The sequence below is a fragment of the Python bivittatus genome, unplaced genomic scaffold, assembly GCF_059951505.1.
Source record: "Python bivittatus isolate LINGU-HERP-01145 unplaced genomic scaffold, Pbiv_v1 ctg000980_np1212, whole genome shotgun sequence".
Classification (NCBI taxonomy): Eukaryota; Metazoa; Chordata; class Lepidosauria; order Squamata; family Pythonidae; genus Python; species Python bivittatus.
In genome coordinates this window covers 30863562-31004411 of record NW_028277125.1, presented here as the reverse complement: position 1 = coordinate 31004411, position 140850 = coordinate 30863562, and the positions used below count along the sequence as shown (strand labels likewise).

General features: G+C 37.3%; 2 protein-coding genes across 7 annotated transcripts; both read left to right on the top strand.

Moving 5' to 3' along the window:
• Positions 1-20137: 20137 nt before the first annotated feature.
• ACSL3 (acyl-CoA synthetase long chain family member 3) lies at positions 20138-87269 on the top strand. 6 transcript variants are annotated; one of them, XM_088132552.1, is made up of 18 exons: positions 20138-20295; positions 24677-24785; positions 41795-41893; positions 42911-43011; positions 44652-45079; positions 53949-54126; positions 62586-62695; positions 64258-64396; positions 65695-65848; positions 66324-66447; positions 66715-66786; positions 68851-68990; positions 69398-69570; positions 69758-69832; positions 75456-75647; positions 76504-76618; positions 78743-78900; positions 83164-87269. In XM_088132552.1, the coding sequence occupies exons 5-18, from the start codon at positions 44720-44722 to the stop codon at positions 83325-83327; spliced, it is 2154 nt and encodes a 717-aa protein (XP_087988678.1). In that variant the 5' UTR covers positions 20138-20295; positions 24677-24785; positions 41795-41893; positions 42911-43011; positions 44652-44719; the 3' UTR covers positions 83328-87269. The 6 variants fall into 6 exon arrangements, with proteins under 6 accessions (XP_087988678.1, XP_087988676.1, XP_087988679.1 ...); XM_088132550.1 differs by lacking the exon at positions 24677-24785; XM_088132553.1 differs by lacking the exons at positions 20138-20295; positions 24677-24785 and adding an exon at positions 20353-20672.
• An 18077-nt stretch (positions 87270-105346) lies between these two features.
• On the top strand, positions 105347-108978 carry KCNE4 (potassium voltage-gated channel subfamily E regulatory subunit 4). The gene is made up of 2 exons (XM_025166878.2): positions 105347-105518; positions 106593-108978. The coding sequence occupies exons 1-2, from the start codon at positions 105467-105469 to the stop codon at positions 107123-107125; spliced, it is 585 nt and encodes a 194-aa protein (XP_025022646.1). The 5' UTR covers positions 105347-105466; the 3' UTR covers positions 107126-108978.
• Positions 108979-140850: the final 31872 nt, after the last annotated feature.

The window sequence follows — 140850 nt, the reverse complement described above, 5'->3', positions numbered from 1 at the left end:
TATCTAAATAATGTGTGGATGGTAGAGGGGAGGTCAGGTTTATGTTTACTTCATTTTTTTACCCCAGGGATGGAGAATTCTAGGAAAAGTTTCATATTCCAGCTTATTGTAACCAAAAGTAAAGTAGATGCACAGACACACAAATGAATTTTACTAACACAAAGGCTGTAGCTGCATACTTCTCTGCTTACCTACTCAAAAATAAGGGTGTGGTTTTAAAAAGCTGTTCATCTCCTCAGACATGAGTCACCCTAGATTCAGTGGGGCTTGTTCTGACATAGACTAGTATTTGATTGCAGCTTTCATATAGAGAATTAAACAATGTATTTGCCACAAGGTCTTCCATCTTTTTTCCTAGCCAATTAAAAAAAAATCTCCACAAAAACTTTTTTGTATTGAATATTTGGATAAATTGCTACCTGGACAGTACAATCCTAAAATTCAGGTTTGAGTCCAAATTTGCTAAAGGAAGCTTATTCCCAGGTGAGAGGATTATAAGATTCCAGCCTTCCTAAACAGAGTTAAATTGCATAAGCAGAATCAGAAAGCAATGGCTGCATTGCAATACTGCAACAGCTTCTGAAAAAAAGACAGTTCCTTTATCTTCACCACTGGCTTATATTTATCATTAAGAAATCATTAGGAAAAACATATTTATGATTTCTATCTCATGTCGCAAGCATCAGAACTTTACCAAAGACAGCTAGGCTTACTCATAAATCTCTCCACTTTCCTTTTGATAATTGTTCACACAAATAATAATTTCTTGAGATTCTTGATATAGGATAGCTACCCTTCAACTGCAGATTGAAGGCCAAGTTTTTAAATTTAATCATCAGATTATATTTGCCCTTAGTTGGCTCCAAAAGATAAAGCTTCTAACAATATAAAATGGGCATTGAGTAAGTGTAACTAGAAGAATGGGTAAGGAATAAAAAGAAAGAACATTCCAGAAAACATCATGAAGTCTTTCAGAGTTACTGTATTAACTTCAGCAATTTAGAATCTGGGATGGGGAGAGGGCAGTATTTAATGCAGAACTGCACTTTGAAGACATGATCCCTGGAAATACATGACAGATAATTCACAGAATTATAAAGTTAATCAAGGTAATTAGGTAATCAAGCCCGATCCCTGCACTGAGAATCTCTGAGAACAACCATCCAAACTCTGAAGACCTGTAGCAAGAAAATTTGCCACATTGTGGGTTCTGTGGCAGACTTTTCTACTGGCTGACTGCTCAGGTAGTCTGGAATATTCTTTCTTGTAGTTTTAACCCATTGATTCTGGTCCTATATCCTGGAATAATAGAGAATAAATCAACTCCTTCTTCTCTGTGACAACACTTTAGATACTTGAAAGTTGTTGTCATATTGGTAAATATCCTATGCGGAACGGACAAGACATGACTTTGTTGTTTCAGTCTTGGTCTCGTTATTTGCTGTGATGAAGGAGTGGCAAAAATAGTGGCCTAATCAGTTTAAAATGTATCTGTTCTAAGCATAACCTTCCTCAATGTTTATTAAAGTGCTAAAGATGTGATATAACAGCACTTTCTTCTGGAATCTTTATATAACACAGCCCTTTCCATAAGGTTCTAGCTAGAACATGTATACTGCAGCCTTTTCTAATGTTGGTTGGGGGTAGTGTGAGATACAAACATACACATTTGGAGGGCATAGGTTAGGAAAGCTTATATGCAAGTTAAAAGAGGGAATAGCAGAAGTAGTGTACAACACTAATATGAAATAAGGAATTTGCCACAGTCCTTTCCCTTCTAACCCTGGTCCTTCTTAGATAAGGATTCCAGAGAAAATGGCAGCTGAGAAAACAACATAATCTGAATGGTAATGTTTGGCTTTTGAGAGCAATGTGTGTTTTCTACCATTTACCTGTACCTTACCAGTGCTAAGAGGTAATATGAACACACATGAATAATGGAAATGAATTGGCATCTGAGCATAAAATTAGAAGAACTACAGGTAGTTCTCAGCCGGCTTCTGACAAGCAAAATCAATGGGAAACTGAGTGATTCACTTAACGACTGCTGCAAAAAAGTCGTAAAATTGAGTGCAGTCGTGTGATGTCTCGCTTAATGACCACACCGCTTAATGATAAATTTTCTGGTCCCTATTGTGGTTGTAACTCAAGGACTACTTGTATGTTGAACAATCAGTTATAGTGAAATGCATGAGTAGATGAAGTTGTAAGTTTATAGAACAGTGCTTCCATTAAAACCAGTAAAGATCCTAGCCCAGAATAAACAAACAAACAAACAGACAGACAGTTCTTGTAACATTTCTCTTTCCAATGATTTTATGGGTCTTTGTGATGGCTAGGCAAGTTTTCTTCAGGATATCTTTAAAAAAAAAACCCTCCCGAATGAACCTCACTGTTCTCTGTGATTGTCATCTAAAGTCTTATTACGAGGACCCACTTTATAACATGTTCCCCCCACCTGAATTTCAACCTGATGTTACATAAGGGTGGGGTTCTCACATTGTACTATACAATCATCTAAGAAACCACATATGATTGCTGGCAATGTGTTTGACTTCTAGAGATGTCAGACACTTTCCTCCTTTCTGTATGTATTTTGTCTTTTCCTGTATACGCAGTCTTGCATGCATTTGCTCATTTTGATCATAGTTCATCATCAAATCCTGTAGATGGTTTCACTGCATCATTGTCAGCCTCAATAGACTGCCAGTTATTGTTCTGGCCTTCTTAATTTGAAACCTGCTTGATAAGACATTGATTGGGGCATTCTTATTCTTATTATTTTGGGTCAACTCAAGGTGGTGAACATACTTAATACTTCTGCTTCCTATTTTCCTCACAAGAACAATTCTGTGAGGTGAGTTGGGCTGAGAGAGAATGACTGGCCCAAAGTCACCCAGTCAGATTTCATGTCTAAAGGAAGCCTAGAACTCATAGTCTCCTGCTTTTTAGGCCAGCACCTTAACCACTACACCAAATTGGCTCTCTAATATCTGATAGTACCTTATAGTACTAATCTTCATTACATAGAACTAACTGGGAAGAATAGTTAACTTACATAAAGCTATTTAGCTATGTGAGCATTTGAAGCTTCCACGGATATTTTAATCATGATGTAATGAATTTCAGAAATAATACTGTAGGAAGCAGACATTGGGATAAGGGAATGAAAATGAGACAAGAAATGAAACTTCAGACAAAATGCCTTCTAGCAGAGAAGTAAGCAAGTACCCCTTTGTTGAAGCAGCTGCAAATGTCTGCCAATCGGCTACTGAGATAAGTTACAGTTTTGGTTTATTCATCCCACCACAGTGCCACAACATCCAACCAACTCTATATTTGCTGGGCTCAGTGCTTGGGTGAAGAGCCAGGTGAGACCTCCTTCACCATTAAAGACCTGGTTAGTCATTTCCCACTTCATGTACAAAGAACTAGGCAGCTAGTTATTGTTGTTCTGATACTGAATGCCATCTAGTAGCTGCTTGCAGATGGGTCTTCTCTACTGAAGTGCTCACACTCTGGAATGTTCTCCCCTGAAATTTGGGAGGTGCATACAATATAATCTTTTAGGTGCCTGTTGAAAATGTACCTGCTTACTCAGAATGAATGTTAGAAGACCTTTTTTTTCTTTCTTTCACCTCCTTAATATTTTATTGAGCATTGTTTTTATTGCTTTAATGTATTTTATTATTTGTATTGTAAGCTGCTTCACAAAGCTTCAGCATATGAAATGGTATGTAAATAAGTCAAATAAATAAAGACACATATATTATAGGCAAACCCAGACATGACTTTATGTGGCACAGATCCTAAATTAAAGATGGACAGCATTTTCTACATTGTGTTGGACATCTCTGCGATTCTGTCATTCTTGATTATTGTCCATGCTGACTAGGATTAATAAGAACTGAAGTCCAACAAAATCTAAAGGATCACAAGTTCTTCAGTTCTGATATAAATGCTGAAGTAAAGTTATTTGCCAACATGATTTTCCTAAGAATATCCTAGATGGACATAACAAGTTCCTCACATTCAGTGTACAAGCAGTATTCCACACATAGGCTTAGATATATTTTGGCACAGGAGTCTATGCTTTGGAAATAGCACATGATGTCTTAATTTACACATGCACATATGCACACCTAGTAGAACCACTTTGCTTGCCTTGCACCATCTTATCAAGTGAACTCTCACCCACTGAACTTAGTTCCTTCAGGCTAAGATTTCAACTGGGCACTTTTTTTTCTGCTATGCAACTTTGTGTGGACTTTGATTAATGATTTTTATAACCTTTTAAACAGAAGATTGCCACATTCTATAGTGCACGTTGGAAGTTCTCCATATCACTGTGTTGATGCTATGCTGTTGTTTTTGTTTGTTTGTTTGTTTTTGCTTCATTCATGACTTCTAGATTTCTTGTTGTCTGAAAGGAATGACTGATAACAGATGATAGGAGGCAGCCACAGATAAACAGGATTGTATGGAACATTGCTGATGTGTTAATTCTGGACAAACTGGTAATAAAAAGTTAAAATGCCATAAGAATATATAAGAATTATGCCAAGATGCATAACCTATTTCTGTCCAAGTAACAATCCTTTCCTATACATATCCTGCTCTGATCTCTTGTGATGCAATTGCCCATGCATTATTGAGAGGGCAGAATTCTTGACATTGATTCACAAGTGCTGAACAGAATGAAAATTATGTCCTGAATGTTCTAAACCCATAACATTAAAAGATTCACTGAGCTGACAGTCTGGGGAAAGAATCAGACAGCTGGTGCTTGCATATGCAGCATGACAGCTGTTACTAATCTTTTGGAAAAGAGTCTGTGAGTTTTATTTTAGAAAAAGAAGGGGTGTGTATGTGTAATAATTTCTAAATCTTGATCTTAATTCAATCTCATTTCCACCTGCTCAAAGACTGCATAGTCTTCTTAAAACCAGTCTCTACGAAATACAGGCATTTGTTTTAAATTACAACTTAGATTCCAAGTGAATTAGCATGGCTGTGATCCAAAGCTCAAACTAATATGCCCAAATATCTCAGAGAAAGATTGGCCAGATATAATATGCAATATACCTTTTTCCTTCATTCTTACTGATAAAGTAAGTTTCAGACAGTAATTGTGTGTGTGTGTGTGTGTGTGTGTGTGTACACACGCCTTCAAGTCAGTGTTGACTCCTGGTGACTGCCTGGACTAGTTTCTGTAGTTTTCTTGGCAAGGTTTTTAGGAATTGGATTTGCCATTGCTTGTTTCCTAGGGCTGAGAGAGAGTGACTGGCCCACGGTTTCTCAGCTGGCTTTGTGCCTCAGGCATGACTAGAACTCTTGGTCTCCTGGTTTCTAGCCTGATATCTTACCCACTATCCAAAGTGGCTCTCAATTCTTAGATTATATCCTTGATATTTTTGTCCACTGGAGATCCATCAATGGGTAAAAAAGTAAAATTCTTAGCATAGCTACATAAAAAAAGAAAAAAAAAAGAGTTATGCAGCTGGTCCTTCACAGATTTAGAAAATTCAGAAGAATTTTCATTTATTTCTCAGAAACCTTTTCCAGCATGAACACATTTAGGATTGTAAAGTAAAATGGAACACATTGGCAATTCAATATGAAATAGCTATATAAACACATGTGCAATTTCTAATATTATATAATGTATAAATAAATAGAGGGACTATAATTGTAAACATTTTCTAGGAATTAAGCTGTATTGAACACAGCAATTTTGTTCTTATATTGAGCCATGGATTGTTTTAACATGGTTTATTGAGTAAGCCATAATTGGTTGGGTTCATATAACACATTTAAGCCATAAACCATGATTTATAAACCACAAAAGTTGGGGTTTTTCACTCTTTTCTCTCAAGTGAAAAGATACAATCCTATTCTCTTACTGGTCATCTGGATTTTAAGAAACCCCACCAACAGGACATGATGGACAATCGCATTGTCTACTTGTCTTTTGCAGAAACTGGTATTAAGCATGCTGTCTCTAACAGAGATAAAAATATATAGCCATTATGATTAGTAGCCTGATGACGTTATCCACACATTTGTCAGAACCCTTTTTAAAGCTGTCCTGGTCATCACAACTTCTTGTATAGGTGAATTTCATAGTTTAATTGTGTGTGATGTAAAGATAAGCTTATTTTTTAGCTGTTCTGAATCTCACACCATCTCACTTCACTGGATAACTATGGGTTCTAGTACCATGAGATGGGGAGAAAAAATTCTCCCTACCCCCACTGTGCATAATTTTATTTACTTGTATTGGATTCCTCCCTTACTCTTCCCTCCACTAAATTAAAAAGTCACAAAAACCATTAGCTTTCTTTACACAGCATTTGTGTTGACAGTACATTTTAAGGATCAAAATAGAACTGAGATTATTGGCCTCATTAATTATTTTCTTATTGTAATTTACTTTCTGTTCTTAAAATATTGCTATTGTTTCTGAAATATTGTAATTATTAAATTATTTTGATTTTCATAGAGGTTAAAGGTCCATCTTATTTATAATGAATTTAATAGTTTCCCTTATGTTTGAATTAAGTGCAAATTGCACTACACTGTACTGAATTTAACTGAATTCGACATTTAGACTAGCTGAATACAGGTAGTCCCCAGGTTAAGAACGTCCGGTTTAAGAATGGAGCCTTGTGTAGCAAAATTCAAGTTAAATACACAATGATTCAAGTTAAATACAAATGGTTCGAGTTAATTACACAATACTACTTATAGAGTATTATATAATAATACTGTTCCGGCGTACATACACATTCGAATTAAGGATACACCTTGGGAACAGAACTTGTTCTTAAACTGGGGGCTACCTATATTAATAGTTCTCATTTTAAAGCTTACAGAGTTACAGATTTTGAATTAGAATATATTTAGTGGCTTACAGTAATCGTTTCAGATAATATCAGGAAATCGAATTGCTTGGAATTCACCATCTATTTGCTGTATTACTCTGATCTATAAGGAACAGTTGAACCTACAATCCAAATTCAATATTATAAAATTTTCTGCTTTTCCCCCAACTAAAGTATTTATCATGGGAGTGTGGGCCATCAAAAAGTATTAGAGAAGTGTGTAACCGTTTTAATTGATGTCTTTTCATTTTTGTATATGTGAATTTTGATTATTTTAAACTTGTTTCTTATCTGCAGACAAGGAAAACATTTGTATTTTTTTATTAATAATTTGCTTCTCTTTTAAATTATTGTTTTTGTTGTTTTGATTATTGTTCTGTTTTGAACACTATATGTTTGATCCTTTGTTATTCTTTCTTTCTTTTTGCAGGCCATGGCTTTTAAGGCTCAAGTATATTAGCAGTTATCTATCAACACTATAGTGTACAAAGCCCAACAGAACTCTGGCAAGATAAGATTACATTATCCAAGCATTAAAGCATTCCAATTTATTTATTTATTTAATTAATTTGTATGTCGCCTATCATTCCCGGAGGGTGACTCTGGGCACCATATTTGTCATTTTTCATATTGTAGGCTTTGGAGTAATAATAGTTTTTTCCGTACAACATTTATTCTTCTCCAAAAAAGACTGGGTCACACACAGTGTTCACACATAATGTACTGGTTTTGATTTGGTATGTGATGTGAATCCAGCCATTGTTTCTTTTGGCTGAACAAAGTACTCTATGTGATGAAAACAATCCTCCAAATTAAAAATTGAAGGCAGGGGAGAATAACAGATTCAGTTTTCACTGAATTGGAAGATGAGAAACTGGGAGTAAAATTAATATCTTCTTTGGATGGTTCAGGCATTGCTTTAAAGCATGGCTTACTTTAACAGTGGCTTCTTGAAAGAGCCATGGTAGTTTGAGTCATATAACATACTAAATCATAAAGTGTGGTTTACAAATCACAGAACCTGTATTTGTATAATGCATTAAGCCATTATACAAACCAAAGCTATAATACTTCATTATGGAAGTACAGCTATACCCCCTGAAAATCTTGCATATGCCCCTCCCTCAGAAAGTCCAAGATGGGGGGCACAACTGTGTTTGAAGCTCTGCCCTTTTTGTATGTGTATCCACTGTTAATGCATCAACAAAGGGGTGGGGTTTTGATTGTGCAGATGAATCTGCCATCTTAAACTTTGCCCCTTCCTCCAGGGCATCCCTGGCCCACTCAGACCACCAACATTGTAATTTTTATTTTGATGGAAGGGAAAAGGTATGAAATATATGACTGGAAAGTAAATCTTAAATATATGTAATGTTAATGAAAATGTATGTGAAATAAAATTCAATTTTTTATTATGCCTCCATATGCTACTTTTTAGAGTGTGGCCCCAAGCACACAACTTGTGGGCCAAGAATGGCCCTTGGTCCTGAGAACGTTATGCACCTCTGATTTAGTGGTGCATGTGGGAAACCACATGCCACCATGCTTCCTTTCTCATTTATAAGTGAACAGTTATCATTCATTCCTGAGGGAGGAAAAGTATATATAAAACCTGTTTACGAGGACACCTAGTATAGATATAGCAAGCGGTGGTCATGACAGCTTAGTTTGTCAAACAGGTGGAAACCGTTGGCAAAAAAGGTGAGGAGTCCCATGATACGGAAGTTGACTCTGTAAAGTAAACCTCATGCTAACCTTTTAAAAAGTTGAACAACCAAACTCATTCTTCTACAATCAGCATGCTGGCTTGTGCAGTGAACTGAACTATTGAAATAATTTTTAAAAATTACCACAGAGTAATATTTCTTCACCTTTAGTAGTTAAAAATTATTTTAAACCATTATTATCTTGTGCCAAGAATGTGCTATAGGCTATATTAGGCTGGTATATCCTTTAAGTCCAAGATAAATTTATCTAGCAAACCTCCATTGCATTTAATGCCTATTGGACTTAGAGTGTATAATAATACTTGGGCTGTAAATAAATTTGAGAAGAGGCTTTATGAAGACTTTAACTCTAGGCATGCTTACCTCAAGACTTGACTTCTCAATAATAAACATAGGATACACGGCCACTGGTAATGTTCTGAGCAGTCTGAATATTTTACTCCAAAGTAATGGATGAATATTTATATTCTTGCTAGGATTAGAGTGAAAGAGCTGATTTATAAAGCCACCAGCACTGATAAGATATCTATGGATTTTATTGAACAGATCAGGATATCATGTAAAGGTGATGTATTTATCTGAACATTGACTGTATTTAGCACATATGTATTTTATTATTGTATTTTCCTTTACCTATTTTATCTTGGAAATAGACCCTGTATTTTACCTTGATTTGATTTGATTTGATATGGTTGTAAGACTAACCAATCATCCATCCATCCATCCATCCATCCATCCATCCATCCATCCATCCATCCATCCTATCTTTAGCAGTGGAAAAGTAAAACCACTGTTATTTTAATTCTGTATTCCTTTTATGGAACTACTTTTGCAGTTTTATCTTAAGATAATCTGCTGCAATGATCTTGGTATGATTAAGCAGATCTCTAAGAGCTCACACTTAATACTAAAGCAGCATTGTTTGTGAATTGTTGTCTAAGTCATATCATCCTGTTCTGTAATAGATGGGTTCATGCCTTTTGTAAACTAGAAACAAACCACATTATGGTTTAGCATTATATACAAACTGAGTATGAATCCAGTTACTGCTTGGGAAAGAAATTACTTTGAACATTCTTGGGTGCTCTGAGAATATAAATGAAAGTCGATATCATATATAATGATCTTAGAAAGAAAGAGGCAGAGGGAGCCAGTGAAGTGAAGCAGTTAAGGTATTAAGGTATTAGACCGTGGAGGCCAGCTTCAACCCCATTCTCAGCCACAGAAGCCCAGTGGATGACTTTGGGCTAGTTGCTCTGTCCCTCAGCCCAGCCTACCTCACAGCACTGTTGTGGGGAAATGCTATGTATGCTGTCTTGAGCTCCTAAAGGAGTGATGGGATATAAATCAAATCATGCATGCATGCATGCATGCATGTATACATACATACATGTTTGACACTGTACAGTGAAAAAGCAGTAAAAGATTTATTCTTGTCCCAAACAGCACAATACGACATGCATAAAATATAGCAAACACTCTTTTCCAACAACACAAGAGACGACTCTACACATGGACATCACCAGATGGTCAATACTGAAACCAGATTGATTACATACTTTGCAGCCAAAGATGGAGAAGCTCTATACAGATAGCAAAAACAAGACCAGGAGCTGACTGTGGCTCAGATCATGAGCTTCTTACTGCAAAATTTAGGCTTAAATTGAAGAACATAGGGAAAACCACTAGACCACTCAGGTATGACTTAGATCATATTCCTTGTGAGTACACAGTGAAGGTGATGAATAGATTTAGAGGGTTAGATTTGGTAGACAGAGTGCCTGAAGAACTATGGACGGAGGTCTGTAACATTGTACAGGAGGCAACAACTAAAACCATCCCAAAGAAAAAGAAATGCAAGAAAGCAAAATGGCTGTCTGATGAGGCATTACAAATAGCTGTGGAAAGGAGGAATGTGAAAAGCAAGGGTGAAAAGGAAAGATATAAGCAACTGAATGCAGATTTCCAGAGAATAGCAAGGAGAGATAAGAAGGCCTTCTTAAATGAACAGTGCAAAGAAATTGAGGAAAACAATAGAATGGGGAAGACTAGAGATCTCTTCAAGAAAATTGGAGATATCAAAGGAACGTTTAATGCAAAGATGGGCATGATAAAGGACAAAAAAGGCAGGGACCTAACAGAAGCAGAAGAGATTAAGAAGAGGTGGCAAGAATACACAGAAGAACTATACAAGAAAGATCTTAATGTCCCTGATGTCCATGCTGGTGTGGTCACGGACCTTGAGCCAGACATCCTAGAGAGTGAAGTCAAGTGGGCCTTAGGAAGCATTGCTAACAACAAAGCTAGTGGAGATGACAGTATTCCAGCTGAGTTATTTAAAATACTAAAAGACGATGCTGTTAAAGTGCTGCACTCAATATGCCAGCAAGTTTGGAAAACGCAACAGTGGCCACGGGATTGGAAAAGGTCAGTTTACGTTCCAATTCCAAAGAAGGGCAATGCCAAAGAATGCTCAAACTATCGCACAATTGCACTCATTTCACATGCTAGCAAGGTTATGCTCAAAATCCTACAAGCTAGGCTTTAGCAGTACGTGAACCGAGAGCTACCGGATGTACAAGCTGGGTTTCGAAGAGGTAGAGGAACTAGAGATCAAATTGCCAACATTCGCTGGATCATGGAGAAAGCACAAGAGTTCCAGAAAAACATCTACTTCTGCTTCATTGACTATGCAAAAGCCTTCGATTGTGTGGATCACAACAAACTCTGGCAAATTCTTAAAGAGATGGGAGTACCAGACCACCTTACCTGTCTCCTGAGAAATCTGTATGCGGCCAAGAAGCAACAGTTAGAACCAGTCACGGAACAACCGATTGGTTCAAAATAGGGAAAGGAGTACGACAAGGCTGTATACTGTCACCCTGCTTATTTAACCTATATGCAGAGTACATCATGAGAAATGCCAGGTTGGAAGAATCACAAGCCGGAATTAAGATTGCAGGGAGAAACATCAACAACCTCAGATATGCAGATGATACCACCCTAATGGCAGAAAGTGAAGAAGAACTAAAGGGCCTCTTGATGAGGGTGAAGGAGGAGAGTGCGAAAGCTGGCTTGAAACTCAACATTAAAAAAACTAAGATCATGGCATCTGGACCCATCAATTCCTGGCAAATAGAAGGGGTAGAGATGGAAGCAGTAACAGACTTCATTTATTTGGGCTCCAAGATCACCGCAGACGGAGACTGCAGCCATGAAATTAAAAGACGCTTGCTCCTTGGGAGGAAAGCTATGGCAAACCTAGATAGCATATTAAAAAGCAGAGATGTCACCTTGCCGTCAAAGATCCGCATAGTCAAAGCTATGGTTTTTCCAGTAGTAATATATGGCTGTGAGAGCTGGACCATGAAGGCTGAGCGCCGAAGAATTGATGCCTTTGAACTGTGGTGCTGGAGAAGACTCTTAAGAGTCCCCTGGACTGCTAGGAGGTCAAACCAGTCAATCTTAAAGGAAATCAACCCTGATTGCTCATTGGAAGGACTGATAATGAAGCTCAAGCTCAGATACTTTGGTCACCTAATGCGAAGAGAGGACTCTTTGGAAAAGACCCTGATGCTGGGAAAGATTGAAGGCAAAAGGAGAAGAGGACGGCAGAGGATGAGATGGTTAGATACCATCACTGAAGCAATGAGCATGAAACTGAGCAAACTCAGGGAGGCAGTGAAGGACAGGAAGGCCTGGCGCAATATGGTTCATGGGGTCACGAAGAGTCGGACACGACTTAACGACTGAACAACAACAACAACAAAATATAGCAATCATGCATGGGTTACTTAATAAACTTGAACAAATTTGGCTGATCGTATTCAACACCCACAAAATATTTTTTTAAAATCATTTTACCTATTTGTGGATTCTTATTTTTTGAACTAATATAGCAATAATGGTAGGTTTGAATAGGCTTGGGGATGCAACACATACAAAAACTAATTATAAAATATTTCTGTAAACTGGGGTGCTAGAGTTGAGCAGGAATGAAACTTTTTTAGCCCGTAAGTAACTGTTTCACTTTGACTTTTACATCTGATATGCAGGTGCACATATCTAATTCATTTTCACATTATTTATTTTGAATTTGCAATTATTATTGTTTTGATATTTTATTGTAATCTGACTTGAGAAAAATGTGAACAAGGTGATGTCAGTAATAACAATAAATATACATTCTGTCCCATCTTTTCTTTCTGAAACAATCCTTCCCTATCAGTTCCTAAAAATTAACCATTTGCCTGACAAATGAGAACTGTGGAAAATCACTTTTGCGTAAGTATAATCATCTGCAGTCTACCTGTAAGTCTAAGAATCTAGAGAATGAAGGAAGTTACACTTATAAATCATATAATAAAAGCTTTATTTTGTCTTTCCTTTTCCTTGGCTGCCTCTCACTTATTTTTTACATTTAGGATTTGAAAGCTAACCTAGAAAACAGGTTGTGCTCCAGCCAGGGAATTCTGTCTGTGGTTTGTGTTCCATCCTTTCCAGTAGGAAATTATTACTGTACTTTTTGAGCTGAAACCTGGCAGGGTGAGGAACTAAAGCAGTGTTTTTCAAGTCTGGCAACTTTTAAGAGGTGTGGACTTCAACTCTCAGAATTTCCCCATGCTGACTGAGGAATTCTGGGAGCTGAAGTCCACCCCTTAAACTTGCCAAATTTCAAAACCCTGAGCTAAAGCATGGCTTTTGCATGTAAACACAAGGGAAGAAAAAGATCCGGAACCTGTTCTGAAGAAATATGTGTATTTTCCAGGAGGAGTCACGTCTTTTCATATCTCATCAACAAAAATAAAACAAAAAGGTGCATGTGAATTGTTTTCATAAGGCTGTGGATTATTCTGAGCTATTCTTGGGTATCTCTTTGCCATGTAAATATAGCTAGAACACCAGGCAGCCTCATGCATCAGTGCTATCCTGCAGAACTTACCAACTGAATCATCCTGCGTTCTATGGCTACTTTTGCAATATCATTTTCCAGTCTGTTGTGTTGAGACTGGAACTCTTCCAATGACTTGCTCCAAATGTATCTGGAGGACACCTGTTGGCAAAAGCTGTTTCCTATGTTCTGCCATTAGCTGCTTATCAGTGGGAGTTGAGCCTGTTACCCACTTGTCCCTCTTGACAGCTCCTGATGCAGTTTCTCTACTGTTTCCTCATAAGAAGGCTAAAACAAAAAAAAGGATAAACAGCAGGGGTCTTCCCAAGGAAGGTCAACAAAGTCAAGGTGATTGTTGCAGCAGCAAGATCAAGGCCATGTCCCTTTTTTATATGACACACACAAAAAGAGAGGGGCTTTCACCATGTGGTTGCATCTGCCATCTTGACTTTTTTGATCCCACCCCTTGTGGATACTGTTGATAAACAGAAGAACCCACTAGCTGGATGTGCATGGTATGAAATGTTAAAATGAGTTTCGATAGTTTGAAACCTCGCTGCAGATATGCAGGCCTAGCTAGCATAGCTAGTTAATGGTGGTTCCGTGTATCACAAAAAAAGTTTTTAAAAATGGGGTAAATTGAGTAAATTATGGATATGCTAAGCAGAACTGCAGGAAAGAAGGGCTCAAAAGGGCTGTTGTGCACTATTGAGCACACTGATTGCAAGAGAAGTAGTTCTTAGCTAATCTGGAAATGTATTTTATTTGGTCAGAGCAGTGACTCGGCTCTGGGGCTCCAATTAACACTGTAGACATAGTTTATACTGAGTTTTTGTTTGATTAAATAACAGAATAACTCTTTTGAATTTTGGCATCAGTGTTTCAGACTGTACTGAGTTTCTCTTTAATTTTTGCTGATTGAAGTCTGTAAAAATAGATTGATTAGTTTCTCAGGAGTAGCAGCAAACTAGTTTAATATGTTGTCTGAACACAGTTCCAGTGGCATATTTTCCTTTAAAAAGTGTGTTTTTGAGTTTGGATAGCTGTAAGGAAGCTGCAGTCTGGATTTGGAAGTTCACACAAAAGTGACATCTTTTCCCTTGTGGAACAATTTTTTAACCTGTCCAGGATATTTTCCCATAGAAAAGATATATCGGAGGCAAAAAAGATATGAATAGTTCTAAGTACAGTATATTGAAAACAGGCTCAGAGAAGGGGGTTTGCCCAAGTGCACACAAGGATCCTGAACAAAATATAATGAACTGGATTTGCACAATTTGTTAGTAAACTATGAACAATCATGGCTGTGCTTATCTAACTTCCTGAGACATAAAGAATGATGCAAATAAGTCAAAGGCAGAGATGGCATCACATTTGAAAATCAGCACATCTGGTCATCATCTGCTGCAAAGCTGGCATGCACCCTTAAAAAAATCTAGGCATTTGGTTAGGGCAGCATGATAGATAGGAGCAATACCAGGCAGAAGCAGCTAGCTGGTAAGTGACTAGGATGACCACTAGAAGGCAGCAAAGGAGTACAGAAAACCCTAACTCTTTGTTGCCATCTGGTGGTTATCTGGATTTTGCTGTCCAGATCTGTACTTGTAGCACTGGTACAACCTGCTGGTGCCAATCCATCCCCAAGAGAGCACTATCATTGTTGACATTTGTCCTGAGAGTGGTTAGTTATATGCAAGCCCTGGACACCAGTATAGGTGTTCTCCTTCAAATGAAGCTACTAGCCTCTTAACTGAATTCTTATGATGGAACGGGAGACACCATCTGTCTTGGGGCCCCAACAGCTGTATTTCCCCTTGTGAGAAACAAGCAAACCACACTAGAGTGAATCCAGTCTTAGAAAAACAAACTGGTTTCCAGGGAAAGAGAGAAGGGCCCTTCTTAAAACTGAACTTCCAATCCAATCACACTTTGTTCCTGCCCACTGTCCCCAAGTAATATTTTAAAGAAATGTTAATACAACTAACTGTGGCATGTACCTTGATCCAACAGTTAAGATGTTAAAGTGCAGTAGATAGTATTTCAGTTAAAATATGTCCTTGAGATACAAGAGGAGGAATAAGGTTTCTAATAGAGTAAAGTTCAAATGAGCTTGCTTGGTTCCAACTTGCTAGCTCTGTTTGTTATGGCAACTTTGAGATCAATGTCCAATTTAGAGTACGCTAAACAATTCCTTTCTTCCTCTAAGTTTGAAGATTGGTGGACCATTTGGTTCAAAGCTTTGGCTAAAACAAAAAACAAACACAGGACCAATGCAGACTCAATGTAATGCCAGTCAGCCATATGTACACTTGGGCTACTCCCATAAAATAGCAAAAGGTATCAAGATCTTGATGAAATACAAATGGAACTGCTGAACATTTCCCTTGAATAAATATTTATTTATACACTTTCTGCAATCTAACAAGCAGCTTTAACCTGTTGAAACAAATGTCTTGACAGAATGCCTTAGCAATCTCTTTGTCATTTGAACCTATACCTGCAATAATACCCAATAAATGTTCTTAAATCTTAAATTTATTATAATTCAAAACACAATCCTTTCTCACTAATACTGGCCTTTGTTTCATGCTGTCTGCTTCAACTGAGAGAAGCACACAAAAAATGAAAGGACTAACAGCCCATCAATTTAACAGAGTGCATTTGAGGAGCTAGACTGATAGCTCTCTCTGTGTTACTTGTCTTTGTCCACCTTGTTGAAGCTCCTTCTTGCTTTTGATTCACAGGGCTGCTTGACCCATCTTTGTTCTTTATCTGAAATATTTTAGTTCATGCATAATACAAATCCTTGAGCATAAAAAATGCAGGTGCTTTCATTTGGATTCCTTTATGGAGCAGGGCCTTGGTCTTGATGGTCTAAATGGCCTCTTCCAATTCTGTAATAATATTTAACTAAATTGACTCTTTTAAATTTAATCAAAGAGCTGATGCATCTAATTTTATATATATATATATATATATATATATATATATATATATATATATAAATGATATTTTCAAGTAGGTAAAGATTCCTGGCCAACACAGCACAAAGAAGGATGATCTCATGGTCCATATGATTTAAGTCCAAACTGCATGTGATTTGCCCAATTTAACTGCTTAATTTTAGAGAAAAAGTAATCAGACACTTCTAAACAGATGTGTTTCTAATGTGCATGGAGGTTTCACTGGGTCAATTCTACCATTAAGCAAAAGAGGTGGCCATTCCAGGCATGAAGTTTGAGATTCCATGAAACTGCAGCACCTTTTCAATTATTTAATGTTTCAGTTATAAGTGCTGCTGGGAAAGGGGAGAGGCTTCTGTCTCATGTGCCTAAATAACTGTATTGGCTTTGGGGAACCAGGCATCTTGATTTGGGAAGAGCAGTGCTTTCTGTTTAGCCTCATGCTTTGCAGAACTCTCCCATCAATGAAGTCTCACATCAGTTTGCTTTTAAAAAAAATATTCTTGTGTTTTGCTTCTCCTATGTGCTACTGACTGTAAATATCACTTTGGGAAACAAAGAAAAAAAGAAAAAAAATCACTTTGGGAGAGAAAGAGCAGCCAGATGGAGTAGAGAGAGCTATTATAGGTTTCTAATCCAGATATGAGGCTATGCTGGATGTGGTCTCCTGCTGCTTTCTCCTCACTATCAGAACAGCAAAGCTGAATGTACCTGTTTAAACATAGGACAATGCATGTAACTTGGCCTTCAGAAGCCATCCAAAGCATTGTTCTTATGCCAGTTTAGATTAAGACATATACATGAGTCAGTATGAGGAGTGAAACTGGCCACAAACAGGACTGACTAATGCTGCCTAGTACTCCCTTATCTTTCTGATTACAGATTTGAATAGATGTAGCCCTGCATCATATCCTCTTGAACAGTTACAAAATATGCACTCTAGGCCAGGCTGTCTCAGTCTGTTGCCCTTCAGATGCATTGGAATTACAGCTCCCAAAATTCCCAACTACAAGTAGTCCTTGCTTAAACATTGTCCAGTTTGGCAACTGTTCAAAGTTACGATGGCACTGAAAAAGTAACTTTATTACCTGTCCTCACACTTACGACCATTGCAGTGTCCCCACGGTCATGTGATCAACAGTCAGGCACTTTGCAACCACCAGGCATTTATGACCATTGCAGCATCCCATGGTCATGTGGTTGCCATTTGTGTGCTTCACAGCCAGCTTCTGACAAGCAGAATCAATGGAGAAGCCGCCAGTAGAATTGCAAGTCGTGGCCATGTGCTGTCTTGCTTAATGACCGTGTCACTCATCAATGGAGTTGCTGGTCCCAGTTGTGGTCAGTAAGCAAGGACTACCTGTAGTTTATCTACAAATAATGATCAGAGCATCCTGAGACAAACAAATAATGACTGATTCCCCAATTCTAAAAACTATCTGGCTAAGTGAAGGTTTCCCTAATCTTAGTCCAACCCCCTACAGATGTACAATATGTGATCCCACAGATGTTATTTAACACCAATTCCCATCATAAATAACATGGTCAATGGTGAGAGTTGATGGGAACTGCAGTTCTGCAGGGCTACTTGCTACTGACCCCTGCTTCAAAGGATAGGCAACAGTGAGTTCCATTAGCCCCCACTCAGGTAGCCAGTAATCTAGGGTTATGGAAGTTGCTCTTCAAAACGTGCAAACTCTCCTTACTTACCTATTTAGTCTATTTTGACTTTCCCTGTAGCTGTAACACATTTGTAACCCACCTGCTATTAAAAATGGCAACCAATCCATTCCAGAAAGCACTCTGCCATATATCCTCTTAATGCCAGGATTGCAATGGCATCTCTGCTGGGTCAGGTCATTGGGGAAACCTTTCCTGACTCCTTTCCTGACTTCTCCAGTAGCTGCTTTACAAACTATTGGCAATGATGATTAATAGCCACCTTAATTGTCAAATGGCCTCACTTAAGAGTTACTTGACCTGTTGACTTTACCCTGTCTGTTCATTTTTTCCCCTATCTGTTGACTTTACCCCGTCTGCTGATTTTACCCTGATTGCTGTCACACATTAACACTCTTTTGGCTACTGCTGCTTCTGCAGTATTTTTTTTTTCCTCCCTTTCTCTCTCTCCCGATTCCATAAGAGAAAGAAAAACCTAATAATTTAATGGAAGTTAGAACAGAATGTTCTTAACAATAATAGAAATTCGGAATTGGAGGTGATCCAGTTCAATTTCCTCTGCAATGGAAAATCTTGCAATTGCAGCCTCCCCGACCGAGGGTCATCTAGCTTTTCCTTAAGTGCTTCGGTTCTGATGATTCCTAAAATCTCACTAAAGGCTGTATCAAAAGAGATGAACGAAGCAATGGCATTTCTACATATGGGATTATCCTCATTCACTACTCACCATGGCACAGACACCTTGCTTATCATTTTTAGAGGAGGTGCCTTTGTCCCATCCCAAACTCATCCCTGAAGCACCTTACATTCATCAGTAGCTGATCCGGTTTTAAAGTAGTGTTTTCCCCCTTCACCTGATCCAAGTCTTGCCATATGAACATTCTAGGATGTCTCATTAGCAGTGTCCAGCTCACTATGGCCACTTTCAACTGCTACAGGTAGGTTTCCTCCCTTCTGGTCGCTGGTCATTGCCTTCCATGGCAGTTTTGATGCAAGAGAGATTGAGCACCTTCCAGAGACGCATCTGCTCACATAACATCTGACTGGTTGTTTGCAATATGCTCTTTGGGCATTATGCACATTGGTATTGCACTCTTCTGGAAGAGCATTAAACCTGATTTTAAACATGTGTTTAACTATCTTAAAAAACAGGACTGGTACTCCCTACTTGCTTATATGTTTTGCAGTTTAATGTGTAGATTTTACTTGTATAAATTTTACCTGTATAAATATTACAGGGTTTATTTAAATCAAACTTGTTATAAAGTGAAGCATCTTAATTAAATGCTAAAGTGGCCAGAAGTGGGAGAGAAATATTTCCTGATTTAACACTACCGTATACTGTATATCCTTCCTTCAAATCAGCCGAACCATGCAAACTTCGAGTTCCCACGACTTCATTCATGATTTCGTCCTACAGCGGCAAGGGCAACAGGAGGGATCAGGAAGTCCAGTGTCCTGTATTTTCAATCTCTTATTTAGCCTCGGAAGTTGAATAACGACAGCTCAGTAGCCAATATGGATCTGCATAATAAATTGCTGCTCGATTTCTCATGCATTTAGATTTTCAGGTGGCCTGGGAACAGGACCGTGCAATGTTGGTGAGGCTAATAACGGGAAGTGCCTGAGCAGTGGCCAGCGCTGGCGTTTATTTTGCAAAGAGCATAAGTATTTCTAGGCAGAGTTTCCTCCTTTCCTCCTCCTTCAGCCCCTGCCGCTGTTACTACTTCAACGGGTCTATTGTGTCATCGCCAGCAGCCGCTTTCCTCCGGCGCCCGTGACCCCAAGCAAAAAATGACCGAGAGTAACCCTTGCACTGTTCTCTCCCGCGCGCGTGCTTCACCCCCCCCTCACCGACACAACCGTTTTAGAATGTAACAGAGCCAGCCCCTCGCGCGCCACCCTGCGCTAACCAATGAGGACTCGCTGGCGCGGCATATGGAATGAGGATGGACCGCGGCGGCGATTGTGAGGTGCGCCAGCTCGAGGCGGAAGGAGGGGGAGGGGGAGGCTCATCACAGAGACTTGGGCCTTCTTCATTGGCTCTGCGGGGCTGGTCCGCCCAAGCTGGAGTTAACGCATCACCCGCAGAGGGGGCTCCCGGCATACACGAGTAGCGTCGCTTACCGGCTTCCCTTCTGGTCGCAGTGGTGAGTTCGGCAGAGCCGACGGGAGCCGGGAAGGGGGACGGGTTTGAAGGACGAGGGCCCTTTTAGGATCGTGTTGGGAGCCTCCTAGGCTGTGACAGAGCAAAGAGGGAAGGAAGCGAGTCAGTCCTTTCTTAAGAGGAGCGGGATCGGGGCCGAGCCAGCATTGGCATGAGGAAGACATCCGGAGGTGTCCGTGGGAAGCAAACGAAAGGGTTTGGAGCTCAGCATCAGACCAGAGAGGCCTGTTGCGTACTGTAGTTCCCGATTTTACTTCATGGGGTTAATCCTGCATGATTTTACACCAAGATATACGCAGGCAATTTCGCTTTCCTCTTCCACAGCCCCCCGCGTTAGGCCAATAAAGGCTGCAACTCCGTGTAAGCTCACCGGGGAATAAGTCGTGTTAACGCAGGGGCGCTCGTTTTTTAATACATGTTTCTGGCTGCCTTGACAATTGTGTATCTACTTCACTTCGTACCTTGTAGTAACCTGCTTCAAGCATGTTCATGGCTACATATGGTAAATGGTAGTTGCCACATGTGCAAATTTTAAGCGTCATTCACTGGTAGTGATGCTTTCTTGAGCTTGTCCTTGGGAGTGTCATCCTGTGCATGTTGATTCAGAGTAAGCTCCATTATATCTGATATACTTTCCTTGGCAGTGGATCGCACTGTCGATTGCCTAATAGTATTTGACTTTTTTTTTTACTTATAATAAGGTGGTTAAAGTATATTGTTCTTTTTGATTCTTTGAAATCATATGTGATTGTAAGTTCTGATTTGCATTAGCAAATGTGAATATAGAAGTAGGACTTACTGTACTCCTCTGAAGCATATGAGCATTTATGCACTTGTGCCAGTTCTATTCTTACTACTACTACTGCAAACTAGCATCACTGATATGAGCATACATTTGTTTCTATAAATGGGATTGCATGGTTAGAATCCAGTTCTGCTTTACAGTAGCCAGGATTAACTATCAAATGAGTTTATGATATGATAGTAAATGGTATCACTTCAATAGGTATATAAAATACTTCAGAAGAGTAAGGAGAACCCTTTTTTTTTACTGTGCTTCTAGACTACTCCTTTTGCTGTGTACAAATGGTGTTATCAGTATGTTCAGTTGCCCTTCATGCTTAGGAGGGCAACTTTCACTTGTAATCCTTACTTATCCAAAGCTCTATGCATTTTCATTAATAGAAATTGCAGTGGTATCTGGAACATGCGCCAATAATCTTCAATATATTTGGTGAATTTACAGAAAGTTGAAAGTGGAGTTACTTGGGACTTTATTTTTACTACAAAATTCAAGTTTGAGATTTCAGTATATATTCTTACAGCCAGAAAATGGTGTGGGAGGGTCATATTAATTGTCTTTGCTGTGAGTAGTTGTAAACTTACTTATTCATAAAATCAGTATTAAGTTATGCCTGTGGAACTGTGTGTTTATTTCATTGGGTTTTTTAGTACCTTTATATGATTTTAAACCAAGAGGCTTCCAGAAAAAAAAAGATAATAGTGGAGGATAATCTTTAGTGTGATGAATTCCATTTTCTCTGTCACTATAATAAAACCAATATCATGCAGCTGAAAATGCTGATAATGAACTATTTTTGAAAAGTTAGTGAAGAGTTTGGGAGGAACATAATTAGACAATCACTTGCAATGTGACTTTCAGCACTAGTTGATAAGGCATAAAGAATTTTCAGAATATCTCTCTCTTTCATTAGATGACCATCTTGCAATTAATTGTGAGACAAATTTCTTTAAAAAGTTTACCATCAATTTTAGATCATCAAACTATAGATTCTTTACAGCCCACCAGAGCCTTACTTCTTTCAGAAGTGTACATTTGGTCTGTATCATCAGTGCCAGTCTATAGATGTGTTGCATTTCCAGCATGGTGTTGAGTAGCTTCATCTGAGTTCTTTATGGTCATGTTAACATGCTATGCTGATGAAGAAATCTTAAGCAGTAAAATAAAACTTGAGGTTCTGTTCTTGAATTACTGCATTATTTTCAGGGTTTCAGATTCACATCATCTGAATTCAAAATGGACAGCCTCTTGGATCACTTTACTGTAATTGAGATATTGTAATCAGAAGATACACAGCTAATATTTGCTCAGAATTTAGCTGCATCTTTCTTACATTAGCATGTATCTCATGCTCAGGAAATAATTCTGGTGAATCTACATGCAAATAGGTGATCAAGGACCTTACTACTTCTGATCTCAAATAAGTCTCTTAATAACCACTAACTAACTTACTTATCATAGAGATTTTGAAGGAATGTGTTTTTAGAGCATAATATTCTTAATTTTTTATTTGATTAGGATTTTCCATCTTGATTGTTTTTGTTTCTTTCCTGATGTATTATTTAACTACTCAAAAAAAACCCCCATTCATATTAAGGAAGTTTTAATGCTTATTATTTTCAAGAAAACCATCAACATTCAAAATATTTTATTTAAAAAACCCACAGTTTATACTATCAGCTCACAGATTCTTTTACTGGACAGCCATAATAAGAGCAGAAAATATTTAAATAAATAAATAAAGTAAATCTATCTTATCCAGCCATTTTGGTATGCATGTTAAGGTCCTTATATGCAAAAAAAGCTTTTTGCAATTAACAGTTGCCATTCTGGGCCTTCCAGACAATCACTCATGCCTCAGTCACCTTGTATATGGGCTATTGCAATGTGCTCTACATGGGGCTGCCAGTGAAGACCTCTTACAGACTGCAGCGGATCCAGAATGTGATACAGGCAATGATGGGGCATTGCTATGGTATGTCCATTTAGTACCACTGCTCCGTGAGCTGTACTAGTTGCCTTTTAGCATCCAGGTGTAATTCAAGGTGTTAGTTACCACCTATAAAAACTTTCATGGCATAGGCCTGATTATCTTAAGAACCATCCATCTGATGGTTTCTACCCATCCTGGACAACTGGACAGAGTAGGCATGCCCTGAATCCTGCCAACTAAACCATGTCACTTGACAGGACCCACAAGCAGGCCTTCGCTATCATGGTGCCTGCCCTAAGGAGTACCAGCCCCCCAGAGACTTGTATGCCTGCCATCCTATTTTTAAAAAGGCCATGGGTTTCCTTCTGAGATGTACGTTGTTCTTATTATTTTGGTTTCTATTGTTTTTAGTGTTCTGCATCACCCAGAGCCTTATGGTGTTTAGTGACTCTCTAAATTTGATAAATAAATACTCAGATTATCACTAGGATCTTTTTTACAGGTACTCAATTAGGTAAGTATTAAGAGATTAGTAGTGTTGCAGCTCTTTTATACTACACATATTATTGTCTTTGGCTAAACAGGAAAGGAATTTTATCATAATAGTATAATTATGGTGCTATACTTTGTATTCTGAATTTTCTAAAGCAATAAATTAAACAGTATTGAGGGAAAACTGATAGTTACCCTAGTTATAAGCAGAGATATTGCAAACATGCTCTTCTCTATATGAATTCATACCAGAAGTAATTGACAAGGTAAATTACCATACATACTGGCATATAAGCCCATCTGTGTATAAACTGACCCTCAAAATTTTTGTATTTTTTAGTTTTTGCAATTGACTTATCCGTGGGTAATCCACGGATTATCCATTTTTCATAGTATTTTGGTTAAAAATTCAAGGGTCAACTTATCTGCAGATGGGCTTATGTGCAAGTATATACAGGATATACAGGTACTTTTAAAGTATTAATGTATATACTCATGGATAAGCTCATCTACAGATAAGCCAAACCCAATTTTTTGGATGCATTTTGACACCTAAAATTCTTGGCTTATTTGCAAGTATGTACAGTAGGTTTCTTTATCCTGATGGCCTCTAGAAGCCTTGAATTACAAATTCCATTCTACTCAGCCAGCAGTTGTGGACATGCTAATTATCAGTAATTAATAGTAGTTAAATCAAATGCATTTCAAAGGTATCTTTTTCAGCAAGCAAACACTGTTTGGGGTCAAACATCACAGAAACAAATCAGCAGTGGTTGGATTTGTATAACTTATAAGGTTAAAACAAACCATGATGCATTAGGGATATATGTGAACTTAGTCTGAGGCTCTTGTAGTATATAGCTTTGATATAATGATATGTATATTTCTCTACTACCAATAGCATGTAGGGACCTTCTGTTTTGAAAACATGCTTACCTCTACCTGAGAAGTTATAATTCTTTGCCCCAGTCTATAATCTTCTGTGTGCCCTCTTTCTACTCCATTTGTCCTTCAGTTGAGCTTAGCATGGAAGTACTTGTTGATGGAAGAATTCATTGAGTGCACTGGAACCTCTTCCAAACGCTTTCTGAATTGGAACAATTGTTATAACAATGTTTTCAAATTTTACATCTTCAGGAAACACTGTAAACATCAACTTGCCCATGCAGGAATACCTGTACAATTCAGTGGATTCTGTGAATTACTCTATGGTGGTGGTCTTCAAGAAATGGTTGTACTATTGAAGGTATGCAGAAATAGTATATGTGAGGCACACTTTGCTAGTCAGTGACCAAAATAATAATTAAAAAAATGACTATGTGAGACTCACCTTCCTCCCCAAAACAGGAAGAAGTCCATTAAAGATAAAAGGGCCACCAGTTTCCATTCTGGTATGCTGAGATAAAGTGATTGAGTATCTCAGCAGATGTTTCTTGGCTTTGGGATTGAAGGAGCCTATGAAGGATTTGGAGCCAAAATAAAATAAGATTTTGTTCTAGTTAGATCTCTGTCATTACTTGGATGTGTTATTAAAAATATATACAATGTTGGGATGTTTATTTGGATCTTTGACTGCTTGGGCCTGATGTTCATGGACAACTTGAACTGAGGCCTTAAACTTATCTTAAAGACAGGCCACTCCCCTTCAGTGGTAAGAAAGATTTATTTGAAGTATTTTCTACTGTGATAGAACTATCACTTTATATTGATAGGTACTCAAAATGTTAAATGCTGCAAACTTGAATTACTTTTCATTGTATCCATATTTCATGATACCTCCCAACCCCTCACTGCATTTTGATATTTGATAATAACATCAATTTAGTGCTCACTCTAAGAATTCAGCCTTGTTTTGGCACCAGATAACCCACTACCCAGTTTCCAACCTTTCTTGTTGTGTTTTTTATACCTGCTTCAGCATGGGAGAACCATGTTAGGGCATTATCATTTCAGGAAGACTCAGTTGAGCTTGACCTAAGAGCTTAATACAAGTCTGCTCCCATAGTGGCCACCTGTAACAGGCTCAGAAATAATTGATCTTGTAAAACAATTCCAACCTGGCTTGTCACTGTTGAAGTTCTTTGGAGTAATCTGGATTGGTGTATTTGGAGTAACCTGTAATCAGTCCTCTTGTGACCAAGATGAATAATCTAGCTCGTCATCCTACAAAATTGAAGGCAGACACTTTGCAATCTTCCTATATGATGCTGTGCTGTTCTCTTAGATGCCAAATGGTCTAAAGCAAGCTTTACATGTTTAAGCTCCATATTGTAGGGCAGAAGCCTTTAAAATAATTATGGGAAAACTAAGGTATTAGTATTTGCTATCTGCCCCAAAATTCATGCCTGGCAACTGAATAAGCACCCAATCAAACAAGTCAAAGTATTCAATTATTTAGGGGTAGCATTTCATGCTACTAGTAAATTCAGGCCATGTATGGAGTATGCTGTCCAAAATGCACAGAAGTCAGCAGCAGCCATGCAGGTTTTTTTTAATTACACTAGAAGTGCATTGTTTGTACTGGCTGTACTAAAAGTATTGTCAGCCAGAGTATGGCCACAGCTTTTGTTCAGATCCAGTTGGGACTGTGTAGCTCCTTAACCCCTTTAAAGAAGGTGCAATATAAGTTCTTAAGGACTATATTTCAAGTCCTATGATGTGTTCCTAATGTGGTCTTGTGCCATGGGGCTGGTGTGACCAAATTGAAACTCATATTTGCATTCTCTCAATGGTTAAATATACTCTCCCCCCCCCCTAAGTTTGACACCTGCAATTTTAAGTGGTGACTGTTTCATTTTGGGGTAGGACATTGTGTGACATCCTGATGATGGGATATGAGCATGCAGAGGTTACCCTTAAGCTGTACTCCAAGGATCTGAAACCCAATCAGACGTGGCTGCCATACCCAAATATGTGCTGTTGGACAATCATTTACCTTTTTTCAAGGTGGCTAGATATCTAAGCCAAATAACAGTTCCCTTATGCAAAAGAGTCCCAACTCTGCAAGGTGTCATGCTCTCACAATAGCTGTTCTCAGAGGGAAATTATGGAATATGCTATTTGAACAAAAACTTTGCCCCTGTGGTGAGGGAGTTCCTGAAACATTAACCTATATTTTATTATATTGCTCCTATTTTAAAGATGCCCAGCTGCAGCTAATAACTCCTCATCTAGTCAGTTTTCCAAGTCACCAGATCCATCTTATTTATGATTGTTACTATCCAATCAATATGATGTTATTTTTCTGAATGTCTGAATTTGGTTTTGCTATTTGCAAAATGCACTATACTTTGATCACCACCAGTTTTATAATTACTGGGTTTTGCTCTGATTTTTACTTGCTGTCTCACAATTTGTGAACTACAAAAAGAGTGCTGTGTGGATAAGTAGTATAGTATAGTGGTTTTGCTAGATTAGGACTGCAGAGGACCATGTGCAAGTCTACTCTCAGTCACTGAAACTCATTGAATGATTTTGAGGGTCTCTCTTTCTCTCCCGCTCTCTGCCCAGTCTGTTGTTTAGGTTTGTTAGGATAAAACGAAGGGAGATCTTCATGTAAACACCTAGAGCTTCTGAAGGTAATTGGATATATGTTTAATAAAAACACAGTGTTACAGCAAAAATGAGTCCTTGCTTCTTCACAATACATTGATAATATATTTCATTAAAATCTGGAAGTTATGGTCAGTGATTCTTGGAGCTATACTTTATTGACATACAAAGTGGCGATTATCTTATGATCTGAAACGTACACATTTTCCTCAGATAGTATGAAGATATAGTGGAAGTATACAGACCCATCTTTGTTAAAATATAAAAGTGGTAAAAGTACTATTATTTTTAAAGTTTTCAGTTACAGTCTTCTAGTGTGTTGATCTGGTTCCATTGAGGCTCCATGTTCAATTTGCAGGAGATGCGGCAGGCCCCTACCCTCCTGGCTTTCTGGAAAGGATTAAAGACCTGGCTCTGCCAGCTTGCATGGGGTGACAACAATCTTACCCAATCCTAGGGGTGGCTGGCGCTTTGATAACACTTTGATGATGCTCCCCAAGTGACTGCCAATTTTAACATCTATCCTTGGATATATTCTTTTTTAGGATTTTTGTATATTGTAATTTTAATTTATTTTAATCGCTTTGTAAACTGCCCAGAGTTGTTTTAACGAGATGGGTGATGACAAATTTGATATAAAAAAAATGTGCCACAGGCTTTGTCCTTCTTGTGTATATACTATTTGCTATTTCTGCATGAGGCTATCATAATTGGCTGCCATGTTTGAACAGTGCAATTTCAGTTGAAGTGATGTCAGCAACTTAAAATATGAATGTATTTGTAAATAATAGCATATTAAAAAAGAAAAAGTGGGTAGTAAACAATATGTTAAAGTAAATTTTAATATCAGCTTTCAAGCATTCAACTATAAACCTACTATTGGCTATAACCTTACATACCAGAGAATGAGCACTATGTGTATCAGAATAGACACATTTATTTGATATTTGTCATAATCCATATTCTCTCTTCCACTTCCACCATGCTTTAGATTGTAAAGCTGGAGCAAGTAATAATGTGGTTTGAATCTAACCAATTTTTATTCATCAAATTGTGGCTTAAGCACAGTCTATGAACTAGTTCTGAAAGATGGTATCTTGGATCTTCACTACTAAGGATTGCATGAAAAAATATACTAGAGTAGTTTCTAGTGGGATGAGGTTGTTTTCCCCCCTTGCTTTATCACAGTGTCCCTCCAGCTCATTTTATGTAGCCTGGCTTTATTCACACACAATAGGGTGGAAGTAAGGCAGCAACTTGACAATCCTTAGAAAATGAAGTGCTACTCCCTGCCCATGGAGCAGACTGCTTCATTTCTAACTTCCCATCAACATGCAGACACAGCCAGTGCTGGGACCTGTTTTTACTGCTGTCATTTCTCTTTGCTATGGAGAAGCATAGCTTCACACTAAGTAATTGAACTGACAAGGGTCATACCAGCACCTTGGTGTAGGGCCAGAAGTCCAAACAACTCATGGCTTGCTCTATGGAGCTATGCCTCTCACTTTCCCAAAGTTGTGGTTCCAGGGGGGTGGGGGTGGGGGGTAGCACTCCTAGCCTCTTAACAAGATGTTGACTTGGGACCTGTCAACTTGCTGGTTGAATGTAAAGCTATGCTTCTTTGCAGCAAGGAGGGCCAAGCTTCCATTTGACATTGTCCTCCACTTGGATGCAGAATCATTTATGAGGATGCTTTACAGTTGCTCATTAGACCAAGTATCTTTATCTTTTAGGCCACATTGATCCATGTTGTGGACAAAAATATCATGACAGTTTTTGTCCTGTGTTTTATTAAGCTCAGGTTATATTACATTAACAGCATTCCTTTGATGTATCAAACTAGTCCGTCATAAAAAGACAAAAATTTAGTCCAACTTGGGTTCTTGACAAACCATGTTCCTTATGATAGTGTTCTAAGTGCTCAGATATGCTGCTTAACAATCTGTCCTAGAACCTTGCTGAAGATAATTTGGAACATTAGGATAATATTTCTCTTCTCTGGTCGGTTTTATAGATTCAGATTTAATGGCAATGTTACTTCATCTTTCTCATTCCCTGCAATTCAGTTTTGATCAGAGCTAATATTCAGGCCTGCAGCTAGTTAGCCACTGTTCCTGACAGAATGCTGGGCTAAAAAAACCCACCTACTTGTCTAAAACAACATTTCAAGAGCAATCACACTGAATGAACTTTCTCAGTCTTGGAGTTGCAGTAATGGGAAGAACTGCAGCAGTAATAGCTGAAAAAGATGGGCAAATATACTTTTTGCAGTTTACTGGTAATCAATAATGGATGTTTATATTTGCAAAAACTTGAAATGATTTTTGTTTATTTTTATTTATTTATTTTATTAATCAAATTTCTATGCTGCCCATCTCACTGTATAAGTGACTCTAGGTGGCTTACAAGTAAAAAGTTAATGAAAAATGATAAAAATATTTACAAAAAGATACAAGAGCTAAAAGACGGAGAGAGCATCCTCAAACCACCAATCACCCCCAGTACTGCGAACTCCCATTGGGTCCCCATGCTAGTTGACAGAACCAGGGCAACAGCAGAAAAGGGTCTCCTAGACTCCACCAATTGAAATTCTCTAACCGATGAGGTCCGTAACTTGCCCTTCCTGCCAGACCAGATGAGATAGGTTAATGTAACCAGCATGAGATGGTTCCTCAGGTAACCTGGGCCTATGCCATGAAAGGATTTAAAGATCATAACCAATACCTTGAATTGGACCTGGAAGCAAAGTGGCACCCAATGCAGCTCATGCAGCAGAGGTGTTACATGCACAGCCCAAGAGGCGTCCATAACTGCCTGTGCCACCATATTCTGCACCAGCTGCAGCTTCCGGATACTTTTCAAGGGTAGTTCCATGTAGTGCGCATTGCAGTAGTCCATACGGGAGATGATCAAGGCATGAATGAGAGAAGGGCTTCCCGATCCAGGAAAGGGTGCAACTGGCACACAACATGGAGTTGAGCAAAGGCCCTCCTAGCCACGACTGCCACCTGCACCTTGAGCAGGAGTCATGAGTTCAGGAGGACCCCCAGATTACACACTGGGTCCATCTGGGGCAGGGCAACCCCATCCAGGACTAAAGATGGTAAGCCCCCAGAAACAGAAGAGCCCCAAACCCACAGCCTCTGCCTTACCAGGGTTCAGTTGAACCCTGTTGTTCCTCATCCAGACCCCCAAAGCACCGTGAAAGAACAACCACAGCATCACTTAGTGTATCCAGAATAGAGATGTACAATTGAGTATCCTCCACATACTGATGATACCTCATCCTATGGTGATGGATGATGTCACCCAGTGGCTTCATGTAGATGTTAAAAAGGAGCTAAATTTTATTTAGAATTAAGATACATAGATATTGTGTTCCCCTAACATCCTGGCCCCAGCAACACATCTCTATTTTTTTGTTTGTTAAGTATGACAATTAATGTGATTGCCAATAAAGCTAACCCACAGGAATATTTTACTGAGAAATTAAATGATTATGCAAATGCTTGAGGATACCACTACTTTTTCATATTATAAAACATAACTGAAATATTGTGTATCTGTAAGATTACACCTTGGAGCTTTCCATGAAGAAGTGGATTTTATAATAATGAAATAAAATGTAAAGTGTCATTGGTAATTTCAGCCCCCTCCAGTTTCTGTGGGCAGCTAATTTTTATTCAATATCATTATTCAATTTCAAAGTAGAATGCACATTTTCCATCTCTTCAGAACTCCTACTGATAGATTACAGTGTTCTTTTTTCTCAGGCTCCTAATAGTATTAGAACAGCTTGTTTATTCTGATGCATTTCATTATTTATAAGTATAGGCTTCAGAGAATCTGAAACATGCAGTCAAGTTGTGTTAGCATCTACTTCATCCTTCATAATTTTATTGCTTTCATCTTCAATTCTGAAGTTTACAAAGTGCCTTAAGAATCCTGATTATTAGCTACTGTATAGTTGAATAATGGATTTCAATGAGATTGTGCATAGAATTGCAGTCTGATCTCTTTGTATGCCATTATATGATTAGTGAGATTAGTGGCTAGAACATTTGAAAATGATTGAAGGAAATTTCAGCATACCAGCTTGAAGATACAATGAAGGGTTTAATCTCTGTTTAGTTGGAAGTTGATTGTTTTCTGTAACTATTGGAATTATTTTTCAATAGGCTATATATACATCTCTTTCTATGTGCCTAATAAGCAAGATTTAAAAACCTTCCACACCAGTAGCATTACAAAAGTTCGTAAATTAAAAATATGTAGAAAATCATAAAAAGGCAGTTTTTAAAATATAAACTCTGGTTGAAATTCTATACCAGATCAGTCAACATAAATAATAATTGAGAGGATGGGAGCTGCAGCACAAAAACCCTGAAGGGCACTAAGTTGTTTAAATACGCTTTCAGCGTCTAAAAAAAAAAAAAAGGCAAAACAGAACACTTTGCCAAACTTGTAATTATTCAAACGGGATCTATCCCCTCTCCTCCCAAAGAAGACCCCTGCAAAACCCCTTTTCAACACTAAAGGTGCCTTACTTATCTTTAATAGCGAAGTGCTGTAACCGCACTCGAAAGCTGGGGTTGTTATTATCAGTGCCTGAATCTTCCGCCGGGGGCGCCTCCAGTGTCGGGGTCGAGCAGCCGGCCAGTACGTGTTGGCTTGGAGCCGCGCGAGGAACGGGCTGCCACTTGGCCGCCTTTGCCTGAGTCAGAAGTGGGGGCCGTGGAGAAAAGCGGCTGGTGTCGAATCGCGTCACAAAGCGGATTTTCCGTTTCCACGGCAACCCGTCTTCGGAGGCTGCGTTTAACCCCAGGATAGAGGAAGTGGATGGCAATGGGCCTGCCTGGGAAAGCGGAGGGGTGGGGGTGGGCTAGCTGGTGGGTGGGAGGACAGCGGGGAAAGCTTGTAGCTTGCAGCCCTCCCGCCCACCAGGGGAATCGCAGGTAAAGTTTGCCCATAAGCAGAGAGCTTATGGGCAAAAAATACAATATAAATCTGAAAGGTGCCCAGTAATGGGGACTTCTCCCCCGCTTGCATTACGTTCGTTCTGAAGAAATACGTATATAGGCAGTAGATTTCAAGTGAACTAACTGTAGCCCAAGTCGTGCGATTAAAAAAAAAAAAAAAAAGGACACTAGAGGGCGGTTGTTTTCTCTTTGAATGTCGTGCTTTACCCTATAGTATACACTTTCTCAGTTTCTTAATCGTTGACATGACTCATGTTAACCCTGGGAGCCACAAAGAGTAGATATAAGTGAAGATTTTATAACATTCACAGAAAAGCACCCCGTCCTCTAACTTTTATTCTTTGTGTTTTTGATAACTTACTAGTGCACTGTCCCGGTACATGCTTCCCTTTTATTATCCCATGAATATTAACCATTTTAATGGTTAATCCCATTTGGGGTGGAAAATTAATATTTTTCAGTTGCTTATTCTTGCTAGCAGCAGCTGCAGTGAGATTTACTTTTGTGTAGTTTACATATTGGAGTACAATATAAAACAATAGTTAAACTTAAGAGTTGGGTGTTGTTAAGCCTGTATTATTTTTCTGTATTACATTTGCTAGAATCAGAGGATCTGTTGTACAATTCTTGGACAGCAGTCATGTTTGCTGATTTAAGTGTATGTTGTGACATAGGTCATAACCTATGTTGTGACCAAATGATCTTGCGATTTTATTTTTTTTTTAATTCTGAACTGCAGCTGACTAGTGAATAGATATAATCAATAAGAAACTTTTTGTGCCTTCAAGTCAATGTTGACTCCTGGTGACTGCTTGGGCTAGTCCCTGCACTTTTCTTGGCAAGGTTTCAGGAGTGGTTTGCCATTGCCTTTTTCCTAGGGCTGAGATAGACAACTGACCCAAAGTCATCCAGCTGGTTTTGTGCCTAGGACTAGAACTCATGGTCTCCCAGCTTCTAGCTTCGTGCCCTAACCACTACCCAAACCAGCTCTCAATAGATTACTATGTTAAACTATATTTAATACATTTTTGTAGGATACATTTGACATAATGGAGCTGAACTGGATTCTTTTAAAATACATTTAGCACTTCTATTTGGAAGGTTAAATACAAGCAGCCAGAAAAACGTGATGTAATTTTATTCTCAGACTAACCCTAGAATTTTGTTCAAGTTACTAATTAAGCTATAATCACAAGTTTTATTTACCACTTTCCAAATGAGAAAATGTGCAGTTCTATATAATGTGCCAAATAATGTTTTGTACTTTTATGACCAATAATATGTAGGAACAATTAAAGTAGATCATAATGTATTTCCCTTTGATCTTTACATTCATTAGTATTTAGTCTGCATTTAATCATTTGAAACCATAACTACAATTCTTTTTGTTTCAAAAAGACCATTTTAAACATATGGTTTTTAAGGAGGAGGAGAATTGTTTTAGCATTTTGAACACCATCCAGAGATGTGCAACCTGATCCCATGTGTTTCTATCTTAAGTAAGTGTTATAGGATACCAGTAGAATTTTCTGAAGGTAAACCCACCAGTTTTTCAGCACTGGCCAGCAAGATGCTGGGCTGGGGCGGCTGAGGCTTCCAGGGGCGGCTGCAGCGTTCCACTGCACTGCAGCACCCCCTGCACTCGACCTCCCAGGGCTTCCCCCACCCCCCTAAGGCACCCGTGCTCATTACCTGGGACTACATCTGCTTAACAATCTGCGATTCTCGCTTAATGATGGCAGTCGGGAGTGCCAGAATTGCGGTCGCTAAGCGAAACGGTAATGTGATAATTTGCTTAATGGTCACATTGCTTAATAACCTAAATTCCAGTCCCAATTGTGGTCATTAAGCAGTGACTACCTGTACATGGGCCACTGTATTCTGGACCAGCTGAAACTTCTGAGTGGGCTTTTAAAGAAAGGCAGCCCAGTGCAGAACCATGTGGAAGGAAAAACTCAAAGCTGCTAATGTGGGTTTTTCTTTCTTATGGTTTTATGTTCCCTGGGACTTTAAGAGAGTAGAGGACCATATCTGTACTGCAGACAGATAAAAAAGAATCTGAAAGCACAGGGTGTGGTGGAAGAGGGAAAAGTAGTTGAGTCAGAGCTGAAGGAGAAGCCAGTTGGGTATGCAGAGAAGGTGAAACTGAATGTAAAACAGTTTGGTAGAATGAGCAACAAGATTCTGAAGCTGACACAGTTAGAGTAAGAAGTAGCAGAGCCTAACCGCCTTCCAAGCCTTCCAAAGATGCAGACCAACTACAGCTAGCCAGCAGCCAGTAATTGTTCCCCAGTGTGATCTCAGGTGCTTCTGTCTCCTCTGAATGCAGCTTGTACATTTGGTAGTTCTTGTTCAATATATTGTTGGTAGTCTAGATTTCAAAAGTTTGAGCATTATCTTACTTAGCATGTGAGAAAAGTACAACTGTTCAGTAGTTTGTTTGGTATTGGAATGTAAATTGATCTTTCTGAGTCTTTTGGTGAGTGCTGTGTTTTTAATACCTGCTTACAAATTGCATGTAGTGCTTTTAACTACATCATTCTGTAAGATTTTAAGAGTTCTGCTGGAATTTCATCAGCTTATGCAACTTCATTGTCAGCGATACTTTGGGAACCCAATTAACTTAATTTTCCAAGATGCCTGATGCATATAATTGATTTTGGAATTTTTTTTTGATACAATTCTGTATATTTGTACTCTCTCTTCTTTGTACAGGTAGTCTTCACTTAGGACCACAATTGACACTGGCAACTTGGTCGTTAAGCAAAGCAGTCACTAAGTGAAACCGTGTCTGCACTTATGATCTTATTTCAGCTTTCCTTTGCTTTACAGACCTGCTAAGGTTGTAAATGTGAGGATTGGTCATAAAGTTACTTTTTCATCACCATCATAACTGCAAACAGTCACTAAATGAGGCAGTCACTAAATGAGGACTATGCATCTTCTTTCTCCAGTATATCTGCTACCTAGTTACCTCAGTTTCTTTGCATTGCTTATTTAAATATGATTCTTTGCCTTTTTCTACCATTCTCTGGAACCCAGTGTTTAGTTGAGCAATTTTTTTTTCTTTCTGTTTTCTTTTATGTTCTGCCTTTCTTCAGCTATTTTCAGTCTATGGCCATTTCATCTTCTTTTGCTTTTTTCATTTGGGAATATATAGTTAACTACGTGTTCAATATACCTTGCCTAACAGTCTACCACTTAAGTGTTCTATAATTTTAAATAATATAGCATCCAAGAATTACTTCAATTATACATACAAGATCACAGAATCAAAGTTGAAAGGGGGTATTTAAGCTATCAGGTGCAGCCATCTGCTTAGTGCTGGAAATCAACTAAAGCATCCATAACAAATGGTTTATCCAACCTCTGCTAAGCACATCAGTTAAAAGAAGTCCACCACTCTCTGGGTATTTAGTTCCATTGTGAAACTGCTATTACTGCTTTTCTAACAGTCCAAATCTGCCTTCCTGTAATTTAAACCCATTATTCATATTCTGTACTCTGAGATGATAGAAAACAGGTCTTAGCTTTCTCTATGAGGTCCTCAATCTTTTCTTCTCAAAATAAACACATTCTTCATACCTTCAGTATCTCTTTACTAAATTTAGTTGTAGTTCTTGATTATCCTTGTTGCTGTTTTCTGTACCTATTCCAAATTTCTGAATCTTTCTATGAATGTGGTGCCCAGAATGGAATATTCATGGGTTTGATGCACAATGAGATGAAATGTTTACCTTCCATGATTTGAAAACTATACTTGTTGAGACAGTTGGGTTTTTTTTTCCTTTTCCTTTTTTGCAAAGTCAACCTGATGTTGGCTCATATTTAATTAGTGATAAATAACTGTTCCAAGCTCTCTTTCACAATTTATTTATTTATTTATTTATTCGGCTTGTATGCCACCCATCTCCCCCACGGGTGACTCTGGGCGGCTCACAATAAAAACGAAGAAATACAATTCTCTCCAAGATGGCTAAAAACTATAAATAATTTAAAAACATATTAAAATACCGTAAAAAACCACCTCTAATTTTGGCCCTATAAAAATCTGTAAGATGCTGGGGGGGGGGCAACCCATCATCCCACCAGCCATCTCCACAGGTGCGAGCCCCCCTCTGGCCCCCAGGCCTTCTGGCAAAGCCAGGATTTAATACCTTTCCTGAAGGCCAAGCCTTCAATATCACTGCCAAGCCTGATATTCTCCATGTTATAATTGTGCACTTATTTATTTTTTCCTCAGTAAGAGACTTTGTAATTTATTTATTTTTTTTACATTTCATTCTGCTGTTCTTTGCCCATTTCTCTAACCTATCAAGATTGTTTTCGGTCTTTCAGGATACTAATTATCCAACTCAATTTTATGTCATCTGCAAATTTGATAGGATAGAGAATACCTCCTTTATATTTATCCAGGTTTTTAATAAAAAAAGTTTAAGAGTACAGTACTATTTGAAAACTGGAACAACATATGCTCCCCTTCAATCATCTGATACTACATTCCCTCTCTGGGATTTCTCAAAGATAATACATGACAATTATTTGGCCAAACCATGAGCAGCTTCCTTTAATACTCCATAATGCAGTTCTTCTGGCCTTGAAAATTTAAACCAATTCAAAATAAATAGAAATTCCCTGACTGTAATTCTATCAGTTTCAAATTTCAGTTCTGCTTCATCTTGTTTTTTTCAGAATTTCTTGTTGGAACATATATCCTCTTTTTGAAAAACATCTGAGTCTGAATAGTGGTTGAATAGCTTTTCTTTTCTTTGTAACCAGTTAGTATTTTGGCATCTTCATGGAACAGTTGATAATCTGTTACTTTTCAGTTTATTTTGAAGATATCCAAAGAAGGTTTTTTGTTTTCCTTTTTTTATCCTTTGTCATTCTTGGCTCACTCTGAGCTTTAGTCATTCTCTATAATTTAGGGCTATGAGTACTATTCCTTGCCGACTTGCCTCATTTCTTACCTCCTATGTGAGTTTTATTGTTTTTAGATCTTTATTCATTCTTAATTTTTTTACTATCATTCTTTTTTCCCCTCTTTTGGTACTGTTTACAATTGTGTTTTAATCTCTCTTTCTTTAAGGAACTCCCCTGATTCTTGAGCCCTTTTCCCATAAGCTTCTTCTGCCATGGAATTATCATTGCTCTAAGTTTATTACAATATTCTTTCTTAAAATCCAATATTCAAATTCAGCTATACTTAGCTTTAGTTTTCATTAAAGTGAACTCTAACATTGTATGGATATTATAAAGTTAAGGATAGCTTCTTCTTGTATCTTCTTCCAGTGACTGAAGAAAATAGTTGTCAGCAAAAAAGTGTCAGAAATTTCCTTAAGGACCATGCTTAGAAAAGCTTATGGGAAGAGAGCTGTATTGGTCTATGGTAGCAAAAAATCAGAAGTATAGTAGTACCTTTTTCCAACTAACAATTTCATTAAAAAGTATACACTTTTATGAGCTGAGGATGTGATGAAGCAAACTGCAGCTCATGAAAGTGTGTGCCTTTTAATAAAATGTGTTAGTTGGCCCCACCAGATTCCTGATTTTTTGCTTGGAATTTGTAACCCAATAATATTAGGATAATTAAAGTCTTAATCAGTTAAAGTCTTAATCAATTAAAGTCTTAATCATCTTAATCTTCTACTTGAAGACTTGAAAGTACCATCCATATTGCCGACAGTACTGCTTTTATTTGCCCTGTGCTTATTTAAACTTTGATGCTCCTGGTAATATCAAGTTCATTCAGATGGATTTTTGTGCAAATGTGTCTATTTTTAACATGCAGTGCAACTCTTCTTCTCTTTCTATTGCTTCAGTTTCTCTTTCTTTTTTAATAAAAGGGAATACAATAGCTAAAAGATACAGTCATGGGAATCATCCTACTGTGGATTTCTGTTAAGTCACATTTGTCTTTCTGTATCAAGCTGTCATCTTCCTTATTTTCCATACATTAAACAAGCAATATTAAATAAGCAATAAAAGTCATGGACTTAATGAGCAAATATTCTGTTTGTTTTTCTTACTGAATGCTGTAACAGTCCTCTTCCTAAATCATTATTTTCAGTCCTTGGTTCAGGTTTTTCATTTCAGTTCCCACAGAATTCAGTTTGAAGCCCTCCTGATCAAAGTCGCCATGCTTCAGTCAAGCACATTTTTATCAGTCCTTATGAGAACAACCCACTTTGGGCCAGTAGTCCATTATTTTAGACAATGTTTCCAGAAATCAAGATATCTTTCATTTAACACCATTTCCCAATACTCATCTGTAAAAGACTTTTTAAAAAACTCCCCAGTGAAATTCCTCTAAGCTCTCCCCATGTACTTACTGAGTGAGCTTGCATTCAGGAAATTGTTGCCACATATTCCTTCTGTAGTCTCTGCAGCAGCTTCTGCAGCAGGAATCATTCACTTGATCACCCTGTGGTAATGAGCATAAACTGACTTAGAATAGTCAACTAACCCTTTTAGCACCAAATATTTTTTCAAGAGAGTTTTCATTTTTTGGAATGCTAGAGTTTACATGCTTTTCTAGAAAGGTGTTACTGTGATGTGGGTCTTAGCGTCTAGAAGGTCTGTATTTTCCTGTTGAACTTGAAGTGATGTAGGTAGCTGAAACAAGACCTGCATCAGTGACTTAAAGGCATATAGAAAAACATATAATAGAGCCAACTTCTTCAGACATGAAGACCCCAAAATGTTTATACCTTTAATGGTTAGAATCAATGTTTTTAGGCTTCTAGTGGTGTGAGTCATGGCTGACTGAGGGGAGATGGCTACTGTGAATAATGAAAGACTGGCGAGTAAACTGGTCCTTCAGATCTCTCTGGAGAACAAGAGAATTGGAGATCTCCCACGAGTGCTCTGAATGCCAGCTCCTCACAAGGAGACTGTAAAACAGCAGTCTCCTACAAGTTTGAGCACCGTGAGCTAAGGGAGACATCTTTGCTCTCAGCAGCAGCAAAACCTTTAATAAGGACACTGCCAGCCAAACTAATTTTCTAATCACATTCGGAAATGTTCAGTTTAACCACTTTATGGATATTAGAGACCTTCAAAATGGTGAGCTTAATTTGACACCTGGTGAGTTTTACCTTCTTTGGATTTAAGAAATTTTAAACAGAGACTTAAGAATTTAAAATAATATATAATTGCCAAAAAGCCAAAAAAAAAAAAAAAAAGATTTTGATTTAAGAAAGTTTTAAATGGATTAGGAGACAGGAGAGCTTTGGAATATTGGTTATATTGCTATAAGATTTGAAAAACAAGTATATAATTAATAATATACTCATGGGAAACTACTGAAAGGGAACTAAATCCATATAGGAACGGGGGCTTGATGAAGGCTGCAAATGGACACTTGAGGGAACTAAAGGACCAGACAAAAAAGAGCTAAAATGGCTAAGCTGGCTATAACTTTTTCTTATCTTTTTTGAAAAATGGACTGAGATATTAATAACTAATATTAATAACTAATATCTCAGAAAAGATACAGATTTCAACAGATAAACTTTTAGAAGATGATGAGAAAAACTTTAAAAAACTGTTACCTGACATAGACATTATAGAGTTTGAAGGCATAGAAGACAACAAAACTGAGATTACCAAAATGAGGTAAAGACAAATTTTGGTAATTGGTCTTCAAAAGACAAATTAAGAAAAGGATCTGGACATGGAACAGCTTTGGCAAGAAATCCTGGATGATGCCTCTTTATGGGATTTAGAAAATAGGCTGGTGAAAGCTTTAAAGACTCCTTTTAAATGCCATAGAGGGATGAAAGATCAAATCCTGCAATGCCATAGGAATGATTTAAAGGTCAAGACTGTGTAGAGCAAGAGGAGGAATATAAAGTTGGACTATTTGACCAGGGATAAATTATTTGTTTGATATTTCTGATAACGCCTAATGGGCTTTTTGCTGAACTAGGACTGAAAAGATGGTGATTTCTGGATTGCATATACAGGTAGTCCTCGCTTAACGACCACAATTGGGACCAAAATTTCCATTGCTAAGCAATGTGATCGTAAAGTGAGACGTCACGTGACCACATCACTTGGTGACTACAAACCCAGGACTCCCGGGTTGCTGTCGTTAACTGACAATCATGGGTCATTAAGCAGAGGGGGTCCTGGGTAAAGAGCGTGGGAGTGTCATGGGGGGGAGAAGCCCGGGGAGGCCTAGTGCAGGCCACACATGAGTTGGGGGGGGGTGCTGCAGTGTGGCACAAAGCCACATCCACCCCTGGAAGCCTCAGCTGCTCCAGCCCACCCCAGCCCAGCAGCATGGCACAAACCTGCCACACCCCGGGAAGCTTCAGCTGCCCCAGCTTGGCCCAGTAGTGCTTACAACTGCAGGGGTGCTGCAACTTCCCCCACTTGCCTATCTCCCCCCCCATCTGTGCCCTTTTGGCTGCTCTGCAGAGTGATGCTTGGCAGCACTAGGGCTGGGGCTGAAGTAGAGGCCTGGGACTTTCAGCAATTTCAGCCAGCTGCCACTGCCGCCAGGCCTCTACTTCAGCCCCAGCACTGCCGCTGCCACTGAGAAATGCCACCTCAAGCCCCACACAGTGGCCAGCCACCCCTACTGTAAGCAAGGCAGCTGCCTTTTAATAATTTTATTGAAGTTACATTGACCTGTCCCACCTGGTCAGGCAGAGAAGGTATGTTACGGACCCATCTATGAAAGAATGTGGACTGGTGGGGCCCAAGAGGAGAGCCTTCTCTGCTCTTGCCCCTGCCCTGTGGAACACTCTTCCCCCAGAGGTGAGGTGGGAAGAGTGTTCCACAGGGCAGGGGCAACAGGCCCCATTCTCCCGGCTTTCCAGAAAGGGCTGAAGATCTGGCTCTGCCAACTTGCATGGGGCAAGAGGGATATAACCAACCCTGGGGGTGGCTAGTGCCTTAAAGACACTCCCTGAATCTAAGGTATTATTTATATAGGAAGTCTTTTTTGTAAAGTATTTTAATTCATATTTATTCTATTTTAACTATTATTTATTCTTTTTACTGTAAACCGCCCAGAGTCACTCTGCAGTGAGATGGGGGTTGACAAATTTGAAAAATAAATAAAAAATTTTTAAAAAATTAAAAATCAGTGTTTTTGTTGGGCTAAACTAAAAATTAGTTCTGATCTCTAGAATCTTGCTCAACAGTTGTGACATAGCATTGAGGGCCAGACTTTGCTAGAACTCTAGCTTCTCCTTCCATACAAATGTGGCCAACTATTTTGAAGTTACAGATTTCTGAACATTCTTGTTGATTGTGTGGTTTTAACATTTTTAAAACCTTGTATCTGCCACCTCCCAAACTGCAAGCGATTCTGTACAGTTTTACTGTGAGCAGGACAATTGTTCTTCTCCTGGCAAACTTTCAGTCGTATTTGTTATCCTGTGCTAATACCATATTGCCTGTGGTAATTGTAACCTGTTATCCATGGACTAAAAATCAGTGTATCACCAAATTTGGGTGGTTGTTCCACAAATTCATTTTTAACTTGCCATCAGTTTGATAATTTGTTTAATTATTAAGGTTAGTTTTTAAATTTTAGTATGAACTCTTTGCTGTGTTGTTGAGTTATAATCAGGAAAATAAATCTGAAATAATTATATTAGAGTGTTATATTAAGAAAACTTTATAGACATTATTCTATATCAATTTAGTAAAAAGGTTTTAATTCTCTTTTTTATTGGTTGCTTATTTCATTATAACTTTTTATTTTTAGGTTTGCTCAACAATATTTGTGAACAATCCAAGTGAGGCTGAAGTTTCTAGAAATTGCTTCCCTATTGATACCAGTGATAACAATGAGAAGTCATTTAAGGTTTGTTTGTGTTGACACTTTGTGCTTTATTTTAGGTTAATTTATCTTCACAGGATTATCCAATTAATAGATGAACACATTTTTATTGTTTTTTCTGTTTCCTAATTAACAAACATATCTTTGAAAGTAATGGGTGTAATAACAGGTCATCTCTGCTGCTGAATACTGTGTGTGAATAGCAATAAAGCAAGGTGGGAAGCATTTGAGAATGCTGGAAGATACTCAGTATGGTATCACATTTGTAGTGGAGGATGTCCAGGATTCCCTTCCAGACTCCCTCCCCAAATATGAAGCTGTGTATGTTAAAAAGCCTTCTCATCGATGCCCTCATACTCACAGATTAGTATGGTTGCCTCCTTGCCAACGTTTAGGAAGACCATTAAGACATATTTTTGTTTTTGTTGTTTTTCTATAAAGCCTTTGCAGAAAGGATGCCATATACTTGGGGATTGTTGTCTTGATGGTTTTAATTTGGTTGAGGATGATAATATTTTTATACATGCACACCCACATTTATGTTATTTATGATTGTGATTTTATACCATGGTTTAATTGCATTTATGAATGCAAATCTCTAGCGTATCTAATGAGGCGGCATGCAATAACAGTGACATTAATTTAAAATAATCAGTTAAAATAGTCACTTAAAAGAGCAGAGATTAAAAGTAACAGAGAGAAAATTAGTTGAAACAGAAATGCATGTAATTTATATTAAGTTAAATTTAAAAACCTGAGAGAGAAAAAAAAAACTTTGCCTGGCTCTCCAAAGACAACATGGTAAGTGCTTAGCAAATCTTTCTGAAGAGGGCATTCCACTACTTGGGGGCAGGGGTGAGAGGTCTGCTACTAAGAAAACCCATTCCCCAAAAGCTGCAACTTTTATCATGGTCTTAGGACTGTTTCTTAACCTACTTTTATGCTCTCATAAAGAAAGAGCATTCACTTTTCATCAGTTGAACATATTGCTATATATTCATTGCCAGTTAATAATGCACTATTTCTTTCACTCTCTTGCAGATACCACAGTAAACATTAATGCAAGTTCTGCTAATGAAATTAACCAACGTTTAAAGGGTACATCATATAATATGGCTTAGTGAACAAGGTGAAAAAGTGAGGTGTGGTACTTCTTGTGATTCATATAATTTCTCAAAGATGAAAAGTTTTTCTTACTTAAGACAAAAAGGTGTTTGTGGACCTATGGTCATTAGAAGGCATTGTTCATATTCTTAACTTTCCTTAACTTCATGGGTATTGAAAGATTTTGCCATCTACCTGTTTGTTAAGAATAAGTGTTATATATGTGTGCATGTAACTTTGTAACACACTTTAAGACCTCTATAATTATATTCCAGCATTTATTTTAATAATAATTTAATAATTAAATTATATTCTGACATTTATAATTTCTAGTAGTAGTAGAATTTCTAGTAGCCTAGTAATTTCTCTCAATTGGAGGCCGCTGTAATGTTTGAGAATATACTGAATCTGTCACAAATTTGAACATTTGTTTCCTTTGACTCTCTTAAAAAAGCCATGGGAATTTTGTATAGCCTATATTATGGACTGATAACTAGGTTTAATAAGAAAAAAGCAACATGCACAATTTAGTCAGGACAGACCCAGGCAGTGATTTGTTCAGGATTCAGATATCTTTGGTGAACTTAGCAATTGAGTTTGTACGTTATGGTAAGCTAAGGTTTGCTAAATATTGGATGAATGACATTAGGAGAGTTCGCACAATATACCAGGACGTTATCTGGTGTATTTGTTTTGCCTTAATATTTTGCATGAGCCCAGCCTGTGTGATTCATTCAATAAACCAATAAATATTAGTTAAACAATAAATGAATCAAGCCCCCGAAATACTTTTTGTATTCCAGACTGCCAAATCTGAAGTATAGTTCTTGTATATCTGGTTAGATAAATGCAGAAAAACCTATGAAAATGCCAAGGAAGCTGAGAAAAAATCCATTCAATGGAAGATACAGTTGCTTCATATCTCAGGATTATAAACTTTTTTCAGTATTTAGGTTAAGAAAATTTATATAAATTTTATTGATGAGGAAATAATTATATATTCAGTTCCTATATTTTAAAGAAGTATAAATATGACATGAGGTCTAAATATTGTTATCTTCATTAGAGGACTGTAAAAAAAAAGATAGTAATGCAGATTGAGTTCAGAGGTTGTATACCAGATCCATAATTTGGAGGTCTGGAAATTTGATATAAGGTCTTTTACATTTTCCTTCCCTCTTTCATGTATCTTTTCTTCTTCACGTTCTAGTGAATTTGCTGTGATGTTAAATTGTTTAGCATTTTGCCTCCATGGTATGATTTGAACTGGTCTTGTTTGGAGCCAAGATGCTCATCATAGTTTGTCAATTAAAGCTTTCTGGTAACAAGTGGGAAGGAAGCTAAATGTATTGGAAGCAGGTAAGGGTACTGCATAATCCCAATTACCCAAGTCATTGGTTGGCAGATTGCATTCATGAATTGTAAGCTGGTTTGCAGTTAGTGCCAAACCTAACTCCTGAGGAGAGAGGCTTAGTAAACATCTTCAATTCTCATGCCTAATAGCTCTTGAGATATTGGATATCAGATATGTTGCTTTGTTAATCAAATATGGAATAAAATACAACAGCTTTGCCTTTCCTTATTTTTAATTACACTTTATAAAAATAGGTTTGTTTATTTTATTAAATCCTTGTGCTATTATTATGTGATACTATACTTTCCTTTGTTCCTGTTTCAGGTCTTCATTGGTTTTATGTGATATATAATACTCACCAGGTTCTTCTGAGTAACTTACAGTCTTCAAAGATGGATTCAATGAAGTTAAAGCATAATATTAATCCATTCCTCCTGCACATTATAAACTTTGCAATCTTGATATACACATTTATAACTTTTATTCCATGGTATTTATTTTCTGGATCAAGATGTATCATAACCAAATCAAAGCAAATTAAAGCAAAACCAGTGAATAGCATGCCTGGAAGTGCATATAGATCTGTTAATAGTTTGCATTGCCTAGCATCTGTATTATATCCTGGATGTGATACCCTTGATAAAGTTTTCAAATATGCTCAAAGTAAATTTAAGGACAAGAAGCTTCTGGGGACACGGGAAATATTGCAGGAAGAAGATGAAATCCAGCCATCTGGAAAAGTTTTTAAAAAGGTATGTTGTATCTTATATATTTTTGGGAAAGAGGGAAAGATTTATAGTCTTACCCTCTATATAAGTAGGAGTTGGGAGCTCATTTTCCTGCAGTTCAACTTCATCCATGGGCCTGTTGGTACTCTAAAACAACTGTAGAAATTTTGTGAGGCAGGATTCACCTTTGTAGAATCAATGTTGATTTTCCTTCAGCAGGGTTTATTTCTCTGTGCTTATTTTTTTTTTCTTTGATTATCTTTCTACCAGTTTCTGGAACAGATATTAAGTTGAGCAACCTGTAACTCCCTGGATTTCCAGTGAGTCCCTTTTTAAAAACTGATGTCATGTTTTTTACCTTCCAGTTCTTTGGCACTGAGACCAATTTGAGGACAAATACTTACCTTGCTAGTGGATCAACAATTTCACTTTTGTGTTCTTGAAGAATTCTTGGGTTGATGTGATTTGGATTTGGTGATTTGTTACCATTTGTGTGGGCTCTCAAGGTTAGCTAGAGTATCTTTTTTTAAAACTCAGGTTTAGTTCCTGTTTCAACCCTGAGCCGCTCAGTACGGGTTTGGCTATCTTTTTCTGTATATTCTGAAATAAAGATAGATGCATTTTCCCCACTTTTTCTCCAATCATCATATCCTCCCAGAGCATCCTTTTTCACTCTTTTGTCATCTAAGAGCCCAACTGCTTCTTTAGCTAGTTTTCGTTTTGAATATAATTAAGTTAATTCTTGTTTCCCCTTAAATGTTTTTAGCTTCATCTAGATGCTGATGAAGATAATCAAGTAGCATCACCAATGCCATTTCCAACCTATGCCAAGGCCTCATTGAAAAAGATCCTGATAATCCATTACTTCTAGGGTTCTCTGTAGCTATCTCACTACCACTTTCTTTTCAACCTTTCCCCAAAAAGGCTGGCTGAGATGGGTGGTAGTTGCCTAAATTAGCTGGATCCAAGGAGGGGTCTAATTCACACATGTGATCAGATGTTGTTAGCTGTAATGATTCTGTGGAGGAATCTAATCTTCCACAGATTTCTGGTACATTAGATTTTGTATCTATATAGAACAGCACTTCTCCCAGTGTGCCCTTCCTTGTTCTTTCTATAAAGTTTATATCCAGGAATGATGTTATTTCACTGATCCTCTGTTCCAAGTTCCGATTTCTCATACTGTTGATTAATTCAGCTTTGATGTTTAGTAGATGGAAGATCGATGTGTTCTTCCATTACTGAATTCCCTTGCAAAGCTTCCCTTTTCCTGTTTGCCTACCTAGTCACAAGCACTGGTTACAGTCTCTAACTGCCTGTCCTCTTTCTAAAGAGGAGTCTGTAAATGTTAGTATCAGGTTACCAGTGATACCTACCTTTGCATCTTTGATTATCAGCTCTCCTAAACACAGATTTAAATAAATCAGCTCTTTGTCTAGCATGCATTATAATTTAAAAAAAATTTTTTTTTATTTTAATGGTAACATTCAAAAAAATATAGCACCAATAAGGGAAAAAAGATAATGATTATACAGTGAAAAAAAAAGAACGTAGGTACATTATAATTATTAAAATAAACCAAAAAGAAAAAAGAAAACTAATTAATGACTAAGTATGCAATCCAGAAAAGGGTTAAATACAGAGATCAACCTTGCCCAACACATTCAGAGGAAATGATGGCTAATTCTAAGTAAAATCTCACCAACAATTGCAGAATCCCTATTCATGAACAATAAGTACTTTTATCTATAAATGTGCATTTCCTCATGTCAGTTAGCCCAAAGAAGTATTTGCAAAGTGGGATTTTAAATACAGATATTTATTTGGTAAGTTTATTTCCTAAAATTAATTGGTGGAATGTATGCTAATTTTAAGATGTTCTCTCATGGAAGATATCAGATACCTGAGAAATGGAAAAACAGCTACATAAGGGCTTCATTATTATCTTTTTGAGACAGAAAATGAGTTATGATTTATCTGCAAGTGGGCCTGTTTTGAATTAAGGAAGCATTGTGTTTCTTTGGTTCTCCAATACAGTCTAGACCATTTGTTCTGTAACTTTTAGCTCATATACACTTCAGTTCATGGGATAATTTTATTACAGGTAGTCCCCAGTTTAAGTACAAATCCCGTTCCCAGGGTCTATCCTTAAGTCAAATTTGTATGTAAGCTGGAACAATATTATTGTATAATACTGTATAAGTAGTATTGTGAATTGAACCATTGTGTATTTAACTTGAATCATTAACTTGACTTTTGCTACAATAGGCTTTGTTTTTAACTATGAGTAATCTGTAAACCAGGTGTTCTTAACCCGGGGACTACCTGTAGTTTCCCTACTTAGAAAAATCAGATGCAGTCTTCAAGCAGATACTTATGAAAAATTGTTATTTTGCTGTAGCTTCCGGGTCAGATTCAGGCTTGAACCTCAAAGGAGAGAATGAAGAGACCCAAATGTTCAAGTTTGCACTTTATAGCAACTTCGGTAGGGTCCACAGGGATTCTGAAACTGACTCTCTTTCCACAGTTGCTTCCTATTTTTAGGGAAGGATTGATTTAGCTCTTTCATTTGTTCTTGCCCAAGGTGGTACAAAGCCAAAAAGCTGGAGCTTTCCTTCCATCACTTCTCTCATACTGTGTGCCATATGGAACACCATTCCCCCTGAGATTCAGATGGCCCTGACCCTGTTGGTATTCCAAAAAGGTTTAAAAGCATAGTTTTTCCCTCAAGCATTGGGCCGGGATGTTAGATGAGCCTGATGATATGGTTGGATAGCTGAAGGATGTAAGTTATTTGAAGACCTTGGCTGCATTGCATTAACATTATTGTCGAGGTTATTTTTAACCTGATTTGGGGGGGTTGATTATTATGACTTTAATTATTGTTAGCCACTCAGAATTGCAGGAGCAAAATGGGCTGTCATACACACCATTTAAACAAACATTCTGAGTTTCATGTTGGCATTTAAATTAGCAACAGAGAGTTAAAACAATGACTTAAAAACTGAGATAGGTCAAACCGTATTTGGGACATCCTATAAAAATCATTTAAGGAGCCTAAATCTGCTTTTTAAAAAGGTACTTTGTTAGTAAAACATCAAGCAATATTCATTTGGAAAAAAGGCTTTAAAACATGCTTGCTGCTAATTTTTAGTTTATTTTTTAAAATGTATGCCACCCTTCAATGCAGTTTTCCTAAGATGTCTTATATTACTCTAAATACACAAATTCAGTATACAACATATAAACAAACATAACATATAAACAACAAATGTTTATTACAGCTGTTAGGCCATAGAAACACATACACTTAAAATTATTGATAAGATTAAAAGGTAGGTTATAAAAATTACTTAAGAATAAAATTAATATAATTTAATTTAATAATTATTCAAATTTGAGTGGTGATCACCAAGATTAGTGCTAATCTTCAGTTATAGATGGGACATCTAGAATAAATAGAGGCACAAAATCTGGCAACCTGGAAATATACATCAGAAGTCCGATAAAAGAAGTGACAGATAAACATTGTACTGTCTACCAGGGTAGTTCTTTGAAATGGGATAGATGAATGTCTTCTGAGATTCCCTGTAAAGAGAGCAACAAAGGAGCATGTGTCTTAGGGACTCTATAGAGTTGTCCCCTCATGGGCATGACCGTTGCTGAAGATGGATATTTTTATAATGCCCCCACAGAACTGCGTAGACTAGTGTGTCCATCCCAGTGGAATTTCAGATTTAGAATGGAGGAGAAATAGGATGGCAGCACATGCCCATTTGAGAAAATCCATGAACTGTGTGGTTGCATGTTAGGCTTAGACTGGTTTTGAGATCAGTATACCAGATAGGCTGCCTAAGATGACTCCTGATATTTTCAAACCCTAACGGGCAGAGGCTCTCCAAAGAGAAACCTAAAGACTGGAGTTTTCTATTAGCTCTTGTTAACCAGTTTTATTTAAAGTGGTTTCTGAAAACCAGTGGAACCAGACCCACAAAGGGGGAAAAATAATCTGAAATTCATGAGACAGTAATAGGCTCTGGCATCCACAAAACCAGACCTATCTCTAACTGTTGGGCAGCATTTTTGATGCAACTTAGAACTGCGGTGATAGCTCTTATAAACTTGGACTGGACAGCTTCTAAAGTGTTAAAATGTGTAAAAGTGCAAATCTGGACATCATAAAGAAGCTGAGAAATAACCTTAGCAAGAAAGACCTTACAAGCTGTGGGAATAAAATGTGTCCCCCTTTGAATGGAAGAATCTTAAGACAGCCGAGGAGCTGCCCAAAATATAAACAAGGACAAAACATCAAAAAGGATACTGAGCAAACCTAAGTTAATTATAAAACTGTTGCAGCCCAAAAATTAAGTTACAATACATGAAAGGCTATGAGAGAATAAAGCATCTTTGCCTGCTGTCAGAAGGATAAATAAAGTAGGCTCCAGATGTGCCTCACTAGGAAGGATGTTCCAGACTTTGCAGCATCAAAGGATATCTAGGCTTTGAGGAAGATCTTGGGGTATGAGTAGCAACCTTCAGACCATGGAGTAGAATTGTTAAATAAGCACACTTGGTGCTATTTTGTTTCATATAGTGGCAGCATTACAGTACATGTACCGTATTTAAGTGTAGGACAGATATTAGTAGGCTAAGATCTACTTTGTTTTTCACTAAGATTATTATCTGAATTTCCTGTATTTTGTTTTTCTTGACTTCACTGTTTACAATTTCTACGGCAGTAGTTATATAAATTCTTTTAACTCTTCATAAATTTGATGATGTGGACAGTAATCTACAAAAGCACAATATATTTGTTTGCCTCTAAGGTGCTAAAACATTTAGGTACAGAATAGTGTGCAAATTCACATACAAAACTATATCTGGGGCTTTAACTCCATAATTTTCTTAGAGTACAGCATATTTTCAGCAGCAATTGCTGCTGGTGGTAAACAGCTGGGAATTTGACAAATCAGAGTAGCATCTAATACTCATTCTGTCCACCTCTTAATTGTAGAATATTTTTAATGTTGTAACAGTTTAGATGTTTAATTTCTCTTTGGTGAATTTCTTTTTTTCTAATTCTGTTATTTTTTGTTTAAGCAACTCAGAACTTTTTAAATTATTAAAATCTAACAGATTTGGGTTGCAAAAGTCACTGGTAACAAAAGAAAAAAAAACCCTATCTAATAGTCATCCAGATTTCTGAAGCCCAGGTGTGGTAGCCCTCTTAAAATCCAAAATGCATTTTGGATATATAGTGAAAAACCTGTCAGTATTTTGTTGCGATTTTAAAAATGCAATTTCTCTGTTTTATGCTAAAAACATTTTTGGGAGGAAAATAAAAAATGTATTATCTTTGTCAGCTTCTAAAGGGCATTAAGACTCAGTGACTTAATTGTCGCTTACTTCCACAATGTTATATATGTATTATGTCCAGTTTATGGTTCAATAGTGTTAAAATTGTATTGAGGAATTTTAAAATAATGTGTTTCTCATGGATTAAAAACAAAGCTATGTGAATGAATTGCACTCTGCACCCAATACATTGATTTGGCAGTAAATTTAAATCCTACTCTTTCTAAATATTCTGAGAAGTGTAGCCATAAGGTTTGTAGAAGCAATGTTATAACTTAATTTCATTAAGACTTCTACTGCTTTTTAAGTGATATAGCAAGCAGCATACACTAGAGGGCAGCATTTATCTTTTTATCCTTATTTTTCAAAAGCTTGATTAAGAATATATGGATTGCAGTTTGTTATGCTTAGCTGTCTCTCTCAGTTGGTTCTCTGACACTGAAAGAGGAAGACTAAGCAAATTTAAAGGATAGACAATGGTGCTGTCTAGATATAAAGCATCACAATGCAATTATCTTGTGCAATGGCTCCAATAACCTCAGTTTCTTGTTCTGGAAAAGCAAACATGATGCCAAAGAGAGGGGTGATTTAAAAATCAAATTTGCAATCAGTTTTTACATTTGAAACACCTGTTTAAATCATAAATAAAGGACAAGTCTTTTTATTTGATGTCTAAATTACATTAATACATGTATGCTTTTTTGATTTCTCTGAAACGACAACATTGAAATGGAGATCAGCATACAGTTTCTGTAGTAGAAGAGTCTGAACAGATGGCAGCAAAATTTGGCGTTTTCTGTATCTCTTTGTTATCTAGTGTAGTCTAGGTACAATATGCCTACTGGAGAAAACTGGACAGAGAACTAGCTCTGACTGGCTGCGTGATGGGTTTAAAATATATTGAAGTTGCATATTTTATAGATCTTATGGATCATATTGGCGACAGTATGCTAGATTGTGTCAGTGAAAAGCCTCTACTCTTTTAGAAATGGCCTATGGCAGTGTTACTAAATATTTATAGCTCTTAAATGTTCTATATACAGTACTGTGCAAAAGTTTTAGGCAGGTGTGAAAAAATGCTGTAAAGTAAGAATGCTTTCGAAAATATATATTGTAATTGTTTATGTTTATCAATTTACAAAATACAAAGTGAGCGAACAGAAGAAAAACCCAAATCAATATTTGGTGTGACCACCCTTTGCCTTCAAAACAGCAGCAATTCTTCTAGGTACACTCGCACACAGTTTTTGAAGGAACTCGGAAGGTAGGTTGTTCCAAACATCTTGGAGAACTAACCACAAATCTCCTGTGGATGTAGGCTGCCTCAAATCCTTCTGTCTCTTCATGTAATCCCAGACAGACTCGATGGTGTTGAGATCAGGGCTCTGTGGGGGCAAAACCATCACTTCCAGGACTCCTTGTTCTTCTTTACACTGAAGATAGTTCTTAATGACATTGGCTGTATATTTGGGGTCATCCTGCTGCCAAATAAATGTGGGGCCAATCACACACCTCCCTGATGGTATGGCATGATGGATAAGTATCTGCCTGTATTTCTCAGCACTGAGGACACCATTGATCCTGACCAAATCTCCAACTCCGTTTGCAGAAATGCAGCCCCAAACATGCAAGGAAGCTCCACCATGCTTCACTGTTGCCTGCAGACACTCATTATTGTACCACTCTCCAGCCCTTTGGCGAACAAACTGCCTCCTACTACCGCCAAATATTTCAAATTTGGACTCATCAGTCCAGAGCACCTGCTGCCACTTTTGTACACCCCAGTTCCTATGTTTTCATGCATAGTTGAGTCACTTAGCCTTGTTTCCAAGTCAGAGGTATGGCTTTTTGGCCGCAGTTCTTCCATGAAGGCCACTTCTGGCCAGACCTCTCCAGACAGTAGATGGGTGTACCTGGGTCACACTGGTTTCCGCCAGTTCTGTGCTGATGGCACTTCTGGACATCTTCCAGTGTTGAAGGGAAGTAAGCATGATGTGTCTTTCATCTGCTGCATTAAGTTTCCTTGGCTGACCACTGTGTCTACAGTCCTCAACGTTGCCCGTTTCTTTGTGCTTCTTCAAAAGAGCTTGAACAGCACATCTTGAAACCCCAGTCTGCTTTGAAATGTTTGCCTGGGAGAGATCTTGCTGATGCAGTCTAACTACCTTGTGTCTCGTTGCTGTGCTCAGTCTTGCCATAGTGCGTGACATGAACCTGTCTTCCACAACCTCACCTTACTAGCAGAGTTAGCTGTTCCTCACCTAGTTTTAAGCCACCTACACAGCTGTTTCTGTTTCAGTTAATGACTGTGTTTCAACCTACATATGAAATTGATGATCATTAGCACCTGCTTGGTATAATTGGTTAATCATACACCTGACTCTAATCCTACAAGTTCCCTGACTTTGTGCAAGTATACAAAATGTGCAAGTGTAAGGCTTGATGCTGGTTTGAAGCCAAAGGGTAGTCACACCAAATATTGATTTGATTTAGATTTTTCTTCTATTTGCTCACTTTGCATTTTGCAAATTGATAAACAATTAGAATATATATTTTTGAAAGCATTCTTACTTTATAGCATTTTTTCACACCTGCCTAAAACTTTTGCACAGTACTGTAGACAATGTATATCATTTTCATATTTCATATTTTGAAGGCAAAAATCATCATCTGACTAAAGAGATAAGCAATGGTTTGTCCAATGGATTACTTTTCCTATATGTGTTTTTTTTTTTAATCACATGAACTGGTTTGATTATGTAAATTACTTTCCAGTGCATTTTCAACAAAGGTGAGTTTTACCCCATATTTAAATTTTGATAGAGAAGGGGAAAAAAAACACGGGAATGAAGAAAAGGCAAGAGGAAGAGGATAAGAATATACTGTATTTTTCTGTCAATAAGACGACTCCATGCACAAGACGACCCCCACTTTTCCAACCCAAAATTAAGAAATCAATATTTTAAAGATAGTGCAGAACACATTTTTATTTAGTAATTAGGTAACATTTACCTGATATACTCGGTGGGAGGAGTCCAAACCATTTCTCTGCAGCTCTATTTCCAGGCTCTTTTGCTTAACTGATTACATTCAAGCACGAGTGAAACTGCCAATAGCTTGTCTCTGCAAACAGACTTCCTCTAATTGGTTTGTTCAGCATCAGCTTACGTCAATTACATAAGGCTCATGATTGGAGGAAGTCTGTTTGCAGAGACAGTATGGGCAGTTTCACTCGTGATTGGAGGCTTGTGATTGGAGGAAGCCTGTTTGCAGAGTCAAGCTATTTCATTCGTGATTGGAGGCTAACAATAGGAGGAAGCCTGTTTGCAGAGACAAAGTATTTTGCAACTGCACGGTTCTCTCCTCGGCTTATTTCCTTGAATAAGACGCCCTTCAATTTTTAACGTAAGGATTTTAGAAAAAAGTATCATCTTATAATTGGAAAAATACGGTAGTCTATACAACTACAATATGTATGTATGTATGCATATATAGATAGATATCATTTCTGTACTTCAAATGCTTATACTTTTTTCAGGTTGTGCTTGGAGAATATCACTGGCTATCATACAATGATGTTTTTAAGAAAGCTAAAGCATTTGGTGATGGTTTAATAATGCTGGGCCAACGACCAAAGACCAACATTGCCATCTTCTGTGAAACTAGAACAGAATGGATGATTGTAGCACAAGCTTGCTTCATGAACAACTTCCAACGTAAGTATGTGTATAGTATCAGTCTTTGGTGTATTTCTTCTATGCTTCTTTGTGTGTGTGAGCTGCTTGTTTAACTTGGTTATCCAGTCATTCAAAGAGAATCCACAACTTGGAGGAGTACACATCTGGGAATTCTGGGAGCTATAGTTCCAACATACCTGGAATATCTTAGAGTGGTCAGTTTTCCTCTTTGTAACATTACTGGCAAGTATCCATGCTATTATTATTTAAGAAGAAAAGCTTTTAGGGAAATAAAAGAAATCTAGATATTTCTTTGAGATTTCTTTTCTGAGTTCTGATCTACTTTGGTTTTTTTCTTTCTTAGCAAAACAAAAAAAAGAAGAGCGATTTGTTTTTAATCAAGTGTTCTTCCAGAAACTGGCACTATATATAGGAAACAGAAAGGTCATGGTAATGAGGAAGAAAGTTGAGGTTGGTTGAAAGATGTTCACTGGCAAGTCCCACTTCCATTTATAGTGATTTTCAAATACCTAATTAGCAGATAGGCAACCTTCTGTCTTGGGTCAGCACTGGGCTATATGGCATCAAAATTCTGGAAGGTAGAGTAAGTTTTTAAAGGAGTCTTGAGGTCAAAAATTGTAACTTTTATGAGTAAACAGATATCACTGCCCCCTTCCCTCCCATACATACTTTCTGGAATGCCATTCTCTTTTTCAGGGTTTTACAGAGTTTAACACTGCAGTCTTCTGCCCACTTCTCTGGTAATAATCTTTACTAAACTCAGAGTGAGGGTTATATATGACACTGTAATTTGCCTGTGAGAGTAGTTTGGTGTAATGGTTAAAGATACCGAGCTAAAGCTGGGAGATCATGAGCTCTAGTCTTGCCTAAAGCCTAGGAGCCTAGTCCCTCTCTCTCAATTACATGAACTGGTTTGATTATGTAAGTTACCCTCAGAAGAAGGCAATGGCAAATCACTTCCAAAAGAGTTGCCAAGAAAACTGTGTGGATTTGTTCATATAGCTACCTGGAGTCAAGACTGATTCAAAGACACACATACACACATTGCTTGTCTGTAGTAAATTATCAGCTCTGGACCTGGCATTTTCTACTTGTTTCTGAACGTCCTTATATTTTAGCCTTGTAGCTCAGGCTGTGGTTTTAGTTAACTAATTTAATCTGCAAGTGTCTGAATAGCTAAAAATTGTACATTGTACATGTTGAGTTAAAGGGGAATAAGGTAGTTTGATTGTAATGTGGCTAATATAGAATAATATCCTACACAGTAATATTTCTGTGATAGAAGTAAACCTCCATCTAAATATTTCAGTGGTGAAGTGTGGACGGAAATTGATAATGAAGTTGTAGTCTCAAACAGAGGGAGAAAAAGACATGTTTAAACTTTACTCTGACCTGTTTCAGACAGAATGTGTAACCATAGGCCAATGCTGTATAAAGTCTGATACCGGTGCTTTCCAACTCCTCTTCTTGTACACCCAGACATCCTTTGAATTAAAACCTTCAGCAAATCAACGTTTGTAAACTTTAACAGAAATTTGCAAATTGCAGTTTATAATAGTTACATTATAGTTGCATGCCTTGTCTAAGTGCATTATTATTGTCTGGTTGTCTTTGGCTGTTCAGCTTTGTATTCTCAAGTGAGAGATACTTCCTTTCATATTTGGTTTGTGCTTAGCAGTTGTTTCTGTACTGATTTTGCCCCACTAGGTTGCCTGAGACTACTGTTCAGTGCATTCCATATTCTCCATTTTATGTATTTTATACCTCTTCCCAACCATTTCTTGAGTTTCTTCAGTTAAGTGTTGTGTTGTACTGTTAACTTTCTTTTCCGTTTTCCTATTTTTTTCATTTTGAATTTTAACACTGTATTTAATCCACAGATAAATTCATTAACAAAAGGATACTGAATCAGATTAAATGCCTATCTAGTACAGTTTTCAGGTTCCCAGACTGGGTTAATGAGGTATTTGTGGGAAGCCCACAAAGAGGATATGAGAACAATAGCATCCTCGTATAGATATTGAATGTCTTTATTTTTGCTAAGAACTGTTGGTTTTAGAGCACTCACACTCCTTAATATAAATTTATATGAGACTAGGGAAAAACATCATTATAGTTATTGATATTGTTATTGTACTTATATACAGTATTTATAATTCTCCCCTATTTATAAGAACTGTTGGTGGCTAACAAAATTAAAACCATTATAATAAGAATTATATATAACTAATAAAAACAAAACAAATAATTATATAAACAAAAATCCATCTGCTGACCATCTGTAGTTAAGAAGAATCAGAAGAATCAAAAGTCTATCATCCTTTAGCATACTTCTCTTGTCATATATAATTTCTATTACATGTCTGATATGTACTCCACCAAATTTGGTGTCTACAGTATGTCTTTAATTTCAAATATGTCAAATATTGATTTGAAATGAAGAACTTTAAATTTTCAGTGTTGTAGTGGCTTGTGCAAATTATGGTTTGGCTGGTTGGTTGAAATATTTAGTTTACCTAGGATTTTGAGTCAGGAGAGTGAACTGAAGCTAGGAATTGAAGCATACAGTTATTCTCTTTATTTGGAGATGAACATTGTGTCTGAACCAGCCTAGTATATTTGTTCAGGGACATTGCAGACCACTGCTACAGTGAATTACATTGGAAGGACAGTGTCAGCTATAAAGAAAATCCTCGGAGAGTTAATAAGGAAATGACAGCTAAAAAAAGAAATTAAAGCATTTTAAGTAACATAATGACATATTTCTTTTAAAGAAAATTTAGCAAGTTTCTCTTTCTTAGGCTTCAGTAAATGTAACTTTTCAAAAAGAGGGTTCTATTTACAATGTGATAATGTAATGAAACAATGAAACATCTGGTATAGAGATGTTTGCATTTATGATTGTGTGGGATAGCTAGAGAGATAATGAGTATTTAACTGGACATTTCAAGTTCCTGAGACGTGCTTCAGCTCACAGCATGATGCAGCATTTGGTGATCCCAAATGAATGAACTTGGCTGACTTACTTGCTAGCAGATGGAAGCATTGCCGTACACTTTTCACGTAGACATTTTTTAAAAGTTTGAGTTGGCCAGTGAAATGTGATGAATTAAAATTTACTTAATTTTGCACAAAAATATGCTATTACAAAGTTTGCTAGTTCCTAATTTTTAAAATCCTAGTTTATTTTTAGCATAAAATAGAACAAAAATAGTATATTTTTAAAGCTATTAATTTATATTTTGAGAGAGTTACCTATGTGAGAATTGTGCTAGTGTACAAAATATCTGTTTTATTCTTTGAAGATAGGCAAATCATCAAACCTTATAATAAATGGAAATATAGTGTCCCCACTCTCCATCCATATGCTTTTTAAACATGTATTTAATATTATAATTTCAAGATTGACAACTGTTTAATTGCTGAGGACCAGCCTGACTATATATTTTTGCAGCCAAGATAAAGGCCATATTAAGCATACTAAATATTGCTGTCACAACTGGAAGGGAGCTTGGAGTGCCTCTCTTGTGCTGTGCATAGTTTTTCATGAGTTTTCTTTTTATCCTGAATTACTGCTAGAAAGAAACAAATATTAACCTAATGGCCTTTATTGATACAGTTCCTTGTTGCTTTTATTTTTGCCATGTGTGCATGGAAAAGGCTTATGCACAGTGCTAAGTGGCAACTCGGTAGATCAGACTCTGCAAATTTGGCTTCCGGTTACTGTAGTTTGTCTTGCCTCTTGTTCCATGACATCACTAGGCCATGGACTACTTTTTGACTTTGTTACCCACTGATTGTTTTTGGTTCATTCCTCGCTACTTTTTAGGTGTTTTATACCATTATTTAAGAGATTGTATTTTTTCTGCTATAGCTTGCTGACAGCTGGCTAGGAAAGTCTTATGTTTACGTAATAAGGGTCACTGGAATAAGCACAAGCAGCACACAGGAACTAACAAAGACAGTTTTTTGTACTATACTCCCACCAAGTTGAAGAAACGTGCATTTGCTTTGCAACAATTTGGAATTCCGTATAAAATACATGCCCTGCCCCAGCTCCTTATTTCCAAAGAAAATAGTTTTGTCATTACACTGGAACAAAAGACTTTTGAAAAGTACTTTTCTCCTAATGCTCCAAATACCCAGGTTCTTGGAGAACAAATGAATGGCTGGCTGGAGGTGATCTGCATTGGCAAGAGCAATTGATAGAAGAATAGGAAATATCACTGTTTCCAGCATTATCAGTGAAGTAACAATAACAACTAAAGCTAAGGTGAGGGATTGAGACTGGAAAATGAGAGGCTGATTCAGTTTCTCATGAGATCTGAAAACAAATTTTAATGTCTTTCCCAGTAAAGCCCATAGATGTTTAACCACTTAAAGTGCTGGACAGATCATAACATTTCTACCATATTGGGAACCAAGAACTTGCCAAAACTTCTACATTATCAAATAATAACTCTCAGTTTGAGCCCTCAGTGGAACATAACAAGGGTGACTCATACCCTCATCACTTCTACCTTAGGCTACCGTATTAATAGTACACATGGCTGCTTTGGAAGGCCACATGGAAGGCCACATGGAATGCAGCAGTGTGATTTGAGCCGTATATTGTTTCCAGTATGCTTCCAAGTTCAGTTCAAAGTGCTGGTTTTGACTTACCACACCATATATGGCTTGGCACTTACATACCTATAGAACTGGGTGGGTCTACTTGAATCAGCTTGGCCAATATGTTCTTCCTGGGAAAAGCTTTTGGTCATAATGTAGCTTTTCTTCCATTTAAAAAGTAACAATTAATAAACCATTAATTAAAAATTAACCATTGCCAAATCATGGAGTATTGTATAGGTGAACACCAGCACTTTAAACTGTACTGGGAACTGAACCAGAAACCAATGCTGGGCCTCCTGCACTAGTTAAGCATGCATTTGGTGCTCCGGTGCCATTAGGGGCATAAGTCATGGCCTCACTCCCCCCAAGGTTTGTTCAGCTTTCCATCCTTATCTTCTGCAAGGCAGTTGCAATTATACTTACACATTCTGCTCAAATTGATAGATTATATATATTCATGTTGATTATATATGGCATTGTTTTTATTTCATTATTATTGCATCTATTTTTCTTTGTTGTTTATTGCCCAGAGTCTTGAGAGGGATGTCTTACAAATATTATATAGAAACAAAAAATGTAGAAACAAAAAAATGTATGCATGCTTTCAGATTTATAAGTTCTTAAGATCAGTTAAGGTTTTTACAAGAAATATTTAAGGTTATAATAACTGTCATTTTCGAAAGAACAGAGCTATCCTGATAATGGAATGTTTTGGATTTGAAGCTTTCTTTAGCCCTGTTTGGGAATCAGTGAAGTATGAGAGTGAGCTCAGTTACCTGCCCCTCTTCTTTCTATTCTTGGCATCCTCCTCATATGTAGGTTTCTGCCATAATTTTGGATTTCTCTGATTCATATCTCCTTCTTCTGTTTTTGGAGGATGTCAGGATGACTCTGTGCAGTACAAAGCTCAGAGTTCTTCTTTGCAAAAGCTGCTTTATCACTGCTGTCACCCTTTGTGCAGAAAAGAGGAGCAAGTCCATCCCCATGCTTCCCTTCAAATGATTTTAATCTTGTGAAAGAGTATATGCCCAAATAAGGCTTCCAGGTTAACCCAAAACTGTTCTATTATATATTGAATAATCAATTTAATGTGTTTTAATTGCATCTGCTTATATGTGAGCACCAGTTGTTAAGCTCAAATCTCATGTGAAGCCAACTATGGGTAACTCTCTAGATGAGGATCATACCTTCTTTTTAAAGATTTTTCAGGCTTCAAGGTTTTTAAGAAATTGTTCAGTGTCAGGTGAAACTTCCAGGCTCTTGGTAAGATTTTGGATCTGTTGTTCAATTTTTAATATTGGGAGGGTTAAAGCTGCAAAGTGGATACTGTACATTGTCTTCTATCACACCTATTTTGCATGTTTTGAAACTCAAAAGAAATGTTTTTCTACTAATTTTGACACCTTAATCTCCATTGCTCTAGGGGCCACTGAGCCATAAGGAGTCTTGTTTAATTTGGTCGTAGCACTGGGTGAGGCTAGCCAATTGTTTATAGTGGCGTGTTGTATGAACTGAGCTATTGTAGCATATTCAACAGGGTTAAACTGAAACAAAACATGGCTTAATCTGAGGCATGCTAGCCAATGTTTTGTTTCCAGTGTGAATTATTTTAACATATGTTAAGATTATGTTTCCTTGCAAGTAGCTTAATTTCTGTAAATGCAGCTAAACAGAATGATTTGGAATTATGAGCTGATGTACAAGTTTGTAAACTATGTGTGAAAAAGTGAAAACTGCCTCACTGTAATAACATATTCCTGACAAATTCAGACTGCAGTCCTGGCCAGAGAGTTCCTAAGCCAGTGATATGACTTCTGAGTAATGGCAGACATTAGCATAGCTTTCAATGTCTATTGTCAGCATAATGATATTGCAGCCATTTTACAGGGTGAACTTAAATGTTCAAGTTGGTTGCCATTTTCTTCTAAACACTTCCTTACTCATTTGATGCATGACCTTTGAACATTTCTAAGTACAGTAACATTTTCTCTGAAAAAAAAATCAATAAAACATATTGTGATTGGCCTATGGGCCTGATTTTTGGTACACCTTGTATATGGTTACCATACTGAAGGCAAGTCATTGTGTAATAGTTTCCATAGGATGATCAGGTTGTATGCTACAGCTGGATTACACTGGAATTTAATTTCAAATAAGCATCTTAGATGTATAGCTTGCTATCTATAAAACTGTCCTATTGTTCATTTAGGACATACATTGTAGGCCTTCCAAAATTCCCAAATGGAGCAAAGAGCCTCATGCCCAGCACTGCGCACAAATTTCTTTCCTACCAAATGGTTGGATGTCTTCTCTTTGCTGGAAGGAAGAAGTCAGCTGAGGTCAATCCTGCAACAATGATCAGTACCAATCTGCAATTTTAAAATAATTCTTATAAGATCAGAACACTTTCTTAAGTTTTATGTCATTGATAATTATTTAGGAATCATGTTTATCCTTGGAAAAAGTGAATGGCCCTGATTCACTCTTCAATAATTGCATTTCTACTCCAAGTTGTAACGATAGGAAGTAGGTATCTGAGGATAGAATTATTTTTTGTGCTGCTTTCACATTATTGACCTGTGCAAGTGCTTTTCTATGCTGCAGTAAAATAAAGATGTAACAAGCTGAATTCATAATGGTATTCTGCCCTGTCAAAAGGAAACAGGTAGTCCTTGCTTAACAACCATTTGTTCAACTGTTTGAAGTTATGGTGGCACTGAAGGAATGGTAGTTATGCCTGGTCCCCAAAGTTATGGCCATTGCAGTGCCCCCACGGTCATATGATCAAAATTCAGGCACTTGGCAGTCCGCCTGCACTTACAACTCCAGGGGCACTTCATCTCCCCCCTACCTGCCTATCTCCCCCCTCATATCTGCCCTTTTGGCTTCCCTGCACTCTGGTGCCTCTGCCAGCCCTGAGCTTCACTGGCTCTGCTGCCCTGCCCTCTGTGGCCCTGCCACCCTCTGCTGCCCTCAGCTGGCCTTCACCATCTTGTTGCTGCCACTGCTGATGAAGTGCACCCAGTCTGGCAAAGCAGCTGCTGGCCATGCAACATTTTCTTTCCAAGGTTGTGTGTGGTGATTTCCTTGTGAGACCTCAGGAAGAAGGCCTTGGGAAGGGCCAGGCTGGCTGTACCTTATCAGCAGAGGGAGCAAGAAGACAATGAAGGTCAGCTGGGGTGGTGGAGTGCAGGGTGGCAGGGGTCTTGGAGTGCAGGGCAGTGAGAGTGGCTGCGGCTGGGGCTTTTGCTGTGGTTCTGGGCTGAGGTGGCTGCACACTGCTGGGCTGGGGCTTAGTGCTGCATGGTGTGGCTGTGCTTTGTGTTAGGCTTCAGCAGCTGTTAGCGTGTCCTTGGTACCAGCCACTCCAGCCCAGGACCTCCTTGCAACTTCCTGCCCACTTTCCTATTGCACGCAGCTCCCACAGCCCAGCACAAAGCTGCAGCCGCCCCAGCATAGCAGCATGGGGTGGGAGGACGTGCAAGTGGCTTAACAACCCATAATTCTCATTTAACGAATGCAGTGGGTCTGCTGGGATTGCTGTCACTAAGCAATGCAGTCACATGATGTCATGCTTTACAACCGCATCGCTTAGCAACAGAAATTCGGGTCCCAATTACCATCTTAACCTGAGGACTACCTGTAGGTATTCTGTGTTGAAGAAACACAGTTGCAGTGAGGAAATGAGTGCTAACGTAGCCTGTGAAACCAAATTACTTTCTGAACTTCTAAAGTTCTTACAGTTCAAAATATTGAATTTAAAGCATTGTTATACTGTGTTTGTACTTTCACTATGTAATACATTTTTAAAATATTCTGGAAGTTTGCAATAGGAAATGTATTGTTTCTTTCCATATCACTAGTTGTCACACTTTATGCTACTTTGGGAGGCCCTGCAATAGTACATGGATTAAATGAAACTGAGGTGACAACCATTATTACTAGCAAGGAACTGATAGAAACAAAACTGAAGGTAAATATATCCCTCAGGTATATAAACTTCTTTTATTTCTTTAATATTGTGGAAGAAAATGTGGTTTACATTTGATTTATTAGGCCTGGGGCCACTGTGTTTGTGGAGTCCCTGTTGTTTGTGTTTGTTTTTTATTGTTAGGTTGCTTTTTACTCCAGGCTGTTATGTTTTGTTACTGTGTTTTTAAATTTTTAAATTTGTTGTAAGGCATCCAGAGTCTTCTGGAGTGGGTAGCCATAACAAATTTAATAAATAATAATAATAATAATAATAATAATATATTTTTCCTCTTTTCCCCTTTCCACATATTTTGTTTTCTTATAAGATCACAAAAATATAAAAGCATGGATGGCTTGCATGCAGAAAGAGGCAATTAATCTGTTTTATGTGGTGCCTAAGCTAATGCTTAAATAACTCTGATAATCAGATTGGGTTTATGTAACATGTTAAAGTATAATGTGGTTATTTCATTTTAATTTAGCATGTTGTGGAAACCCAGCAATGGTTTTTAAATTATATTTTATGGCTTAACATGTATAAATTTAGTCCGTTGTGGGTTTTTTTTGTTTTTTTTAAATATATCAGGGTTAAGGAAACTGTGGCCTACTGCAATACGTGAACACAATCCTTTGCATTCCTGGATACCTAGTACATTAGCCGCTTAAAGAAAAGTTATTTCTCCTGATTGGTATAGTGCATTTTACATGGACGCTGCTACATGCTGTATCTGTCTATTGTTCTTGATAGCCGTTTCATATTAACTAGGGCTGTACAGCACTTAAATTGAAGGCAGAAGGGTGCCCTGCAGTTCTTGGGACCTCTCTGCCACTCCTTAAATCTAATGCTGCTTTTCCTGGGATGTGCTGCAATTGTAGAGGGTAGCTATATGATCCCTGGAAAAGATTCAGCCACTTTAAGGAGTGGCAGAGAGATCATACATGAACAACCTTGTGTTCTCCAAAGCATCTTTTTGTCTTTGCATCTGAAGTGCTGCATAGACCTGATGTTCATATTATATATATCTTACGTGCAAGCTCAGAGTGCAAGTGACTTTGAGCAACTATCTTGTAAATGCTGTGTTATGTCCATTAGTCATTTCTACAGTGTAAGCAACTTAAAATGGAATGGAGGGAAAGGCTGGTAAATTTTAAAAAGTGACAAAATGGGTTATTATCTGTTTGTACCCAGTGGAACAAAGCATGGAAAAATCATGTCATATCTGAGGGTTTTCCCATAAAAGGACTGCTAACATCTTATTTGAATATTAGCTTCATGGGCCAAAAATTTGATTCACAGCATGCTTGGGGACCACATGTCTCTTTGTATAATCTACGGTATATTAAAATAGATAATATGCTGTAAAATGTTTGTGAACATATTATTTGTCAGAGAAGGTGTCAGCAGTAAAATGCACTGAAATAAATGTGAAGTAATATATTTTTTTAATGTCTGCTGTTACTTGATCTTGAGTTGACAGTAGTTTAATTATAGCAGAATTTTTTAAAAAATCTCTTCTATGCACTGTGAAGAATCTAAACACTGTATATGTTTCTTCTCCGTAGTATATTGTTTCTCAGGTTCCTCTACTACGTCACATAATTACTGTGGATGGCAAGCCAACGTCATGGTCAGATTTTCCAAAAGGTGTTACTGTTCAAACTATGTCATCTGTTCAAGCTGCTGGAGAGAAAGCAGAAAATAGTATGTACTGTTCAGTCAATTGATTTTTTTTTCTTATGGAGATGGAATAGAAAAGGCAAAATAGAGGTTGAACAAAAGGTCCCAGGTTATGTCTTTGGCATTTCCAGATAAAGCTGCTTGAATCCTGGAAAATCTTGCTGCTGAATGCTGGCAGTATTGGACTACAGGGACCTGTGGTCTGGCTAAAATGTAGAACAGCTCTGTATGTTCCTTGGGAGAGGGGGGAATCAAAGAGAGGATAATAACTGAAATGCGTTTGTTTGGGGTTAAATTTTCTTTGCAGAGTGTATCCAAATAATCATTAGATGTTTTTAAAATAACTTAATCTGTTTTATTATATCACGCCCACCCTTCAAAACTAAGTTTTCCCAGGGTTGTTTACAATACTTTAAAATAACAGCATCAAACATTTTGAACACAAATAACTAAAAATACAGTATATAAATAATAAAAAATAACAGATGATAGATCAATTAAAAAGTTACTATGTAGCATACATAAAATGTATGCATTAGTATGATAAAAGACCTGTGAAAATAAAACTATTTGCTCAAAGCTGGAAAATAAAGTAAGTACCACATGAAGAAGGCATTCGAGAATTTCAGTCCATTCCACTGAAGATGCTGCTGCCACAAAGCCACTGGTTTGGGAGGTCACCCAGAGCATAGGCTCTGGAGATGCCCTTAAGCATGCAGATAGGAACACAGTTCTGTAGTCCCAAGACAGGAAGGTATCAGTTAAGATCAACACATTGAATAGGGAATGGCATGAATTTAACTTCTGCAGTAGGAATATTGACATCAGACTCCTTGAGGTTGCTTTCAGAAATATATCCACAGATGTCTATCAATGGAGGTCAAGATATATGATAAAGAGCTTTGGATTTGAAGGAAAAAATGTACTTCCAGAGCATGCTTGGGCATACATGTAGCATCTGTTGGCAGTTCCTTAAAGTGGCTACATCTTTTCCCAAGAACATGTGGCTATCCCTTATTCACCAAGTTCCTCTATAAAAGTGCATTAAACCTAGTACAAATGTGCTTAATTCTTTTTGTTGATATCAGTGGAGGAAACTTTAAAAAAGCACAAAAAAGAAATAAAATCATGGAAACTTTTTCCATTCTAGTATGACTGCTGAAAACTTGCAAGATTCTGGATGTGTTGGTAGTTCCCTTGTTAAGGAAAGGAGATTGGTTATGCCTATTAAATGTATATGTTTGGGGACAATTTAAAAATATTTTTGCACATGTCTTTTTAATCTAATGAATATTTATGTTTCTGCCCTTTTTTTGGTAAAGCATCTCTCAAACAGAAGTTGAAACCAGTATCCTCAGACATTGCAGTTATTATGTATACAAGTGGTTCTACAGGAGTCCCAAAAGGTGTCATGATCTCTCATTGTAATCTTATTTCTAGCATAACTGGGATGGCTGAAAGGATTCCAAATTTGGGGTATGTATTAAATTAGCTTTTGGGGCTTAAGCAGCTTTTATATTTCTTTATAGTACTATACTCAGTGAAAATTCTTTCATTAAATCAAGGTTATAATGGAAACTAAATAATAGAAGAAAGCCTGCATGGAGAGAATACCCATTTGCAAGGCTGCCTTCCAGTTGTGCTTAACTACTGTTAACAAGGAACAATGCAAGAAGAAAACCTACTTAACAGAACTGTAAACAGTTTAAATTGTTAAATACATTTGGGTTTCATCCTTAGGGACATACCTACTTTTCTTTGCACCATAAGAGAAACTGCATCTTTTATCTATATTTTTATGCTTTCCTCTTTTTGTTTTTTTTTTTTGTTTTTTTAATGCAACAATATGCCAACATTAAACATTTTTCTTCCAGGCTGTATTTTAGAACATGATATTATAGTCTTAGCAGTGAGTTGGCATAATTTGGCAAATATCTTAATTTGTTTTCAGAAAGAAAGATACCTACATTGGCTACTTGCCTCTTGCCCATGTTCTAGAGTTAAGCGCTGAACTTGTTTGCTTGGCCCATGGTTGCCGAATTGGTTATTCGTCACCTCAAACTCTAAGTGATCAGGTAGGTTTTTTTCAACACACACAGCCATCTCCAAAGATGCCATGCTACATTTCACAGTTTAAAATATTTCTAAATACAAAATGGAAGTGTTTGTCTATTTTAAAAAAAGTTTCAGTGTTTTTTAGTATTTCTGACAAAATATTCTTGGCCTGTTTTCTGACTAGAAGTTATGCTAAATCTTTTCTTTCTTTAGTATATGCTACATGCTGAACAAATAAAAGCAGTTTTGATGAAGGTAACATGTTACTTTGCCTATTTTTCTTTCAGTCATCTAAAATAAAGAAAGGAAGTAAAGGTGATGTGTCTGTATTGAAGCCAACTTTAATGGCAGCTGTTCCAGTAAGTCGATGTCTGTATCTTTAAAATGTTGTTTAATATGTGTGGAAAATATTTGTGATCAATGTGTGAGCTATGTGATTATGGAAGGTATGTTTTTAAAGAAAAATATTCATATTTATGTGTTGTGTTCTTAGAACCCTCCTTACAAAAATGCACGATTGAATGAGTGACTGATTGCTTCATGCTGAGTAAGTAGAGCCTGGAATATAAAGGAGCCAATTTCCAGGGAGTAGGTTCACTGAGCAAAAGAACAGAGAGAGCAAATAGGAATTTTGGTAGCATAGCCTCTAACAAGTTTTCCTTCTAAGTGGACAAAAGCATGAGAAGGGAACAAGAAATAAAAAGCCTTTCTACTAAGTGATTTCCCAAGGAAATGGAAATAAAATGCAAAGGGATAGGATTGAGCATATCTGGCTTGGCAGTAATACTTATTGAAAAAATGCTGGGCAGATTGTACTGCTTGAACACATTCAATTTGGAACGTGGCTCCAAAAAAGTAAATGAAATTTTAGGTACATAATTAGGCATCATTTAAACCATATAGTACTCCTGCAGATTACTGCAGTAGAGTAAATGTATGCCATGCTGCAATTTATCTCTGCTTGTAATTTATTTCAGTAACTAGGAAATCATGGATCGAATCTACAAAAATGTCATGAATTGAGTTGGTACTAACATGGGTACTAACTAATCAAGGGTACTAACCATTCCACTTCATTTTGCATTGGTCAGAATCTACCTCAGCTGCTGTATCTAGTTCTAGGGAATGTATTTTAAGAAAGATTCAGACAGATTGGAATAGGTTCAGAGAATGACAGTGAGGATAACTGGGGACTAGAAACTAATCCCTGTGAAGAAATATTGAAGGGAACTGGGAATGTTGACTTTTGAGAAGAGAAAGCTAAGGGTGGGTATGATAATACCCTTCAAATACACAAAGGGATGTCTTACAGAAAAGACTAAGACTATTATTCTATAGGACAGGATATGGAAGGGTGAAGGGTGTTCTGCAGTGTGGGGCTACTACAGAAAAGGCACACTTCCCACACTATATGGAATATTTAAGGGAAGGGATCTGGAGCGTGCCCAGTCTGTCCAACATGATGGGGCAGGCAGATACCATCAGTAAGAGGTGTTCCTGCAAATAACCCAGGCTTGTGCCATGTAGGGCTTTAAAGACGATTACCAGCATCTTGAGTTGCACCCAGAAAGAAAGAAACTGGGAGCCTGTGCAGCTCGTGAAACAGTGATGTGATATGGATATGTACCACGTATGAATATTACATTACTTTAAACATGTAATACTAGTTGGAACCTGATAACTACAAATTAAAATAAGCTCATAAAAAGTTACTTTTTTGCCCCCTCATTCCCACTTCAGCTGTTTGTGTCTTTTCCCATGAAAGTAACATCAGATTAATTTAAGGTGCTATGGAATAACTTAAAATGCTAATTATTTTCTTGTTATGCTTCATGCCTCATATTTGCATACTATTAATGCAATAACAGACAGAAGATGAGAGAGGGAGAGGGGGAAAAAGGAAATACAAATCTTATTGAATTAACACTGTAAATAAGCTTTCTAAATAAATCTGAATCTTTGGAATATTTTTTGTACCTGACAGTGATGCAATTCATTGCTTGAAAAAAACAAAAGCAAAAAGCAGTTTTCTGCACCACATGAGTGGCAAACTACACAGTATTGTTTTCCCTCTCTTCTAGTCTTTCAAAGGCTCGCAATCATACCGAATGTATAAATAGTCATTATAGCCTTATATTAATGTAGTGCTTGGGACTTAAAATGTGATGTGAATGTGAGCGTGGAAAAAGATTTGGAACTAGCTGTGATAATTTTTGACCACATTCTTCTGCACTAATGGTTTGAAGGCTTTTCCTTTTATCTGAAATTTTACTGTTATATGTTTGTATGTTCAGATTATTGGGGCAATCTAAGATTTTATCTAATCTTAAACCATGTAGTGCTCCTGCAGATTACTGCAATAGAGTAAATGTATAACACACTGCAATTTATGTCCACTTGATGTAATTTATTTCTGTAACTAGGAAATCATGGATCGAATCTACAAAAATGTCATGAATCGAGTAAATGAAATGTCCAGTTTTCAGCGCAATCTGTTTATTTTAGCTTATAATTACAAGATGGAACAGATTTCAAAAGGCTATAATACTCCAGTATGTGACAGGTTAGTAAGAGAGGTTGATTTGTTTTTCTCTAAAGAATAATATTTTTATGAAGGGGTATAAGGCTCCTAAAAAGAGCCCATCTGGGAAATGGTAGATGTTAGGCTTGCAAAACAGTAATGCTATTTTTGAAAGTTACTTCCAGCTAGACTATTTAAAAAAAAAATTATCTTATTGTATAAATCTGTTTATCAGTCTTCAGCTGTGACATGCATTCTTATTAGGGAATGTTCCACTGAAAAGAGGATAATTTATTTCTTGGTAACCATGTATAGGATGCAGTTACATTGTTACTGAATCATAATTTTGCAAAGTCAGTTATAAATCTCGTTGATTGTGTATACCATGACAATTGAATTGATGTTGTTAAGCAATGAAAGCTTGTTCTTCTTTCTCTCCCCCCACCCAGCCTCATTTTCCGGAAAGTCCGGATGCTGCTAGGTGGGAAGATACGGGTCTTGCTGTGTGGAGGAGCTCCACTTTCTGCAGCAACTCAGAGATTTATGAACATCTGTTTTTGTTGTCCTGTGGGACAGGGCTATGGCCTGACAGAATCCTCTGGGGCTGGAACAATAACAGAAGGTAAGTAGTATTTGTAGATCAACATGGTAGTCAGATTGTAGCAATATAATTGGATGTTATCAGCATGCTGATTAATATTACTTTGAAACACTGATGTTGCATAGAGTTATTTATTCAGAGCCATGATAAACTGTTTTTGAAACTACTTCTGAATTTTTTGATTATATTTTATTTTCCTAAATTTCAGTTTGGGACTACACAACAGGTAGAGTGGGAGCACCCTTAGTTTGTTGTGAAATCAAGCTGGTGAATTGGAAAGAAGGTAGGAAGTTCTCTTGAACTGAAACTTTAATGATTGTGCAATGGTTCTTTTCGAACAGATTTAATACATTACAGTGAAACTTAACATGCTTGAAAGGCTTGATTGTTAATGGCAGAAATGAGTGCAGCTTCTCTATTTAGTTTTTCTGAGATCTGAACTAGGCCTATCTGAACCTCATTAGATCTACCAATCCCTTAGGTTTCCATACTTGTGTGTGTTAAAAGCACTGGCATGTTGTGTGTTCACTTTTTCCCTGAGTGGTCTTTCCTGGACTTCAAATTAACCCTGCTGAAGCTGTTCATAGTCACCAAGGGGAAAAAAAGATAAGTGGCATCTTTATGGGAAAGGGTGCTATAAAGCACAGTCTGACATGACATATTCTTTTCCATCTGTGTCGGGTACATTATTATCCACACTGTCCCAGTGTGAAAGAAAGACAGGCTCCTGCTTTTATTTAGCAGGAATAGCACATGTGTTAATGGTTGGAGACAATAATTAACATTTGTGGGAGATGGCAATGTTGATGAGTTTCCAGGGGAGTGTGCTTTTCCTCAATAATTTTGGGAGGTTTTTATTTTTTAAAAGCATATGATACAGGTTTTGTAGGGAAATAAACCAGATTTTCAATAATTTTGCTGTTAAAATTTGATCAGACACGGTTCTGAGCTGTTAGGTTCCAGCCCTGTTTTAATTTCCTTGTCAATCCTAGTAAGCTTAAAGCTAGCACCTCTATACTATATTGTTCTAGGTCTGCATAGTTCCCAGTGACATGTGGGGAAATGCCTATTATATCCCATCTCATCAAAATAGAAAAGGAGGAGCAGGGCTCCTGAATCTCTAATTGAATTGCAATGACTAAAAAGTCAGTAATTTTCTCTTTTCCCCCAACATAGAAAATTAGAGATTTTGAACTTTTCACCTCATATAATGCTGATGTTGCTAGCCTTGATAATTACCTCTGAAATTAAAGACATTTGTTTTTCAGTAAAAATTTTTAGAATCATGTAAACAAAACAAATGTTTTATTGATTATGTGCCATCCACCAAATTAACAAAAAATGAACAGCACATAAAATCACAAAAGCAATAAAATCAATATACACCATGTTATATTTACAGTCACCATAAAAGTAACTCATACAGTTATAAAATCCTAGCAATTAGCAATCTTATTTTGCTAATAAGATTTATAGCAAAAGAGTCCTACCACCATTCTCAGCATCTGAGAATGTGCTGATTGTTACCTATAACAAAGTCATTTATCAAGACCCCAAGAAGCACACCTTCCCTGTAGCAGCACCTGCCCTCTGAAACAAGGTTCCCCCCAAGATCTGTATAGCCCCCACTCTGCTGCTGTTTACAAGAGCTGTGATGACTTGTTCACCCAGGCCTTGTTGCTGCTGGCCTCTCACAGTCTGGCCCATCTGATCTTGCAGTCTTTATTTGCAGTGTCTTGGTGTTCACTGTTAGCACTGTGAGTTCATCTAGTGAGAAAAATGGGAGGTGGATTGGTGGTTATAAGAGGCCATCTTGATTTCAAATAACTTTTTACCTTTATTTCAGTACCATTTTTATTTTAAAAAGTAATAATTCCTCTATGCTGCCCTATGCTCTACATATGGGTGATTGTGATCATTACTAGAAGTTGGAGCCATTAGGAGGTTTGGTATTTAAAATATTTATTTGGCACAAATGAGAAAAGATATTCTCTCTTTCAACTGAGGATTGAGAATTATTGTGGTGTAGAGATTAAGGTGTTAGAATAGGAGCAGGGAGACCCAGGTTCTAGTCCATCAGCCATGGAAGCTCTCTGCATCACTAGCCAATCACTCTCTCCCAACTCTATCTTCATAGAGTTGTTGTAAAGAAAAAGAGGAGGAGGGAGTTAGCTATCCAATGAAAGGCAGGATATATATCTAATAAAATAAAGAAATAAAGAAACTTAAACATAGCGTTTAGGTCACTGGTAACCAGAAGCCAAGGGAAAATATGTGGACCCTTGGTAGGAAGGATCCTATGAACTCCATTTTTCTCTAATCCTTGTCTTTTTATATCTGATTAGTTTTATATCTAGAGGACATGCTCAGTGATATATCACAAATGGGATACAGGCAACATAGATTTAGGGTTCTTGAATTTTTATATATTAGTAGCAGTAAGCAAGCTGGTTTGGGACTGTCAGCTTGTTGAATACCGTATTTTTCCGACAATAAGACGCCCCCATGTACAAGACGACCCCCACTTTTCCAGCCCAAAATTAAGAAATCAATATTTTAAAGATAGTGCAGAACACATTTTTATTTTGTAATTAGTTAACATTTACCTGATATACTCGGTGGGAGGAGGTCCAAACCATTTCTCTGCAGCTCTATTTCCAGGCTCTTTTGCATAACTGATTATATTCAAGCACGAGTGAAACTGCAGATAGCTTGTCTCTGCAAACAGCCTTCCACTAATTGGTTTGTTCAGCATCAGCTGACGTCAGTTACATCAGGCTCGTGATTGGAGGAAGTCTGTTTGGGAGACAAGCTATTTCACTCGTGATTGGAGGCTAGCAATTGGAGGAAGCCTCTCTGCAGAAACAAAGTATGGTTAGTTTTGCAACCGCGCGATTCTTGGCTGACTTCCTTGAATAAGACGCCCTTCAATTTTTAGGGTAAGGATTTTAGAAAAAAGTATCGTCTTATAGTCGGAAAAATATGGTAAGTAAGTCTCTGTTGGATTCCCCTCTTTCTTTTGCATGCCTGTACAATTTCTTCCATTGTAAGTGGATTTTTTTCTTGCAGTGCAAAAATGTTATCAATATTATTTTTGATATTATATGACTGTCCTCAGGCACAGACATCATTGATCTTGTCCTCATCTCAGGAGAATATTTTATTTATTTTTATTTATCAAATTATGTAGCCGCCCATCTCATATAAGGTGACTGGGTGGCATACAATAAAACCAACAATTTACACATATTATAAAACCAATTAAAACAAATTAATATTAAAATCAAGATCGTGAGAGGGTTAAAATCAGAATGTTATGCGTGATGTAACCACCATGCTGGCTCCCTGCTATCCAGGGATCCCCAGGCTTGATGAAAAAAGCATGTTTTGAGGGCTTTCTGGAAGCCATAAGGGTTGGGGCTAACCTCAGCTCAGGGTGATGATGTTCCAAAAGGCAGCTGCTGTGGAAGAAAAGGCTTGTCCCCTGGGTTCTGTCAGATGGAATTCCTTAGCAGACAGGATATGCAACATGCCTCTGTTACCAGACCTGATGGGATGCGGAGATGTAATCGGGGAGAGGCAGTTCCTCAGGTAACCTGGCCCCATGCCATGTAGGGCTTTAAAGGTCAAGACCTGCACCTTGAATTGGACGTGGAAGCAAACTGGTAACCGATGCACCTCCCAGGGCAGAGGTGTAACATATGTCCTTCTAGGGGTACACATAACTGCCCATGCTGCTGTAAATCCATTACAGAGCTACCCCAACACCTACAAATTCATTTTTCATATTTGACCGAGATTAATAGCTGTTGTACCTGAGGTGCTGGAGCAGTCTGTGGTCCAGAAGGCAAGCTGTTGACAGAGTTGGTAGAAAGGATTCTGAAGTCAAAAGATAGCCCATCAAGCAAAAGCAGAATTCTAAGAAAAGTGAAAAACAGCAGACACACACAAGTTCTATAGTGATGTTGCTGCAGAATTAATTTGCAGCCACTTGAATTCTTTAATAGAGTAACTGACTAGGTAGCCTTTCTTAGTTTTGAAGCTCTTGGACCTTAAAGGGCCTTTAGTTTATTTAGAGACTGGCTGGTTCTAAGTACATGTTGGATTGTCTACCCTCTTTTTCCAGTTTGAAGATAGGGGAATGTGTGTCCAGAGGTTCAGTTGGTAGCCACCAATTCTTGGGCCATATTACTGGCAAGCTCAGTATGTGGGGCGGGGGCTGGGGAGGAATGACAGTAATTAGCATCCTGTTTATAGGACACCACCAGTATTCATGGGACTTTACAAATTACAAGAAAACTAATCTTAAGTAAAAGCATTTGTGGTCTAAAATTGCTCAAAAGAAAAGAATAGGCAGAAAAGTAGCATTCGATGTATGTATGTCTACAACTTTAGAAGTATTATCAAGAAATCATAAAGATTTGCAGAAGTATATACATGTGTTTCATACATAACACAGAGGCCAAATACAAGCATGATACATGCTTTATTTTATTTTCTAGCTGCACTTCCTATAGCCAGGTTTTAAAATAAGTAATCTGTCACATGCTGCACATAAACTTTGAACAACAACAAAAAAATAAAAAATACAAGATGAGAGATTACCAATATTTTCTGCATATTTAATATATTTCAAGCTATTTGGATTCTTTCACTAAATGCTGCATTTTAAAATTATAATATACACTTTAAGTATGATAGATAAATATTAAGTGAAGAGAATACACAGATGAATTTGCTGGCCTTAAAATCTTATTTCCATAATATTTCCAATGACTTTATCAAAATTCTAATGAATTATTTTTGCTGTGTATACTTGGATCACACAATGGAAAAATTGAGTCATTGTTAATAAGATAAATATAAAAGACTAGTACTATGGAACTGACACTGTAAAAACTGTGATACAGTGGATTATACTGGATTTAGCTATAGAAGCCTTAAATTCAAATATTTATTGTAGCTGCCACTTTCAGGCCTATTACATATGCTATGTCCTTTTTCACTTAACATGCTTTGGGTTATTCGTTTGCAATTACATCATTACTGAGAAAATTAATCTTTGTTTTTACTCTACTAACCTGAGTTTATTAATTATCTTGAATGGTTTGGTTATGGTAGAAAGAAAACTAAATATTGTATTTTGTTTCCAAGCTAAGCCCTTTTTGGATTTTTTCCCCCTTAAACAGGATTTATAGATTGATAGAACCTTCATTTCAATTCTTAGCTAACCAAGTAGACAACCAGTGTTGAATGACAGAATAAACCATCTCTGTGTAGGATGCAGGATAGACAGCTCTCAATTCATTGTTTAGAATTGTGCCTGCAGCTTCAACTGCTATATTACACAGATCGCCATCCTGAGAACCATTTCTACAACAACCTTTTTTGTGTGTGACTGCTTAGTTTCCAGTCCATCAAAGTATTTCATTGCAGAGATCTTCCCTTCCACTTCAGTGTATTGTAGTTTAATGCTAGCATTTGCACACAACTTTAATGGGCAATCTGCTTGGCTCTTTTTCTCACTGGGAACAGCTGCAGAACCCCTGTGTTTTCATCTATTACTTATCTGTGTGAACTAGAAACTCTGGTTGTTTCTCTCCATAGAAGTCAAAATTTAACAATACACCATAGTTTCTTTTCTTTTGTCTTTTTTTTTCCTTTCATAGCAAGCCAGAATTCTTTTTTGCATGTAATAATAAACCATGAATAGCACATTGCAAAATGGGGTTGCTAGCTACACCCACTGATAGGAACAGGAACACATTTAGGAGAATTCTGTCTTGCTGCTTTATCCATGTATGGTAGTGTGTGTGTATGTGTGCAATTTTTTTAAGTATGTGTATATACAAATACACTTTGTTGAATTTTTAAAATAACAAATTTAAAATATATGTGTTCTATAGGTGGATATTTTAATACAGATAAACCATACCCAAGGGGTGAGATTGTTATTGGTGGCCAAAACATAACTATGGGATACTACAAAAATGAAGAACGAACCAAAACTGATTTTATGGTTGATGAGAGTGGACAGAGATGGCTCTACACTGGAGATATTGGGGAATTCCAATCAGATGGGTGTCTAAAAATTATTGGTGAGTGAAGCTTGCAGAATTGAATTGAAATACTTTTTGTGTGAGTTCTACTGAGAGTTCATTTCTTCTTGCTTAGAATAGCATTTACTTACAATATGTTTGCTTCATTGAATTTATTAAGTCTCTTTGCCTAGAGTAGGCATGTAACCTTAAACCACCTTTCTTTAGCTTAAGCACCTTCCTGATACGTAGATTTAAGTTCTCAGAATTCCTAGACAACATGACCATTGGTGAGAGTTCTGGACTCCACGCACGAGGAGGGCTGCCTTAGAGTATAAGGACACAACCTACAAAATTTAAGCATTTTTAAAATCAGGGTGACTACTTAGTTGCAGAGCAATCCTATCTATACTAATTTAGCAATAATTCTAATTTAATAGCATTAAAAGTCTATAGCTTTCTTGAAATGGTACCTTAGATATTTCTTTTTGAACAACCTTCTGTGTTTATCAGATAGTATTTTAGATGTAGTTATTAAATTTGAGATGGTTGGGATTGTAGGAAGATACACAGTGAGCAAGACATTGCATTGAATTCCTTATTTTAATTCATTGGGTTAATTTCCAAGTAAATAGGCATTTGACAGAGTAGTTAATGCTTTCTGTTTTTAGTCATGGCTTACCATAATGTGTGAATGTATTTAGAAAGTTCAGTTCAGCATAAAAGCTAAGACATCTTGGACCTGTTAAATACATATTACTAGAAGTTAATAAAAGTTGTCCTATCTAGATTTGTTAAATGCCAGATAATCTTAAAATAGAAATGAATAGTAGGACCATAATAAATCAAATCCTTTATATCTAGATGTCAGATAATTTAATCATTTTAACATTAATTTTAATTTCCTATTCTATAGATCGTAAAAAGGATCTTGTAAAACTTCAAGCAGGTGAATATGTTTCTCTTGGTAAAGTTGAAGCAGCTTTGAAGAATCTTCCCCTGGTAGATAATATTTGTGTATATGCAAGCAGGTAAAGCAGTTGTTAGTATAATTTTGTATTTGTTTTTGCATGAGCAACATATATTTTCTAGAAATGTCTTTCTTTGGTATTATGTGTTTTTATGAAAAAAGCAATAATTGCCCTTTTGAATTTGCATACCTTTTGCTGAAGAATATATTCCTTCTGGCTGTACTCAGCATCAGACACTGTGTGTTAAAGTTTCCTTCAGCTATTTTGAAATACTATCCAGAAATGCCCATATTTAGCTCTTTCTGAAAGAGAGTTGCTGATAAGTTTTTTCTCCCAATGTCCCCAGCCATTATAGCACTAGAATTTTCATATGATCCCTCAGCTTAGAACCTGTCTGCCTCTTACAGCTATGTACACCAGAAGGTGACTTTTTAAAATCCTGGAGTTCTCCCTCCCACAGCTATCTCACCGGGGAGGTTCCCTGGAGTGTTTTGAAGCCCTGATTCACCCATCACCTTTCTCTGCCCTTTTAAGAAATATAAAGACCCCTAAACAAGAGAAGAGAAGTAGAGAATAGATTTTTGCCTGAGGAAAAAGATCGTGTTGTTGCCTGGCTGAGTCTTTTGTTTGTTTTTCATTTTGTATTTATAGTGGATAGAACATTTAACTCTCAAATTCCAAATCTCTTTTGTGTCTTCCTCAATAACACTAGAGGTTTAACAAATTAAAATTCACTAGTCACTAGATGGAAATGTGTGTCTGGCCCACAGTTCTAGAATGCTCTCCTGATGGAAGCTCATCTGGTTCCTTCCCTATTATTTTATCAGTACTAGGCTAAAAGTTCTCTGTTCTCCCAATTTAACATATTTTTTCAGTATTTTGATGTCCAAATTCTGTTTTGTCCATTTTGGTTCTATCAGGTCTTGCAATTAAGTCCCTTGCAGTTAAGATGATGCTTATGTTAATAATAAAGTTACATTAATTTTCTATTTCTATTTTTCAATTTTGTACAATGAGTTTTTTATTTTTTATTTTACATTCTTAATTTTATACTGTAAAGATCCTAGAGAAGTTATGAAGCATTCAGTAAAATAAACACCTACATTCATAAATGGCTTACATGAGGGAATACAAGGGATGCTCAAAAAATTTGTGGATGCTACAAAACTGGGGAGATTGCTAACACCCAGAAGACAGGCTCAAGATTCAAAAGAATCTTGATAGACTTGAACTTGGTGTATCGAAAAAAATGTTTTTCAGTGTTATGAAATGTAAGGTACTACACTTAGGAAAAACCAGATGCATAGGTACAAGAGAAGTGGTACCTGGCTTAGCAGTAGTACTTTAAGAAGGATCTGGGTGTCTTGATGGGCCACACATTAAGCATGAATCAGCAATGTCCTGCAGCTGCCAAAAGAGCCAGTGCAGTTTTGGGCTGCATCAATAGAGGTATAGTAACAAGATTACAGACCACAATACAAAAAGAACACTGAGTGACAAAGATAGTAAAAACCTTGGAGGCTAAATCCTACAAAGAGGGTTGAAGCCTAAAGAAGAGAAGATTAAGGCTCATAGCAGTCTTCAATACATGAATGGATGTCACCAGGAAGAGGGTGTGGATTTATTTGCTAGAGCACCCAAGGGGAGGACAAGAACCAGTGGGTAGAAGCTTTACAGTGAAAGATCCAAACTTGAAATAAGGAATAATTTCCTGACTGAGAGAGCTATTAAGCAATTCAGCCTGCTTCCTGAAATTGTGGATGCTCCATCACTGGAGGTTTTCAAGAAAAGGCTGGATGGCTATTTGTCAACAGTAATATGAGCATTACTGCCTTGGGCAGGGAGTTGGACTAGAAGACCTCCAAGGTCTTTTCCAACCTTATGATTTCTGGGCAGCTAAAAGAACCTTCATATAATGCCATTCCATTGCTGAACATTATATCTGATTAATAACCAGTGTGATGAATTTCCTGCATCTTTGAGGAGCATAAAAATAATGCAACAAGAACTGTGAAAAAGCAGGGATGCTGTCACAAATGAAACCCCTGCGATAAAAGTAATATGTGCTTCATTATATTTGGGGAAAAATAGGGAAAAATATAATAAGCATGTAGAAAATTACTAAAGTTTTATAAAACAGATTGGCAACTTAATTATGAAATTGTGCATATCTCTCTGTATTAGTTTCCAGTCTTACGTTATTGGATTTGTTGTGCCAAACCATAAAGAACTTAAAGAGTTAGCAAGAAAGAAAGGATTTAGAGGAACTTTGGAAGAGATATGTAATAATTCTGAAATGGAGAAAGAAGTACAGAAGCTTTTAGCTGAGGCTGCTATGACAGGTAAGTTAACAATTTTGTTCAAGTCACTGTGTGAAAACTATATACAGAGTTATACAGAATTAGTAGGGGGTACGCTAGTAAGGAACAGTGAAGATATTCTGAAATACATTCTTAAGATTCTTCTTTATTGTTATTATAACAAGACAGGTAGGAGTTGATAAAACAAATCCCATAGAACTTTTGTAGCCCAGCATCCTGTTTCTTATAGTAACAAGCCAGATGCTTCCAAAAAGCTCACAATCAGAACATGGAAGTAGCACCCATGTGCACAAAACAGAAAAAGTGTTTTATTTTCAATTCAGAACATTGAATCCTGGAAGTTCTACCAAATTTTGGATCAGCCATGGTTCAGCAGAAACAAAAAATGTAACAGTTTTCAATGCTGGACCATAGAAAAGAGTGAGATTCAGAACAAACCTCTTTGGCTGCATGTCTGTCTGTCTGTCTGTCTATCATATTTATATATCTGAGTGACCACTGAACAGTAAGAAAGAGATATAGAAGGCTGTAACTCTGCTGCCATTTAGCAGTCATCCATATTTTTTCAATCCAGATTGGTAGCCTTACCCCTAGTTTTCTTTAAATTTTGAGTACAGTCATTTGCCCTGGGTGAATAGGTATCAGATTGAAAGGATTGTGAGGGGAGATAGGCTGGCTCTGATTTTTGATCTCTCACACAAGATACAGCCCTTTAAAGCAGATACCTTCTCCAGGGAGGCAGAACATTCTGGCAAAAAATATTAAATCAATTCCAGTTAGTTGATTAAAAGGCTAGTCTAAAATGTTTTAAAGTAATTGCCTGCAGTTTGGCGAGTGAGGTAAATGGCTGATCCTCAGGCTCCTTCAATGGTAGGTTGGGGAGTCCAGCAAGGGGAGGTTCATCTTAGGGAAGATGAATTGCTCTGCTATGTCAGCATTCAGGTGGGAGTGATGGGGTGTCTCCTACCGTGGAGAACATCCTCTATCTAGAGATGCTGTTTGGTGGGCAAGAGAAGTACTGCCAGGCAATGTTTGCCAAATCTGGCCTGACCTTTGTTTTGGTTGCCCCAAAGAGGTGTGGGTCTGCCTTTAGCTTTCTCTTGCTCATCCAAGTATTGCAAAACAAACTAAGGAACTTCCTAGCACTATACCAAGCAGGCTTTACCAAGGACAACTCTCCTCCAGAACTGGGGCTCTGGCTACTGCTGGGCAAAGAGTATCCACTGGATGGCATTCATGCTTGTGACTTAGTCTTCTGTTCTCCACCTGGTTGTCACTTCTGCAACCAGGAGCTCTGCCTACCAGGGGAAATGGCCAGCATGGAGTGCCATCCTTTTCACCCTTGGTCACATAGACTGGAAAACACAAATACTTGCTCAAACCCAAGGGCCGAGCCACTGCATGATTCCACAGTCTGGCCTGCCAATTTCTCCTGGAGTTCACCCAAGGATTTTGTAAGAAAAAAACCAATGACAGAACATGGCTTAGTGTGGCTGTCTTTGCACTGAAAAGGTTCTTCATGAAGAAAACTGAAGTGCAGAAATTGTCTTGGCTATAGGTTTCTACTCACAAGGATCAAGGGGACACATAGCTGAGTATTTACATAGAAGTAAAAATACTCTGTGACCTCCTTATAGCAATGACTGTCCCCCTCCCTTGCCCAGCAAACCTCAGCATTGCTTTCTCTTTGACTAGCCCTCTAACTGAATTAGCTTGTCCGGCTATGGTTTCTTCAGCTTTTTTTTTTTAAAGGGAGGGATATAATTTGGAGAATATATCTAGCTAACCCTAAACTGGGGAAGTGGAGAGAAGCCTTAAAGCAGTTTCTTTTTATAACAGAAAAAGAGCTCTATATAATGTCCATGCAGCAGTGCTATCAATGTCAATGTGTACATAAACTAATTAAAAGAATTCATTTCTCCAAATAAATAAGCAAGGAATTGTTGTCAAGAGGGAGAAATGTTAATTTCAATTTAAAGGTGGCTGATTGGAAAAGCAAGCGGATGTAGTGGTAGAATCCCTCCTCCTTCCTCTTTCTGTGTAAATAATCCCCCAACTCAGCCCACTAAATTGAATCAAAGCTAAAATTAAAGCATATACCAATCCATGCTCTAAAATACCTATGAAGTTTGCCTCAAAGACAGGGAGGCAACCAGAGACCTTAATACCAATCCCCACTATTCCAGCTGAAGCATCTGTTCCGCATTGAGTCCAATGGTCCCCCGCGGCTCTTTCTTCCTTTGTAGCTAGTTCTCTGGTCAGTCTTATAACAACAGTAGTTAGATCCAGAACAGCTGCCTCTGTAACACATGCTATTTAAATGCCTGATGCTTCACTTCATAATTCTACCCAGATTTACACATATATCTCCCCACCCCCACCCCAGCCTATGTCAGTAGCAGTAGGGATGTAATTTTTCCTTCCTGCTGTACTGGCCTAGACAGAAGAACGCAAAAGATAACAGTTAAAAGAGATTAAGTAACTTCCAATCTGAGCAGCTAAAATTAAATAGAACACTCAAAACACTTCTGTCTGAAACAATCAAATTTCTAGAACAAAACATCAACCAGCCATTTTTAAAAATTTTATCCCACCTTTATTATTTTTATGAATAACTCAAGGCAGTGAACATACCTAATACTCCTTTCCCCTCCTATTTTCCCTACAACAACAATCCTGTGAGATGGGTTGGGCTGAGAAAGAGTGACTGGCCCAAAGTCGCCCAGACAGATTTCATCTCTAAGGCGGGACTAGAATTCACACTCTCCTAGATTCTAGCCTGATGTCTTAACCACTAGAACAAACTGGCTCTCTCTTAATTTCAGTCGATACACAAACAACGTAAAAATATTTCTGGCCACAAGATTATTGCTTATGCACAAAATATTTTCCAATACCATCTTCCTCCTGCTGTTGCTTTCCTGTAATTCTGCTCAGATGCATATTTCCTTTGAAATAAGAAATTCCATATAGTCACAATAAGAACTGACCACAGGACCAGATGAATTACATCCTACATTACTTTAATATACTGTATTATCTTTCAGAAATCCTGGACAAAGAATAAAGAACCAGACAATGCGTCTGTTTTCAAAGGGAATAAAAGAAGATCCAGGGAACCACAGACCAGTCAGTTTGATACTGATACTTTTGGATAGTTTAGAGTTTTAGTCCTGCCTTAAGCACAAAGCCAGCTGGGTGACTTTGGGCCAGTCATTCTCTCTCAGCCTTAAGAAGAAGGCAATGACAAACCACTTCTGAAACCTTGCCAAGAAAATTGCAGGGACTAATCTAGGGTTAAGTCTGTCTTGGAGGTACCCCTCCCCCCAAAAAACCTTGGCAATAATTCTATTGCAAACCAAATATATGTCAGATGTGGCTACAAAAAAGCATATTTTATAATATAAATTGTGGAAATGTCCACTTTATTTTGAATTGGTCAAATTCCATCTAGAGTATTAAGTCTGGTTTTAGACAAAAATAATTTAGGCAAATTCAAAATGATTCAGAGAAATGCAGTGAAAATGATCAGGGGACTAGAAATCAGGTTCTGTGAGGAGAGATTGAAGGTAGCAGGAATGTCAATCATGGAAGAGAAAAAAAGAGGTTACCTAGGTGAAGCTCAAGCCCTCTACTCTATTGATCCAGAATATGGGACACCAGTACATTCACGTTGTAGAAGGCAGATTCTAATTGAATAGTTTAAAATGTTTTTTTCTAACATTAGACAATGGAAACTGTTACCCCACCACTTCACTAGATATGTCCAAACAGAGGCTAGCTAGCCTATCAGGGTTACTTTAAATAGGGATATTTTAAATTCCTCCACTGAACTGGGGATTGGACTTGATTGTGCAAATACCCCATTCTAATACTTGTGATTTGATTCTTTTCGCTGAGTTTGTGTAAGAGCCTTTGAAGGACACCAAAGCTATCAAACTTCATTACATTTTGTGGTCGGGCACTCCATAAACAAATATTACAGTGTATTTCTTGAATCTTGCTGCCATCTATGATCTAGGATCTTATGATCCTAAATTCTAATATTTCTTCAAAAGGGGGGAAAAATCCTTTTCCACACAGTACATTTCTTAATTGTGCTTGCCATATCCCCAACTCCAAGCCAAATAATCCAAAGGTTTTAGATGTTTCTCACAAGGGAAAGTGTTAAAATTTATCTTTTATCTTTTTCTGTATCTATTCCAAGTTTTACATCTTTTCCAAGATTGTAACATCATTTTGGAGATATGATTTTAAAACTGAAATTTTATCTTTCTGTTACAGCTAATCTGGAGAAATTTGAAATTCCTTTCAAAATTCGGCTGTCCCCTGAACCTTGGACCCCTGAAACAGGTTTGGTGACAGATGCCTTCAAACTAAAACGTAAAGAGCTTACTGCACACTATCAAGAAGATATTAATCGAATGTATGGAACAAAAGTAAAATAATTCATCCCTCTCTCTTTCTTCCTCTCTTTGTCTTTTTTTTTTATTTTGTATCACTTTGCTATGGTGAGCTCAGATCAAATAGGAAATACTTGAATTGTAAGTCCTACCACTTGGGACCAACATAAAAACATCTCTCCTTCCTTTCAGCATACGCTGTTACTTCTGATAAGATCACCATCTTTAACTGGCAGGATTAGTAAAATTCTAAGACAGCAAATTTTTGTCTGTCTTCATTTGTTCCAGTCTTTTGTGCTATCTTGTTAATGTGCAGAATTTCCTATAAGTCCATTTGGGCTACCATGATTTTGAAGCTTCAGATTTTTAAACCGGATTTATAGATCCTGTATAATGTTCTGTTTATTTGTAACTTTTTTGAAGTTTGGCTAAATAGAAGAAGAACTTGGATATAAAACAAATGATTATTCTGAGGGCCTTTTTTACATACATATTTAAATATTCAAGAGATATCAATGTGTAATTATGTACAATGAAATCACCTATAGTTGAAAATCATTGTTAGGCAGAAGATGGAGGTTATTTGTTGCTGTGCAATTATTTTGGATCAGATTATAAGAGAAATAATCTGAGATTCTGACTAATAAAGAACAGCTGAAATATATGCCTGACAATTTCCTCCTACATATATATTTTATTTTTAATCTCACATAAGGAAAACGGTCATGGCAAAGTGGTGTATATATGTGAGAACACCTGCAAAAAAAGATGTATCAATATTTTAGTCATGCAGAGAATGCTCTCACATAGCAAATGTTACATCTGTGAATCACCTGCCTAACACAGGTAGTTCGCTTTTCAAAATGCATTCAGGCAATTTAATAAAGAAATTGAATTACTGAAACTAGTGAGAACTCAGTTTTAATTGAATTACATTTTGATTGGTAATGTCTTTTTCTCAAATGGGTCTTTTATTTGTGTTGATTGTATTGTTTTACAGTTCAGACCTACTCCCTTTACTTGTATGTATAAATCAACAGTTCAATTAAATAAATTGAAAGTCCATTATGGCCATTTCCTGCATGAGTCAGCTAAAATGGAACAGCATTCTTGCATACCTTTCAGTGGGAAAGAGGGTATGATGGAATGGGAGAGTTCTCTGTATAAGATCAGTTGATAATGGATTGTGTACTTGGAATCTATTTCTAATGAACCATTGTTCATTTTTATATTTTCTTTGTTTCAATTTTCATGAAGGATGATAGAAGTGACATCTTTAATTACCTGGTTACAGGAATCAATTACAGTTGTATTATTTGGACAGGATGTTTATAAACAATTCTTACTAGTTAACTATGCTTGTGGACATAATCCATGTCATTTTTCTTTGGATTTTTAAAAATTGTTATGCACTAAACCTGTCACTTGACAATAAGTTCCATTTTATAGTCCCTTTGGAATAGTACTACAAAACTTTTGACTCTTGTCCATCTGCTCTTGTTCGTATGGATACTTTTACAGAAGCAGAGCAGACCTGACCACAAACTGGGGAAAGCCCCAGATGGACAATGGAGGTGGTGCTTTTCTTGCTATTCAAGAGGTGGTGATTGTTCTCTTCTGCGTGAGCATCTGTGTTTCATGATGATTCAAGGTTCCATATAAGGTTTAAATATGGATTTCATTTATCCAATTACATATTCCAATAGGCAGCTTGAGAACATGAAACACATATATTAGCAAATGTCATTTTACAAGTGTGAAAAATGCTTTGATTTTCTTCCTATGATACTGCAAAACAAACTAACAAACCTTATGATTTTTAATCTGCATCTGGGTAATGAGGCAATGGTTACCAAATATTTTTGAACACTATTCAGCCAACATTAAGTATTTCTGAAGCCATTGGCTTCAGTTGAAAATTAAGTGCTTGTTGCTTTTTTTCCTGTCAGAAATGTTGGATTTCCAAATGTTTAATTTTGCAGACTCTGCCATTCTATGCTTGCCACAATAGCTTTTATTTGAGAAACAGTACAATTCTGTTGCATTTTAATTAGAAAGACAAAAATTGTGTACAGTGTGACATTTTCTCCTAATGCAGAGTTTGGAACAGTAGGGTATTTATAATGGCTTAAATGAGTTGACTTAATCAGACGTTGCTTTATTCTTTGGAAAATTAATCTGTACTATCAGAGATTTGTGTTGGGTTTCACTTCATGAAAATTTTATTCTTCTTACCACATAGAATGAAATTGGTCAGTGGAAAAACACACATTTTAAAGCCTCATAATTAACAATGTGTGTTTTCCTGTTAAAATTCACTTTAAGTATAATTTGTAAAAAAAATTAAAACTAGGAGTGAAAACAGTATTGTAAAAAACTAATGAATACTGTCTGGATTTCACTTATTTCTAGTTCCTACTGTATAACAGTTGGGAGGTGGCAGTTAGACACAAACAAATCCTCTATTTTTATATTCTGGTTCTGTGGGCTCAACCTTTGTCACTAATGTTTCTAGAATTTAGACGTTTAATTTAATTTATTCCTCCATTTGAAAGATTATGTGAGGACTTGAAATATGTGATGGAAGAGACTGCATACTGCGCTCTTCCACATGTTTTCAATCCCAGACTTCCCTGAGGAGAGGTTTACGACAAAGGGGGGTATAGTATGTATGTTTGTATGTAGTATGTATGGGTCACTAATGATATGGTGCAATATGCATCATTCTCTCCCTGTACAAAACTTTGAGCCATTCTCCACTTACAAATAGGTTTACACTTTAAAAATGCTCATAATGTAATTTCTTCAGTTGATGTTTTTCACTTGGGATTACAATAGGGAATATCTCATGATTACTATATAATGTTTTTATTCTTGTGGTTTTTAGATTCAGGTACTAAGCAGATTTGCTGTACTCTGTTAAACCCTTACATTTTACAGATATGTGGGATCATTTACTTTTTCTCATTGTAAAGAATTAGTTTTGAAAGACTAATTGCAGCTGTAAAAGTGGTTACAGTATGGTCTTCTTCCCATTGACTTATTGTCAGGGTGTATCTGCTTCATGTTTCATCTTCATAGTATGTTGACAAAAATACAATTATGTTAATGGGGGCAATCACATGCAGGTTTTTTGCCTTGTTGTCTTCCCTTTGAAAACCAGGTAAGAACTGAAAGGGCTGTCTCTTTGTCAGTAGAATTTGAATACAGACACGTATGTATATGGCAGGAAAGAGTCCAAGCGCTACTTCTGCTCAACTTTAGTTCATTTCACTCAGATGGAACCCCATGTAAATTCTATTTAGAAAAACCCAACAGCAACAGTTATTATATCCTTAGTGTCAAAAAACAGTTTCAGTGGATGCAGTTTACAGATATGCTACATCTATTTACCTCAGGGGAAACTGCCCTTTTAGCAGGAAAATATTTTGCTGAATTTAAAGTTAAAAGCAGTGCGCAGTTGAAACCTGTAATGAAGCCCTATACATGTGCTATGGGTTCTTATTTGCTTTAAATAAAGTTAAGAAAAAAATATAGAGTTGAAACAGATGTGTTTCATCCATTAAAACTTCAGAATTTATGCAGCAAACTCAACAAAATTGAAATCTTTTGAAAATAACGGTAACAAAGAATAAACAAACTTGTCTTTTTGCTTTTCATGTCCACTACATTTGATTTTATTTTTATTTTTATGGGTTTTTTTGTTCTTTTGTACATGTAAGAAAATTATTTGCAACTGATATCTTCTAACCAGGTAAAAAGAGGGAACTTTAAGGCTGTACCCATATTACATCAAATTAAATGGAACTGGATGACAGTTGTTGTTCTAGTAATTGGTTATTTAATGTAAATTCATGGATCTTGGTTGTTATTCTGAACTGCCTAAAATGTGTCTATTATTACAGAGTTTTATTGTATGAATTATTTATTTTTCATTGGACATTTCATTAGACATTGGACAAAATAAAATTGAGTTTCACAAGTTTACTTCTTTCTTGTGTCTGGATTTTTACTTTAGGGGCCTTAATCCTAATCCTGATCTCCTAGAATGGGGTGGGCAGCATGTGTCCTTCCAGACAGTCTGACCTCCATCTGACGCTATCCTCTGTTGGCCACACCAGTTGCAGCTGTTGGGCATTGAATTTCTAAACCTCTGGCGGGGCACGTTGGCCATTCCTGCAATAGAAGATTATATGAACATGTATATATGAAAAGGAGTTATTTCCAAGTGTTGCCAGACTCAGAGCAGAAAATGTTATTTTCAGCTTTCACAAAGAAGGAATTTTGGCTTTTTTAATGCCCAGCTCATCATCACAATCATCGTTTTGATTCATGTTCTCTTTTCCCATGACCCATCCTGCTTGCGTGAACATTAAAGAAGAAAAAAGGTAGCTTGAAATACTTCTTAGCTCAAACAAATGCCCATTGGTCAGAAGAAAAAATATTTTAAAGAGTAGTCTGCTTCCAAATTCCTGTAAGCAATTGAGCCTTTTGCCTTAAACAAGCAAGTTGCTCTAGAAAATGATGAATATGAACCAATACCAAGTTTACTGTAGTGAGGATTACAGAGGCATATATAGCTTTTAACAGTATGGCCTAATTGAGACAAAAAAATGATGAGGAAAGTCTATGGATTTACCATTTCAGACAGCAGGTAGTAAAATCAAATCATTGAATTAGATATGTAATATATCCCAGTACAGTAATTTTCATAGCATCTTCCATTACAAAATTCAAAACAAGAAAAATAGTTTGTGTTGAGAAAATCTTTTGCCAGCATGACACCATGTAAATACTTTGCTTTCTATGCCTTTTTTTGAATAAGTTAACTAGGATAATGATAGTTTACAAACCACAATGGCTGGGTTCACACAATATGCTAAGCCAAAGTTAAAGTGCTTTATTGCTTATACAGTATATAAACTTGCCTTGAAAGCAGGCTAGGTTAAAAAAAAAACATAGTTCTATATCCATAGTTATTCATATGAAGGGTAAAGTGTTTTATTTGGTGTCAAGTTATGCAGTAAGGTCTGCACAATCTTTCTATAATTTTTTGCCCTAGCTTACCCCCAAAAACCTGCTGACAAGAAAAAGAGATCAGAGGATGTGCATTATTTTATGTGAACTTTATTTTAAAGTTATCTTTTGAAACAATATTCTGTAAATCTTGGTGCTGATGGAGATTGTGCAATCTGGCAGCATTGGGGTTGTTTTTTTTTTGGTTTTTTTTTTACAATGACATTGTATTTAACAGATTTTTTTTTTAGCCTTTCCCAATCTCCTGCCCTCAGACTTGCTATTGGCAACTGTGGTCCAACGTATCAGAGGAGTAATAGATTATATCACAGTTTAAAATTGAGTGCATGCTGCAAAGAGAGCTTGTGTGCTATGGTTGGATAGGACTTCATGTTTCTTATAAGAGCCTTATACAACAAACAATAGTTATTCACATATGCTGGTATCTCACCCCTTAATCTATCACTTGATCCTCAGATGTCAAGGAAGCTGCAGCTTTTAAAACAAAGTATTGCAAATCTTATTGCAGAAAACATATTTGTAGCATTTAAATGTAATGGTTGCTAAGAATGACTCTTAAACAGAAATCCTGGTTACTTTGAAGGATTCTATTTCAAGTCACTTCTGGTTCTCACATCAAATCAACTGATTCTGGTGACTGTAGGAATCTAAATGCTTTGCTTTTTTAAGAGAACTTGTCCTCCTGCCATTTTGCCTTAATTTTTCATCTATGTGCACAGTTCCTTAATTGACCTTGGCATAATCTGATGTGCTTACTCCCAGAGTATGTCAATAGGTTAAATTTTTAATTTTCATCTCTGGCTGGCTCATTTCTACTTCCTTTTAAACTTATTTCTATATATTTCAACCACATTAATATACTCCCAAATAGTGCATGAGCAAACATATTTTATGTGCAATGCAAAAAATCCTGGTGTTATTGTTATCTGTACTACTTTATTTCTAAGGATCTAGAATCATTATATGTCTTACGTGTATGGAGAATGATTCACAGGCATATGTATCAGAGAGAGGAATTTTAAGTATGGGGTTCAGTGAGTTCTGCTTCTAAGAAAAGTAAAAAAACAGCAATTTACCACACAGAAAATAAAATCACACTGAAATGTAAGCAGATATGTAGACTGGAAGGCTCTCCATGTTGGGGAAGGTGTTTTTTAAAAAGAAGGGAACATAATTTTTTGAATCAAGTTGTACCCAGACTGTGGGAAACTGAGAGGACTTTTTCTCCCTGCCTTCCAATGAAACTGGTACATGGGAAGCTGAGGACAGGGAAATATTCATTTAAGAACATCTTAAGAGTCCTGTTTAGTCCAGCATTTAATTTCTATAGTGGCTCAAATCCTGCTTGAATACTTGATATCTGATTTGTCTCTGTAAGAATAGAGACTTTTCATCTGATCCCGTACAACTCTGTTTAGGATCTTAAAGTTATACAAAGGGATATTGTCATTCTTACAAGTCCTTCGTATATTGTCTGTTACATTGTCTATATTTGTACTTTAAAGCCTCTGTCAACTATAAAGTGCACCAATTTTTAAATGCATTACCAGTACTACACATTCTAGACCAAAGTATAATTTACATTCAGCTTGGTGGAGGACCAGGACATTTACACTTTAAATACTGTCATTAGTCTAACAAAAAAATGAAACTGAAAATATTAAATATAGTTAAAATACTTAACCTTTGTACTTAATTTCAAGCTTCCAACTCACATGCTTTTCAGTTGAACTATATGAAAAACCCCTAGTTTTTCCAGCTACACTAGGATTTCCAAAAGTGTTTTCCATAATACGTTACTGCTAAAATCAGAGCACTCTTCATTTCTCAGCATCTGGCCAGCTGTTTCTCCAAAATAAAAGTCAGCTGTCATAAGAAGGATCCTTCTCAATAACTTGTTGAAATTGAGTAAATCAAAGTATAAAACTTTTACTGTAGCTAAACCAAAATCAGATCTCCCAGAAAAAAGCAGTCTTATTACAGGAAGTGATCAATAAAGAAACACTAGAATGTTGAAAAAGATTTCCCAGAGTAATAAACCATTTTTCTGCCATCCTTGCAGGCAGCTGTTACATGCAGTGATGTTCCCATTTTTTAGACATTTCAGGCAAATATGTATTAAAAAGACTGACTGCAACCTTTTATATATATAAAAAAGAGGCTTAGATTAAACTTGATTCTTTTTCTGTAAAGGCAAGCCATAAGCATATCATCAGCTTGATGGAATCCATACATTTGTCTAGCCTGTTGAATGGAACCCAAGCACTGTTTCATTTCACAGGCCTGTCAGATGTACCGCACTTCAGACCGTGATGTTCAGGCCATACTGTGGAAATCCTTGGTCAGCCAATGCCTTCTTCAACCAGTTTTTCCTGGAATAAGAACCTGCTGTCACTTTTATTGGTCTTTTTACCCCTCTAAATGGAAAAAAGAAATGTACCTACAGAAAACATGAAAGCTCATTAATATATAAGATGAGAAATAATAAGTGCAGAGGTGACGGTTGCCTATAAATCACTGTGACATTGCATTCTCTGCTTATCTCATGATTATTTTCATTGCAGAATTGAAATCAAGCTTGTAAAATCCACATTTTAAAATGAACTTCTTTGACTTGCAAAGTAGTACAGTATGAGAAGTAGATTATAGATTTTAGGATAAGGCAGAGGATCAGCAGCAGACAACCTCCCCAAAGCAGCTCCAGGGTACTTCCAGTGTAGTAGTAGTAGTTTATTATGGTCAACTGAACAGCCCAAAAAACCAAACCAAACCAAACAAAAAAACAAATTGTGAGAAGTAAAAAACAACAACAGTAAAATCCAATAATTATAAAACTGGTAGTGATTGAAGTCTGGTGCATTTTGCAAATAGCAAAACAAAATTCAGACAAATTCAGAAAAATGAAATCACATTGATACATACTAAAACCATAAATAAGATGGATCTGAGTAACTTGGAAATCTGACTAGATGAGGAGTTATTAGCTGCAGCTGGGCATCTTTAAAATAGGACCAATATAATAAAATATAGGTTAATGTTTCAGGAACTCCCTCACCACAGGGACAAAGTCTTTGTTCAAATACTCCATAATTTCCCTCTGAGAACAGCTCTTGTGAGGGCATTACATATTGCAGGGTTGAGGCTCTTCTGAATCAGGGAACTGTTATTTGGCTTAGATATCTAGCCACCTTGAAAAAAAGTGAATCGCTGCCCAACAACCCATCTTTCGGTACGGCAGCCAAGTCTGATTGGCTTCCAGATCTTTGGAGTACAATTTAAGGGCAGACTCTTTGTCCTATAACCCATTATCAGAATTTTATTTATTTTATTTTATTATTTTCTTTTGTGGCTGCCCATCTCAAATTCATGGCTCTTGGCAGGTACCAATTAAAAATTACATAAAAAATAAGCAATATAAAAAACCATACATGTACAGCCAGCAGCTGAGATACAACCCCCTTACCTCCCCAAGAGCAATTAACACAGCCACAGCATGGGCTCTACCACACATCTGGACCCCCAAGCTGGCAACAGAACCACACCTTTCAGTCCTTGTGGACAAACAGCAGGGCTGGAGCCAATCCAATCTATTGTGGAGACACAATAGCCCAAAATAGGCAGCATGATTTCCTGCTATTGTTCAATGGAGAATGGAAAAAATAAAAATGTTACATAAACTTTAGAATATACTTAAGTTATCTTTTAAAAACTAAATCTTTTCAACATACACAACTAAAAAACCCCAAACCAATCCATAAAATCCCACACATATGGTGTGGCTTCAGCTACGTTGCATCGGTTCATTCCCTGTTACATGTCAAGGAAGGAAGGAAGGGTAGTTCTCAGCCATCAAATATTGTCTACCCCACATCTAAATACTCACTTTATTCCCTTTCCTGGATTCTTTTATATTTAAAAACTGATTATATACAGCAATAAGGACCACACACATTTCTGTACTCCAGCTGTTCATTGTTTATACTGAGCATCTAATCGTATGCCACTAGAACATAGCTGACTACAATTTAAAAACCATAAGCAAAATTATGAACATTCCATTGGATTAACAATAGACTTTATTTTTTTAAGTATACAACTCTATCTCCACATTATTCAGCTGAAAACCTTATCTGAAACCAAAGAACAAAACAAGACAAAACAGAATCATTATCATCATCATCATCATCATAATTCCCCAAGGCTATTTGTGGTAGGGTTAGTAAGTAATGGAGTTAGATATTTTAGGTCCTGGATGTAATTGTCTTAGTACCCTACAGAGCAATTCTGCAGTTTATTTCTGATCAGTTCTTACTGTATTCAGTTTGATGAAATGTTTTAAAATTTCTTTTAAATGAGCAGAGAGTTTCAGATGAAATATTCTGGGTGAAATGCACTGTTCTTGCATTTATTTCCTAACGAGGTGAATAGGTGATTAGGTGGCCTGACTCTGAATCATCTCTCCAGCACCATTGGAGGTATGCTGAAGGCCTCTTGTTCACTTCTGATCTCAATCCCGGACACCTTTGTTTCTTATTCTTCTATACAGATATAGGGAGGCTTCACGATGGAACTTCTCCCATTCGACATTCTTACATTTGGAGCCTTGGCAACCAGGGAAGCTTCAGAGTAAAGGGAGGAGGTAAAAGAGAAAACAACACCAGTGATTGACTCCACCAAGGATAATGCGGAATATCTGAAAAATACCAGCATGAGAGAAATTGGAAGAATTTCTTAGTATCCTGAGAATAAGGTGGAAAAACAGATGCCCCTTTCATAGGGGAAGGAAACTTTGGCACTGCATTACTGGGAGGTTTTTTTGAGATGGCATTGTACATTGGTTTACTTATTCCAAAATTAGATAAGCCAGAGTTTGGGGGCTCTGCTGCTTATTTTGCTGGGTGGGACCCAGGGCTTCAGCCTTTTAAAACTCATGCTGTTTTAGCCATGTGACTTCTCTTTTAATTAGCCTATTTGACAGTTCACTAAATCTCTGAAATGGGTTAATGATCAAGGGACAGCATCATTCCTATAAATATGAAAGTCATCTTTAAGTGAGGAGATGTGTGTGTGTGTGTGTGTATGTGTGTGTGTAGCCTCCAATAGTATGAATTGCTCTTTTCAAAGCTCTGGACTGTGAAAGGAATAAAGTATTGAACATTACTCTATCTGCAAAGGAATTAGGAGGAAATGGAATAAACAGGTTAGGGTTTGAGCAAGCTGCAAACATCCTCCCATCTTCTTCTCTTGCCAGGCAACTGCTATGCCCCACCGTTAAAAAATAATATTTCACATACTGGACAGATTCAACATTGCACTAAGCTAGGGACGCAGAACTTTTCTCAGTCTCAGGGCTGTGCTTTGGCTTCATGCTGGAGACTCATTCCAAAAGTAGGTGAGTCAGTATTAAAACAAAATTGGATTTAATTTATATGCAAGTGTAACATGAATTGATTTTATTTATTTTAAATAAACACACTGATTTTAATGTAAATAAATAAACTATAGTTGACACAATTGCTCCCCCTTCATTAAATGATTTTCTCCCTTTTCATCCAATTTGGAACATCTAATTTGATGGAAACTACTGGAGGCCTCTACAGACCTCATTTAAAGCTTTCAAGATCTGTGTGCAGCCCTGGGATCATGTGATTGTGCACTTCTATACTAAGTCATGGTTTCTTAACCCATAGTTCATTGAATAATCTACCAGTGATTGGGTTCACACCTCATGCTGCATCAGAAACCACATTTATAAACTACAGTAACTAGGTTGTGCAAAACACTGGTGCAGATCAAACAATGGTGCAACATAAAGCATGGGCTCTAGATCCCAATTTCCCTCCCTTACCACTATGCCCTCTAAGCCAACCCTGCAATCTCAGAAAAAGCCAGAAACTGCAGAGTCTTATCCTTTTCCACAGTATTTTTGAAGCCCAGGAAAGGAGAAAAAAAAAACCCAACGCACTTCTCAGTCTTCTCGGAAGAGCAGGCGAGGTCACTCTAACCTTAAAAGCATACCAGCTGTTTTATTTTCACATTTTTTCCCCAATCCATTGCTGCACTGCAATTCAAATAGGCTCCCATTTGCTGGGGTTTTCTTCCCACTTGCAAATTTCACATGCAGTGTTTCCACTGAAACTTTCCATGAGCATTCACAGGTTTTAATTTTAATTTTTCCTTTTTAAAGAACAACATACCATTCTGCATTAATATTCACGTCTGTTTAGCTTAAAAACTAGCGCTGAATGCATTTCTCAGGATATACTATGATGTTCTCTTTGGTGTCCCCCTCCCTGCTCTTTACTTAGGTGTCATTTGTAGTCTTCCTCCAGCCGTGAAACAGCTGTGAGAAGGAGAGAAGGAAAGGGTAAAAATGGCCCGGGTGGGAACAGTTCTGTGAAGCTGGAAGCAAGCCAGGTCTCTTGTAGTCCAAGGTACCACTGTGAATGTATCATATTCCCACCATAGATAGCCCTACAGGCAAAATCTGTGGCAAATCAGTCTTCCCATTTTCCCCAATTTTTCTTCCCTGTGAAGGAGACTTCTATTTTTTGACATCATTCTCCGGGTGCTTAGGATCTCTTTTTGAGGAATTTCTGAGTTCATGTTATTACCGTGCCACAATTGTTCATGTCTCCTTTCCAATTACACATCTTTTCACTACTTTATGGATTCCTGGGCTATCCATGTTCCCTGACCTAAAAAAGGGTCATAGGAATAATTCTCCTAAGGCTTCTTCCCATGGGATTGAACAAAAGCATGGGTAGCCACGGAGACTGCACACTGTTGGAGAGAGGCAGGACACATGCACCCTTCTTCAGCTTCTTAATAAGCAAGGTAAGGAAAAAAAACAAAACCAAACCTGCATCCCACCCAGGATAATGTCAGCTATTTATTCTGGGGAAAAGGGTCTGGAAAAATATGGCATTAAGACACAGCATGGCCTGATACTGGAGTGGATCTGATCTTCTGAAGATTGAATCTGCCCAGCCTGTTCCTAATTAGGGGAACGTGAATGAAAAGACTGGCCTTTTTGGTTGTGGCCCCCATGTTATGGAAGTCTTTACTCCTAGAGGTTTGTGTGCCCCCCTGCCTTCTAGCAATCCATAAGGCAGTTAAACAGCTCCACTCCACTATACTTCAGCTTGAACTGACTGGGGTGTGTGTGTGTTTCTGTACTATGGTTTTAATCTTTGGCTTCTTTCTTAGAATATTCTTATTATTACTCCATTGTATGGTGCCCAGAATCTATGGACTGGGCAGGATTACAAAATCAAATAACAAAATCAGTAAAATGGGAGATTGCCCCAAACTGGGGAGAAGCTGCACGTCAGCTGAATCCCAAATTGTTCAGGGACCTCTCACTTTTCAAAAAGGCTTTTGGAGGGGTTGGGTTACTGCTGGGAAGACAGAATGGGAATCTTTTTTCCTATGAAGAAAGCCTTTGGGCTTTTCTCACATTTCCCCGGGTGCCCCACTTTCAGTATGTCTTTGTTTTCAAAAGTGGGGAAATCCTGACTTCTATTACTCTCTTGCATTCCCACTGCCCTTTTTGCTGATCATAAACAGATGGCTGTGGAAAAGGATAACACCGCGTCAGCTGTGTGTGCAGAGATGGAAAGCCAGCGGGAAATGAATGGGGACTAACTTCTTTGAATCTAGCATATTTTGAGAATTGATTTCATTAATCCTCCTTGACTCATGACAAGAGAAAATCTAGAAGATAAACATAGCAGGAGAAGGATGATCTTTTCCAAGGGATTTATGTGGATGGTTTGTAATGGTGCTGGATGATAACTGTTCAGTTTCCTGGGGGAAATGTTTGCTTTTGTTTAGGTCCTGTAGCAGTAATGTATCCTTTGAAAATATTTTTTTCTGGAAATGCTGTAGAATAAGATGATGCATAGAGTTATTTGGTGGGGGGATGTGTGGGAATTTTCCAGCACTATTATTGTAAGATACAAAACTCCTCTAAAATAGTTGTTGCAAATATTTGGTTGTAATGCAATACGACTTGTCTGCATTTTTTGTAACTTTATGGAACTGCAGGAAAGGTCAATTTTTTTAGGCAAAAGAGATCAAAAGCCTGAAATCATATTGTAGTAATTTGCACTACAAAATGCCATAGCTCACTGAGTGTGGTACATTCGTTTAGCAAGGAAGAGGTCAGAGTAGGAACTAGCATCAGAGTGGACAGGTATGCAAGCTGGACTGTATGCCATAATCACAAGCTATCATGGCTCCCCTCTGGAATGTTACAGACTCTTTATACCATGTCATATATTGGATATCCATAGGAAATTTGTATTTTCTCAGTTATGAGTATTTGATGAGATGTGGGGTCTCCAAGATTTGATGCAAAATACTAAAGGAAGCCTTGTACTCTTTTTATTCTTTCCAACCAATGAAAAGTTGGGAAGAAATTATACAAAGGGGCTTGGGACTTTATTTCTCTCCCATCAGCAGAATCACTTTCTGAAGACTGGACAGAATGGGATCACCCTTGGGGTGGGTAGAGAAGTTAGCAAAAGAGAAATCAGCTTAAAAAGTAGGCGAGATCCAGCTGGGGGGCTCAGAGAGAAATTTTCTCCCAAGGCCTCCTTATGGAGGGGGCAGTTGTGCAGCAGCTCAAAATGTTGGCAACTAAATTATTCCCATCCCCTGGTCACATGACCCAGAGTGGAGCCTATCTGAGCCCAACCTGTGCAATGCATGCATGCATACAAACATGTGGGCAGTGCTGGTACATGGGTCGGAAAGAATTCCAAAAGCCATGTGCTGCATGTTTTCTCTACCTTGTTTGTCATCATATCACAGGGCCCAAGATTCTGTTCTGGCTTCTGTTGATTATGCACATTTACTCTGAAAAATTATCCAATTAACATTTTTAAAAGGTGCCCCCCACCCCACCTCAGGTTCAAGATTTGTTTTAAAAGTGAACTGAGATATGCTGCTGCTGTTGCTGCTGCTGCTATTTTAAAGACAGCATTATCAGCAGTGTGGATGGCAGGCAATATACCTCTCTGGTTCTCTAACGTTAGTGTGAATGCATTTATAGTTAAGATAAGATGCCTCACTCAGCTATTTCATTCCAATAGCTCTTCAACGTGCAAAGCCTGCCCAACTTTGCTTGGGCTTAGAGGCTAAGCCAACTTGAACCTGGTTAATCCTTGTATGAGAGACCACCAGAAAATTCCAGGGCTATAGGCTAAACAGGGAAATCAAAACAATCCCAGAAGAAAGCAGTAACAAAGTACTTTTGTACTGATGCCAAGAAAAGTGCATGGAAATGTTCATAAAGTCACCAGGAACTAATCTCAACTCTAAAGAGTCTTTACCCTATTCTGGGGGTCAGCGCTTAATAAATGGGAAGTTCCCCAACAAATAATACTGTAAAAAGACATCTTCAAAAAGACATGGGAATACATGCTGACTCAGACCAAAAGCCTCCCTATTGCAATGTTCTATTCCCACAGTAGGCAATCAAGGGCTTAAAGGTTGTGAGTGCAATGGCATGATGTTGGTCATGTTTCTCAGGAACTGCCATTCACTGGTATGCTGCCACGGAAGCAGCATTGGAAGCAGCATAAACCCACAAGTATTAGTAGCCACGGAAAGCCACTTTTCTGTGAATGAATACGTTTAACTTCTTTTGAAGCCTGTTCACTTTGCTGTTGGCCATCATTCCAAAATGCAAAAACTGGAATGAAAGGGTGATTTGCCATAGAATGGCTCCAGAAACACATTTTCTCCTATCAAATGCAGACAGTTGGAATCCATGATGAAAGACATGGGGAAATACAATTGCAAAGATTGTTGAGAAATATCCATTCACATATTATGGGAACCTTCATAAAAGTGCAAGCAATTATGTAAACATATGAGCCATGAAGTTTGCTGAACATCTCTTTTTCATTCAGTTGCTCCAAGTATATTCCACATTTCCTCTGGGATACTAGAATAATACCTTTGACTCAAAGCAGTCTGATGAGAGAGCTTCATTTCAATGAAATTGTCCAAACCTCTTAGCCAGCATGCAAGATACTATGACTGGATCAATATTTTGTTTTATGTTGGAAAACTATGGAACAAGCACAGGATGCAAAGCTACAGAAAAAAACATCCAGAAAGCCTAGATGGAATTATTTTTGTTTGTTCTCTGCCTGTCTTATGACAAAATTTATGAATTTGGGAGTGTGGGGAACAAAGGAGGAAGCAAGGAGTAGATCCGGCAAATCTGTAGTCACATGAATTTGCTAAAAAGTTCCCAGTATAACTAATTACATTTGTTTTTGTTACAGCTGGATTGCTAGATAGGCTATTGAAGCAATCTCCTTACCACCCTGGAGAAAAGCTTCTGTGTTTATTTGTTTTTCCTTTGTTTATTCAAATATAGGCAACATAGCTGGGGTGAATTTTGATCTTCCTTGCTCCAATAAAATTCTGTAAAGTCAGAAAATGCACTGGGTTAAACAAACCTTTGGTATTAATATTTGGTTTATTAATCTCCTGCTCATCTTTTATATAATCTTTTGGTGTGTGCATACTATAAACATATGCATAAAAAGGCAGTTATGATAAAATCAAGTCAACATTAACAATATCATTATAATGGGGGGACTATATATATGCAAGCAAAACAATGTTCTATCAGATCTCAGTGGACATGAATCCAATATCAACAACTTCTGAATTGTGCAGGAATGCATGATGGAGTTTTTTTTTAAAAAAAGTCACGTTGGCTTGAGTGAAGGGAAAGCCACAAGTCCATTATTCCAGTCTTTATGTCCTGCATTAAAGAGAGAGAGAGTACAAAAGTTTTGAAAAATTATGGTTTTGTAAGAACATAGTTGTTTAACTTTTAAAGAGTCCAGAGTTATTTAGATGCTATCATAGGGGAATCTTCAAAATCTGATGAGAATCTAAAAGGTTCTCTGAGAGTGACTCAGCAAAGGCAACTTCTATATCGTAAATCCAGAACATGGCTGATTCGCAACTATTTTCACATACTGACTGTAGATTATTGCATTTACTTTTGGGATGGTTTGCATGATGTGCAGATTCAGTCAACAGAAAAAAGACAGCTTTATGGCAGAGAGTGTGTGAAAATGGAATGAACCAAAACAGCTGTCAAATTGCCATCCATATTTTATTAAATGCTGATATTTGCCTCTCCAGCTAATTCACTCCTTTAAGGCAGTTGACAGTACAAATAATGAAAACCATATAGAGCAAGCCAAGTGAAAAGGAAAGCAGAAAAGAATTTAGCCTTATCCAAATTCCTATGCAAAAAAAAAGAAAAGAAAAGAAAAGAAAAGTTTTCACTTTCATCTGGATAGTTTCTTGGGTAGCTTCCATGCTAGCTATTTAGTTTGGAAATGTCATCATTCATATTTTAAACCCCTAATACAGTGTTTACTATGTTGTCATTCTGTCTTTTTTCAAGGCATTATTTGTGACAATTAAAATAATATATACAAAAAATGCAACTGCAGCATTAGTCCATTCAGTGAGGAAGATACTATGGAGGCTTCTCAGAAGGACTGTGTCTTTAATTAAATGTACCCTCCACCTTTGCCCCTTTTACTACTTCCTGCTGTGAACCCTCTTAATTTGAACAGGCACTCAATTTTCTTGAATGTCAGTTTCTATTTCAGTGGTAAGGACTTTGGCATCCTGAATCTAGTTTGGGCAACTTTTAATAGCAGATAGAAAAGGTTAAATGCTTCAAGGACAAATATGTAATTATGCAGTTGAAAGAGTGATCACCAATAGCTTAACTGCCCTTTGGAAAATTGCTAACTGTTAACCAAGTATAGAAATCAAATATTTGAATAAATTCAGAACTCATTTTAAAATTTGATTCAACTGATCTGGATCATTAAAACATGTATGAAGTGTCTGAATCCATGAAAATTGATTTGATAATCTGAATTAGACTGAATCACTCTGAAACTTTTTTTAAAAATTGCATAAATGGCAATTTGTTTTATCCTGGGTAACTGTCTTGAGTAGTTAGCAATCAGAAACAACTTCCCCCAGATAGTTATACTGCATGCTAGATAGTCTGTCTCTGCTTATTATGGATGCTTGATTAGACCTCTTCAGTACTTATTAAAAATAAGGATCATCTATTCATATTCAGAGGGAAAGGAGTAGCTACAGTAGCATTATGCATTCTATCTACTCACACTACCTTCCATCTATTCAGGTTTTCCATATGATATGATCCCCCCACAGATACAGAAAGCATTCTGTCAAGATGGTGACCTTCCATAAGTCGTGAAAATAAATTATCCTCACCTTTATTAATACCTAAAGAGAAGATGTCTGAAGACTACAGTTGTATAATCTAAATTCTCTCTAAAGGCAATTTATTTCTTAGTCTTTCAGTCTTACTTTCTTGTTTCCTGTTTCTTTTCACAGAAACTAGATTATTTTACCAGTTGCTGAATGGACTGAAAAGAGAAATTTGCTTTATTGTCTAATAGCTATTAAAACATTTCTTCAGATATCTACTAGTCATTCAAAGCAATTTGGCAACTCTTGTTCCCACTAGGGTTGCAGTCTGAGACACTTGAAGCCAGTGAATTGTCCACAATGATTTTCAACTCAGTCGAGATGGAACACAGATGTTTCTGTGCTCAGAGTGACTGGGGAGGACAAGTAATGATCGCGAGGCATTATGGCACCTTGACCTCTGTGAGGACTGGAAATCCCAGAAGCCAGGATGAGATGACAAATCTTACCAGTGGGAAATCACCTGTCCCACAATTCCAGGAGAATTGCAAAACTATCTTTACAACGTTTCCTCTGGAGCAGCAACTGAAATGATTGCTGACTCGCTCAGCTTCCTGAGTTTCAGTGCATTTTCAGAACATAGGGCCATTGCACTAAATTCAGAGTGCAGTGCTTGCTTGCACAGGGAAAGGGTATTTGAGAGGTCCTGTATAAGATATCACTTTTTCTTGCTGATTAAATCTTTATTCATAATCTTCATTTTAATACTCATTTTATCCTCCTTCAGTTAGACTGTTTAACCAATCTTCCATGCTTAACATTTCTAATCTGTTCTTCTCCTTCCTTCCTTCCTTCCTTCCTTCCTTCCTTCCTTCCTTCCTTCCTTCCTTCCTTCCTTCCTTCCTTCCTTCCTTCCATAACATACAGTATTTTTAATTTATTCAGATCTTTGATTTAAGAGAATCTTTTTCAACTGTACTAGTTTTTATGTAGTCTTCCTCATTCATTTATCTCTCCTGAAATAATTCATGAGAGTTTCCTTTGGAGGTGAGGGTTTGGTTTTGGGGTTTTTTTGGTATATTTTTGTATAAAATTGTTGGTACAGTTGTGTGTCTCTTTTTTCTTATATTTTTACCTCAATAAGCAGTATTCTTCTCCCAGTTCCTACTAACAATTCACTGTTATTATACTGTAACATCAGTAGAGAGGTTGAAGATAGCACAGGTTATCTCAAAGAAGGGGTCTTAATTGGTTGCTATGATTAAAAGGTCATGTAAGTTGAAAAATTCTATGAATTTTCATTTTCCCATAGTGATTTAACTTTCCTGCAAATACTGTTCTATAAAGTTGTAGACCTTTTCAACTCTTTAGGGAGTTTTCTGCTTGCTCCACTGGCTTTCTTCCCAGTGCATTTCAACTGTTTCTTAAGTTCTTTCTCCTCCTCCTCATTTGATGGGGAAGAGCAAATTGCTGCTTGCTGATCTTATTTGGCTGTGGAATTTTTTAATAGGGTTGAAGTAAACTGGCTGTTTTTAGAACACTGACATTTTAAAGTGGTCTTCTAACTAGTTGATAGACCTGTCCATGTCACAGCTCTGCATGTTTCAGTTCGTATGTGTTTGCAAACCCATTGAACAAACTACCAACTATTCTTTTAGCAAATGTGTTATACAAGCCTAGAAGGTGAGGTTAGTTTAGGATTCAGTGTGAGGTGGACATTCATAAATTTGGATTAATTGAACAAACCTAATTTAAGTATTTAAGACACATAAGTGTGTTATGTGAATATGGCCATTCTTTGGTAATCATTCCAGGGCAAGATAAATCAGATTTCTGGGCATGCATTGAACATTTCCAAGGAAACATGTCCACATGCATAGACTTTTCTAGTCTAAGAGCAATGACTGTGTAGAGCAACCCTATGATAGCAGGGAAAGCATGCCAAGCAAAGATACTATAATCAGGGGACTAAAAAATGATGTTCATTAATTATTATTTGAATGCTAGATTCTAAAAGAATAAAATACAGCATTCTACATGGCATTTTCTAACTTCATATCATTTCCATTACACTGGATTACTGCCAAGAGCTAAAACCAGGCTGAAGCTATAACCAAAAGCTTCATCGCCCACTTTGCCACAAGGGGATGAGGACATGTCAGATTTTACATCTGTGGTTCTTTGTATCCTAAATTCCATCCAAATCTGATGCAAAAGATTTACAGTTAATGCAAAGAATTTTCAATCCAGATTAGCCTTGCCTTGCCTTGCCTTGCCTACCTTACCCTGCCCTACCCTCCTCTACCCTACCCTCCTCCTAACCAATAATTCAGTTCTCAGTCATTCAGCAAAACCAAATTCCACTTTGTATTACCTTTCCTCTAGGGATATTATCTAAATTAGGCAGCAGCTGATTTAGATGGTAATTTGTGAAGTTAGGCCTTCAAAATAAGAAATGTCAATGTAGCTAATAATTAGGACATACTAATGAGGAGAAAAAAACCCTCAACATTTCAGTGAAGATAAAAGGCATGGTGAAACATATATATTTATTAAACAAATAAATAACAGCAATAAGATAGGTGTTCTCAATAATTTTTAGTGCCATGACCCCCTGAAATTGCAAGTAGGATTGACTTTTTTCATCACTTTTTTTTTATCACAGATTCATGAATTTGCTCCAGATAATATTGTTTAACTGAAACTGAAATTCTTGAGAAATGCAGTGGTTTTGGAATTTAGGATTGAGGGAAAAATTCTTCCATATAAATAATTCTTTTTGAGTTGGATGGTATTTTGGGATAATAAATGTTCATAGTTGCTTTATTTAAAAACAAACAAACAAACAAAAAGCAACCAAAGATATAAGTTTGATAGTCCTCTGGAGAGTGGTTGCTGAAAGTAGGAGTGGGTTGAAAACTATTTTTCCCTCATTTAATTCCTCTCCCCTTTTAATATTGCTGATATGGCACATAGTTAGATAATTGTTGAAGAATGTTGTAGAATATGCTCTGAAGCCAGGGTTGTGTTTTGGAGGGATTGATTTTACACTTGTATGGATTTTATATGGTTTAAACCACTGACTGTATGAAGCCAATGGTTGGTTTGTTTGTTTATTTATTTATTTATTTATTTATTTAATTTATATATCAAATTTATCACTGACCATCTCATTGAAACAACTCTGGGTGGTTTACAAAATAGTTAAAATCCATTAAAATTACAACATATGATAATCTTCATAAATAGAAAATAAATAAATCCAAGAATAGATATAAAATTGGCAGTTACTCAGGGAGTGTCATCAAGGCACCAGCCACCCCCAGGATTGGGTAAGATTGTTGTCACCTCACACTTTGTAGTATTGCAGAAATACTATATATAAGTAAATAAATATGTACATACCTATTAAAGGCTTTACTAATTTGGGTGTATCAGCTACACTCCTAAACTCACTGATCTCAATTCTGCTTATAACCGGGTTGAAGAAATACAGTTTTGTACCCAGAGTCTTATTGAACTAAATAGGTATATGTATACATAAAAATTGCAGAGAAAGTTTTATCAATAAACCACATTTGGGCACATCAAGTTCTATTAAAACACAATCAGTGGAAGTTGAAATACTGATTATGAGCTTAAGTCCTAATATCTTCAGTATAACTGGATCTAAGCCAAAACTTGACATTTTTCCCAGGTTGCCTGGACAAGCTGGCTATCTGGAACATAGTCCTGTCAGGGCTGTGAATGGAAAGTCTGTTCCCTCTCAGGCAGACTCTAGACTTTCCTTCCCACATTTCCTGGATAAGCCAACTTCTCCAGGCAGAGGAAAAAGACTGTGTGGACTTGGCTTAGCTCAGATATGTAAGAAAATGTAAAACTGGGTCTCATGAATGGACTAAAACAGCTAGATAACACCCCTGTTATCCAATGTTCTTCATTTCAGAAAAAAAAATGGAATTGTGGGAAGCATGTCCTTTATAGTATTAAAAATCTGAAAATCAAAGTTTTTGGTTCATCTTTTGCAAATAACTCAGAAATCTACAACAGATCCTGATCTATTTTCTCCTGTGTTGTATACTGCTTGCAGAATATTTTTCTATACAAATATGTGCTGGTTATTGAAAGTGATCCCTCTACTATTTGGTTCCCATGGCAACATTACCTGTACTTCGTCTGTTAAGAGATGCTGCTTGGGCAGACCTGTTCAAGCTTTTCACAATCACCTTAAGCAATTCCATTTTACAATCACAATTAAGTGGAATATAGTCGAGGGTGCAACTGCAAACCATTTTATGGTGCCCATTCTAACCACACTTACTAGAGGAGCCAATCCCATCGAAATCAAATGTTTCATTGTAACATTATAAACTGAAACACCTAACCTTAACCCTGCAAGCCTTTTTGTCTGATCCAAGGGATGGATTAAATTTAAGATTTGACTGCTTTAATTTACAGTGCAGTTGAAGTTTTCTGTAAATTATAAAGACCATCTGTGAGACTACTAGAAAGGAAGCAGTGCTTACATATAGCCATGAAAGGGGTTTTCTGCTGATGACAATCCGCCACTTTTGGCAGGAAATATCCCTGTGCATACAAAGCAGTGCTTAGCCCGAGTCACATAATCCATCCGTAGAGTGTCAGCATTTGATCCAAGTTTTGTGTCCAAACTTTCTAGCACTGGCTTTTGTTTAGGAAAGAGTGACTCAGCGATCCCACTGTTCTTCATTTTACAGAGGTGTCAGGAATTTAACCAGTTAAAACTATGAGGCCATTTCAGTTTGTGGGCTGACTCTAGCCTGAAACTATTATAAACTCTGGGTCACATGGCATAACATTTTATCCAAGCAAGTCTATTAATTCTGGCAGCAGCCAGAGAAAGTCTCAGAGCTTCAGGAATCTGGCAGATGCACTGTCTTCTTAGAGATTTGGGAAGCACGGCATTATTTGCAGACTCACGTAAGTTGCTGAAAACCTCTTTTTCTTTGCTCTACAGCACTGAATATAATAACGCTTTTCCATTGTTCCAGAGTGGTGAGCTATGAGAAGCTTCACTACAATAACCTTGTCTGGTTATAAACCAACTCTGTCTTTCCTTCTTGTATTTTAGAAGTGCTTTTTCAGTCATTCATTCAGCCATTCATTGCCATACACTCTCTTTGTAGGGAACTCTGAACTCTGATCTTTAGACATAACTGGAAATACTGCTTGAGTGGAAATTTTAGTTTGCAAAATTCTGTGTTTTCAAACTAAATAGTCCTAAGATCATCATCTCCATTAACACTGAGGCTGTATAAACCACTTCATCTACTTGTCTTAATACATTCATGCAGAAGACTGAATAGGATGGCAAGAAGGAAAAGGAGAGCCAGTGTAGTACAGTTAAAGCATTGGACTTGGACTGAAGAGAACCAGATCCAAGCCCATTACTTGCTCATTGAGCTCAGGGGGGAATTTTGAGTCAGTCAGTCAGTCAGTCAGTCAGTCAGTCTCTCTCAGCCTAACCTGTCTGACAGGGCTGTTGCTGTGGGAACAAAATTAGGCAACAACTCCTCCAATCTACTAGTAGATCTGTCAGCTGCTGTACTGTACATATTTTCATAAAACTGCTGATCAGCAAGAAGTACATATAATAAGTTATAGTGGTGGCTCACTGACACTTAAATCATGTGCTTTACATGCAGATATTCCTGGGTTTGATTCTTGCTCCCTTCAGTTTTAAAAGATCAGAGAACTGGGGGTAAAGACTTGTTCCTGAGATTCGGAGAGCAAACAGTGGTCAGAGTGGATAACACTAGGCTGCATAAAGGAAGGATGAGCTTTGATAATGTATAAGACAGCTTATTACATGCATGGAAACTAATTCCCATGAACTCTTCTCAAATATTCTTACATGATCAAACTGTTCTGTCCTTATTAAAATATTGGCATATCTCAATGGACAACAAGGAACTATAAGTTCACATATATGTTAGGATTAATTTCCTATTATCATTGCTTGATATTCATGCCTTGACCTCTTTCCTCTTCCAGGTTCCACCTTTCTCCCAAGAGCTTTGATGTTTGCAATGGAGCATCCTAACACAACGCAGTCCGTGCCTGCTGCTGAAAACTCTGGCTCTGTTGTTTCCCTGTCTGAGAAGAATGGAGGTAATGGAAATGAATACTTTTATGTCCTGATCGTGATGTCCTTCTATGGAATCTTTTTATTGGGAATCATGCTGGGCTACATGAACTCCAAGAGGAAAGAAAAGAAATCCAACTTGCTGTTGCTCTATAAAGATGAGCAGAGGGAATGGGGACAAGCTATGAAGCCTCTGCCAACAGTCTCAGGACTGAGATCTGTCCAGTTTCCCATGATGATCAGTATGCTGCAAGACAGCATGGTGCCAGCTTTTTCCTGTACCCTGTGTTCTGTGGAGGGTAGCAGTGAATCTTCCTTGCCAGATGTTCACCTCACTATTGAAGAAGAAATACCTGTTGATGAACCAGGAGAATCAGTTGAAACAGCCCTCCTCAATGACAGTAGCGAAGGTTCTTTAGAAAGCATCCATCAACATTCCTAGCCCTTCCATGCTCTGAAGACTCAACATCTTTTGAAAAATTAGAATCAGTTGTTCCTCCTGCTTTGGTCCATCCATCTCCAGGATGGTCCATTATGTTGTTGGAAGATGGAAGGAAAAGTAATAAGCCCAAATATAATGTAAAACAGAATGGCTTGTTTATTAAAGTCAGAGAGGCTTCTTTTCTCCCTAGGAAACATCCTGGCCTTCCCTCAGCTTACTTCTGAATGTACAGATGTGGAAGTGGTGGTGACATATATGAGACTGTTTTATGAATAACCTGTGATTTGACAATCAGCCCCTGTTAAACTGTTAAATGCCTCAGTGAGACTTCCCTAGTTTGAAAGTGCCTAAGCAGTGATAATGCAATGCAAAAACTCAGTCTTTTCAATACTCAGTGGCTAAGGAGCAGCACACTGGAATGAATTTCTAACTTTCAGATATGTACAGTTGTGTAGAAGAAGTAAGTTCATACAGCTATCTGAGCAACAACTGCTTCTGAAGTGTTTGTACCATTAGTGGTACTTATACTATTAGAGACAGTGATCACAACTTACTATAGGGCCTCTCGGGCTTCTTTCATTTTCAATATAACTGGGAAGGGGCACCCTAGTGAAATGGCATGAAACCACAGCACTTGTGGCTTCCAAGTCTATAAAAACAAACAAAAATCGCTGCAAAAATTTTTATATTCATTATTTGTTTACCCCAATGGAATGGCTCTGGAAGTAAATCCATACCCTAATGTAACTTTCTAGATTAGTAAGGCATTGTACAAAACTGATAGTTTGGTTCTGTTTATCAGCTCAACATTCCTGTTTATTCTGAATGGGTCTTGAATCATGAAATGAGTGTGGGCTATAATTCTCAACTCAGATATAATTCTACAAGAAACAGGCCTGGTATGGCCACTTAGATGCTCGTTGTATGCAGCTGTCATCATTCCAGCTCTTCATTGATCCATAATGAGTATAAACCATTGATCACAAATATGGTGAGTTTCTGGTTCTGGATTTCTGGTTCAAATCATAATGTATTCATTTTAGAATGTATTCCAAACCATAGCTCAGGCGTTTTTGATGATCATTTGCCACAGTATTTTACAAATACTTGTATTATATTGGTTAAAATGTTACACAGTGTTTAAGAGGCTATAACAATGATCCCAATATTCATTACTTCCATCATGCATTGCATTTAAGATCAAGATTGGGCTTATAAGCATGAGAACAGAAACACTGCCAAAACTCTGAGTATTCCAAGTTAAATAGCGCAGAAAGATATGCATTGCCATGGGATACAGTCTGTGAAAACAGAAAAGGGAATAGGCACAAATGAGGCAAAAGTCCTACTTTTCACTTCTATTTTAAGGCCTTGTTCTAATTTCAGTTCGAACAGAGCTAATCAACAGCCATTGATCAAAGAAAATTGTCATTTTGTCTGTCTGATGTCACCAGAACCATCATGTTATAGGAACCTTGTTTTGTTCGTTCATTGATGACTGGCTACAAATCTCATTAAATGCAATGGATCTATTGCTATTAACTTTGCTGATTGTTCTATTAGAACAAACTTGGGGTTACTATATTACAAGAAGGACTGTTTTCAATATTCATAGATGCCAAATTATTTTTGGCATTTTGCCTGGAATCACTTGAATTCTGAAACTGTATAATTCAAAATGATATATGAGTTGATATATTTTTCCGTTGCTTTTTCTTCATTTATTCTGAAACAAACCTATTCGTGACTCTCTGTTCTTTTCAGTTTGCTTCAAACAACAATTGTGTATATACTTTGATACCACGCTGTATATATTTGAATTGTATTTAAATGTGATTTTTTTCTCTCACTAACACTCATTTTTATTTAAATAAAAATATAACTTTTTGTTATTTTTATGGGATGTTTATTCAATGACTAAGGATTCTGCGAACAATGGTCACTTTTGCCTTCTTTTTCACCTTCAGCAAACCACTTCCTGGTAGTTTCCCATACTCCACACTGGAATTATGGGAACAGGTTTGTTATAAGTGGCAAAATCAGCTGCCACTTTTCCAGCAGATACCATCCATCCAGATAACCACAGGAACAGTTCAGGCTACTTTGTGCTTTAAGTCTATAATAAGTATACTGTTCAAAACAAAGAGCTTGTATGTCTGTATCATTTGTTGTTTATTTGTTTGCTTTGGCTGTTGTGATCAGCAGTAAATAGCAGGGCTACCATATCCGGGCTGCAGAAATCCAAATAAACCCTAAGCCACAACAGAGAGTACAGAAGATTTTAATCCTTTGGTGCCATCTCAAGATCATTTAGACTTTTGCAGACCTAGTATGTAGCAAATGTAAATGGTTCGATATATTTTGTTTGTTTTTCATGAGCATTGCCATCAGTTCCAATGGCCATAACAGGTCTTTTTAGAACCCATGAAACTATCAGCAATTCTCCATCACAATAGATCTGGTTTCTTTTGTTAAGGATCAGTTCTATGGGGGTAACCATATGTCCTAATGATTTGAACTTAAGCTGAAGTTGGCTTTACCTGCTACTTTTTGCATGTCAACCTGCTATGCAAAGGCAATATAGTAGGCTGGCTTTGTGCCTTCTGCTCAGTTGGTGATCCTTATAATGGACAAGGATTCTGCATATGAAGAAGGAGGGACGTGTGGTTATTCTTCCCATCTCATAGACCAGTTACAGTGGGGGATGATATGTAAATCAGGTTTCCCTACCTGGAGTTCTGTATATGTGTTGGATAGTTACAGTGCAACACACTTGGAGGACTGGGGCAAGATGCTTTAACCAGAAAAACACTTAAACAGAAAACATATGAGCTGGGTAAAGACTGAGTCACTGGACTTGCTAAGATATCTGGTGATTCAGTTTTTGGCTGTGGCAAAGATTTGAGTGGAAAGCCTGCAATTAGAAGGCAGTACTGTACAATTTGGATAGAAAGTTCTCCACATGCCTTACCTAGAGGGCGGGGTCTTAGTACACTTCCACCTAAGAACTCTACCTGTTTGAAAGCAGCTTTGCACCTCTGTGGTCCCATAGTGCCAGCAGTGTTCAAAAGCTGAGCCAAGTGGAGGCCATACATTTGAAACTGCAGTAACGTCCTCTCTCTGTCTCTGAAATACTGTCTCTGGGGAATTCATGGGGAATGTGCTTCTCACTTGCAACTCCCCCCTCCCTCCTGCCTTCTGGCTTTCAGGCCTCTCAGGGGAAAGTTAGTTTGACTCACTTGCAGTTTCCTCTCATAGAAACCCCTGGGATCTTTTTCTGCATACAGCCAGACAAAGCACATGGTATGAAATAAGTATACGGATGTGGGTAAGGTGCAAGACATTTATTTTAGCTACCTTTTCACAGGGAAAGGTCAGTGAGAAGATTTTTATTACTGTCTTGCAGCAGCGCAGGGCTTGGCAACTCTTTCTGCTCTTTGTTCTCAGCACTGTGAGATTGGCAGAAGAGAACATGCTCACGTATCATCTTCACACTGTTTCTGAAGCATCAAGGACTGGATGCAATAATGGGGTGGAAGGGCTTTTACTTTTGAAATGGAGGCAAGAATGGCCCAGATAACCTTGAAAGCCCAAGCTGATGCGATGCTGTAGCCTGACAAGGCCAGCCTTTCTCTTAGGGCAAACAGTAACAGCCAGTGAGTCTGGTGTGCTTATTAAATGCCTTTTGCTAAAAGATGACAGGCAGGCAGCCAGCAGCCAGACATCTCCAGACTTTCAGGATGAGAGAGAAGATATGATCGGTTAACCCCCAATGTGGAAATCTTCCAGCAGTGGGGGAAGGTGGTAATGCTGACACTGAAAACCTGGACAGGGAGAGGCCGAATGTAGGTTGAGGGAAATCAGCAGGAAAAATGTGGCTGCCACAATGTTGCCTAGAGAACAACAGTGATTTCTGGCAGTTTCTGTTCTTCACAAAGTAGGAATGCAAGATCCATAGAATGAAGGATTATAACATGATTAAGGGGATAGGAAAATAGATTTGAGACTTCAGCATTGATGGGCTCACCCTAGGTTCTTAGGATAATTGAATTTAATACAAAACACACACTGCTATATTGACTATGAGTAGCTGGTCATGTGGAAAAAAATATGATTACACCAACAGACACAGATCCTTATACTCTTCTGATTACACCAAAGCATGAGTGTTTGATCGTTTGCTTGCTAATTTTTAAAAATGTATTTATTAATGCACCTTATACTTTAGTATAGGGGAAACAATAATCTAGAATTATTTTAGCTTTTATGATTGTATATATTTTATGCATACACAATCACACAGAGAATAAGTGAACATAAAAAATAAGAAAAATAATGGGAAAAAAATCTCTTACAAGACAATCATAAAAAGATGAGCATCCACTGCAAGTTAAAATCCATTGTTTGGTAGCAAAGAGATGGCTAAAACTAGCTTGCATTCCTTTTCCCAGGAAGCCAATTTGCAAATTTAACTTTGTTTAAAAAATGCTCCATGGTTGCTATAGGAAACGTAGGGAATTAGTGTTAATGGTCTTAGAGCTCTCTTCCTGCAAGACACATCAATAACATTTTTCAATCTATTCATGAATGCCTGGTGTTGTAGATGCACTAAAAATAAAATGCCATAGGTTATACCTCAAGAAAAAACGGGGAAGCACAACAGAGTAAACTATAGGGATAGCAACGTACTCAGAATTGTCTGTCGTGCTTGAGTAATGAATAAATAACAGAACAAAAAACAGTTAATTTAAAAGATTCCAAATTTGCATAAACTGAGCCAATGGTATAAGGCCCACCTTAAATTTAATCAAAATTTAAAAATCATACAAAATTCTGCTTTTGCTCTTTAGATAGTTGTGGAAAAATGCCGTGCACTATGGAGCTGATAGCAGCCTAGGTGTTCTGATCTGGGATGACCATCAAATGACCCCACAAGAATCCATCCCCCAAGAAAGTCTTGGGCTGGTCAGCCAGATGCTCCAACTGAGTATGCAGGCTATTTTAAAATAAAGAACAGCATTTTCTTTGAGCCTAGCAGCAAGCAGCAAGACCCTAGGGCAGAAGTTGGCAACTTATCACATGCAGGCTGCATAAATTCCCAGGACCTGAATAGCCTGCCACCAAAATTCAACCACAAAAAAATCAAATTTTATTCACAAATGTTCAGCCCATTTCTAGATTTTATGAGTGGAAAATGGATCAGTTTACATCTAGGATACTTTCAGTTAGGCCTACATCTTAATCTCTACCCAAAAACATGCTGAAAAAATACCCATGTCCTTATTGTGATGTCACAAGATCACAGGATGGCCTCCTGAGGTTGTCCATAAAGTCAAGAGGCTGAGCTGTGGCCTGACTCCTCAAACATTGTCTACCTCCTACTCTAAAGCAAATGCAGGCAACTTTATCTGGCATAGATTTTGCTGTTCCCATTACCAACACAAATGTCTTTGTTCTAGCTTGCAGCCAGATACCAATATCCTTATTACTCATGTCAGAATGAATGTCCTCTCTCCATCTTTCAAATCACTAGCCAGTGAAGTTCTGCTACTCAGAGGACTTCTATAATTGGTGATTATTCTTATAGATAGTTAAGCCTGCAGGTTTAGCCGTCTGTAAGAATTTGCCTTTCACCTTCATCTGCCACCTCTCCCAGCCTGGCTTGAGGAAGAAAGCAGGCAAAGTGGGAGAGTCTCTTCTCACCAGATCTCTGAGCCATTGGCTGGCCCAAAGCCCTGGATCAGCCCAAGCAGCTGATAGACACAGATGCATGGTATAAGCCGTCTCTCTCTTGCACTCTCATTCTCTCATGTCAGTGCTCATTATGCCTTAGTGCTCCAATTATTCCTGTCAAATGTTGTTTGGGCTGTTGTAGAACACAGGTATAATGTTATTCCAGAAGACTGCTAAACCTGTGTATTTGAAAGAACCAGACTATCCCACTGCCAAAGCAGAATGGACTTGGAGCACAAAGCCCAGGAGGAGAGGACATGCTCACTCAAAGACACAGTGGCTCATTCTACCCCCAAGAGCAGCATGGAAAAAGCACTGAATTATGTTAGAATGCACACCTAGTAAAACTGCTGTGGCTTGCTGGCTACTTAAGGGGGAAAGCAGCACTATAACACCAGAATAGCTAAAGACAGTCTTAAGCTGCCTCAGGTATGGGTTGGGGACAAGATGAAGACAACTTCATAGGGACACAGCAGAAAAAAGAGGTTAGCAGAGCAAGTTTGTGTAATGGTCAGGGGCAAATGGGGAAAAGCTGTTAATCACCTTGTACAGTATTTAAGTGCAAGAATTTGATAGGTTACCCAAGAATTTCACTGGTATTTTTCCTCCTACAGAAAACAAACAAACAAAAAATGTAAAAGCCATTTTTTCCCCATCTGTCTGAATGACAGTAGTACAAAGAATGTAAAAGTAGTTTTCAACAGAACGTTTCTTCAAAGATTTCCCTTCGCCTTGATGTTTGGAGATTAGAAAATTAACCACATACTGAATAAGAAACAGTAACTAACAGTGCAGTTCCACTTAATGTAATTCGGCAATTCCTGAAAACAACTTTAATAAAGGATATAAGCCAAAATGAATATACTATACTTTAACTTAGCCAATAAATCCACAGTCTTTTTCAAGACATAAAATGGGTTCTTTCAGAAAAGAACAGAAAAATGTGCTTCCATAACATATATCTCATTTGACTGGAAGCAGGGTGAGGAGAAGGAGGAGGCGGTGGGGGCAGTGACAAAATAGGTTGGCATAAATGTTTGCATCTGACCAGAATAAAAATAACAAACAAAACACACTACTCTTCTTAGCTGAATATTTAACTGGCAATGGCAAGAAGCAAAGCTATTTCCTGGATGTTAAAGTAATTTCTTCCAAAGTAATAGGAATTGTAAAAGTAATGAAAAACTTAGATTGAGCCCTCATCTGTTCTCAATAGTGAGGTAAATTTAAGCTTTGGAGCATTGCCACATCAGACTATACATAATAACATGTGGAAAAGATGTTTTGGATCTGATGAAACACTTGCATTCGAATCTCAGAATTCTGTTCCCATAGTAGCCAACCCAATGCCTTGTTCAAGCCTGCAGGCTTTTCACAAATAGAATGTATATATTAGAGTGCTTTTCTGCTTGAAAAAAGGAAAAAAAAGCTATCTACTAAAAATTAAATAAGGAAGAAAATCAGGTTAGAATACTACTGCCAAGAAGAGCCTCAGATCATGAGAAACACCCATCCCCATCCACAGTTTGAAGTGACACAATCCACGCCACTTCCAGAAAGTAGTCCAGAGACAATCGTGTATTGAATTGACCTCCCCAGCAATGATATGACGTTATTGCCAGGGGCCTATTAGTGCACTAGATTCAGGCTTCTTCCTGTTGCAGTTCTGATGTTTCCATCAAACTGGGAACTTCTATTGGTAAGCAGGAAATATTGATGCTGAAATAGCAACACTTTACTGATTGTGTTGAGCATTTCATGTAGCCATGAGGTAAGAGGACTTCTGGTTCAGCTTCCTTCCTAGCTCTTGGCCTTCCCAGATGGCTGGACAAAAAGAGAGACCCGAATATAAGAGTATAAGCAGCTTGGAGCCTACCGCCATAATCTCTGTATAAGTTCTGATTGGCTGTTGGGTCTCAGTCAGTGGTACAGATTTGCAAACAAATGAACAAGTCAATTTCATCAGTCAAGCCCTGCTTCATTTTAACTTTGAAATCAGAAAACTTGAGCAACAGACAATTTAACCACTGGGAGTACCCCAAACATGTTGATCACTGTAAATATATTAAATTTCTATTACTCTCCTGCATTTTTAACCTTAAAATAATTTAAATACATAATATATAATTACATCTATTTTAAAGCTTAAGTAGTTGTGGTTTTTCCACCCCAAATGAAGCCAGAGCAGAGGAACATTTACTCTTGCCCCCATGCAATTTTCTTGATCTTTGAGGGAAAATATGCAAACTTTTGAATAGGAATTTCATTTGTGTCTTCAAGTCAGCATTGACTCCTGGCAACTACTGGGACAAATCCTTGCAGTTTTCTTGGCAATGTTTTCAGAAGTGGTTTGTCACTGCCTGCTTCCTAGGGCTGAGACAGTGTCTGGGCCAAGGTCACCCAGCTGGCTTTGTGCCTAAGGTGGGACCAGAACTCAGATTCCCCCATTTTTTGGCCTGATGTCTTAATCACTACACCAAACTGGCTCTTTTTTGAATAGGAATGGACCTGAGGAAAAGTAAACCCCTATCAATCCAATTGCCCCTATTTTGCACTGGTGTAATGGGTAGAATGAATCAACTCTCTTTTTTAATTCATTGTAAGGATTCATTGGAAAAGTTTGATATAAACAAGCACTTCCTCTAGCCATGTTTTTTGCACTCCTTCTCCCAATCTGTTACCCTCTATACCGTATGTTCTGGAACTTCAGCTGGGAATTGCAGTCCCCACACATCTGGAAGATACCGGGTTGGAAAAAGCTGCTGTATTCCACTGGAATTGTTGGAATCTCACCCTGCGGCACACTATTGAGTTTTCACAAATCCTATGCTCCACAAATGCTGCACTGAAGTCATGTAGAATAGTTTCTTGGACAGAAATTAATCCTAGAATGACTTATGAAAGTATGCAGAACCCCACAGGGAACTCACATTTGCCTTAGTTTAGAAATATAATAAAATATAATGTTCTATTAATTGAGCTTAAGATAGTAATGACTCACTTGTCCCACTGATTTCAGAGGATCTTCCCTCAATATAACATTTGGGTCTAACCCAAAGTGTCTGCTCCAGAGTCTCCTAAATGTATTAGTTGTAGACAGATAACCAGGTGGTCCTGATAGTTGAAAATAGTTTAAATAAATCAGTATTGCAGATAGTGTTTTAGGGCTTTAGCCCAAGCAAAAATACATATGTATTTTTTCATATATATATATATATATATATATATATATATACACACACACACACACACACACACAGAGAGAGAGAGAGAGAGAGAGAGAGAGAGAGTATTTAACAACCCCCCCTCCTTTTTCTGATGAGAAAATAATTTGGATGTGTTTTAGGACAACTGTTAACATAAACATTTATATCTGCCACATTTTGTTCAGTTTTTGTTTTGGGGATTTATTGTCTTCTTATGACTTCCCCTCCTACAATGATGTACATTTTGATCAGGCATTTCTTCTACATAATTTTTTTTTATATTTATAATAGAGGTTATACCTCTTTATTTCTCAGTAACATAGCTCAAAGTTAAAGCAAGTTTTTCTTATTATGCACATATTTGTATGATAAATGAATCATTTATGAGCTTGTAATTGATCACCACATGCATATAAGTACTTGGTAAGCTTCAAATGAGGAGAATGTCCTCACTACATCTCTTCTGCAGCTAAAGTGAAATGCAGAGAAACTGACAAGTGCTAAGACTAACCTTATTATGTGAAAAGATAATGTAGATGATAAGCCTAACTAGTGGTTACCACATAAACTGGGCTTATTACCACCATGGCAAATGCATAGTCATTCAAAGCTGTGCATAGCAAGAAGCCATTACAAATCTAGTAGCAGTTGTTAATATGTCTACATCTGTCTGTCAATAATTGGCCAGCTGTGTTACATGATGTTGTGTACCAACAAATGACCCAACTTGAGTTCTCTATGAAATCAAAGTCTTCAGCATAAATAAGTAAGCCCAGAAGTGGGTATATTCAGTTCCATGATAAAATGGACCCAAATAGGTGGTGAATTATTCTTAGAAATTGTGCTAAAGGGAGAAAAATGTGCATTAGAGTTACAGAGATACAGCATCTGCTTAAAGAACCATCTGCTTTTTAATTCTTTATAACTAGAGACTGATATATCTGTTAGTAGAGTTTCTCCTACCACCTGTAGCAACAAAAACTCTAAGGCTATAGTTATTCCTAGTATGGAAGGACCTGTTGCATCTGATTGTCTTGTAGCTGTTACAGATAAAGGGGGAATGAGGTAAAAAGCCAGTTCCACTGCAATAAACCTGGTGAGATAACCAGAAATTCAAGCCAGGACGTATAAGAGTTAAGCTGCCAAAGACCTCTGCCTGGATGGGCAGATCTGATTGTTTTGCTCTCTTCCACATTAAACAAACAATATTTTAATGGAGAACTGTTCAGGTTGCAATAAGTTCTAAATAAATGAACCAAATCATATGTTTGCCCATTACAATTTTTATAACAGTATGAAATCTGCTAGAGACATCTCTTTTTCCTCTCATGAATTTAATAGCCATAATAATATTATGGAAACAGATTTTACAATTATGCAAAAGTAGACTGAAAGTAGCCTTCCCTTCTCAATAGTTGTCACTGCTATCCAAGATGCAAAATTTTCTTGGTAACTGGAAGAACTAAATTCATCTTCCTAATGCCAATTTCTCACAGTAAGTTCCCCTCAGGATTTCTCTCATGCTTGAACCCCACGCCTACTCAAGCATCAAGAACTATAAACTAATTAAATCACAATTTTGAAGGCTGGGAAAGAAGGAACACATTATGTTATTTTTTAAAAAAATGTTTGGTTAATATATAGATATTTTGGTTAATATGGACCATGACAAGTAGACCACTGTAGCTAAGGGATGGCAAGGTTCCAGCTGTGTTGGATCCCCATGTTACATACACCAAGAACCTCAAATCTGCAGACTGATAGTGGAAATGTTTTGCCGCCAAAGACATATGAAACTACTATGTTTTTTAAAGCTCAGGCATTGCTTTTGCCAAAGTACCTAGAACCCTGCAATATCAAGTCATTTCCTTTCTCTTGCTAACATTATTGGCCAGTTGTCTCTACCATCATCTTTTTTCATCTGATATGTTATTAACAATCAGTGAATAGAGTTGGAAGCAGAGTCAGGAAAAGAGCTTGGATTGGCTGTGCCTAAAATGGTTTTAATACAGTAACCACCTACTATGGGCCAATGTTTATTTGTGGTTGAATGGATTTTTGTGCTGACCGGATTAGCCCAAAGTACCTTACCTGTGTGAATGATAGATAATGGATATTGCAGGGCTGAATACACTGAAAACTTACTGTCTGCCTTCTTTGCTTTCTTCTGGAAAATTCCACATTACTTCCTTGAACTTTATCAAGGAGGTTAATGGTTTGTGAAAGAACATTTAGGATTTAGCTTGTCATCAAGACTCTCATAAAGCAAACATGTAAAAGTGTTCTGGAAAAAAGCATGGTCTTTCTGTGTTTTCAGAAAATGAATGCCAAGTTGCATCTACTGCTAGATTAAACAGCCCTCTCTTATTCCTATTAAGAAGGGAAAGTTACATCTATAGGATAATGTCAGGAATCATTGTAGATTCACTGGAAATAAGTTGGTTTTCTTCTGATGTAAATTGCTTCTGCTTGCTCACTGTCGGACTTCTATTTCACGTGAGCTGCTGCATGTGCTTCTTACGTCACTGGAGAGATACTGGCAGCAGTTGGGAACATTTTTTTTTAAAGAAGCTCTTCCTTAAGATCAGATGTGAAGTGCAGCTTGGGGAATGACCAATTGGCATGAATACACAATATGGGTCATGATTACAAAAACCTACTCCATCTGTGCACGTTTGCATGCACGCATACTTCTTTCTGGAAGATAAACCAGAAAGAAGTTGGGCTTCTTTCCAGGAGAAAAATGTCTTTGGAATCCTACACACTTTCTTTTTAAGAAACAGGGTAGAGGAGATAGCTCTGAAATAACAGCTAATGTTAAAACCATGAAGGTTTGTATTGTTTTGTTTCTAGGAGTTTACCAAGTATGAGAAAAAGAATTAGCGCCTCCATAACCTGATTGGAATCTATTTCCTTCCCACTCCATAAAAAGCAAAGATCATAGCCATTTTGTTCACACACACACACACAGAAGGCATTTCAATATTTTGTGCATTGTAACAACTCTTCTCCAACCAGATGCCCTATTCATGGTAGAAGCACTAGTTCATTGGAAGTGGAAGGCACTTGTTTAGACAAGCTATTCTGCTTTCTTAGAACAGATCCTGATCATACTGTAATTCTGGCACAAGGGCAATTTTGAGCTTGTCATTCCTTTGACAGTCTATCTCTCATTAAGGGCAGAACTGGTTAGAAAGACCAGATTTGCCCTTCCAAGCTCAGGTCACCACCAAATATCTGGGCAATGCCAATGGTGGTGAATTGAAACTGGGGGAAAAAAAACATTAATTGGGATGAGATGTGTACTCTTACTTTGACCAGCTCTCCTCTTTCTCTAGATACCTATCTTTTCTCCAGCCCAGTAGCTTTTCCTCCAGCTAGGCTTAGTTCAGCTCTTGGAAGCTGGTAAGAAGAAAAGCAGCTGAGAAAGGATATATACTATATGCAAACAATAATTGATAAATAATAGCATATTCACTGCTTTGACTAGTTTTCCAATCTTCCCCACAGACATTTTAATACACATGTGCCTGCTAGTAACTATCCTCAAACTTTTTGGTACCATTTAACATGTGCAATCTGATTTTAAAGTAAAATTTGTAAAGAAATATACAAGAATTGTGATTCTACCTTAGCTAACTTCAGTGGACAATAATTGCAATATAAAATTATGTAGTGAAAGAAATTAATCCTTTTTATTTTACGTGAGATGCCATTTTTACTATAGGAAAATACTAGGGAAGTGACATACATCTCTGTTCAGATCAATGGTATTTATGAATGTGGGAAATTATGTTGCTAAATAAATCGAGATCTAATATGTAGATGACTCATTTTACATACTCTGATTAATCCACCAGCTTCTGATTTCTCTCTGTCTCACTAGGGAAGGGAAATATGGGTGAAGCAAAAGTATATACTCTATGAGAAGCAATAGGCAAAACAGGGCTTAAAAGCCATAGCAATTGATTTCTTATCTGTTCACTAAAACAGATTCTTCACAGAAATCTATTGGTGGAGTGATTACTGCTATAGTGATGTAGGGTGCTTTTCATTTTGGGAAGGACAGCGCAAATCCTTAGTCCATAAAATACTGACAATACAGTATTCAAAACTTTTCTATGCTATGTGACCCTCCAGATATTACTGAACTACAAATTCCAGCAGCCTTCCAGCTAGTGTTGTCAACAGAAAATAATGCTGGGAGTTGTAGTTCAAGAATAAACTGCTCATTCCATACTGGCTAAAGGTAAGAGGTAAGGTTTGAATTTTTTTATTTCATGAAGAAATCCTTTTCCTACACTTTCCTAAGATATCATACTGCACGTTATTTTGCTATGAAAATATGTAGTCCTAACTCTGCTGGCTGCAGCTGTTGCATGATTCTGGCAGTACTTCAACCATTTGATTTATTTCCACAAGATGGTGCAGTAGGGCTAATGATCTTTTCAGCACACAGCCTGCATTTCAGGAAGAATATAATTTGAAAAATAAAAACTGAAAAAAAAAAATCCCTCCAGAATATTTTGCTCTGAAAATAAAACAGCAAAATACTTCATAGTTTGGATGCCCCTTCCCTGACCATGACTGTAGGGACCTCCAACTATATATAATTAATACACAGCCCATTCAAAAGGATAGATAGAACCCAATTACTTTATATATTAATTTTATTAATTTTACATATTTTATTTATATTTCTATAAAGTACACTAGGTTAGCTTTATACATGATAACAGCTACTTGGATATTTTATGATTCTCATTAGAAATTGCACTCAGTTCCTTTGTTAAAGAATTAGCAGATCAAACTCTGGCAGATAAAGCTTCAATGTAAAAAAATGTCATATTTAAAAAATAAGTCTGATACTAACTTTAACTTGGAAGCCATTTATGGATCATAATTCTGTGCATAGACTTCTGCCACATCTGAAATTTGGGTTTCTCTTACCATAAAATCTTAAAACATCAAATTCTGTGTGACTGGCATAAAGTTAAGGATGGACTGTTTCAGATTAACTAAAAATTCTGATCAGTTCTTATTATTTGGACAGATGACCCCTTAATTTGGTTGTTTTTATTCATCTCTGACTTGACTCTACTAATAGTTTTTAAACTGATATATGATTATCATTATATACTGCCTTAATTAAATGTTACTAAAAGAATAGCAGAGGATTTTTTTCTTAATATCCTAACATCTTAATTTTTTTAGTTTGTTAAATCCCTCTTTCTAGTTCTAGTTCTTTTCATGGCTGCCATGTAGGTCTGATTACTTCTATTTGGGAGATGTTTAAGTGGACATATTAGTAGATATTAAGAAATTATAAACAAGCATACATGTAGTCTTAATTGCTATGAATTTATGACTAAATCAAATAACTCCACTGTAATTTTATAAGAATTGTACTATGTTGTTACGACATCCAAATATCTCTTTTAAGAAAACCTCCATCTTTCTGTGAGGGAAACAGAAGTCAGAGGCAATTCCTGCAAATCAACAGATTTGGGTCAGAAAATAAACATTTTGAGAGAAAAGCAATAGCTTAATGAACATTAGTGTCTGGAAAATGATCCTGAGATCTTGGGATCTTAATAGCTAGCTCAGTAAAGATGTTGTCTCAGTATGTGGCCCTTGTACTCTAAAAAAGGCAAATCCCATGCTATGAATCCCTAGGAAGGTTTAAAAATAAAATGACCAAATAGAATGTATCATGAATTATCATATATCATATCATATCATATCATATTATATGGAACAAGTACAAAAGGGGGAATCAAACTACTCAGGGGGCTTGACCATCTTCCTTATGAGAAAAGTCTAGAACATTATCATATGTGGCATGAAGGAAGTGGACAAAGAGAAGTCCTCTCTGAAAATCCTAGGACTAGAAGTCATCAATGGAGTTAAGATTTTCTTTCCCACATAGTATATATAATTAACCTGTGAAATTCATGATCACAAGATGTGATCATGAAGGTTACTAACTTGAATAGGTTTTAAAGTAATTGGATAAATTCATAGAAGATAAATCTTTCAATGGCTATTAGTCTTGAAGAGTTAGTGTTGCCTCTGGGTTGGGGGCAGCATGTCGCCAAAAATCACTTTCAGGGGAACAATGGTATAGGAAAAGTATTTCTCCATGTCCTGCTTGCAAGTACCCCAGAAGCATTTGGTTGATCACTGTGAGAAACAAAATGTTGGACAAAAATGAGCCTTCGCCTGATACAGCAAAGCTATTCTTATGTTCTCATAGTTGTATGACAGCTGCTTCTAAACATAATCTTCTAAAGAAAGATCAGCATCTCAAAGGGCAACTTCCCAGAATCCTTCAGAGAATTAGTTTGGGAGCATATGGATGTCACAGCTAGGTAGCATCTAGGCACTGACTTTTGTATGTAATACTTTCTTTAAAAATTATTTAAAATATTCACATTACAGTAAGTCCAAAAGCAACTAATTGAATATTATCTAAAACAGCTATAAATGTGCAAACTGCAGATAAGCAGAACAAAATCTGAGCAGCATAATTAGCCTATACATCTACTCTTTACAACAATATTCAAAATAATATAAATGAGAAGAAACATAACAATAAATCAGGAATAGAAAAAAAACCAAAACCTTAAAGCCAAGATTAAATATAAACAGAGAGGTGTTTAGAGGGAAATACCTACTCCCCCAACTCCAAACGTTCATAATACAGATTTATAATGTCTTTCTCCTTTTTTTCTCAAATCTTTCTCGTATATGTTAATTTTAGTACTTACAGGACACTTGACATTTTCTCAACTATTTAGTAAACTTTGGTCCTTCCATTATTTCTCAGCAGTCAGCGGCACCTAGCTACTGCCCAGAAAAGTTAGTTATGCAACTATCATAGCAATGTTGATTATTTTAAAAGATAACTATATAAATACATACTAAGAAATAAATCCCACTGAGTTCAATGGCACTTTTGCCCAAGTTAATCTATGTTGGATTGCTGCTGTATAATTAGTGATGCCTAATTTCCAGAATCTACTCATGATCATCATCAGAAAATCTATTTGTGTAGAAGAGGGGGGAAAAGGGAAAATGCCATGCAAAGGTCAACTTGCTCTGGCTCATTTTCCAGAAGACTGGTACAAGTTTACATTGCTCAACAGCTTGTAACGTAACTGGTCTAGCTAAAATCAGAAGGTACACAAACAGAAGCATGCTGCAAAATGAGCTAAACAGTTTCAATCTTCCAAAGGCACAGACTAAATATTTTGTACAAGAGAATACTATTGTGAAGGAATCATTGTAATTTTCTTGGGGTAGTTAAGGTGACTAAACCCAATCTAATTATTGCTTTAACAGTTCCAGAAAGTCTGGCCAAGAATGGAATTGCTGGGAGTTGTAGTTTAGCAATGTTTGGAGGGCCTTAGGCTTCCCAGTCATCACGATCAGACCTCTCAGCTCAGTCTAAAACACCACAGTAAACACTTGGAACCACATATACATGCATGTGTGCATGTGTGTGTGTATATGCATATTTCATATTTCACATACATTTTAAATATTTTTAAAAGGTTAGGCTTCCATCCTGCTTGAGTATGTTTTCTTTCTTGGATCTATTCTGACAGATGACTATCATCCTTCAGCTAGAAAAATTATACATTTCAACGGAGAAAGAAATTAAACAATTGATATCATTTTTTTCAGTGTCAAAATATTGAAACCTTTACCTTAAGGTACAAAAATACTTTAATTATGTGGGAGTTTCAAGTAATTGGCAGAAGAAAAACAGATGATTTGTCTCATGAAACTTTCTTACTCAGGCCAAAACTTTCTATTAATTACAAGCACAACTGTTTGTGAAAATTCCAGTTTTGTAGGGGATTATTTAAGTGGAAGATGCTTTGAAATACTACAAGTTAGCTGTAGCCCCTAACAGGAATGCTTCCATGTGGCCCAGGGTTTGTGGAGAAGCAGCTTCCAAAGGGACAAAAAGGAAGGGACCCATTTTCCCATCTCACCTTCCTGAATACTTGCCTTGATTGTCTCTATAGCTTTAAAGACCCAGACTGAATTGAGCGGATCTTAAATGCTAAACTGAATCAGGCTGCTTTACCCCAAGGAGTAAGGAACCAAATGGCACTTGTTGAATTGTGACTCCCAGCGTCCCTCACTGTACACCATCCTGGTTGAAGCTATTGGGAATTACAACCTTGAGTGCTACTGCTTTAACCTGATTTTGAGGCTGCACAAAGCACTCTGTTCATACAAAGGGACCTGGACCAAATAGCTGTTGTGAGGAAAAACAAAAAACAAAACTTTTGCTTGGGCTCTGTTGGTCACCTGGGCTTTGTAGCCCAGATATGTAAGCCTAAGGAGAATAGATCAGAAGTACGTTTTATTTATTTATTTATTTATTTATTTATTTATTAAATTTATATGCCACTCATTGCCCCCAGAGGGTGACTCTGGGTAGCTTACAATTAAAATCCAAGACAATAAAAACAATAAAAATATAAATATCCCCAATTAAAATTACAAGTAACAATTCTATAAAAGCCAGTATACAATTCAAGATGATGGGGGAGGGCAGTATCAGTCATGCCACCAGTCAGTTCCAGCAACGCGAGCCCCCATCAGGCCCCCAGGCCATGTGGCATAGCCATGTTTTTACACCTTTTTGGAAGGCCAGGAGAATGGGGGCAATCCACACCTCAGGGGGCAAGCTGTTCCACAGGGCAGGGGCCATGACAGAAAAGGCCTTCTTCCTAGACCCTGCCAGCTGGAATTCCTTGACTGGTGGTGTCCACAACATGCCCTTTCTGCTGGACTAGGTGGGGCAGGCAGATATAACAGGGTGAGACGGCTCCTCAAATAACCTGGTCCTGTGCTATGAAGGGCTCTAAATGTGATAACCAACAGCTTGAACTGGATCTGGAAGCAAACCGGCAACCAATGCAGCTCGTGTAACAGGGGTGTGATATGTGCCACCCTAGGGGTGTTCAAAACTGTCTGCGCCACTGCATTTTGTACCAGCTGTAGCTTCTGAATACTCTTCAAGGGTAGCCCCTTGTACATGATTGATAAGGCTACTCCTAGTCACAAGAAATGGTTCCTCAGTGGTTGTGGGTGAAGGAATGTAGGGCTAACCTTGAGAACAGGGAAGGAATGAGTGAACCATTAAGGAATTCCTGGTGTGCCTCTTTCTTGACCTGGTCTTCTTTGAAGGACTGACACTCAGCAATCACAATGCTTCGTGGGACAACTATTGAGTGTTTTTTGTGAACAAATGGCATTTAATTCTGTTCAACCAAGAAGTTACAGGCATACAGTTTGAAGCCTCTTTCCCTCTGCTACAGAATTTAAATGAGCATGGAACAAAACTCTACATACCCTTTAATTTTTCAGCTTATTCACCAAAGGTCACCTTCCTCTATAATGATGGCAGTTGTAGTAGAATTAACTCACCAAAACTGAGAGAGAAATTAGGAACCTCTTATTGTATTCCAAAAGCCTGTGCTGATACAGTTCCCTTGTACAATCTCTTGCTGCACTTATCAGTCTAATATTGGCAGGTTTGATGCCAATTAAGCCATCTAATTCTGAGTAGAGTTCCCCACCCCATTGTTGTTGTTTTTTTTTGTTAAATCTTGTTTAAAGAAGCCTAGTTAGCTTCCAACGTCCCTTATTAATTACTGAGACTAGATAAGTGTTGTCCTTTACCAAGGATCTATTTAGCTTGCAAATTTAATACATTTGATTAAAAAGTAAAAAGAGAAGTTAGACAGTTCATAGTTTCATATGTTAACCAACAGGATGCAGAAAGATGCAGTTTTATGAGACTTGCTTATTACTTGGTTCAGGTCAACAAAGGTAGCTTTTAATTTGTTACAGTTCAAACTGAGCTATTTTTTAAAGTACTAAATCAAAACTAAATCAAATCTTATAGTTGGTGTACTATCTCTGGTAGCTTCATTAATTTTCTTTTAAAAAATTGTGGTGACATTTGTAAAAGCTAACATACTTGCGATGGGATAACCTTTCAGCCTACAAGTGACAAAATGGTATGTAGTTTGCAAAAGTTTATGCTAGCTTTTCTACAGTGAACATAACGATGTTTCTGGTACAGCCTTCTACTATATAGATGTGAAGTACTAAGATTCCCTAGAGCCTGAGCTTCTGCTAATATTGCCTAAAATATTAAGGTTGGGTTTGCTAAAACGTCTCTTTCTTAACTATATTTGGATTAAAATGAAAGCTGCTGGCAACTCTACAATACAGTTTTCTGGGCAGAGCCAACACTGACTCTTCTGTTTGCAAGGCTTTCCTCTGCTGGCTTGTTTCTAACATAGTTGTTGCTCTGAATAGTCCTGTACAGCAACTTCCAGGTTTTACATCATTTTTTGGCATTCATCAATGGCTTGAACAAGTCCAGGGCCACATGCAGCCCTTCCCCAAAACCATTCCACTGAGCTCCACAAACATTACCAACAAATTGCAGTGTTTCTAAGTGAAAGAATGGGAAAATTATTACATGATCAATAGTTACATTACCTGCATTTAAGATATTTAATTGTGATTATGTTAAAATTAATAAAATCAACTTAGCTTTTGTCCTATCCCTCCCTACTCCTTCATCCTATTTCTCCCTATGTTTGAAAGTCTGGCCCTTCTAGGCCACTCAGGCCCCCAAAAGTTGTGTCCTAGATGAGAATTTTCTCAGACCAGAGACCAGCCCAGAATTACTGGTCTCTGAAGCACAAATTGGTTTATTGACAGCACTGAAGACAAAGACAGGCCTAAAGAGGGGTGGAGTTATAGTTCCTTTTTTTATAGATTTATACAGATAATAAATGTGATTAGATATAGAGTATATATGTATATGGGTACAGCAGCAAGGTAATTGACTGGGTATAGACAACAGCAAGTATTTGATTGGATATAACACATCATGAACCTAGTGAGATAAGTGAGGCCATTAGAGTGTAACTATGAGATAATGGGGCAGGGCTACAAAGGCAATGAGGTTTTGAAAGAGGAAAGAGGCAGTATGCCATGAACGTAATTTCTTTCAAGGGAGTTACTTTCTTTTGCCTTCTTGGAACTCTGCTCACCACCCAGTATCTTTTCCTAGCTTATCAGCTTTCTTTGGTGTTCTAATGTTTTATGACTGAGCTGACAGTTCAGTTTGCCTGGAAAAGTGTATTTGTGATGGGAGCAGTTGGCTACAGTAATTTGACATCATTTAGCTGAGCTAGTACTTTGCTTTCCCTTGGAAGATGTATTCGGGGTAGGATCTTTTAGTTTGATCCTTCAATGTAAAGCACTGCAACTATGAGTTAAGTGGGAGATCTGCAGATCAAATGAGCAGTGGTCACTATGCTGATAACATCATGTTTATAATTACTGCATTTATTTGTAATTGCATATTGGAAAATATCCTCAAAAACATAAAATAAAAAACAAGTGATCAGCCATCTCTTAAACACAGGAGAGAGCACAGAAAAACTCTAATATCCTTCCCCTAAAGCCCTTCCCCATTTTGGTAATCAAAGTTAAATGTGAAAAGGTGCAGAATATTGCAAGGACACATTAAGAATTTACAGATATTCCATGGCCTACAATTTTGATGGAATGCCCAAAACATTATCATGGAAGAGTCATGCATAAATACTTATATATTGAAATAATAATAAAAGTAATAGGTGGAGAAGAAACGTAGCAGATGTAGACACTGATAATTGCCATTCACAACACAGTTGTTTGCATGTCACGGTCTTGCGTTATTATGTTAACACATGTAGTATGATAAGAAATGTTAAGAACTACTGTTACCCCCCCCCTTTAAATACTCTTGTTCCATTATTTCTTGGGGAAAGATACTGAAGGATTTCTTGACAGGGATGAAGACAGCAAAGCTTGAAATAGTCTGTGATCACATATGACCAATAAGAAAACATTGTGCAGGTACCTTAACATTCAAGGCTGAGGAACAGGTAGCAAAAAGTCCATTAACATGCAAGGATGGGAAAAAGAGAAGTAGAGTTTAAACCCTGGAGCTGATATAAATATAGCTAGACTCTTGGATGCTTTAGTAGCTGATATTTGTCATTATAAGAGCTTCTTTCACATCTGGAGTAAAAGCAATTTATATATCTAAGCCTTCATCTTAAAACTTCAGCACCCAAGCTTATGACTGCCTGTTTATAGACTTATTGCTGCACCTAAAGTAAAGTTCTGAAAACAGTGGAAGCCTTAGTGACAGAATATTCTGAAAAATGCCCCCTATTTATTTTTTTTTAATGCTGACATTTCTGGTATCACATCTGTGGCTATTTATATAATGGAGTATTCTCTACTATACTATAACAATGGAATATTCTTGACAGATGATATATCATATACCGTGTTGGGAGAAAAGTGTGTGAACCTATCATTTTGTTGATGATGGCATTTTTAGATCCTGTAATAGAATTGCCAGAATAGATCTGGGGGCAGAATTAGCATCTGGATCAGCAGTGGGGTATCACTAGGTCACTGTATATTGTTACTGGTTACTAGCTGATTAAGATATGGTGGCTGCCTGCACCATACACTATATAGCATATACTATACAGTATACCATAGTATTGTGTGTGTGTGTGTGTGTATGTATGTTACCTATGTATCACCCTGGTTTATCACCCAAGACCTGTCAAATATCTGTTCCTGCTGATATTTCAGGTTAAGTCTAGGTTCGCTTGTGGACTACATTATGAAGCTACATTATGGATATAAAAGCCTCATTTTAGATGGAGAACTGAATAAGAACATTATATATACTTATATGTTTCTTTTGTCCTGAACACACCACAAAATCTGTTGTTTGTACTGAGTCCTAAATACAGTATTAGACTCACCTGGTAGAAATACACAAGAAATTTTACTCAGGCATTTCTGAAAGTAGAATATACATCTTGTAAAGAGAAAACAAATAAATAGAGCAACAAGTTCAGAATAGTATGCTGAGATAATCTGTTCCATGACAAATCTAGAAGACAAAGCAAGAAAGCATCACTTGTAATCCCAGCTAAAACCTTTCAGATGGTCACAAGAAATACACCAGAAATGGAGGGAAGAGGTGAGACTTCCAGAGGAAGAAACGGCAGACTGAAGATGCCTTCACAAAAAGCAGAGCTGATGACGATAGCAGAATGAAGAACCGGCTAGTAGACCAGCTCTTTGAAACCTCTCCAAAGAAGGAGAGGACTTGAGATCACCCACAAGTGCTTCAGACAGCTGCTTCTCATGAGGAGACAGCAAGATAGTGATTTATGGTGGGTTTAGAGCTCTGGGAGATGAGGAAATAGCCATCTTGCTCAAACCATGATCGATGCCTTTGAAAGGACACTAAGTTCACATACTTCCTCTTCTAATCACTTTTGGAAATTGCTTGTTAACTGCTTTTCAGCTATTAGAAACCTTTAATGACAAGTTTAACAGCACTGGTTGAGTTTCCTTCAATCCTTAGTGAAAGAAAGTTTTAAGAACTTAAAAAAATGTTTTTGGAATAAACAGCAAAAGGGTGATTAAAACTTTGATTTTAGAAAGATACAAATGGACTAAGGGTCCAGGTAAATTTTAAATAAGATTTTGGAATTAATTATAAAGAATCCTTCCTATGGGAAAGGATTTTGTTTTGAATTAAAAAAAAAAAAACCCTAATATGATAAGATTTAAAAATTGGACACTAGAAGGAACTAAAGATTACAATTAAAGGAGAAGAACACATAACCTTGACTTACAATTAGAGAATGAAGCAAAATATTCGAACATTGGACATATTGAAGGATATTTTTGAAAAATGAACTCAGAAGTTAATATTAATAGTGTCAATAGAGACATCTGCCTCCATGGAGAGACTATGTCTAAAAGATGTTATGGAAGAGGAACATGTTTTACCAGATAAGATTGAAACTGATCTGAAAGTGGATTTACAAATGACAGGCTACAAGAATGACATGGAAAAAGATGTTATACTGGACATACAAAAGAAACCAGCTGATGTTTTAATAATTAAGAGGGATATACAAACAATAAACCAAGAGAGTGACCTGGTTAATTTTCCTACACTGGATTTACAAAAGAGGGCTGTTAAAATGTTGAAGAATCTTGTGAGAAGATTTTTTCTTGTGAAGAAAATAATGAATCAAGTTCTAGGACATATTTGAATGGACTAAAGATTAAGATTGTTAGAAGTTAAAGGAAGGAAATATAAAGTTGGTTTATTTGATCAAGGTTAAAATAGATATGTTGTTTTTTCTGGTAACCCTTAATGGACTTTTGCTGACACCAGGACTGAAATGACAATGCTTTATGGATCTGTTTATAGATAAGAGGTGGGAAATGGGAAGAAGCAATAATTTGTTGTATTTTAAGAAAAGGTGATAAGTAACTAAAATTGTTTATACTTGTGATGAAGGTGGGAAGTTACTTCTTTATATATTTCTTTTTTCTTTACTACATTCTTACTTTCTTTTCAATTTCTCTTTTTTCCTTTTTTCCTTTCTTTTCTGTACCTTCTACTCTTTCTTTTTATTCTTTTTTTTAGTTTATATTAGTTTTTACTGTGGTAATGATCATATTTAATAAAATTACTATAAAAAAAAGAAGGAGGGGATAGGTCATTTAACCTATCAACATGCTGAGATAAAACAAAGCATGTAGTTTGCATACTTTTTCATTCTTTATACAACATATACTTTTTAAAAAATTCTGTGTCTTAATGCTAAAGACATAGACCCAAGAAAATAAGATATTAGTAATTAGAGCATATAGAGTATTTGCCACTATGGGAACTAAAACAAAGAAATACATCTAAGTAATAAATGAGAGTTAATTGGGTCTACAGCAGAATTTGCCATTTTCGAATCCACCCAAATTAAGAAGCTTTATTCCTCTCTTTCAAGTTTCTATATGTTGCGATTTTGCTGTGTGGCTTAGATCAGTAACTAGTGACCATTCATATAGTTGTGTTACTTTGTATATAATGATTTTGAATGCCATCAATATATAGAGATAGTCTATATATAAACTATTTCTAATATCCATATACACTCTGGCTACAATATGTCTTACTGATTTTCCTAAGGAACTTGTATTTTTTCCCCCAACTATGCTGAAAATACTTTCACAAAAAAACATTTTTGTACTGGTTATATTACTCATATTTTGCAAAATAAGAAAGTACTTGAAGTTGTAGTTACTCAGTATCTCCATCCCAACTCAGAACTCCCAAACTGATGCAATTAATATATTTTTGTTGTTGTTTAGTCGTTAAGTCGTGTCCGACTCTTCGTGACCCCATGAACCATATTGCGCCAGGCCTTCCTGTCCTTCACTGCCTCCCTGAGTTTGCTCAGTTTCATGCTCATTGCTTCAGTGATGCTATCTAACCATCTCATCCTCTGCCGTCCTCTTCTCCTTTTGCCTTCAATCTTTCCCAGCATCAGGGTCTTCTCCAAAGAGATCTCTCTTCGCATTAGGTGACCAAAGTATCTGAGCTTGAGCTTCATTATCAGTCCTTCCAATGAACAATCAGGGTTAATTTCCTTTAAGATTGACTGGTTTGACCTCCTAGCAGTCCAGGGGACTCTCAAGAGTCTTCTCCAGCACCACAGTTCAAAGGCATCAATTCTTCGGCGCTCGGCCTTTTTTATGGTCCAGCTCTCACAGCCATACATTACTACTGGAAAAACCATAGCTTTGACTATGCGGATCTTTGTTGGCAAGGTGACGTCTCTGCTTTTTAATATGCTGTCTAGGTTTGCCATAGCTTTCCTCCCAAGGAGCAAGCGTCTTTTAATTTCATGGCTGCAGTCTCCGTCTGCGGTGATCTTGGAGCCCAAATAAATGAAGTCTGTTACTGCTTCCATTTCTACCCCTTCTATTTTCCAGGAATTGATGGGTCCAGATGCCATGATCTTAGTTTTTTTAATGTTGAGTTTCAAGCCAGCTTTTGCACTCTCCTCTTTCACCCTCATCAAGAGGCTCTTTAGTTCTTCTTCACTTTCTGCCATTAGGGTGGTATCATCTGCATATCTGAGGTTGTTGATGATTCTCCCTGCAATCTTGATTCCAGCTTGTGATTCTTCCAGCCTGGCATTTCTCATGATGTACTCTGCATATAGGTTAAATAAGCAGGGTGACAGTATACAGCCTTGTCGTACACCTTTCCCTATTTTGAACCAATCGGTTGTTCCATGACCGGTTCTGACTGTTGCTTCTTGGCCCGCATACAGATTTCTCAGGAGACAGGTAAGGTGGTCTGGTACCCCCATCTCTTTAAGAATTTGCCACAGTTTGTTGTGATCCACACAATCAAAGGCTTTTGCATAGTCAATGAAGCAGAAGTAGATGTTTTTCTGGAACTCTCGTGCTTTCTCCATTATCCAGCGAATGTTGGCGATTTGATCTCTAGTTCCTCTGCCTCTTCGAAACCCAGCTTGTACATCCGGTAGTTCTCGGTTCATGTATTGCTGAAGCCTAGCTTGTAGGATTTTGAGCATAACCTTGCTAGCATGTGAAATGAGTGCAATTGTGCGATAGTTTGAGCATTCTTTGGCATTGCCCTTCTTTGGAATTGGAACGTAAACTGACCTTTTCCAATCCCGTGGCCACTGTTGCGTTTTCCAAACTTGCTGGCATATTGAGTGCAGCACTTTAACACCATCATCTTTTAGTATTTTAAATAACTCAGCTGGAATACTGTCATCTCCACTAGCTTTGTTGTTAGCAATGCTTCCTAAGGCCCACTTGACTTCACTCTCTAGGATGTCTGGCTCAAGGTCAGTGATCACACCAGCGTGGACATCAGGGACATTAAGATCTTTCTTGTATAGTTCTTCTGTGTATTCTTGCCACCTCTTCTTAATCTCTTCTGCTTCTGTTAGGTCCCTGCCTTTTTTGTCCTTTATCATGCCCATCTTTGCACTAAACGTTCCTTTCATATCTCCAATTTTCTTGTAGAGATCTCTAGTCTTCCCCATTCTATTGTTTTCCTCAATTTCTTTGCATTGTTCATTTAAGAAGGCCTTCTTATCTCTCCTTGCTATTCTCTGGAAATCTGCATTCAGTTGCTTATATCTTTCCCTTTCACCCTTGCTTTTCGCATTCCTTCTTTCCACAGCTATTTGTAAAGCCTCATCAGACAGCCACTTTGCTTTCTTGCATTTCTTTTCTTTGGGATGGTTTTAGTTGCTGCCTCCTGTACAATGTTACGGACCTCCGTCCATAGTTCTTCAGGCGCTCTGTCTACCAAATCTAATCCTCTAAATCTATTCATCACCTTCACTGTGTACTCACAAGGAATATGATCTAAGTCATACCTGAGTGGTCTAGTGGTTTTCCCTACATTCTTCAATTTAAGCCTAAATTTTGCAGTAAGAAGCTCATGATCTGAGCCACAGTCAGCTCCTGGTCTTGTTTTTGCTGTCTGTATAGAGCTTCTCCATCTTTGGCTGCAAAGTATATAATCAATCTGGTTTCGGTATTGACCATCTGGTGATGTCCATGTGTAGAGTCGTCTCTTGTGTTGTTGGAAAAGAGTGTTTGCTATGACTAGCTTGTTCTCTTGACAGAACTCTATTAGCCTTTGCCCTGCTTCATTTTGTACTCCAAGGCCAAACTTGCCTGTTATTCCGATTACTCCTTGACTTCCTACTTTAGCATTCCAATCCCCTATGATGAAAAGGACATCTTTTTTTGGTGCTAGTTCTAGAAGGTGTTGTAGGTCTTCATAGAAGCGGTCAACTTCAGCTTCTTCAGCATCAGTGGTTGGGGCATAGACTTGGATGACTGTGATATTGAATGGTTTTCCTTGGATACGCACTGAGATCATTCTGTCGTTTTTGAGGTTGTACCCCATTACTGCCTTTCCCACTCTCTTATTCACTATGAGTGCAACTCCATTTCTTCTAAGGGTTTCTTGCCCACAGTAGTAGATATAATGGTCACCCGAATTAAATTCACCCATTCCCGTCCATTTCAGTTCGCTGATTCCCAAGATGTCGATGTTCAGTCTTGTCATCTCATGTTTGACCACATCCAGCTTGCCTTGGTTCATAGATCTTACATTCCAGGTACCTATACAATATTGTTCTTTACAGCATCGGACCTTCTTTTCGCTTCCAGATACATCCACAGCTGAACGTCCTTTCGGCTTTGGCCCAGCCGCTTCACTCTTTCTGGAGCTACTTGGAATTGCCCTCCGCTCTTCCCCAGTAGCATATTGGACACCTTCCGACCTGAGGGGCTCATCTTCCGGCGTCATATCTTTTAGCCTTTTAACATTGTTCATGGGGTTTTCTTGGCAAGGATACTGGAGTGGGTTGCCATTTCCTTCTCCAGTGGACCACATTTTGTCAGAACTCTCTGTCATGACCTGTCCGTCTTGGGTGGCCCTGCACGGTATAGCTCATGGCTTCACTGAGTTATGCAAGCCCCTTCGCCACGACAAGGCAGTGATCCATGAAGGGGAATTAATATATCCACTGCCCCAATTAATGTTCTTACTCACAAGAACCTAGTCGTTCTCTTAAGAGAGTGTGTGTATCTGCATGTTTTACTTTACCTCCATTTTCAATTTCCATAAATTCAGTTCAGTTCAAAGATCGTTTCTACAAACAGTTCAGATTGCTTGCATTCGCTTAAGAGTTTAAGAGCTAGTGGTGCCACTGTAGTACAAATAATTGGAATGATAACTACCATTGGACTTCTGTTCTTCTTGAAACAGCTACTGGCAGATTCACAACCCAGCCAAAGACTAATTTATGCTGTTACATGAATAATTTAGAAGGGTTAGAAGACATACCTGTTGCATGACATGCTCAGTACCATTAAGACCCCTACACAATTGGAAATCCTGATAAAATAAAACTCCTAATCACATAGAGTTCTGTAAGCACTTTCTGCCCAATACAGTACTGTTACGTTAGACCACTTGTCTATTTATTAGCTGAATTTTTATAAACTGCAATCTTAATTTTTTTTTTTTTTAATCTACAAGTTTTATTCCAGTCTAGCCCAAAAAGACCCACATAAGCTCTGGAGAAGGTCTGGATGGCCTGAAGTCCTACAAATGTTGCTAAACTACAACTGTCATCAAGCCTTGCCACTGACTGAAGCTGATCTCGGCAACATCTGGAAGGTCACAGATTATCAATTTCTGTTTTATAGATACAGTAGGTTGAATGTATAATGTATTTTTAAACCTTTACTCAGAATTGTAGCAATACTTATGAGAGCATCCTAGTTCGTATCTGTTGGGGAGAGAGAAGCTTTATTTTCTATAGCATTAGGACTGAACTATATAAATCAGCCAAGATCCTATTTGGATTCCAGTACTGAAATTGGATATTGGCAAGTGTCATACAAACAGCTGAACAGCCTTCCCCTCCAGGGCAAAGTTTACAGAAGTAATGAAACCATTGGCTGGCTACTCATATCAATGGCAAAAACCTATCATGATACTCAGTCCTTCTTCCCACCTTTGCCTTTATGAAGATGGAAAGGTGCAACAAGATATTAAGACTTTGAAAAGTCATAAAGCAAGTCCCTTAAATCTTCAAATCCACTTTGAATATCTCCAAAGAGATTAATCTACTTTAATTTGATACCTGGAAACTGTTCTGAAGATTTAATTTGAATATTTAGTTCAAAGGGATGATTCAATAGAGTCCATATCAAATTACCTTTCAAAGCCCTAATTAATACTATTCAAAAACAAATTTTACATCAATTCCCCATTTTTAGAACACATTTTTTCCAACAAGTTTTGTTCATATGAAAGTTCCACACACAAATTTCCCAAATATACATATTTTTGCATGCAGTATTTACTACGCTACACATGTTTGTATGCACCAAAAAAAATCAGCTTATCCAGTGCTCAAACTTTTATAGTTACTGTAACCAAGCTTATGTGGGTGTTGCATGCTGATCTGTGATTTTTTATTATTTGAAAAATTGATTGGAAATAAAAGTGTGAAAATTTGAAGTATAACACTGTACCTTTGGTAGGGCAAGCATATAACAAATACTTTATAATTTGTATAGAATTCCTATAGACATATCTGGAAAACATTTTCAAAAATGTAATATACCATTCTGTATATTTCTTCAATTCTAAGATATTTTTGAAAAAGATGAAATTAAAAATGGGGGGTTGGTTTCCCAAATCTTGAACTATACCATTATAATACTTTACGGACCCCTTCACTTAGTAAAAGTTTTCTTTCCTGGTCCCTTTTGAAATATTCATATATAGCACTTTTAGTTAACTGACCTGTTTTGTATTCAAAATATAATTAATTAAATATGTAACCTGTCACTATTGCATGAATTTGAAAAAATGGCATTTTGACCTTTTTCATATGCCAGATTGATGCTATGAGATAATTCAGACCTTAACACTGATTTAAAAACCTATTATATGTAATATTTCAACAATGCTGGGATTTTTACTTTAGATCAACTACTAGATGACAATGATGAGTTTTTATCATGTTTTATGTTAAATACCATTTGTCCATTGCCACCCACTGGCAGTATTTAAAACTACAACTTTTACTGCCACAGCAGTTTACACTGGTGCATTTTCAGCTTCCAAGATACATAATTTATTAGAAGTGATCAATAAATCCTATGAGGCAAAAACCCCACAGTTAAACTTTATATATAGTGGTTATCAATACATCAGTTTGATATTAAAGACTGAATTGAATATGGAATTGAATATCCCTATTTTGTCTAAACAACAAAAAACTGTCCTAATGTCATAAATTTTTATTTCAACAGATGTTAGTTATGGGTTATTCAACAAAAAGTACTTTGGATCTACTGGAGACCATTACATTTATATGGAAAAGGAATGAGTAAATCAACATGTTGTTGAAAACACAAAGAGAACAACACTGCATTAAAACATACTTTTGCAATGTCCTATTTTCTAGGAAGAAGTAGTTAAATATATTTGATTTTGAGACAAGATTTAATATTTTCAGATGTCCATATTTTCCTGAACTGTAAACCTATTATATGGAAAGGGATGGCTGGACAACAAAAATAGATTCTCTGCCTTTCTTTATTGCTAAAAGACTAGTCCGATATTGGAAAGATAAATTTATGGCCCCAATTACTCAGTGGATTGAAGACCTGATGTTACTTGCAAATTGCAAAGGAGATCCTTACCAATATAGATCATATATGGACGATTACAGTGAAATGTGGTAACTCTTTACTGAAACTATTTTTGTAAAATTTCATATAATATATGAAAAGTATGTACACACACACACATATACAGTATATATAATACTGGTTTGTTTTTTCTTTTACTATTGTTTATTTTTATTTTTTTTAAAAAATCAACTTTTCATATTAGTTCAATTAGGAAGATTTATATTAAAAGATGCAAACAAATTGTTCCCCAGTTGCAGGGGGAGGGGCAGAGCTAGTTGAGATATATATTAATTCCTGAACAAAAACCTGTAATTTCTGCTGCCATCTTAGTTTATAAAACCTTGCTCTTAAAATGTCCACATCACATTGCTAAAAGTATATATTGTCCTGGTATATTCTTATAATAGCAATACTGTGAAGTTTTTGATATTTTCTGCATGTTATTAATTTCTAACATTTTCTTTGTGCATTATAAGAGGAATTCTTGTGAAAACAAAAATAAATAAAAGTAATATAACTTTTGTTACATTGCATATTTATTGGTACAAATAATTGGAAACCTAGATTATGCCATATTTCATTGGCTGCAGCTATTTGCAAGAATACAAAAAGTCTGACAGATTTATTATGAGAATAAATATATTCCAATGGAAGAGAATATATGTAGTTCAGGGCTGGACTGTGGAGTCCTTGGCGCTCTCTGAGCTTGGTTGTTTGTTTGCAGACGTTTCACTAGCCGACTAGGTAACATCATCAGTGCCGGTGAGTGTGGGATTTGCTCCCCACAATATACAGTAGCTTGCCCAGGACTGCAAGCAAACAACCAAGCTCAGAGAGCACCAAGGACTCCACAATAAATATATTTCTCCAGTCTCTTTGCTGAAGACAGAACAACCTATGCTTCTTAAATACCAGTAGACCAATAATGAGACAAATACATAAGGAGGGCTGCTCCCCAAATACATATCTGTAGTCACTACATTAAATATCAGTTGGATATGTTTGTATAAGCTCATTACTAGCAACATTCCATTTTTAAATTTAGATTTTAGTTTCTGGAATAAAATGACATATTGGATGATGATGACGTGCCCTCAAGTCATTTTCGACTCCTAGCGACCACATAGTAGATCTCTAACCACGCTCATCTTCTTCCAATCAGCTTCCCTTAATATATATTTTGCATATAGGTTGAATAAATAAGAGGAGAGTACACTACCTTGTTGCACTCCTTTGCCAACCTGGAGCCAGTCTGTTTCACCAGGTTCTGTCCATTCTTGGCTTCCTGACCTATATGTAAGTTTCTCATAAGGACAATGAGCTGTTTTGGGGTTGTCATTTTTCTGAGCACTCTTCACAGCTTGATGTGATTGACAAGGCTTTTCTATAATCGATGAAGCACATAGTGACTTTTTTTTTTTTTGGTATTCTTTGGCCTTCTCAATTATCCAGCATGTATCAACAATAATGTCTCATGTTCCTTGGCCTTTTCTAAAGCCAGCTTGAACATCTGGCATCTCTTTTTCCATGCAGGGTTCTAATCTGCATTGGATGATCCTAAGCATGTTTTTGCTAGCACGTGAACTTAAGGATACTGTACAATAGTTCATGCACACTGTTAAGTCTCCTTTTTGGGGGTATTGGAATGTAGATTGACCTCTTCCAATCAGTTGGCCACTGTGTTGTTCTCCAGATTTGCTGGCATAGCTTGGTTAGAACATTGACTGATTCTTCTTCTGTTGCTTGTCATATTCCAATGGGTATTCCATCAGTTCCTGTAGCCTTTCTTTTCCTGTATGGCAATATCAGCAACTAGACATCCCGAAAGCTTTAATCTAGCCACCTCATAAACACCATTAGTACTCCAAAAGATCCTCAGCTCTTCCTCAATAGCATGTTATGTGCTACCCAACCTGAGAGGCCCATCATATCATCAATCATTTTATATTTTCTATCCATGTGGTTTTCCTTGTAAAAATTCAGGAGTGATTTATCATTGCCTTCTCCCATGCAGTATGAACTGATGCCTTTGGTATTGTCACTTAAGTGATCATCTGCCTCCAGCATCTTCCTATATCACATATTATACATGTATGTATGTAGTGAAGTTCCGATGAAATAAATAGTGGAGATAGGAGGAACGCTACATTTTGGTAAAATGAGATTTGTTTCATGCAGATTCTCAATTGTTTTGAAAATGCTTTAAATTGCAGCAAGGAGTTCACCAATGTACTTAGCAATTTCACTGCAAGAAAGACGGAAAAGAACATCAGGGAAATAATGTACTCCTACTTTCACTATGGGAATTTAAATGTATTTAAATTAGAAATGAAGTAACAGTTTTGCCTGATATGCTGAGATAACTCTCCTGATGGAAACTGTTGAAATTAGAAGATGCAAATGTGATGGTAAATAAAGCTAGTATAGACATCACAATGTTAACAGAATGTGGCAATCTTAAAGATATTAGATGTGCTGGTATAAGATTAAATAATATGAAAGGAAGAGGAAAAAAGAACAATTAAGAGCAATCTATAAAAATTATTTCATGTTGCATCTAGTTCTCAACCTCTCCTGCTGATACTAAACCATAGCAGGTTTTGCTATCATTCATGGCAACTAATATTTATAGAAAAACATTACTGAGGCTACAATCCTAAAAGCACTGTTGCACTACAAAATATGTTGGTCTTCCATCTATTAAGAAATGTTGATTCATCTCTCCCTTTTCAGAATCCTACCCTGAAGAAAGATAAGATTAGTAAGAGACTAAGAAAGATAAGGGATGGGGTTGAATGTTCCCTACAGCTAACCCTCCTTTGCATTTCACTGTGCCAGTTCAAACCAGTTCTGTTGGTAGAAGATTCTTGCAGCTGCTTTCATCACTATGGCAACCTACACCTAGAAACAGGGGTAACACTTGTAGGTTTTTTTGGACATTCTTCTCCTGGGCTTTGAGGTTTTAGTCTGAATCATGTTTAAGAAGGTATGCATCATATTCATTTGCGAGCAGTTTTATGATATCTTAAATGGCTTTTGCTGTGGGTGAGCTGTTTTCCTTTTCTAAAGGTGGGGTTTGAATTCAAATGCCACATTAGCTTTATTCTGGCATACAGTCTGAAAGACTGGGCTACATATGCCTGAGATAAATGCCTGAGGCAAAAATCAGTTAAAAATGGCAGCCTATTGCTAAAATGGTCAAAAACTAGGGTTATTTTTCTTGGTCTAGCAGCCAAGCCACACCCTTGGGGGCACAGGTTACACTGGTACATTTACATCAGCAGTGCTATTCTGTGGTAACACTATGAATAGTCCTATGACTGTTTTTAGGAAGCACCAGGGAAAAAGCTTGTACTCTTCAAAGACTGCTGGAAACATTAAAAGCTTTTGAAATGATAAAAGAGAGAAAATGAATTACTTAGCTAGCTCATAAATGATAGTGTCTTATCATCCCACTTGATGTCACTATCCCACATCTGATCTTGCAGACAAAGGGTTCAGACTTACCTGGCCAGCTCATCCTTATTGCTATGCTGTAATATTAATCATATGCATGCTTTTGGATTTTACCCAATCATACTTGCG

Bases quoted from the DNA above. Each gene is read 5' to 3' on its own strand.
- ACSL3 (XM_088132550.1), top strand. From the start codon at position 44,720: ATGGATTCAATGAAGTTAAAGCATAATATTAATCCATTCCTCCTGCAC. The intron at 45,080-53,948 runs GTATGTTGTATC...TACTTTTTTCAG, and splicing joins CTGGAAAAGTTTTTAAAAAG to GTTGTGCTTGGAGAATATCA. The intron at 64,397-65,694 runs GTATGTACTGTT...TTTTTGGTAAAG, and splicing joins TGGAGAGAAAGCAGAAAATA to CATCTCTCAAACAGAAGTTG.
- KCNE4 (XM_025166878.2), top strand. From the start codon at position 105,467: ATGCACTGTCTTCTTAGAGATTTGGGAAGCACGGCATTATTTGCAGAC. The intron at 105,519-106,592 runs GTAAGTTGCTGA...TTCCTCTTCCAG, and splicing joins GGCATTATTTGCAGACTCAC to GTTCCACCTTTCTCCCAAGA.